The sequence below is a fragment of the Lagenorhynchus albirostris genome, chromosome 4, assembly GCF_949774975.1.
Source record: "Lagenorhynchus albirostris chromosome 4, mLagAlb1.1, whole genome shotgun sequence".
Lineage (NCBI taxonomy): Eukaryota > Metazoa > Chordata > Mammalia > Artiodactyla > Delphinidae > Lagenorhynchus > Lagenorhynchus albirostris.
Genome location: NC_083098.1, coordinates 60,142,454 through 60,286,632, shown reverse-complemented (window position 1 = coordinate 60,286,632; position 144,179 = coordinate 60,142,454).

The window sequence follows — 144,179 nt, the reverse complement described above, 5'->3', positions numbered from 1 at the left end:
GGTCTCCGAAAGAGAATCAAGCATGTGTACAGGGGCATAAACGCAGCAGTGATAGGATTGGAGAGGTTCGGTGAGCAAATGAAGACCCTTTGAAGTCATATTGCATGGTACCCATTCCACGGGTCTCAACTCTCCAGGTTGAAGGGATTCTTCCTTCAGCTAAAACATGCATGTGGAACCCAGAGTATGATCAACCGTGTGATCGGGAGACGTGTTCAAATATGTCTCAGTTTTCGACCCCTGGTACTCGGGTGCAACATTCCAGACGCTTTACTAACACTCTCCCGACCTGCAGAGTCAGTGCCTTTAACCTCCTGTTTGGACAAATTTGCAATTTCTGCGGAAGATGAACAGGAATAAGAGAACCGATGAGAGACTAGCTGGAGGTGTCTGGTCGGGCAAATTTAACTCTCATTTGCCACCAGGAAGAGGAATTAACCTAAGGCTCAGCGTGCCGTGCCGACACCAGATTAGGGACTGAAGCAATCCTGCGGTGTTGCGGCCAGCTCACAAGAAAGCGAGTTGAAGAAAGGAGCTCATGGGCACTGTAATTCACAAACCTGCAGAGTTATAAATGCCAGCTATCGTCCAAAAATATACTGAAGTAAGGCAGCCAAGAGGACTTGAAAGCGGGGCAGAATTGCAGGAAACCGATTTCAGGAGGTAGACTGGAATTGCATTTAAAGCATAGGAAAAGAGGCAGAACGTCCACAATGATGCACTTGGCCAAAAAGGGCGTATGCGTTTTTTCCTGAATATATTCAGGAAAAAACGCATACGCCCTTTTTGGCCAACCAAGCAAGCTTGCAAAGGAAATCTGCACTACAATGAAGTCTCACTTCCCCCTGGTCAAAAGGGACATCTGAAAAAAGTGTAAAATCCAGAAAGGCAGGACAGGCCATGGAGAACTGGGAGCCTTGTTATGCTGATGGGCGGGATGTAAATTGCCAACTGCCACTGGGGAGAAGTGTATGGTGTTTCCTGAAACATCTAAAAAACAAAGCACCAGAGCCTAGGGCACTTCCACTTATGGTCCTATAGCTTAGGGAAATTAAAATCAAATAGACACAGCCACCCCAAAGTTTGGGATGGCTCTGTTTACAAGAACCTCGTTTACGGTACAAGTTCAATATCGCAGAAAGCAAAAAATGGATAAAGAAGTTGTGGTACTTACGTACAAAGCAATATCACTCAGCAATGAAATCTATGTCATCAGGCCCGTAGCAGCATAATGACTGGATTCAGGTATGATGATTCTAACTGAAATAAGTCACACAGAAAAAGAAACATCATAAGCTATCACTAATACACGGAATGTACACATGGCTACACAGGAACTGAATTACAAAACAGAACAGGGTCTCAAATTTAGAAAACCAACTTATGCTTCCTTAAGGGGAAAGGTGAGTTGGGGTGCTGCATAAAACCGGAGATTGAAATGAGCACAGATAAAGTTCCTTAAGCCAAATATGTAATAGACAAGAGCTACTCCTTGCTCAACGAAATGGGCTCAACACCCCATATTAAACGCCTAAGAATGTACCTGACTAGTAAGTATCTTAAAACCTATGGATTGCTATGTCTCCAAAAGAGAATAAAGTGTGTGTACAGGGGCATAAACGCAACAGTGATAGGATTGGAGATGTTCGGTGTGCAAATGAAGACCCTTTGAAGTCATATTGCATGGTACCCATTCCACGGGTCTCAACTCTCCAGGTTGAAGGGATTCTTCCTTCAGCTAAAACATACATGTGGAACCCAGAGTATGATCAACCGTGGGATCGGGAGACGTGTTCAAATATGTCTCAGTTTTCGACCCCTGGTACTCGGGTGCAACGTTCCAGACGCTTTAGTAACACTCTCCCGACTTGGAGAGTCAGTGCCTTTAACCTCCTGTTTGGCCCAGTTTGCAATTTCTGCGGAAGATGAACAGCAATAGGAGAACCGATGAGAGACTAGCTGGAGGTGTCTGGACGGGCAAATTTAACTCTCATTTCCCACCAGGAAGAAGAATTAACCAAAGGTTCAGCGTGCCGTGCCGGCACCAGATTAGGGCCTGAAGCAATCCTGCGGTGTTGCGGCCAGCTCACAAGAAAGCGAGTTGAAGAAAGGAGCTCATGGGCACTGTCATTCACAAACCTGCAGAGTTATAAATGACAGCTATCGTCCAAAAATATACTGAAGTAAGGCTGCCAAGAGGACATGAAAGCGGGGCAGAATTGCAGGAAACCGATTTCAGGAGGTAGACTGGAATTGCATTGAAAGCATAGGAAAAGAGGCAGAACGTCCACAATGATGCACTTGGCCAAAAAGGGCGTATGCGTTTTTTCCTGAATATATTCAGGAAAAAACGCATACGCCCTTTTTGGCCAACCAAGCAAGCTTGCAAAGGAAATCTGCACTACAATGAAGTCTCACTTCCCCCCGGTCAAAAGGGCCATCTGAAAAAAGTGTAAAATCCAGAAAGGCAGGACAAGCCATGGAGAACTGGGAGCCTTGTTATGCTGATGGGCGGGATGTAAATTGCCAACAGCCACTGGGGAGAAGTGTATGGTGTTTCCTGAAACATCTAAAAAACAAAGCACCAGAGCCTAGGGCACTTCCACTTATGGTCCTATAGTTTAGGGAAATTAAAATCAAAAAGACACAGCCACCCCAAAGTTTGGGACGGCTCTGTTTACAAGAACCTCGTTTACCGTACAAGGTCAATATCGCAGAAAGCGAAAAATGGATAAAGAAGTTGTGGTACTTACGTACAAAGCAATATCACTCAGCAATGAAATCTATGTCATCAGGCCCGTAGCAGCATAATGAGTGGATTCAGGTATGATGATTCTAACTGAAATAAGTCACACAGAAAAAGAAACAGCATAAGATATCACTAATACACGGAATGTAAACATGGCTACACAGGAACTGAATTACAAAACAGAACAGGGTCTCAAATTTAGAAAGCCAACTTATGCTTGCTTAACGGGAAAGGTGAGATGGGGTGCTGCATAAAACCAGAGATTGAAATGAGCACAGATAAAGTTCCTTAAGCCAAATATGTAATAGACAAGAGCTACTCCTTGCTCAACGAAATGGACTCAACACCCCATATTAAACGCCTAAGAATATACCTGACTAGTAAGTATCTTAAAACCTATGGATTGCTATGTCTCCGAAAGAGAATCAAGCGTGTGTACAGGGGCATAAACGCAGCAGTGATAGGATTGGAGAGGTTCGGTGAGCAAATGAAGACCCTTTGAAGTCATATTGCATGGTACCCATTCCACGGGTCTCAACTCTCCAGGTTGAAGGGATTCTTCCTTCAGCTAAAACATCCATGTGGAACCCAGAGTATGATCAACCATGTGATCGGGAGACGTGTTCAAATATGTCTCAGTTTTCACCCCTGGTACTCGGGTGCAACATTCCAGATGCTTTACTAACACTCTCCCGACTTTGAGAGTCAGTGCCTTTAACCTCCTGTTTGGCCAAGTTTGCAATTTCTGCGGAAGATCAAAGGGATAGGGAGAACCCATGAGAGACTAGCTGGAGGTGTCTGGACGGTCAAATTTAACTCTCATTTGCCACCAGGAAGAGGAATTAACCAAAGGCTCAGCGTGCCGTGCCGGAAGCAGATTAGGGCCTGAAGCAATCCTGCCGTGTTGCGGCCAGCTCACAAGAAAGCGAGTTGAAGAAAGGAGCTCAGGGGCACTGTAATTCACAAACCTGCAGAGTTATAAATGACAGCTATCGTCCAAAAATATACTGAAGTAAGGCTGCCAAGAGGAGTTGAAAGCGGGGCACAATTGCAGGAAACCGATTTCAGGAGGTAAACTGGAATTGCATTTAAAGCATAGGAAAAGAGGCAGAACGTCCACAATGTTGCACTTGGCCAAAAAGGGCGTATGCGGTTTTTCCTGAATATATTCAGGAAAAAACGCATACGCCCTTTTTGGCCAACCAAGCAAGCTTGCAAAGGAAATCTGCACTACAATGAAGTCTCACTTCCCCCCGGTCAAAAGGGCCATCTGAAAAAAGTGTAAAATCCAGAAAGGCAGGACAGGCCATGGAGAACTGGGAGCCTTGTTATGCTGATGGGCGGGATGTAAATTGCCAACAGCCACTCTGGAGAAGTGTATGGTGTTTCCTGAAACATCTAAAAAACAAAGCAACAGAGCCTAGGGCACTTCCACTTATGGTCCTATAGCTTAGGGAAATTAAAATCAAAAAGACACAGCCACTGCAAAGTTTGGGACGGCTCTGTTTACAAGAACCTCGTTTACGGTGCAAGGTCAATATCGCAGAAAGTAAAAAATGGATAATGAAGTTGTGGTACTTACGTACAATGCAATATCACTCAGCAATGAAATCTATGTCATCAGGCCCGTAGCAGCATAATGAGTGGATTCAGGTATGATGATTCTAACTGAAATAAGTCACACAGAAAAAGAAACATCATAAGATATCACTAATACACGGAATGTAAACATGGCTACACAGGAACAGAATTACAACACAGAACAGGGTCTCAAATTTAGAAAACCAACTTATGCTTCCTTAAGGGGAAAGGTGAGTTGGGGTGCTGCATAAAACCGGAGATTGAAATGAGCACAGATAAAGTTCCTTAAGCCAAATATGGAATAGACAAGAGCTACTCCTTGCTCAACGAAATGGGCTCAACACCCCATATTAAACGCCTAAGAATATACCTGACTAGTAAGTATCTTAAAACCTATGGATTGCTATGTCTCCGAAAGAGAATCAAGGGTGGGTACTGGGGCATAAACGCAGCAGTGATAGGATTGGAGAGGTTCGGTTAGCAAATGAAGACCCTTTGAAGTCATATTGCATGGTACCCATTCCACGGGTCTCAACTCCCCAGGTTGAAGGGATTCTTCCTTCAGCTAGAACATGCATGTGGAACCCAGAGTATGATCAACCGTGTGATCGGGAGACGTGTTCAAATATGTCTCAGTTTTCGACCCCTGGTACTCGGGTGCAACATTCCAGACGCTTTACTAACACTCTCCCGACTTTGAGAGTCAGTGCCTTTAACCTCCTGTTTGGCCAAGTTTGCAATTTCTGCGGAAGATGAACAGGAATAGGGAGAACCCATGAGAGACTAGCTGGAGGTGTCTGGACGGGCAAATTTAACTCTCATTTGCCACCAGGAAGAGGAATTAAACAAAGGCTCAGGGTGCCGTGCCGGAAGCAGATTAGGGCCTGAAGCAATCCTGCGGTGTTGCGGCCAGCTCACAAGAAAGCGAGTTGAAGAAAGGAGCTCAGGGGCACTGTAATTCACAAACCTGCAGAGTTATAAATGACAGCTATCGTCCAAAAATATACTGAAGTAAGGCTGCCAAGAGGAGTTGAAAGCGGGGCACAATTGCAGGAAACCGATTTCAGGAGGTAAACTGGAATTGCATTTAAAGCATAGGAAAAGAGGCAGAACGTACACAATGTTGCACTTGGCCAAAAAGGGCGTATGCGGTTTTTCCTGAATATATTCAGGAAAAAACGCATACGCCCTTTTTGGCCAACCAAGCAAGCTTGCAAAGGAAATCTGCACTACAATGAAGTCTCACTTCCCCCAGGTCAAAAGGGCCATCTGAAAAAAGTGTAAAATCCAGAAAGGCAGGACAGGCCATGGAGAACTGGGAGCCTTGTTATGCTGATGGGTGGGATGTAAATTGCCAACAGCCACTCTGGAGAAGTGTATGGTGTTTCCTGAAACATCTAAAAACCAAAGCAACAGAGCCTAGGGCACTTCCACTTATGGTCCTATAGCTTAGGGAAATTAAAATCAAAAAGACACAGCCACCGCAAAGTTTGGGACGGCTCTGTTTACAAGAACCTAGTTTTCGGTACAAGTTAAATATCGCAGAAAGCGAAAAATGGATAAAGAAGTTGTGGTACTTACGTACAATGCAATATCACTCAGCAATGAAATCTATGTCATCAGGCCCGTAGCAGCATAATGAGTGGATTCAGGTATGATGATTCTAACTGAAATAAGTCACACAGAAAAAGAAACATCATAAGATATCACTAATACACGGAATGTAAACATGGCTACACAGGAACTGAATTACAAAACAGAACAGGGTCTCAAATTTAGAAAACCAACTTATGCTTGCTTAAGGGGAAAGGTGAGTTGGGGTGCTGCATGAAACCAGAGATTAAAATGAGCACAGATAAAGTTCCTTAAGCCAAATATGGAATAGACAAGAGCTACTCCTTGCTCAACGAAATGGGCTCAACACCCCATATGAAACGCCTAAGAATGTACCTGACTAGTAAGTATCTTAAAACCTATGGATTGCTATGTCTCCGAAAGAGAATCAAGCGTGTGTACAGGGGCATAAACGCAGCAGTGATAGGATTGGAGAGGTTCGGTGAGCAAATGAAGACCCTTTGAAGTCATATTGCATGGTACCCATTCCACGGGTCTCAACTCTCCAGGTTGAAGGGATTCTTCCTTCAGCTAAAACATCCATGTGGAACCCAGAGTATGATCAACCGTGTGATCGGGAGACGTGTTCAAATATGTCTCAGTTTTCGACCCCTGGTACTCGGGTGCAACATTCCAGACGCTTTACTAACACTCTCCCGACTTGTAGAGTCAGTGCCTTTAACCTCCTGTTTGGCCCAGTTTGCAGTTTCTGCGGAAGATGAACAGGAATAGGAGAACCAATGAGAGACTAGCTGGAGGTGTCTGGACGGGCAAATTTAACTCTCATTTGCCACCAGGAAGAGGAGTTAACCAAAGGCTCAGCGTGCCGTGCCGGAACCGGATTAGGGCCTGAAGCAATCCTGCGGTGTTGCGGCCAGCTCACAAGAAAGCGAGTTGAAGAAAGGAGCTCAGGGGCACTGTAATTCACAAACCTGCAGAGTTATGAATGACAGCTATCGTCCAAAAATATACTGTAGTAAGGCTGCCAAGAGGACTTGAAAGTGGGGCAGAATTGCAGGAAACTGATTTCAGGAGGTAGACTGGAATTGCATTTAAAGCATAGGAAAAGAGGCAGAACGTCCACAATGATGCACTTGGCCAAAAAGTGCGTATGCGTTTTTTCCTGAATATATTCAGGAAAAAACGCATACGCCCTTTTTGGCCAACCAAGCAAGCTTGCAAAGAAATCTGCACTACAATGAAGCCTCACTTCCCCCGGTCAAAAGGGCCATCTGAAAAATGTGTAAAATCCAGAAAGGCAGGACAGGCCATGGAGAACTGGGAGCCTTTTTATGCTGATGGGCGGGATGTAAATTGCCAACAGCCACTGGGGAGAAGTGCATGGTGTTTCCTGAAACATCTAAAAAACAAAGCAACAGAGCCTAGGGCACTTCCACTTATGGTCCTATAGCTTAGGGAAATTAAAATCAAAAAGACACAGCCACCCCAAAGTTTGGGACGGCTCTGTTTACAAGAACATCGTTTACGGTGCAAGGTCAATATCGCAGAAAGCGAACAATGGATAAAGAAGTTGTGGTACTTACGTACAAAGCAATATCACTCAGCAATGAAATCTATGTCATCAGGCCCGTAGCAGCATAATGAGTGGATTCAGGTATGATGATTCTAACTGAAATAAGTCACACAGAAAAAGAAACAGCATAAGATATCACTAATACACGGAATGTAAACATGGCTACACAGGAACTGAATTACAAAACAGAACAGGGTCTCAAATTTAGAAAGCCAACTTATGCTTGCTTAACGGGAAAGGTGAGATGGGGTGCTGCATAAAACCAGAGATTGAAATGAGCACAGATAAAGTTCCTTAAGCCAAATATGTAATAGACAAGAGCTACTCCTTGCTCAACGAAATGGACTCAACACCCCATATTAAACGCCTAAGAATATACCTGACTAGTAAGTATCTTAAAACCTATGGATTGCTATGTCTCCGAAAGAGAATCAAGCGTGTGTACAGGGGCATAAACGCAGCAGTGATAGGATTGGAGAGGTTCGGTGAGCAAATGAAGACCCTTTGAAGTCATATTGCATGGTACCCATTCCACGGGTCTCAACTCTCCAGGTTGAAGGGATTCTTCCTTCAGCTAAAACATCCATGTGGAACCCAGAGTATGATCAACCATGTGATCGGGAGACGTGTTCAAATATGTCTCAGTTTTCACCCCTGGTACTCGGGTGCAACATTCCAGATGCTTTACTAACACTCTCCCGACTTTGAGAGTCAGTGCCTTTAACCTCCTGTTTGGCCAAGTTTGCAATTTCTGCGGAAGATCAAAGGGATAGGGAGAACCCATGAGAGACTAGCTGGAGTTGTCTGGACGGTCAAATTTAACTCTCATTTGCCACCAGGAAGAGGAATTAACCAAAGGCTCAGCGTGCCGTGCCGGAAGCAGATTAGGGCCTGAAGCAATCCTGCCGTGTTGCGGCCAGCTCACAAGAAAGCGAGTTGAAGAAAGGAGCTCAGGGGCACTGTAATTCACAAACCTGCAGAGTTATAAATGACAGCTATCGTCCAAAAATATACTGAAGTAAGGCTGCCAAGAGGAGTTGAAAGCGGGGCACAATTGCAGGAAACCGATTTCAGGAGGTAAACTGGAATTGCATTTAAAGCATAGGAAAAGAGGCAGAACGTCCACAATGTTGCACTTGGCCAAAAAGGGCGTATGCGGTTTTTCCTGAATATATTCAGGAAAAAACGCATACGCCCTTTTTGGCCAACCAAGCAAGCTTGCAAAGGAAATCTGCACTACAATGAAGTCTCACTTCCCCCCGGTCAAAAGGGCCATCTGAAAAAAGTGTAAAATCCAGAAAGGCAGGACAGGCCATGGAGAACTGGGAGCCTTGTTATGCTGATGGGCGGGATGTAAATTGCCAACAGCCACTCTGGAGAAGTGTATGGTGTTTCCTGAAACATCTAAAAAACAAAGCAACAGAGCCTAGGGCACTTCCACTTATGGTCCTATAGCTTAGGGAAATTAAAATCAAAAAGACACAGCCACTGCAAAGTTTGGGACGGCTCTGTTTACAAGAACCTCGTTTACGGTGCAAGGTCAATATCGCAGAAAGTAAAAAATGGATAATGAAGTTGTGGTACTTACGTACAATGCAATATCACTCAGCAATGAAATCTATGTCATCAGGCCCGTAGCAGCATAATGAGTGGATTCAGGTATGATGATTCTAACTGAAATAAGTCACACAGAAAAAGAAACATCATAAGATATCACTAATACACGGAATGTAAACATGGCTACACAGGAACAGAATTACAACACAGAACAGGGTCTCAAATTTAGAAAACCAACTTATGCTTCCTTAAGGGGAAAGGTGAGTTGGGGTGCTGCATAAAACCGGAGATTGAAATGAGCACAGATAAAGTTCCTTAAGCCAAATATGGAATAGACAAGAGCTACTCCTTGCTCAACGAAATGGGCTCAACACCCCATATTAAACGCCTAAGAATATACCTGACTAGTAAGTATCTTAAAACCTATGGATTGCTATGTCTCCGAAAGAGAATCAAGGGTGGGTACTGGGGCATAAACGCAGCAGTGATAGGATTGGAGAGGTTCGGTTAGCAAATGAAGACCCTTTGAAGTCATATTGCATGGTACCCATTCCACGGGTCTCAACTCCCCAGGTTGAAGGGATTCTTCCTTCAGCTAGAACATGCATGTGGAACCCAGAGTATGATCAACCGTGTGATCGGGAGACGTGTTCAAATATGTCTCAGTTTTCGACCCCTGGTACTCGGGTGCAACATTCCAGACGCTTTACTAACACTCTCCCGACTTTGAGAGTCAGTGCCTTTAACCTCCTGTTTGGCCAAGTTTGCAATTTCTGCGGAAGATGAACAGGAATAGGGAGAACCCATGAGAGACTAGCTGGAGGTGTCTGGACGGGCAAATTTAACTCTCATTTGCCACCAGGAAGAGGAATTAAACAAAGGCTCAGGGTGCCGTGCCGGAAGCAGATTAGGGCCTGAAGCAATCCTGCGGTGTTGCGGCCAGCTCACAAGAAAGCGAGTTGAAGAAAGGAGCTCAGGGGCACTGTAATTCACAAACCTGCAGAGTTATAAATGACAGCTATCGTCCAAAAATATACTGAAGTAAGGCTGCCAAGAGGAGTTGAAAGCGGGGCACAATTGCAGGAAACCGATTTCAGGAGGTAAACTGGAATTGCATTTAAAGCATAGGAAAAGAGGCAGAACGTCCACAATGTTGCACTTGGCCAAAAAGGGCGTATGCGGTTTTTCCTGAATATATTCAGGAAAAAACGCATACGCCCTTTTTGGCCAACCAAGCAAGCTTGCAAAGGAAATCTGCACTACAATGAAGTCTCACTTCCCCCAGGTCAAAAGGGCCATCTGAAAAAAGTGTAAAATCCAGAAAGGCAGGACAGGCCATGGAGAACTGGGAGCCTTGTTATGCTGATGGGTGGGATGTAAATTGCCAACAGCCACTCTGGAGAAGTGTATGGTGTTTCCTGAAACATCTAAAAACCAAAGCAACAGAGCCTAGGGCACTTCCACTTATGGTCCTATAGCTTAGGGAAATTAAAATCAAAAAGACACAGCCACCGCAAAGTTTGGGACGGCTCTGTTTACAAGAACCTAGTTTTCGGTACAAGTTAAATATCGCAGAAAGCGAAAAATGGATAAAGAAGTTGTGGTACTTACGTACAATGCAATATCACTCAGCAATGAAATCTATGTCATCAGGCCCGTAGCAGCATAATGAGTGGATTCAGGTATGATGATTCTAACTGAAATAAGTCACACAGAAAAAGAAACATCATAAGATATCACTAATACACGGAATGTAAACATGGCTACACAGGAACTGAATTACAAAACAGAACAGGGTCTCAAATTTAGAAAACCAACTTATGCTTGCTTAAGGGGAAAGGTGAGTTGGGGTGCTGCATGAAACCAGAGATTAAAATGAGCACAGATAAAGTTCCTTAAGCCAAATATGGAATAGACAAGAGCTACTCCTTGCTCAACGAAATGGGCTCAACACCCCATATGAAACGCCTAAGAATGTACCTGACTAGTAAGTATCTTAAAACCTATGGATTGCTATGTCTCCGAAAGAGAATCAAGCGTGTGTACAGGGGCATAAACGCAGCAGTGATAGGATTGGAGAGGTTCGGTGAGCAAATGAAGACCCTTTGAAGTCATATTGCATGGTACCCATTCCACGGGTCTCAACTCTCCAGGTTGAAGGGATTCTTCCTTCAGCTAAAACATCCATGTGGAACCCAGAGTATGATCAACCGTGTGATCGGGAGACGTGTTCAAATATGTCTCAGTTTTCGACCCCTGGTACTCGGGTGCAACATTCCAGACGCTTTACTAACACTCTCCCGACTTGTAGAGTCAGTGCCTTTAACCTCCTGTTTGGCCCAGTTTGCAGTTTCTGCGGAAGATGAACAGGAATAGGAGAACCAATGAGAGACTAGCTGGAGGTGTCTGGACGGGCAAATTTAACTCTCATTTGCCACCAGGAAGAGGAGTTAACCAAAGGCTCAGCGTGCCGTGCCGGAACCGGATTAGGGCCTGAAGCAATCCTGCGGTGTTGCGGCCAGCTCACAAGAAAGCGAGTTGAAGAAAGGAGCTCAGGGGCACTGTAATTCACAAACCTGCAGAGTTATGAATGACAGCTATCGTCCAAAAATATACTGTAGTAAGGCTGCCAAGAGGACTTGAAAGTGGGGCAGAATTGCAGGAAACCGATTTCAGGAGGTAGACTGGAATTGCATTTAAAGCATAGGAAAAGAGGCAGAACGTCCACAATGATGCACTTGGCCAAAAAGTGCGTATGCGTTTTTTCCTGAATATATTCAGGAAAAAACGCATACGCCCTTTTTGGCCAACCAAGCAAGCTTGCAAAGAAATCTGCACTACAATGAAGCCTCACTTCCCCCGGTCAAAAGGGCCATCTGAAAAAAGTGTAAAATCCAGAAAGGCAGGACAGGCCATGGAGAACTGGGAGCCTTGTTATGCTGATGGGCGGGATGTAAATTGCCAACAGCCACTGGGGAGAAGTGCATGGTGTTTCCTGAAACATCTAAAAAACAAAGCAACAGAGCCTAGGGCACTTCCACTTATGGTCCTATAGCTTAGGGAAATTAAAATCAAAAAGACACAGCCACCCCAAAGTTTGGGACGGCTCTGTTTACAAGAACATCGTTTACGGTGCAAGGTCAATATCGCAGAAAGCGAACAATGGATAAAGAAGTTGTGGTACTTACGTACAATGCAATATCACTCAGCAATGAAATCTATGTCATCAGGCCCGTAGCAGCATAATGAGTGGATTCAGGTATGATGATTCTAACTGAAATAAGTCACACAGAAAAAGAAACATCATAAGATATCACTAATACACGGAATGTAAACTTGGCTACACAGGAACTGAATTACAAAACAGAACAGGGTCTCAAATTTAGAAAACCAACTTATGCTTGCTTAAGGGGAAAGGTGAGTTGGGGTGCTGCATAAAACCAGAGATTGAAATGAGCACAGATAAAGTTCCTTAAGCCAAATATGGAATAGACAAGAGCTACTCCTTGCTCAACGAAATGGGCTCAACACCCCATATTAAACGCCTAAGAATGTACCTGACTAGTAAGTATCTTAAAACCTATGGATTGCTATGTCTCCAAAAGAGAATCAAGCGTGTGTACAGGGGCATAAACGCAGCAGTGATAGGATTGGAGAGGTTCGGTGAGCAAATGAAGACCCTTTGAAGTCATATTGCATGGTACCCATTCCAGGGGTCTCAACTCTCCAGGTTTAAGGGATTCTTCCTTCAGCTAAAACATGCATGTGGAACCCAGAGTATGATCAACCGTGTGATCGGGAGACGTGTTCAAATATGTCTCAGTTTTCGACCCCTGGTACTCGGGTGCAACATTCCAGACGCTTTACTAACACTCTCCCGACTTGGAGAGTCAGTGTCTTTAACCTCCTGTTTGGCCCAGTTTGCAATTTCTGCGGAAGATGAACAGGAATAGGAGAACCAATGAGAGACTAGCTGGAGGTGTCTGGACGGGCAAATTTAACTCTCATTTGCCACCAGGAAGAGGAATTAACCAAAGGCTCAGCGTGCCGTGCCAGAACCAGATTAGGGCCTGAAGCAATCTTGCGGTGTTGCGGCCAGCTCACAAGAAAGCGAGTTGAAGAAAGGAGCTCAGGGGCACTGTAATTCACAAACCTGCAGAGTTATGAATGACAGCTATCGTCCAAAAATATACTGAAGTAAGGCTGCCAAGAGGACTTGAAAGCGGGGCAGAATTGCAGGAAACCGATTTCAGGAGGTAGAATGGAATTGCTTGTAAAGCATAGGAAAAGAGGCAGAACGTCCACAATGATGCACTTGGCCAAAAAGGGCGTATGCGTTTTTTCCTGAATATATTCAGGAAAAAACGCATACGCCGTTTTTGGCCAACCAAGCAAGCTTGCAAAGAAATCTGCACTACAATAAAGTCTCACTTCCCCCTGGTCAAAAGGGCCATCTGAAAAAAGTGTAAAATCCAGAAAGGCAGGACAGGCCATGGAGAACTGGGAGCCTTGTTATGCTGATGGGCGGGATGTAAATTGCCAAGAGCCACTCGGGAGAAGTGTATGGTGTTTCCTGAAACATCTAAAAAACAAAGCAACAGAGCCTAGGGCACTTCCACTTATGGTCCTATAGCTTAGGGAAATTAAAATCAAAAAGACACAGCCACCCCAAAGTTTGGGACGGCTCTGTTTACAAGAACCTGGTTTACGGTACAAGTTCAATATCGCAGAAAGCGAACAATGGATAAAGAAGTTGTGGTACTTACGTACAATGCAATATAACTCAGCAATGAAATCTATGTCATCAGGCCCGTAGCAGCATAATGAGTGGATTCAGGTATGATGATTCTAACTGAAATAAGTCACACAGAAAAAGAAACATCATAAGATATCACTAATACACGGAATGTAAACTTGGCTACACAGGAACTGAATTACAAAACAGAACAGGGTCTCAAATTTAGAAAACCAACTTATGCTTGCTTAAGGGGAAAGGTGAGTTGGGGTGCTGCATGAAACCAGAGATTGAAATGAGCACAGATAAAGTTCCTTAAGCCAAATATGGAATAGACAAGAGCTACTCCTTGCTCAACGAAATGGGCTCAACACCCCATATTAAACGCCTAAGAATGTACCTGACTAGTAAGTATCTTAAAACCTATGGATTGCTAGGTCTCCGAAAGAGAATCAAGCATGTGTACAGGGGCATAAACGCAGCAGTGATAGGATTGGAGAGGTTCGGTGAGCAAATGAAGACCCTTTGAAGTCATATTGCATGGTACCCATTCCACGGGTCTCAACTCTCCAGGTTGAAGGGATTCTTCCTTCAGCTAAAACATGCATGTGGAACCCAGAGTATGATCAACCGTGTGATCGGGAGACGTGTTCAAATATGTCTCAGTTTTCGACCCCTGGTACTCGGGTGCAACATTCCAGACGCTTTACTAACACTCTCCCGACCTGCAGAGTCAGTGCCTTTAACCTCCTGTTTGGACAAATTTGCAATTTCTGCGGAAGATGAACAGGAATAAGAGAACCGATGAGAGACTAGCTGGAGGTGTCTGGTCGGGCAAATTTAACTCTCATTTGCCACCAGGAAGAGGAATTAACCTAAGGCTCAGCGTGCCGTGCCGACACCAGATTAGGGACTGAAGCAATCCTGCGGTGTTGCGGCCAGCTCACAAGAAAGCGAGTTGAAGAAAGGAGCTCAGGGGCACTGTAATTCACAAACCTGCAGAGTTATAAATGCCAGCTATCGTCCAAAAATATACTGAAGTAAGGCAGCCAAGAGGACTTGAAAGCGGGGCAGAATTGCAGGAAACCGATTTCAGGAGGTAGACTGGAATTGCATTTAAAGCATAGGAAAAGAGGCAGAACGTCCACAATGATGCACTTGGCCAAAAAGGGCGTATGCGTTTTTTCCTGAATATATTCAGGAAAAAACGCATACGCCCTTTTTGGCCAACCAAGCAAGCTTGCAAAGGAAATCTGCACTACAATGAAGTCTCACTTCCCCCTGGTCAAAAGGGACATCTGAAAAAAGTGTAAAATCCAGAAAGGCAGGACAGGCCATGGAGAACTGGGAGCCTTGTTATGCTGATGGGCGGGATGTAAATTGCCAACTGCCACTGGGGAGAAGTGTATGGTGTTTCCTGAAACATCTAAAAAACAAAGCACCAGAGCCTAGGGCACTTCCACTTATGGTCCTATAGCTTAGGGAAATTAAAATCAAATAGACACAGCCACCCCAAAGTTTGGGATGGCTCTGTTTACAAGAACCTCGTTTACGGTACAAGTTCAATATCGCAGAAAGCAAAAAATGGATAAAGAAGTTGTGGTACTTACGTACAAAGCAATATCACTCAGCAATGAAATCTATGTCATCAGGCCCGTAGCAGCATAATGACTGGATTCAGGTATGATGATTCTAACTGAAATAAGTCACACAGAAAAAGAAACATCATAAGCTATCACTAATACACGGAATGTACACATGGCTACACAGGAACTGAATTACAAAACAGAACAGGGTCTCAAATTTAGAAAACCAACTTATGCTTCCTTAAGGGGAAAGGTGAGTTGGGGTGCTGCATAAAACCGGAGATTGAAATGAGCACAGATAAAGTTCCTTAAGCCAAATATGTAATAGACAAGAGCTACTCCTTGCTCAACGAAATGGGCTCAACACCCCATATTAAACGCCTAAGAATGTACCTGACTAGTAAGTATCTTAAAACCTATGGATTGCTATGTCTCCAAAAGAGAATAAAGTGTGTGTACAGGGGCATAAACGCAACAGTGATAGGATTGGAGATGTTCGGTGTGCAAATGAAGACCCTTTGAAGTCATATTGCATGGTACCCATTCCACGGGTCTCAACTCTCCAGGTTGAAGGGATTCTTCCTTCAGCTAAAACATACATGTGGAACCCAGAGTATGATCAACCGTGGGATCGGGAGACGTGTTCAAATATGTCTCAGTTTTCGACCCCTGGTACTCGGGTGCAACATTCCAGACGCTTTAGTAACACTCTCCCGACTTGGAGAGTCAGTGCCTTTAACCTCCTGTTTGGCCCAGTTTGCAATTTCTGCGGAAGATGAACAGCAATAGGAGAACCGATGAGAGACTAGCTGGAGGTGTCTGGACGGGCAAATTTAACTCTCATTTCCCACCAGGAAGAAGAATTAACCAAAGGTTCAGCGTGCCGTGCCGGCACCAGATTAGGGCCTGAAGCAATCCTGCGGTGTTGCGGCCAGCTCACAAGAAAGCGAGTTGAAGAAAGGAGCTCATGGGCACTGTCATTCACAAACCTGCAGAGTTATAAATGACAGCTATCGTCCAAAAATATACTGAAGTAAGGCTGCCAAGAGGACATGAAAGCGGGGCAGAATTGCAGGAAACCGATTTCAGGAGGTAGACTGGAATTGCATTGAAAGCATAGGAAAAGAGGCAGAACGTCCACAATGATGCACTTGGCCAAAAAGGGCGTATGCGTTTTTTCCTGAATATATTCAGGAAAAAACGCATACGCCCTTTTTGGCCAACCAAGCAAGCTTGCAAAGGAAATCTGCACTACAATGAAGTCTCACTTCCCCCCGGTCAAAAGGGCCATCTGAAAAAAGTGTAAAATCCAGAAAGGCAGGACAAGCCATGGAGAATTGGGAGCCTTGTTATGCTGATGGGCGGGATGTAAATTGCCAACAGCCACTGGGGAGAAGTGTATGGTGTTTCCTGAAACATCTAAAAAACAAAGCACCAGAGCCTAGGGCACTTCCACTTATGGTCCTATAGTTTAGGGAAATTAAAATCAAAAAGACACAGCCACCCCAAAGTTTGGGACGGCTCTGTTTACAAGAACCTCGTTTACCGTACAAGGTCAATATCGCAGAAAGCGAAAAATGGATAAAGAAGTTGTGGTACTTACGTACAAAGCAATATCACTCAGCAATGAAATCTATGTCATCAGGCCCGTAGCAGCATAATGAGTGGATTCAGGTATGATGATTCTAACTGAAATAAGTCACACAGAAAAAGAAACAGCATAAGATATCACTAATACACGGAATGTAAACATGGCTACACAGGAACTGAATTACAAAACAGAACAGGGTCTCAAATTTAGAAAGCCAACTTATGCTTGCTTAACGGGAAAGGTGAGATGGGGTGCTGCATAAAACCAGAGATTGAAATGAGCACAGATAAAGTTCCTTAAGCCAAATATGTAATAGACAAGAGCTACTCCTTGCTCAACGAAATGGACTCAACACCCCATATTAAACGCCTAAGAATATACCTGACTAGTAAGTATCTTAAAACCTATGGATTGCTATGTCTCCGAAAGAGAATCAAGCGTGTGTACAGGGGCATAAACGCAGCAGTGATAGGATTGGAGAGGTTCGGTGAGCAAATGAAGACCCTTTGAAGTCATATTGCATGGTACCCATTCCACGGGTCTCAACTCTCCAGGTTGGAGGGATTCTTCCTTCAGCTAAAACATCCATGTGGAACCCAGAGTATGATCAACCATGTGATCGGGAGACGTGTTCAAATATGTCTCAGTTTTCACCCCTGGTACTCGGGTGCAACATTCCAGATGCTTTACTAACACTCTCCCGACTTTGAGAGTCAGTGCCTTTAACCTCCTGTTTGGCCAAGTTTGCAATTTCTGCGGAAGATCAAAGGGATAGGGAGAACCCATGAGAGACTAGCTGGAGGTGTCTGGACGGTCAAATTTAACTCTCATTTGCCACCAGGAAGAGGAATTAACCAAAGGCTCAGCGTGCCGTGCCGGAAGCAGATTAGGGCCTGAAGCAATCCTGCCGTGTTGCGGCCAGCTCACAAGAAAGCGAGTTGAAGAAAGGAGCTCAGGGGCACTGTAATTCACAAACCTGCAGAGTTATAAATGACAGCTATCGTCCAAAAATATACTGAAGTAAGGCTGCCAAGAGGAGTTGAAAGCGGGGCACAATTGCAGGAAACCGATTTCAGGAGGTAAACTGGAATTGCATTTAAAGCATAGGAAAAGAGGCAGAACGTCCACAATGTTGCACTTGGCCAAAAAGGGCGTATGCGGTTTTTCCTGAATATATTCAGGAAAAAACGCATACGCCCTTTTTGGCCAACCAAGCAAGCTTGCAAAGGAAATCTGCACTACAATGAAGTCTCACTTCCCCCCGGTCAAAAGGGCCATCTGAAAAAAGTGTAAAATCCAGAAAGGCAGGACAGGCCATGGAGAACTGGGAGCCTTGTTATGCTGATGGGCGGGATGTAAATTGCCAACAGCCACTCTGGAGAAGTGTATGGTGTTTCCTGAAACATCTAAAAAACAAAGCAACAGAGCCTAGGGCACTTCCACTTATGGTCCTATAGCTTAGGGAAATTAAAATCAAAAAGACACAGCCACTGCAAAGTTTGGGACGGCTCTGTTTACAAGAACCTCGTTTACGGTGCAAGGTCAATATCGCAGAAAGTAAAAAATGGATAATGAAGTTGTGGTACTTACGTACAATGCAATATCACTCAGCAATGAAATCTATGTCATCAGGCCCGTAGCAGCATAATGAGTGGATTCAGGTATGATGATTCTAACTGAAATAAGTCACACAGAAAAAGAAACATCATAAGATATCACTAATACACGGAATGTAAACATGGCTACACAGGAACAGAATTACAACACAGAACAGGGTCTCAAATTTAGAAAACCAACTTATGCTTCCTTAAGGGGAAAGGTGAGTTGGGGTGCTGCATAAAACCGGAGATTGAAATGAGCACAGATAAAGTTCCTTAAGCCAAATATGGAATAGACAAGAGCTACTCCTTGCTCAACGAAATGGGCTCAACACCCCATATTAAACGCCTAAGAATATACCTGACTAGTAAGTATCTTAAAACCTATGGATTGCTATGTCTCCGAAAGAGAATCAAGGGTGGGTACTGGGGCATAAACGCAGCAGTGATAGGATTGGAGAGGTTCGGTTAGCAAATGAAGACCCTTTGAAGTCATATTGCATGGTACCCATTCCACGGGTCTCAACTCCCCAGGTTGAAGGGATTCTTCCTTCAGCTAGAACATGCATGTGGAACCCAGAGTATGATCAACCGTGTGATCGGGAGACGTGTTCAAATATGTCTCAGTTTTCGACCCCTGGTACTCGGGTGCAACATTCCAGACGCTTTACTAACACTCTCCCGACTTTGAGAGTCAGTGCCTTTAACCTCCTGTTTGGCCAAGTTTGCAATTTCTGCGGAAGATGAACAGGAATAGGGAGAACCCATGAGAGACTAGCTGGAGGTGTCTGGACGGGCAAATTTAACTCTCATTTGCCACCAGGAAGAGGAATTAAACAAAGGCTCAGGGTGCCGTGCCGGAAGCAGATTAGGGCCTGAAGCAATCCTGCGGTGTTGCGGCCAGCTCACAAGAAAGCGAGTTGAAGAAAGGAGCTCAGGGGCACTGTAATTCACAAACCTGCAGAGTTATAAATGACAGCTATCGTCCAAAAATATACTGAAGTAAGGCTGCCAAGAGGAGTTGAAAGCGGGGCACAATTGCAGGAAACCGATTTCAGGAGGTAAACTGGAATTGCATTTAAAGCATAGGAAAAGAGGCAGAACGTACACAATGTTGCACTTGGCCAAAAAGGGCGTATGCGGTTTTTCCTGAATATATTCAGGAAAAAACGCATACGCCCTTTTTGGCCAACCAAGCAAGCTTGCAAAGGAAATCTGCACTACAATGAAGTCTCACTTCCCCCAGGTCAAAAGGGCCATCTGAAAAAAGTGTAAAATCCAGAAAGGCAGGACAGGCCATGGAGAACTGGGAGCCTTGTTATGCTGATGGGTGGGATGTAAATTGCCAACAGCCACTCTGGAGAAGTGTATGGTGTTTCCTGAAACATCTAAAAACCAAAGCAACAGAGCCTAGGGCACTTCCACTTATGGTCCTATAGCTTAGGGAAATTAAAATCAAAAAGACACAGCCACCGCAAAGTTTGGGACGGCTCTGTTTACAAGAACCTAGTTTTCGGTACAAGTTAAATATCGCAGAAAGCGAAAAATGGATAAAGAAGTTGTGGTACTTACGTACAATGCAATATCACTCAGCAATGAAATCTATGTCATCAGGCCCGTAGCAGCATAATGAGTGGATTCAGGTATGATGATTCTAACTGAAATAAGTCACACAGAAAAAGAAACATCATAAGATATCACTAATACACGGAATGTAAACATGGCTACACAGGAACTGAATTACAAAACAGAACAGGGTCTCAAATTTAGAAAACCAACTTATGCTTGCTTAAGGGGAAAGGTGAGTTGGGGTGCTGCATGAAACCAGAGATTAAAATGAGCACAGATAAAGTTCCTTAAGCCAAATATGGAATAGACAAGAGCTACTCCTTGCTCAACGAAATGGGCTCAACACCCCATATGAAACGCCTAAGAATGTACCTGACTAGTAAGTATCTTAAAACCTATGGATTGCTATGTCTCCGAAAGAGAATCAAGCGTGTGTACAGGGGCATAAACGCAGCAGTGATAGGATTGGAGAGGTTCGGTGAGCAAATGAAGACCCTTTGAAGTCATATTGCATGGTACCCATTCCACGGGTCTCAACTCTCCAGGTTGAAGGGATTCTTCCTTCAGCTAAAACATCCATGTGGAACCCAGAGTATGATCAACCGTGTGATCGGGAGACGTGTTCAAATATGTCTCAGTTTTCGACCCCTGGTACTCGGGTGCAACATTCCAGACGCTTTACTAACACTCTCCCGACTTGTAGAGTCAGTGCCTTTAACCTCCTGTTTGGCCCAGTTTGCAGTTTCTGCGGAAGATGAACAGGAATAGGAGAACCAATGAGAGACTAGCTGGAGGTGTCTGGACGGGCAAATTTAACTCTCATTTGCCACCAGGAAGAGGAGTTAACCAAAGGCTCAGCGTGCCGTGCCGGAACCGGATTAGGGCCTGAAGCAATCCTGCGGTGTTGCGGCCAGCTCACAAGAAAGCGAGTTGAAGAAAGGAGCTCAGGGGCACTGTAATTCACAAACCTGCAGAGTTATGAATGACAGCTATCGTCCAAAAATATACTGAAGTAAGGCTGCCAAGAGGACTTGAAAGTGGGGCAGAATTGCAGGAAACCGATTTCAGGAGGTAGACTGGAATTGCATTTAAAGCATAGGAAAAGAGGCAGAACGTCCACAATGATGCACTTGGCCAAAAAGTGCGTATGCGTTTTTTCCTGAATATATTCAGGAAAAAACGCATACGCCCTTTTTGGCCAACCAAGCAAGCTTGCAAAGAAATCTGCACTACAATGAAGCCTCACTTCCCCCGGTCAAAAGGGCCATCTGAAAAAAGAGTAAAATCCAGAAAGGCAGGACAGGCCATGGAGAACTGGGAGCCTTGTTATGCTGATGGGCGGGATGTAAATTGCCAACAGCCACTGGGGAGAAGTGCATGGTGTTTCCTGAAACATCTAAAAAACAAAGCAACAGAGCCTAGGGCACTTCCACTTATGGTCCTATAGCTTAGGGAAATTAAAATCAAATAGACACAGCCACCCCAAAGTTTGGGATGGCTCTGTTTACAAGAACCTCGTTTACGGTACAAGTTCAATATCGCAGAAAGCAAAAAATGGATAAAGAAGTTGTGGTACTTACGTACAAAGCAATATCACTCAGCAATGAAATCTATGTCATCAGGCCCGTAGCAGCATAATGACTGGATTCAGGTATGATGATTCTAACTGAAATAAGTCACACAGAAAAAGAAACATCATAAGCTATCACTAATACACGGAATGTACACATGGCTACACAGGAACTGAATTACAAAACAGAACAGGGTCTCAAATTTAGAAAACCAACTTATGCTTCCTTAAGGGGAAAGGTGAGTTGGGGTGCTGCATAAAACCGGAGATTGAAATGAGCACAGATAAAGTTCCTTAAGCCAAATATGTAATAGACAAGAGCTACTCCTTGCTCAACGAAATGGGCTCAACACCCCATATTAAACGCCTAAGAATGTACCTGACTAGTAAGTATCTTAAAACCTATGGATTGCTATGTCTCCAAAAGAGAATAAAGTGTGTGTACAGGGGCATAAACACAACAGTGATAGGATTGGAGATGTTCGGTGAGCAAATGAAGACCCTTTGAAGTCATATTGCATGGTACCCATTCCACGGGTCTCAACTCTCCAGGTTGAAGGGATTCTTCCTTCAGCTAAAACATACATGTGGAACCCAGAGTATGATCAACCGTGGGATCGGGAGACGTGTTCAAATATGTCTCAGTTTTCGACCCCTGCTACTCGGGTGCAACATTCCAGACGCTTTAGTAACACTCTCCCGACTTGGAGAGTCAGTGCCTTTAACCTCCTGTTTGGCCCAGTTTGCAATTTCTGCGGAAGATGAACAGCAATAGGAGAACCGATGAGAGACTAGCTGGAGGTGTCTGGACGGGCAAATTTAACTCTCATTTCCCACCAGGAAGAAGAATTAACCAAAGGTTCAGCGTGCCGTGCCGGCACCAGATTAGGGCCTGAAGCAATCCTGCGGTGTTGCGGCCAGCTCACAAGAAAGCGAGTTGAAGAAAGGAGCTCATGGGCACTGTCATTCACAAACCTGCAGAGTTATAAATGACAGCTATCGTCCAAAAATATACTGAAGTAAGGCTGCCAAGAGGACATGAAAGCGGGGCAGAATTGCAGGAAACCGATTTCAGGAGGTAGACTGGAATTGCATTGAAAGCATAGGAAAAGAGGCAGAACGTCCACAATGATGCACTTGGCCAAAAAGGGCGTATGCGTTTTTTCCTGAATATATTCAGGAAAAAACGCATACGCCCTTTTTGGCCAACCAAGCAAGCTTGCAAAGGAAATCTGCACTACAATGAAGTCTCACTTCCCCCCGGTCAAAAGGGCCATCTGAAAAAAGTGTAAAATCCAGAAAGGCAGGACAAGCCATGGAGAACTGGGAGCCTTGTTATGCTGATGGGCGGGATGTAAATTGCCAACAGCCACTGGGGAGAAGTGTATGGTGTTTCCTGAAACATCTAAAAAACAAAGCACCAGAGCCTAGGGCACTTCCACTTATGGTCCTATAGTTTAGGGAAATTAAAATCAAAAAGACACAGCCACCCCAAAGTTTGGGACGGCTCTGTTTACAAGAACCTCGTTTACCGTACAAGGTCAATATCGCAGAAAGCGAAAAATGGATAAAGAAGTTGTGGTACTTACGTACAAAGCAATATCACTCAGCAATGAAATCTATGTCATCAGGCCCGTAGCAGCATAATGAGTGGATTCAGGTATGATGATTCTAACTGAAATAAGTCACACAGAAAAAGAAACAGCATAAGATATCACTAATACACGGAATGTAAACATGGCTACACAGGAACTGAATTACAAAACAGAACAGGGTCTCAAATTTAGAAAGCCAACTTATGCTTGCTTAACGGGAAAGGTGAGATGGGGTGCTGCATAAAACCAGAGATTGAAATGAGCACAGATAAAGTTCCTTAAGCCAAATATGTAATAGACAAGAGCTACTCCTTGCTCAACGAAATGGACTCAACACCCCATATTAAACGCCTAAGAATATACCTGACTAGTAAGTATCTTAAAACCTATGGATTGCTATGTCTCCGAAAGAGAATCAAGCGTGTGTACAGGGGCATAAACGCAGCAGTGATAGGATTGGAGAGGTTCGGTGAGCAAATGAAGACCCTTTGAAGTCATATTGCATGGTACCCATTCCACGGGTCTCAACTCCCCAGGTTGAAGGGATTCTTCCTTCAGCTAAAACATGCATGTGGAACCCAGAGTATGATCAACCATGTGATCGGGAGACGTGTTCAAATATGTCTCAGTTTTCACCCCTGGTACTCGGGTGCAACATTCCAGATGCTTTACTAACACTCTCCCGACTTTGAGAGTCAGTGCCTTTAACCTCCTGTTTGGCCAAGTTTGCAATTTCTGCGGAAGATCAAAGGGATAGGGAGAACCCATGAGAGACTAGCTGGAGGTGTCTGGACGGTCAAATTTAACTCTCATTTGCCACCAGGAAGAGGAATTAACCAAAGGCTCAGCGTGCCGTGCCGGAAGCAGATTAGGGCCTGAAGCAATCCTGCCGTGTTGCGGCCAGCTCACAAGAAAGCGAGTTGAAGAAAGGAGCTCAGGGGCACTGTAATTCACAAACCTGCAGAGTTATAAATGACAGCTATCGTCCAAAAATATACTGAAGTAAGGCTGCCAAGAGGAGTTGAAAGCGGGGCAGAATTGCAGGAAACCGATTTCAGGAGGTAAACTGGAATTGCATTTAAAGCATAGGAAAAGAGGCAGAACGTCCACAATGTTGCACTTGGCCAAAAAGGGCGTATGCGGTTTTTCCTGAATATATTCAGGAAAAAACGCATACGCCCTTTTTGGCCAACCAAGCAAGCTTGCAAAGGAAATCTGCACTACAATGAAGTCTCACTTCCCCCCGGTCAAAAGGGCCATCTGAAAAAAGTGTAAAATCCAGAAAGGCAGGACAGGCCATGGAGAACTGGGAGCCTTGTTATGCTGATGGGCGGGATGTAAATTGCCAACAGCCACTCTGGAGAAGTGTATGGTGTTTCCTGAAACATCTAAAAAACAAAGCAACAGAGCCTAGGGCACTTCCACTTATGGTCCTATAGCTTAGGGAAATTAAAATCAAAAAGACACAGCCACTGCAAAGTTTGGGACGGCTCTGTTTACAAGAACCTCGTTTACGGTGCAAGGTCAATATCGCAGAAAGTAAAAAATGGATAATGAAGTTGTGGTACTTACGTACAATGCAATATCACTCAGCAATGAAATCTATGTCATCAGGCCCGTAGCAGCATAATGAGTGGATTCAGGTATGATGATTCTAACTGAAATAAGTCACACAGAAAAAGAAACATCATAAGATATCACTAATACACGGAATGTAAACATGGCTACACAGGAACAGAATTACAACACAGAACAGGGTCTCAAATTTAGAAAACCAACTTATGCTTCCTTAAGGGGAAAGGTGAGTTGGGGTGCTGCATAAAACCGGAGATTGAAATGAGCACAGATAAAGTTCCTTAAGCCAAATATGGAATAGACAAGAGCTACTCCTTGCTCAACGAAATGGGCTCAACACCCCATATTAAACGCCTAAGAATATACCTGACTAGTAAGTATCTTAAAACCTATGGATTGCTATGTCTCCGAAAGAGAATCAAGGGTGGGTACTGGGGCATAAACGCAGCAGTGATAGGATTGGAGAGGTTCGGTTAGCAAATGAAGACCCTTTGAAGTCATATTGCATGGTACCCATTCCACGGGTCTCAACTCCCCAGGTTGAAGGGATTCTTCCTTCAGCTAGAACATGCATGTGGAACCCAGAGTATGATCAACCGTGTGATCGGGAGACGTGTTCAAATATGTCTCAGTTTTCGACCCCTGGTACTCGGGTGCAACATTCCAGACGCTTTACTAACACTCTCCCGACTTTGAGAGTCAGTGCCTTTAACCTCCTGTTTGGCCAAGTTTGCAATTTCTGCGGAAGATGAACAGGAATAGGGAGAACCCATGAGAGACTAGCTGGAGGTGTCTGGACGGGCAAATTTAACTCTCATTTGCCACCAGGAAGAGGAATTAAACAAAGGCTCAGGGTGCCGTGCCGGAAGCAGATTAGGGCCTGAAGCAATCCTGCGGTGTTGCGGCCAGCTCACAAGAAAGCGAGTTGAAGAAAGGAGCTCAGGGGCACTGTAATTCACAAACCTGCAGAGTTATAAATGACAGCTATCGTCCAAAAATATACTGAAGTAAGGCTGCCAAGAGGAGTTGAAAGCGGGGCACAATTGCAGGAAACCGATTTCAGGAGGTAAACTGGAATTGCATTTAAAGCATAGGTAAAGAGGCAGAACGTACACAATGTTGCACTTGGCCAAAAAGGGCGTATGCGGTTTTCCCTGAATATATTCAGGAAAAAACGCATACGCCCTTTTTGGCCAACCAAGCAAGCTTGCAAAGGAAATCTGCACTACAATGAAGTCTCACTTCCCCCAGGTCAAAAGGGCCATCTGAAAAAAGTGTAAAATCCAGAAAGGCAGGACAGGCCATGGAGAACTGGGAGCCTTGTTATGCTGATGGGTGGGATGTAAATTGCCAACAGCCACTCTGGAGAAGTGTATGGTGTTTCCTGAAACATCTAAAAACCAAAGCAACAGAGCCTAGGGCACTTCCACTTATGGTCCTATAGCTTAGGGAAATTAAAATCAAAAAGACACAGCCACCGCAAAGTTTGGGACGGCTCTGTTTACAAGAACCTAGTTTTCGGTACAAGTTAAATATCGCAGAAAGCGAAAAATGGATAAAGAAGTTGTGGTACTTACGTACAATGCAATATCACTCAGCAATGAAATCTATGTCATCAGGCCCGTAGCAGCATAATGAGTGGATTCAGGTATGATGATTCTAACTGAAATAAGTCACACAGAAAAAGAAACATCATAAGATATCACTAATACACGGAATGTAAACATGGCTACACAGGAACTGAATTACAAAACAGAACAGGGTCTCAAATTTAGAAAACCAACTTATGCTTGCTTAAGGGGAAAGGTGAGTTGGGGTGCTGCATGAAACCAGAGATTAAAATGAGCACAGATAAAGTTCCTTAAGCCAAATATGGAATAGACAAGAGCTACTCCTTGCTCAACGAAATGGGCTCAACACCCCATATGAAACGCCTAAGAATGTACCTGACTAGTAAGTATCTTAAAACCTATGGATTGCTATGTCTCCGAAAGAGAATCAAGCGTGTGTACAGGGGCATAAACGCAGCAGTGATAGGATTGGAGAGGTTCGGTGAGCAAATGAAGACCCTTTGAAGTCATATTGCATGGTACCCATTCCACGGGTCTCAACTCTCCAGGTTGAAGGGATTCTTCCTTCAGCTAAAACATCCATGTGGAACCCAGAGTATGATCAACCGTGTGATCGGGAGACGTGTTCAAATATGTCTCAGTGTTCGACCCCTGGTACTCGGGTGCAACATTCCAGACGCTTTACTAACACTCTCCCGACTTGTAGAGTCAGTGCCTTTAACCTCCTGTTTGGCCCAGTTTGCAGTTTCTGCGGAAGATGAACAGGAATAGGAGAACCAATGAGAGACTAGCTGGAGGTGTCTGGACGGGCAAATTTAACTCTCATTTGCCACCAGGAAGAGGAGTTAACCAAAGGCTCAGCGTGCCGTGCCGGAACCGGATTAGGGCCTGAAGCAATCCTGCGGTGTTGCGGCCAGCTCACAAGAAAGCGAGTTGAAGAAAGGAGCTCAGGGGCACTGTAATTCACAAACCTGCAGAGTTATGAATGACAGCTATCGTCCAAAAATATACTGTAGTAAGGCTGCCAAGAGGACTTGAAAGCGGGGCAGAATTGCAGGAAACCGATTTCAGGAGGTAGACTGGAATTGCATTTAAAGCATAGGAAAAGAGGCAGAACGTCCACAATGATGCACTTGGCCAAAAAGGGCGTATGCGTTTTTTCCTGAATATATTCAGGAAAAAACGCATACGCCCTTTTTGGCCAACCAAGCAAGCTTGCAAAGAAATCTGCACTACAATGAAGCCTCACTTCCCCCCGGTCAAAAGGGCCATCTGAAAAAAGTGTAAAATCCAGAAAGGCAGGACAGGCCATGGAGAACTGGGAGCCTTGTTATGCTGATGGGCGGGATGTAAATTGCCAACAGCCACTGGGGAGAAGTGCATGGTGTTTCCTGAAACATCTAAAAAACAAAGCAACAGAGCCTAGGGCACTGCCACTTATGGTCCTATAGCTTAGGGAAATTAAAATCAAAAAGACACAGCCACCCCAAAGTTTGGGACGGCTCTGTTTACAAGAACCTCATTTACGGTACAAGTTCAATATCAAAGAAAGCGAAAAATGGATAAAGAAGTTGTGGTAATTACGTACAATGCAATATCACTCAGCAATGAAATCTATGTCATCAGGCCCGTAGCAGCATAATGAGTGGATTCAGGTATGATGATTCTAACTGAAATAAGTCACACAGAAAAAGAAACATCATAAGATATCACTAGTACACGGAATGTAAACTTGGCTACACAGGAACTGAATTACAAAACAGAACAGGGTCTCAAATTTAGAAAACCAACTTATGCTTGCTTAAGGGGAAAGGTGAGTTGGGGTGCTGCATAAAACCAGAGATTGAAATGAGCACAGATAAAGTTCCTTAAGCCAAATATGGAATAGACAAGAGCTACTCCTTGCTCAACGAAATGGGCTCAACACCCCATATTAAACGCCTAAGAATGTACCTGACTAGTAAGTATCTTAAAACCTATGGATTGCTATGTCTCCGAAAGAGAATCAAGCGTGTGTACAGGGGCATAAACGCAGCAGTGATAGGATTGGAGAGGTTCGGTGAGCAAATGAAGACCCTTTGAAGTCATATTGCATGGTACCCATTCCACGGGTCTCAACTCTCCAGGTTGAAGGGATTCTTCCTTCAGCTAAAACATGCATGTGGAACCCAGAGTATGATCAACCGTGTGATCGGGAGACGTGTTCAAATATGTCTCAGTTTTCGACCTCTGGTACTCGGGTGCAACATTCCAGACGCTTTACTAACACTCTCCCGACTTGGAGAGTCAGTGCCTTTAACCTCCTGTTTGGCCCAGTTTGCAGTTTCTGCGGAAGATGAACAGGAATAGGAGAACCAATGAGAGACTAGCTGGAGGTGTCTGGATGGGCAAATTTAACTCTCATTTGCCACCAGGAAGAGGAGTTAACCAAAGGCTCAGCGTGCCGTGCCGGAACCGGATTAGGGCCTGAAGCAATCCTGCGGTGTTGCGGCCAGCTCACAAGAAAGCGAGTTGAAGAAAGGAGCTCAGGGGCACTGTAATTCACAAACCTGCAGAGTTATGAATGACAGCTATCGTCCAAAAATATACTGTAGTAAGGCTGCCAAGAGGACTTGAAAGCGGGGCAGAATTGCAGGAAACCGATTTCAGGAGGTAGACTGGAATTGCATTTAAAGCATAGGAAAAGAGGCAGAACGTCCACAATGATGCACTTGGCCAAAAAGTGCGTATGCGTTTTTTCCTGAATATATTCAGGAAAAAACGCATACGCCCTTTTTGGCCAACCAAGCAAGCTTGCAAAGAAATCTGCACTACAATGAAGCCTCACTTCCCCCCGGTCAAAAGGGCCATCTGAAAAAAGTGTAAAATCCAGAAAGGCAGGACAGGCCATGGAGAACTGGGAGCCTTGTTATGCTGATGGGCGGGATGTAAATTGCCAACAGCCACTGGGGAGAAGTGCATGGTGTTTCCTGAAACATCTAAAAAACAAAGCAACAGAGCCTAGGGCACTGCCACTTATGGTCCTATAGCTTAGGGAAATTAAAATAAAAAAGACACAGCCACCCCAAAGTTTGGGACGGCTCTGTTTACAAGAACCTCATTTACGGTACAAGTTCAATATCAAAGAAAGCGAAAAATGGATAAAGAAGTTGTGGTAATTATGTACAATGCAATATCACTCAGCAATGAAGTCTATGTCATCAGGCCCGTAGCAGCATAATGAGTGGATTCAGGTATGATGATTCTAACTGAAATAAGTCACACAGAAAAAGAAACATCATAAGATATCACTAGTACACGGAATGTAAACTTGGCTACACAGGAACTGAATTACAAAACAGAACAGGGTCTCAAATTTAGAAAACCAACTTATGCTTGCTTAAGGGGAAAGGTGAGTTGGGGTGCTGCATAAAACCAGAGATTGAAATGAGCACAGATAAAGTTCCTTAAGCCAAATATGGAATAGACAAGAGCTACTCCTTGCTCAACGAAATGGGCTCAACACCCCATATTAAACGCCTAAGAATGTACCTGACTAGTAAGTATCTTAAAACCTATGGATTGCTATGTCTCCGAAAGAGAATCAAGCGTGTGTACAGGGGCATAAACGCAGCAGTGATAGGATTGGAGAGGTTCGGTGAGCAAATGAAGACCCTTTGAAGTCATATTGCATGGTACCCATTCCAGGGGTCTCAACTCTCCAGGTTTAAGGGATTCTTCCTTCAGCTAAAACATGCATGTGGAACCCAGAGTATGATCAACCGTGTGATCGGGAGACGTGTTCAAATATGTCTCAGTTTTCGACCCCTGGTACTCGGGTGCAACATTCCAGACGCTTTACTAACACTCTCCCGACTTGGAGAGTCAGTGTCTTTAACCTCCTGTTTGGCCCAGTTTGCAATTTCTGCGGAAGATGAACAGGAATAGGAGAACCAATGAGAGACTAGCTGGAGGTGTCTGGACGGGCAAATTTAACTCTCATTTGCCACCAGGAAGAGGAATTAACCAAAGGCTCAGCGTGCCGTGCCAGAACCAGATTAGGGCCTGAAGCAATCTTGCGGTGTTGCGGCCAGCTCACAAGAAAGCGAGTTGAAGAAAGGAGCTCAGGGGCACTGTAATTCACAAACCTGCAGAGTTATGAATGACAGCTATCGTCCAAAAATATATTGAAGTAAGGCTGCCAAGAGGACTTGAAAGCGGGGCAGAATTGCAGGAAACCGATTTCAGGAGGTAGAATGGAATTGCTTGTAAAGCATAGGAAAAGAGGCAGAACGTCCACAATGATGCACTTGGCCAAAAAGGGCGTATGCGTTTTTTCCTGAATATATTCAGGAAAAAACGCATACGCCGTTTTTGGCCAACCAAGCAAGCTTGCAAAGAAATCTGCACTACAATAAAGTCTCACTTCCCCCTGGTCAAAAGGGCCATCTGAAAAAAGTGTAAAATCCAGAAAGGCAGGACAGGCCATGGAGAACTGGGAGCCTTGTTATGCTGATGGGCGGGATGTAAATTGCCAAGAGCCACTCGGGAGAAGTGTATGGTGTTTCCTGAAACATCTAAAAAACAAAGCAACAGAGCCTAGGGCACTTCCACTTATGGTCCTATAGCTTAGGGAAATTAAAATCAAAAAGACACAGCCACCCCAAAGTTTGGGACGGCTCTGTTTACAAGAACCTGGTTTACGGTACAAGTTCAATATCGCAGAAAGCGAACAATGGATAAAGAAGTTGTGGTACTTACGTACAATGCAATATAACTCAGCAATGAAATCTATGTCATCAGGCCCGTAGCAGCATAATGAGTGGATTCAGGTATGATGATTCTAACTGAAATAAGTCACACAGAAAAAGAAACATCATAAGATATCACTAATACACGGAATGTAAACTTGGCTACACAGGAACTGAATTACAAAACAGAACAGGGTCTCAAATTTAGAAAACCAACTTATGCTTGCTTAAGGGGAAAGGTGAGTTGGGGTGCTGCATGAAACCAGAGATTGAAATGAGCACAGATAAAGTTCCTTAAGCCAAATATGGAATAGACAAGAGCTACTCCTTGCTCAACGAAATGGGCTCAACACCCCATATTAAACGCCTAAGAATGTACCTGACTAGTAAGTATCTTAAAACCTATGGATTGCTAGGTCTCCGAAAGAGAATCAAGCATGTGTACAGGGGCATAAACGCAGCAGTGATAGGATTGGAGAGGTTCGGTGAGCAAATGAAGACCCTTTGAAGTCATATTGCATGGTACCCATTCCACGGGTCTCAACTCTCCAGGTTGAAGGGATTCTTTCTTCAGCTAAAACATGCATGTGGAACCCAGAGTATGATCAACCGTGTGATCGGGAGACGTGTTCAAATATGTCTCAGTTTTCGACCCCTGGTACTCGGGTGCAACATTCCAGACGCTTTACTAACACTCTCCCGACCTGCAGAGTCAGTGCCTTTAACCTCCTGTTTGGACAAATTTGCAATTTCTGCGGAAGATGAACAGGAATAAGAGAACCGATGAGAGACTAGCTGGAGGTGTCTGGTCGGGCAAATTTAACTCTCATTTGCCACCAGGAAGAGGAATTAACCTAAGGCTCAGCGTGCCGTGCCGACACCAGATTAGGGACTGAAGCAATCCTGCGGTGTTGCGGCCAGCTCACAAGAAAGCGAGTTGAAGAAAGGAGCTCAGGGGCACTGTAATTCACAAACCTGCAGAGTTATAAATGCCAGCTATCGTCCAAAAATATACTGAAGTAAGGCAGCCAAGAGGACTTGAAAGCGGGGCAGAATTGCAGGAAACCGATTTCAGGAGGTAGACTGGAATTGCATTTAAAGCATAGGAAAAGAGGCAGAACGTCCACAATGATGCACTTGGCCAAAAAGGGCGTATGCGTTTTTTCCTGAATATATTCAGGAAAAAACGCATACGCCCTTTTTGGCCAACCAAGCAAGCTTGCAAAGGAAATCTGCACTACAATGAAGTCTCACTTCCCCCTGGTCAAAAGGGACATCTGAAAAAAGTGTAAAATCCAGAAAGGCAGGACAGGCCATGGAGAACTGGGAGCCTTGTTATGCTGATGGGCGGGATGTAAATTGCCAACTGCCACTGGGGAGAAGTGTATGGTGTTTCCTGAAACATCTAAAAAACAAAGCACCAGAGCCTAGGGCACTTCCACTTATGGTCCTATAGCTTAGGGAAATTAAAATCAAATAGACACAGCCACCCCAAAGTTTGGGATGGCTCTGTTTACAAGAACCTCGTTTACGGTACAAGTTCAATATCGCAGAAAGCAAAAAATGGATAAAGAAGTTGTGGTACTTACGTACAAAGCAATATCACTCAGCAATGAAATCTATGTCATCAGGCCCGTAGCAGCATAATGACTGGATTCAGGTATGATGATTCTAACTGAAATAAGTCACACAGAAAAAGAAACATCATAAGCTATCACTAATACACGGAATGTACACATGGCTACACAGGAACTGAATTACAAAACAGAACAGGGTCTCAAATTTAGAAAACCAACTTATGCTTCCTTAAGGGGAAAGGTGAGTTGGGGTGCTGCATAAAACCGGAGATTGAAATGAGCACAGATAAAGTTCCTTAAGCCAAATATGTAATAGACAAGAGCTACTCCTTGCTCAACGAAATGGGCTCAACACCCCATATTAAACGCCTAAGAATGTACCTGACTAGTAAGTATCTTAAAACCTATGGATTGCTATGTCTCCAAAAGAGAATAAAGTGTGTGTACAGGGGCATAAACGCAACAGTGATAGGATTGGAGATGTTCGGTGTGCAAATGAAGACCCTTTGAAGTCATATTGCATGGTACCCATTCCACGGGTCTCAACTCTCCAGGTTGAAGGGATTCTTCCTTCAGCTAAAACATACATGTGGAACCCAGAGTATGATCAACCGTGGGATCGGGAGACGTGTTCAAATATGTCTCAGTTTTCGACCCCTGGTACTCGGGTGCAACATTCCAGACGCTTTAGTAACACTCTCCCGACTTGGAGAGTCAGTGCCTTTAACCTCCTGTTTGGCCCAGTTTGCAATTTCTGCGGAAGATGAACAGCAATAGGAGAACCGATGAGAGACTAGCTGGAGGTGTCTGGACGGGCAAATTTAACTCTCATTTCCCACCAGGAAGAAGAATTAACCAAAGGTTCAGCATGCCGTGCCGGCACCAGATTAGGGCCTGAAGCAATCCTGCGGTGTTGCGGCCAGCTCACAAGAAAGCGAGTTGAAGAAAGGAGCTCATGGGCACTGTCATTCACAAACCTGCAGAGTTATAAATGACAGCTATCGTCCAAAAATATACTGAAGTAAGGCTGCCAAGAGGACATGAAAGCGGGGCAGAATTGCAGGAAACCGATTTCAGGAGGTAGACTGGAATTGCATTGAAAGCATAGGAAAAGAGGCAGAACGTCCACAATGATGCACTTGGCCAAAAAGGGCGTATGCGTTTTTTCCTGAATATATTCAGGAAAAAACGCATACGCCCTTTTTGGCCAACCAAGCAAGCTTGCAAAGGAAATCTGCACTACAATGAAGTCTCACTTCCCCCCGGTCAAAAGGGCCATCTGAAAAAAGTGTAAAATCCAGAAAGGCAGGACAAGCCATGGAGAATTGGGAGCCTTGTTATGCTGATGGGCGGGATGTAAATTGCCAACAGCCACTGGGGAGAAGTGTATGGTGTTTCCTGAAACATCTAAAAAACAAAGCACCAGAGCCTAGGGCACTTCCACTTATGGTCCTATAGTTTAGGGAAATTAAAATCAAAAAGACACAGCCACCCCAAAGTTTGGGACGGCTCTGTTTACAAGAACCTCGTTTACCGTACAAGGTCAATATCGCAGAAAGCGAAAAATGGATAAAGAAGTTGTGGTACTTACGTACAAAGCAATATCACTCAGCAATGAAATCTATGTCATCAGGCCCGTAGCAGCATAATGAGTGGATTCAGGTATGATGATTCTAACTGAAATAAGTCACACAGAAAAAGAAACAGCATAAGATATCACTAATACACGGAATGTAAACATGGCTACACAGGAACTGAATTACAAAACAGAACAGGGTCTCAAATTTAGAAAGCCAACTTATGCTTGCTTAACGGGAAAGGTGAGATGGGGTGCTGCATAAAACCAGAGATTGAAATGAGCACAGATAAAGTTCCTTAAGCCAAATATGTAATAGACAAGAGCTACTCCTTGCTCAACGAAATGGACTCAACACCCCATATTAAACGCCTAAGAATATACCTGACTAGTAAGTATCTTAAAACCTATGGATTGCTATGTCTCCGAAAGAGAATCAAGCGTGTGTACAGGGGCATAAACGCAGCAGTGATAGGATTGGAGAGGTTCGGTGAGCAAATGAAGACCCTTTGAAGTCATATTGCATGGTACCCATTCCACGGGTCTCAACTCTCCAGGTTGGAGGGATTCTTCCTTCAGCTAAAACATCCATGTGGAACCCAGAGTATGATCAACCATGTGATCGGGAGACGTGTTCAAATATGTCTCAGTTTTCACCCCTGGTACTCGGGTGCAACATTCCAGATGCTTTACTAACACTCTCCCGACTTTGAGAGTCAGTGCCTTTAACCTCCTGTTTGGCCAAGTTTGCAATTTCTGCGGAAGATCAAAGGGATAGGGAGAACCCATGAGAGACTAGCTGGAGGTGTCTGGACGGTCAAATTTAACTCTCATTTGCCACCAGGAAGAGGAATTAACCAAAGGCTCAGCGTGCCGTGCCGGAAGCAGATTAGGGCCTGAAGCAATCCTGCCGTGTTGCGGCCAGCTCACAAGAAAGCGAGTTGAAGAAAGGAGCTCAGGGGCACTGTAATTCACAAACCTGCAGAGTTATAAATGACAGCTATCGTCCAAAAATATACTGAAGTAAGGCTGCCAAGAGGAGTTGAAAGCGGGGCACAATTGCAGGAAACCGATTTCAGGAGGTAAACTGGAATTGCATTTAAAGCATAGGAAAAGAGGCAGAACGTCCACAATGTTGCACTTGGCCAAAAAGGGCGTATGCGGTTTTTCCTGAATATATTCAGGAAAAAACGCATACGCCCTTTTTGGCCAACCAAGCAAGCTTGCAAAGGAAATCTGCACTACAATGAAGTCTCACTTCCCCCCGGTCAAAAGGGCCATCTGAAAAAAGTGTAAAATCCAGAAAGGCAGGACAGGCCATGGAGAACTGGGAGCCTTGTTATGCTGATGGGCGGGATGTAAATTGCCAACAGCCACTCTGGAGAAGTGTATGGTGTTTCCTGAAACATCTAAAAAACAAAGCAACAGAGCCTAGGGCACTTCCACTTATGGTCCTATAGCTTAGGGAAATTAAAATCAAAAAGACACAGCCACTGCAAAGTTTGGGACGGCTCTGTTTACAAGAACCTCGTTTACGGTGCAAGGTCAATATCGCAGAAAGTAAAAAATGGATAATGAAGTTGTGGTACTTACGTACAATGCAATATCACTCAGCAATGAAATCTATGTCATCAGGCCCGTAGCAGCATAATGAGTGGATTCAGGTATGATGATTCTAACTGAAATAAGTCACACAGAAAAAGAAACATCATAAGATATCACTAATACACGGAATGTAAACATGGCTACACAGGAACAGAATTACAACACAGAACAGGGTCTCAAATTTAGAAAACCAACTTATGCTTCCTTAAGGGGAAAGGTGAGTTGGGGTGCTGCATAAAACCGGAGATTGAAATGAGCACAGATAAAGTTCCTTAAGCCAAATATGGAATAGACAAGAGCTACTCCTTGCTCAACGAAATGGGCTCAACACCCCATATTAAACGCCTAAGAATATACCTGACTAGTAAGTATCTTAAAACCTATGGATTGCTATGTCTCCGAAAGAGAATCAAGGGTGGGTACTGGGGCATAAACGCAGCAGTGATAGGATTGGAGAGGTTCGGTTAGCAAATGAAGACCCTTTGAAGTCATATTGCATGGTACCCATTCCACGGGTCTCAACTCCCCAGGTTGAAGGGATTCTTCCTTCAGCTAGAACATGCATGTGGAACCCAGAGTATGATCAACCGTGTGATCGGGAGACGTGTTCAAATATGTCTCAGTTTTCGACCCCTGGTACTCGGGTGCAACATTCCAGACGCTTTACTAACACTCTCCCGACTTTGAGAGTCAGTGCCTTTAACCTCCTGTTTGGCCAAGTTTGCAATTTCTGCGGAAGATGAACAGGAATAGGGAGAACCCATGAGAGACTAGCTGGAGGTGTCTGGACGGGCAAATTTAACTCTCATTTGCCACCAGGAAGAGGAATTAAACAAAGGCTCAGGGTGCCGTGCCGGAAGCAGATTAGGGCCTGAAGCAATCCTGCGGTGTTGCGGCCAGCTCACAAGAAAGCGAGTTGAAGAAAGGAGCTCAGGGGCACTGTAATTCACAAACCTGCAGAGTTATAAATGACAGCTATCGTCCAAAAATATACTGAAGTAAGGCTGCCAAGAGGAGTTGAAAGCGGGGCACAATTGCAGGAAACCGATTTCAGGAGGTAAACTGGAATTGCATTTAAAGCATAGGAAAAGAGGCAGAACGTACACAATGTTGCACTTGGCCAAAAAGGGCGTATGCGGTTTTTCCTGAATATATTCAGGAAAAAACGCATACGCCCTTTTTGGCCAACCAAGCAAGCTTGCAAAGGAAATCTGCACTACAATGAAGTCTCACTTCCCCCAGGTCAAAAGGGCCATCTGAAAAAAGTGTAAAATCCAGAAAGGCAGGACAGGCCATGGAGAACTGGGAGCCTTGTTATGCTGATGGGTGGGATGTAAATTGCCAACAGCCACTCTGGAGAAGTGTATGGTGTTTCCTGAAACATCTAAAAACCAAAGCAACAGAGCCTAGGGCACTTCCACTTATGGTCCTATAGCTTAGGGAAATTAAAATCAAAAAGACACAGCCACCGCAAAGTTTGGGACGGCTCTGTTTACAAGAACCTAGTTTTCGGTACAAGTTAAATATCGCAGAAAGCGAAAAATGGATAAAGAAGTTGTGGTACTTACGTACAATGCAATATCACTCAGCAATGAAATCTATGTCATCAGGCCCGTAGCAGCATAATGAGTGGATTCAGGTATGATGATTCTAACTGAAATAAGTCACACAGAAAAAGAAACATCATAAGATATCACTAATACACGGAATGTAAACATGGCTACACAGGAACTGAATTACAAAACAGAACAGGGTCTCAAATTTAGAAAACCAACTTATGCTTGCTTAAGGGGAAAGGTGAGTTGGGGTGCTGCATGAAACCAGAGATTAAAATGAGCACAGATAAAGTTCCTTAAGCCAAATATGGAATAGACAAGAGCTACTCCTTGCTCAACGAAATGGGCTCAACACCCCATATGAAACGCCTAAGAATGTACCTGACTAGTAAGTATCTTAAAACCTATGGATTGCTATGTCTCCGAAAGAGAATCAAGCGTGTGTACAGGGGCATAAACGCAGCAGTGATAGGATTGGAGAGGTTCGGTGAGCAAATGAAGACCCTTTGAAGTCATATTGCATGGTACCCATTCCACGGGTCTCAACTCTCCAGGTTGAAGGGATTCTTCCTTCAGCTAAAACATCCATGTGGAACCCAGAGTATGATCAACCGTGTGATCGGGAGACGTGTTCAAATATGTCTCAGTTTTCGACCCCTGGTACTCGGGTGCAACATTCCAGACGCTTTACTAACACTCTCCCGACTTGTAGAGTCAGTGCCTTTAACCTCCTGTTTGGCCCAGTTTGCAGTTTCTGCGGAAGATGAACAGGAATAGGAGAACCAATGAGAGACTAGCTGGAGGTGTCTGGACGGGCAAATTTAACTCTCATTTGCCACCAGGAAGAGGAGTTAACCAAAGGCTCAGCGTGCCGTGCCGGAACCGGATTAGGGCCTGAAGCAATCCTGCGGTGTTGCGGCCAGCTCACAAGAAAGCGAGTTGAAGAAAGGAGCTCAGGGGCACTGTAATTCACAAACCTGCAGAGTTATGAATGACAGCTATCGTCCAAAAATATACTGAAGTAAGGCTGCCAAGAGGACTTGAAAGTGGGGCAGAATTGCAGGAAACCGATTTCAGGAGGTAGACTGGAATTGCATTTAAAGCATAGGAAAAGAGGCAGAACGTCCACAATGATGCACTTGGCCAAAAAGTGCGTATGCGTTTTTTCCTGAATATATTCAGGAAAAAACGCATACGCCCTTTTTGGCCAACCAAGCAAGCTTGCAAAGAAATCTGCACTACAATGAAGCCTCACTTCCCCCGGTCAAAAGGGCCATCTGAAAAAAGAGTAAAATCCAGAAAGGCAGGACAGGCCATGGAGAACTGGGAGCCTTGTTATGCTGATGGGCGGGATGTAAATTGCCAACAGCCACTGGGGAGAAGTGCATGGTGTTTCCTGAAACATCTAAAAAACAAAGCAACAGAGCCTAGGGCACTTCCACTTATGGTCCTATAGCTTAGGGAAATTAAAATCAAATAGACACAGCCACCCCAAAGTTTGGGATGGCTCTGTTTACAAGAACCTCGTTTACGGTACAAGTTCAATATCGCAGAAAGCAAAAAATGGATAAAGAAGTTGTGGTACTTACGTACAAAGCAATATCACTCAGCAATGAAATCTATGTCATCAGGCCCGTAGCAGCATAATGACTGGATTCAGGTATGATGATTCTAACTGAAATAAGTCACACAGAAAAAGAAACATCATAAGCTATCACTAATACACGGAATGTACACATGGCTACACAGGAACTGAATTACAAAACAGAACAGGGTCTCAAATTTAGAAAACCAACTTATGCTTCCTTAAGGGGAAAGGTGAGTTGGGGTGCTGCATAAAACCGGAGATTGAAATGAGCACAGATAAAGTTCCTTAAGCCAAATATGTAATAGACAAGAGCTACTCCTTGCTCAACGAAATGGGCTCAACACCCCATATTAAACGCCTAAGAATGTACCTGACTAGTAAGTATCTTAAAACCTATGGATTGCTATGTCTCCAAAAGAGAATAAAGTGTGTGTACAGGGGCATAAACACAACAGTGATAGGATTGGAGATGTTCGGTGAGCAAATGAAGACCCTTTGAAGTCATATTGCATGGTACCCATTCCACGGGTCTCAACTCTCCAGGTTGAAGGGATTCTTCCTTCAGCTAAAACATACATGTGGAACCCAGAGTATGATCAACCGTGGGATCGGGAGACGTGTTCAAATATGTCTCAGTTTTCGACCCCTGCTACTCGGGTGCAACATTCCAGACGCTTTAGTAACACTCTCCCGACTTGGAGAGTCAGTGCCTTTAACCTCCTGTTTGGCCCAGTTTGCAATTTCTGCGGAAGATGAACAGCAATAGGAGAACCGATGAGAGACTAGCTGGAGGTGTCTGGACGGGCAAATTTAACTCTCATTTCCCACCAGGAAGAAGAATTAACCAAAGGTTCAGCGTGCCGTGCCGGCACCAGATTAGGGCCTGAAGCAATCCTGCGGTGTTGCGGCCAGCTCACAAGAAAGCGAGTTGAAGAAAGGAGCTCATGGGCACTGTCATTCACAAACCTGCAGAGTTATAAATGACAGCTATCGTCCAAAAATATACTGAAGTAAGGCTGCCAAGAGGACATGAAAGCGGGGCAGAATTGCAGGAAACCGATTTCAGGAGGTAGACTGGAATTGCATTGAAAGCATAGGAAAAGAGGCAGAACGTCCACAATGATGCACTTGGCCAAAAAGGGCGTATGCGTTTTTTCCTGAATATATTCAGGAAAAAACGCATACGCCCTTTTTGGCCAACCAAGCAAGCTTGCAAAGGAAATCTGCACTACAATGAAGTCTCACTTCCCCCCGGTCAAAAGGGCCATCTGAAAAAAGTGTAAAATCCAGAAAGGCAGGACAAGCCATGGAGAACTGGGAGCCTTGTTATGCTGATGGGCGGGATGTAAATTGCCAACAGCCACTGGGGAGAAGTGTATGGTGTTTCCTGAAACATCTAAAAAACAAAGCACCAGAGCCTAGGGCACTTCCACTTATGGTCCTATAGTTTAGGGAAATTAAAATCAAAAAGACACAGCCACCCCAAAGTTTGGGACGGCTCTGTTTACAAGAACCTCGTTTACCGTACAAGGTCAATATCGCAGAAAGCGAAAAATGGATAAAGAAGTTGTGGTACTTACGTACAAAGCAATATCACTCAGCAATGAAATCTATGTCATCAGGCCCGTAGCAGCATAATGAGTGGATTCAGGTATGATGATTCTAACTGAAATAAGTCACACAGAAAAAGAAACAGCATAAGATATCACTAATACACGGAATGTAAACATGGCTACACAGGAACTGAATTACAAAACAGAACAGGGTCTCAAATTTAGAAAGCCAACTTATGCTTGCTTAACGGGAAAGGTGAGATGGGGTGCTGCATAAAACCAGAGATTGAAATGAGCACAGATAAAGTTCCTTAAGCCAAATATGTAATAGACAAGAGCTACTCCTTGCTCAACGAAATGGACTCAACACCCCATATTAAACGCCTAAGAATATACCTGACTAGTAAGTATCTTAAAACCTATGGATTGCTATGTCTCCGAAAGAGAATCAAGCGTGTGTACAGGGGCATAAACGCAGCAGTGATAGGATTGGAGAGGTTCGGTGAGCAAATGAAGACCCTTTGAAGTCATATTGCATGGTACCCATTCCACGGGTCTCAACTCCCCAGGTTGAAGGGATTCTTCCTTCAGCTAAAACATGCATGTGGAACCCAGAGTATGATCAACCATGTGATCGGGAGACGTGTTCAAATATGTCTCAGTTTTCACCCCTGGTACTCGGGTGCAACATTCCAGATGCTTTACTAACACTCTCCCGACTTTGAGAGTCAGTGCCTTTAACCTCCTGTTTGGCCAAGTTTGCAATTTCTGCGGAAGATCAAAGGGATAGGGAGAACCCATGAGAGACTAGCTGGAGGTGTCTGGACGGTCAAATTTAACTCTCATTTGCCACCAGGAAGAGGAATTAACCAAAGGCTCAGCGTGCCGTGCCGGAAGCAGATTAGGGCCTGAAGCAATCCTGCCGTGTTGCGGCCAGCTCACAAGAAAGCGAGTTGAAGAAAGGAGCTCAGGGGCACTGTAATTCACAAACCTGCAGAGTTATAAATGACAGCTATCGTCCAAAAATATACTGAAGTAAGGCTGCCAAGAGGAGTTGAAAGCGGGGCAGAATTGCAGGAAACCGATTTCAGGAGGTAAACTGGAATTGCATTTAAAGCATAGGAAAAGAGGCAGAACGTCCACAATGTTGCACTTGGCCAAAAAGGGCGTATGCGGTTTTTCCTGAATATATTCAGGAAAAAACGCATACGCCCTTTTTGGCCAACCAAGCAAGCTTGCAAAGGAAATCTGCACTACAATGAAGTCTCACTTCCCCCCGGTCAAAAGGGCCATCTGAAAAAAGTGTAAAATCCAGAAAGGCAGGACAGGCCATGGAGAACTGGGAGCCTTGTTATGCTGATGGGCGGGATGTAAATTGCCAACAGCCACTCTGGAGAAGTGTATGGTGTTTCCTGAAACATCTAAAAAACAAAGCAACAGAGCCTAGGGCACTTCCACTTATGGTCCTATAGCTTAGGGAAATTAAAATCAAAAAGACACAGCCACTGCAAAGTTTGGGACGGCTCTGTTTACAAGAACCTCGTTTACGGTGCAAGGTCAATATCGCAGAAAGTAAAAAATGGATAATGAAGTTGTGGTACTTACGTACAATGCAATATCACTCAGCAATGAAATCTATGTCATCAGGCCCGTAGCAGCATAATGAGTGGATTCAGGTATGATGATTCTAACTGAAATAAGTCACACAGAAAAAGAAACATCATAAGATATCACTAATACACGGAATGTAAACATGGCTACACAGGAACAGAATTACAACACAGAACAGGGTCTCAAATTTAGAAAACCAACTTATGCTTCCTTAAGGGGAAAGGTGAGTTGGGGTGCTGCATAAAACCGGAGATTGAAATGAGCACAGATAAAGTTCCTTAAGCCAAATATGGAATAGACAAGAGCTACTCCTTGCTCAACGAAATGGGCTCAACACCCCATATTAAACGCCTAAGAATATACCTGACTAGTAAGTATCTTAAAACCTATGGATTGCTATGTCTCCGAAAGAGAATCAAGGGTGGGTACTGGGGCATAAACGCAGCAGTGATAGGATTGGAGAGGTTCGGTTAGCAAATGAAGACCCTTTGAAGTCATATTGCATGGTACCCATTCCACGGGTCTCAACTCCCCAGGTTGAAGGGATTCTTCCTTCAGCTAGAACATGCATGTGGAACCCAGAGTATGATCAACCGTGTGATCGGGAGACGTGTTCAAATATGTCTCAGTTTTCGACCCCTGGTACTCGGGTGCAACATTCCAGACGCTTTACTAACACTCTCCCGACTTTGAGAGTCAGTGCCTTTAACCTCCTGTTTGGCCAAGTTTGCAATTTCTGCGGAAGATGAACAGGAATAGGGAGAACCCATGAGAGACTAGCTGGAGGTGTCTGGACGGGCAAATTTAACTCTCATTTGCCACCAGGAAGAGGAATTAAACAAAGGCTCAGGGTGCCGTGCCGGAAGCAGATTAGGGCCTGAAGCAATCCTGCGGTGTTGCGGCCAGCTCACAAGAAAGCGAGTTGAAGAAAGGAGCTCAGGGGCACTGTAATTCACAAACCTGCAGAGTTATAAATGACAGCTATCGTCCAAAAATATACTGAAGTAAGGCTGCCAAGAGGAGTTGAAAGCGGGGCACAATTGCAGGAAACCGATTTCAGGAGGTAAACTGGAATTGCATTTAAAGCATAGGTAAAGAGGCAGAACGTACACAATGTTGCACTTGGCCAAAAAGGGCGTATGCGGTTTTCCCTGAATATATTCAGGAAAAAACGCATACGCCCTTTTTGGCCAACCAAGCAAGCTTGCAAAGGAAATCTGCACTACAATGAAGTCTCACTTCCCCCAGGTCAAAAGGGCCATCTGAAAAAAGTGTAAAATCCAGAAAGGCAGGACAGGCCATGGAGAACTGGGAGCCTTGTTATGCTGATGGGTGGGATGTAAATTGCCAACAGCCACTCTGGAGAAGTGTATGGTGTTTCCTGAAACATCTAAAAACCAAAGCAACAGAGCCTAGGGCACTTCCACTTATGGTCCTATAGCTTAGGGAAATTAAAATCAAAAAGACACAGCCACCGCAAAGTTTGGGACGGCTCTGTTTACAAGAACCTAGTTTTCGGTACAAGTTAAATATCGCAGAAAGCGAAAAATGGATAAAGAAGTTGTGGTACTTACGTACAATGCAATATCACTCAGCAATGAAATCTATGTCATCAGGCCCGTAGCAGCATAATGAGTGGATTCAGGTATGATGATTCTAACTGAAATAAGTCACACAGAAAAAGAAACATCATAAGATATCACTAATACACGGAATGTAAACATGGCTACACAGGAACTGAATTACAAAACAGAACAGGGTCTCAAATTTAGAAAACCAACTTATGCTTGCTTAAGGGGAAAGGTGAGTTGGGGTGCTGCATGAAACCAGAGATTAAAATGAGCACAGATAAAGTTCCTTAAGCCAAATATGGAATAGACAAGAGCTACTCCTTGCTCAACGAAATGGGCTCAACACCCCATATGAAACGCCTAAGAATGTACCTGACTAGTAAGTATCTTAAAACCTATGGATTGCTATGTCTCCGAAAGAGAATCAAGCGTGTGTACAGGGGCATAAACGCAGCAGTGATAGGATTGGAGAGGTTCGGTGAGCAAATGAAGACCCTTTGAAGTCATATTGCATGGTACCCATTCCACGGGTCTCAACTCTCCAGGTTGAAGGGATTCTTCCTTCAGCTAAAACATCCATGTGGAACCCAGAGTATGATCAACCGTGTGATCGGGAGACGTGTTCAAATATGTCTCAGTGTTCGACCCCTGGTACTCGGGTGCAACATTCCAGACGCTTTACTAACACTCTCCCGACTTGTAGAGTCAGTGCCTTTAACCTCCTGTTTGGCCCAGTTTGCAGTTTCTGCGGAAGATGAACAGGAATAGGAGAACCAATGAGAGACTAGCTGGAGGTGTCTGGACGGGCAAATTTAACTCTCATTTGCCACCAGGAAGAGGAGTTAACCAAAGGCTCAGCGTGCCGTGCCGGAACCGGATTAGGGCCTGAAGCAATCCTGCGGTGTTGCGGCCAGCTCACAAGAAAGCGAGTTGAAGAAAGGAGCTCAGGGGCACTGTAATTCACAAACCTGCAGAGTTATGAATGACAGCTATCGTCCAAAAATATACTGTAGTAAGGCTGCCAAGAGGACTTGAAAGCGGGGCAGAATTGCAGGAAACCGATTTCAGGAGGTAGACTGGAATTGCATTTAAAGCATAGGAAAAGAGGCAGAACGTCCACAATGATGCACTTGGCCAAAAAGGGCGTATGCGTTTTTTCCTGAATATATTCAGGAAAAAACGCATACGCCCTTTTTGGCCAACCAAGCAAGCTTGCAAAGAAATCTGCACTACAATGAAGCCTCACTTCCCCCCGGTCAAAAGGGCCATCTGAAAAAAGTGTAAAATCCAGAAAGGCAGGACAGGCCATGGAGAACTGGGAGCCTTGTTATGCTGATGGGCGGGATGTAAATTGCCAACAGCCACTGGGGAGAAGTGCATGGTGTTTCCTGAAACATCTAAAAAACAAAGCAACAGAGCCTAGGGCACTGCCACTTATGGTCCTATAGCTTAGGGAAATTAAAATCAAAAAGACACAGCCACCCCAAAGTTTGGGACGGCTCTGTTTACAAGAACCTCATTTACGGTACAAGTTCAATATCAAAGAAAGCGAAAAATGGATAAAGAAGTTGTGGTAATTACGTACAATGCAATATCACTCAGCAATGAAATCTATGTCATCAGGCCCGTAGCAGCATAATGAGTGGATTCAGGTATGATGATTCTAACTGAAATAAGTCACACAGAAAAAGAAACATCATAAGATATCACTAGTACACGGAATGTAAACTTGGCTACACAGGAACTGAATTACAAAACAGAACAGGGTCTCAAATTTAGAAAACCAACTTATGCTTGCTTAAGGGGAAAGGTGAGTTGGGGTGCTGCATAAAACCAGAGATTGAAATGAGCACAGATAAAGTTCCTTAAGCCAAATATGGAATAGACAAGAGCTACTCCTTGCTCAACGAAATGGGCTCAACACCCCATATTAAACGCCTAAGAATGTACCTGACTAGTAAGTATCTTAAAACCTATGGATTGCTATGTCTCCGAAAGAGAATCAAGCGTGTGTACAGGGGCATAAACGCAGCAGTGATAGGATTGGAGAGGTTCGGTGAGCAAATGAAGACCCTTTGAAGTCATATTGCATGGTACCCATTCCACGGGTCTCAACTCTCCAGGTTGAAGGGATTCTTCCTTCAGCTAAAACATGCATGTGGAACCCAGAGTATGATCAACCGTGTGATCGGGAGACGTGTTCAAATATGTCTCAGTTTTCGACCTCTGGTACTCGGGTGCAACATTCCAGACGCTTTACTAACACTCTCCCGACTTGGAGAGTCAGTGCCTTTAACCTCCTGTTTGGCCCAGTTTGCAGTTTCTGCGGAAGATGAACAGGAATAGGAGAACCAATGAGAGACTAGCTGGAGGTGTCTGGATGGGCAAATTTAACTCTCATTTGCCACCAGGAAGAGGAGTTAACCAAAGGCTCAGCGTGCCGTGCCGGAACCGGATTAGGGCCTGAAGCAATCCTGCGGTGTTGCGGCCAGCTCACAAGAAAGCGAGTTGAAGAAAGGAGCTCAGGGGCACTGTAATTCACAAACCTGCAGAGTTATGAATGACAGCTATCGTCCAAAAATATACTGTAGTAAGGCTGCCAAGAGGACTTGAAAGCGGGGCAGAATTGCAGGAAACCGATTTCAGGAGGTAGACTGGAATTGCATTTAAAGCATAGGAAAAGAGGCAGAACGTCCACAATGATGCACTTGGCCAAAAAGTGCGTATGCGTTTTTTCCTGAATATATTCAGGAAAAAACGCATACGCCCTTTTTGGCCAACCAAGCAAGCTTGCAAAGAAATCTGCACTACAATGAAGCCTCACTTCCCCCCGGTCAAAAGGGCCATCTGAAAAAAGTGTAAAATCCAGAAAGGCAGGACAGGCCATGGAGAACTGGGAGCCTTGTTATGCTGATGGGCGGGATGTAAATTGCCAACAGCCACTGGGGAGAAGTGCATGGTGTTTCCTGAAACATCTAAAAAACAAAGCAACAGAGCCTAGGGCACTGCCACTTATGGTCCTATAGCTTAGGGAAATTAAAATAAAAAAGACACAGCCACCCCAAAGTTTGGGACGGCTCTGTTTACAAGAACCTCATTTACGGTACAAGTTCAATATCAAAGAAAGCGAAAAATGGATAAAGAAGTTGTGGTAATTATGTACAATGCAATATCACTCAGCAATGAAGTCTATGTCATCAGGCCCGTAGCAGCATAATGAGTGGATTCAGGTATGATGATTCTAACTGAAATAAGTCACACAGAAAAAGAAACATCATAAGATATCACTAGTACACGGAATGTAAACTTGGCTACACAGGAACTGAATTACAAAACAGAACAGGGTCTCAAATTTAGAAAACCAACTTATGCTTGCTTAAGGGGAAAGGTGAGTTGGGGTGCTGCATAAAACCAGAGATTGAAATGAGCACAGATAAAGTTCCTTAAGCCAAATATGGAATAGACAAGAGCTACTCCTTGCTCAACGAAATGGGCTCAACACCCCATATTAAACGCCTAAGAATGTACCTGACTAGTAAGTATCTTAAAACCTATGGATTGCTATGTCTCCGAAAGAGAATCAAGCGTGTGTACAGGGGCATAAACGCAGCAGTGATAGGATTGGAGAGGTTCGGTGAGCAAATGAAGACCCTTTGAAGTCATATTGCATGGTACCCATTCCACGGGTCTCAACTCTCCAGGTTGAAGGGATTCTTCCTTCAGCTAAAACATCCATGTGGAACCCAGAGTATGATCAACCATGTGATCGGGAGACGTGTTCAAATATGTCTCAGTGTTCGACCCCTGGTACTCGGGTGCAACATTCCAGACGCTTTACTAACACTCTCCCGACTTGGAGAGTCAGTGCCTTTAACCTCCTGTTTGGCCCAGTTTGCAATTTCTGCGGAAGATGAACAGGAATAGGAGAACCAATGAGAGACTAGCTGGAGGTGTCTGGACGGGCAAATTTAACTCTCATTTCCCACCAGGAAGAGGAATTAACCAAAGGCTCAGCGTGCCGTGCCGGAACCGGATTAGGGCCTGAAGCAATCCTGCGGTGTTGCGGCCAGCTCACAAGAAAGCGAGTTGAAGAAAGGAGCTCAGGGGCACTGTAATTCACAATCCTGCAGAGTTATAAATGACAGCTATCGTCCAAAAATATACTGAAGTAAGGCTGCCAAGAGGACTTGAAAGCGGGGCAGAATTGCAGGAAACCGATTTCAGGAGGTAGACTGGAATTGCATTTAAAGCATAGGAAAAGAGGCAGAACGTCCACAATGATGCACTTGGCCAAAAAGGGCGTATGCGTTTTTTCCTGAAGATATTCAGGTAAAAACACATACGCCCTTTTTGGCAGCAAGCTTGCAAAGGAAATCTGCACTACAATGAAGTCTCACTGCTCCCAGGTCAAAAGGGCCATCTGAAAAAAGTGTAAAATCCAGAAAGTAATGACAGGCCATGGAAAACTGGGAGCCTTGTTATGCTGATGGCGGGATGTAAATTGCCAACAGCCACTCTGGAGAAGTGTATGGTGTTTCCTGAAACATCTAAAACACAAAGCAACAGAGCCTAGGGCACTTCCACTTATGGTCCTATAGGTTAGGGAAATTAAAATCAAAAAGACACAGCCACCCCAAAGTTTGGGACGGCTCTGTTTACAAGAACCTGTTTTACGGTACAAGTTCAATATCACAGAAAGTGAAAAATGGATAAAGAAGCGGTCGTACTTACATACAATGCAATATCACTCAGCAATGAAATCTATGTCATCAGGCCCATAGCAGCATAATGAGTGGCTTCAGGTACGATGATTCTAAGTGAAATAAGTCACACAGAAAAAGAAACATCATAAGGTATCACTAATACACGGAATGTAAACTTGGTTACACAGGAACTGAATTACAAAACAGAACAGGGTCTCAAATGTAGAAAATCAACTTATGCTTGCTTAAGGGGAAAGGTGAGTTTGGGTGCTGCATAAAACCAGAGATTGAAATTAGCACAGATACCGTTCCATAAGCCAAATATGTAATAGACAAGGGCTACTCTTTGCTCAACGAAGTGGACTCAACACCCCATATTAAACGCCTAAGAATATACCTGACTAGTAAGAATCTTAAAATCTATGGATATATTTCTCCGAAAGAGAATCAAGCATGTGTACAGCGGCATAAACGCAGCAGTGATAGGATTGGTGAGGTTCGGTGAGCAAATGCAGACCCTTTGAAGTCATATTGCATGGTACCCATTCCATGGGTCTCAACTCTCCAGGTTTAAGGGATTCTTCCTTCAGCTAAAACATGCATGTGGAACCCAGAGTATGATCCACCGTGTGATCGGGAAACGTGTTCAAATGTGTCTCAGTTTTCGTCCCCTGGTACTCGGGTGCAACATTCCAGACGCTTTACTAACACTCTCCCCACTTGGAGAGTCAGTGCCTTTATCCTCCTGTTTGGCTCAGTTTGCAATTTCTGCGGAAGATGAACAGGAATAGGGAGAACCAATGACAGACTAGCTGGAGGTGTCTGGACGGGCAAATTTAACTCTCATTTCCCACCAGGAAGAGGAATTGACCAAAGGCTCAGTGTGCCATGCCGGAACCACACTAGGGCCTGAAGCAATCCTACAGTGTTGCGGCCAGCTCACAGGAAAGCAAGTTGAAGAAAGGAGCTCAGGGGCACTGTCATTCACAAACCTGCAGAGTTCTAAATGACAGCTATCGTCCAAAAATATATTGAAGTAAGGCTGCCAAGAGGACTTGAAAACGGGGCAGAATTGCAGGAAACCGATTTCAGGAGGTAGACTGGAATTGCATGTAAAGCATAGGAAAAGAGGCAGAACGTCCACAATGATGCACTTGGCAAAAAGGGCGTATGCGTTTTTTCCTGAATATATTCAGGAAAAAACGCATACGCCCTTTTTGGCCAACCAAGCAAGCTTCCAAAGGAAATCTGCACTACAATGAAGTCTCACTGCCCCCCGGTCAAAAGGGCCATCTGAAAAAAGTGTAAAATTCAGAAAGGCAGGACAGGCCAAGGAGAACTGGGAGCCTTGTTATGCTGATTGGTGGGATGTAAATTGCCAACAGCCACTCTGGAGAAGTGTATGGTGTTTCCTGAAACATGTAATAAACAAAGCAACAGAGCCTAGGGCACTTCCACTTATGCTCCTAAAGCTTAGGGAAATTAAAGTCAAAAAGACACAGCCACCCCAATGGTTGGGAGGGCTCTGTTTACAAGAACCTCGTTTATGGTACAACTTCAGTATCACAGAAAGTGAAAAATGGATATAGAAATTGTGGTACTCATGTACAATGCAATATCACTCAGCAATGAAATCTATGTCATCAGGCCCGTAGCAGCATAATGAGTGGATTCAGGTACGATGATCCTAAGTGAAATAAGTCACACAGAAAAAGAAACATCATAAGATATCACTAATACACGGAATGTAAACTTGGCTACACAGGAACTGAATTAAAAAACAGAACAGGGTCTCAAATGTAGAAAACCAACTTATGCTTGCTTAAGGGGAAAGGTGAGTTCGGGTACTGCATAAAACCAGAGATTGAAATTAGCACAGATACCGTTCCATAAGCCAAATACGTAATAGACAAGAGCTACTCCTTGTTCAACGAAGTGGACACAACACCCCATATTAAACGCCTAAGAATATATCTGACTAGTAAGAATCTTAAAACCTATGGATTTATATGTCTCCGAAAGAGAATCAAGCATGTGTACAGCGGCATAAACGCAGCAGTGATAGGATTGGTGAGGTTCGGTGAGCAAATGCAGACCCTTTGAAGTCACATTGCATGGTACCCATTCCATGGGTCTCAACTCTCCAGGTTTAAGGCATTCTTCCTTCAGCTAAAACATGCATGTGGAACCCAGAGTATGATCCACCGTGTGATCGGGAGACGTGTTCAAATGTGTCTCAGTTTTCGTCCCCTGGTACTCGGGTGCAACATTCCAGACGCTTTACTAACACTCTCCCCACTTGGAGAGTCAGTGCCTTTAACCTCCTGTTTGGCCCAGTTTGCAATTTCTGCGGAAAATGAACAGGAATAGGGAGAACCTACGAGAGACTAGCTGGATGTGTCTGGACAGGCACATTTAACTCTCATTTCCCACCAGGAAGAGGAATTTACCAAAGGCTCAGCGTGCTGTGCCGGAACCACGCTAGGGCCTGAAGCAATCCTGCGGTGTTGCGGCCAGCTCACAAGAAAGCGAGTTGAAGAAAGGAGCTCAGGGGCACTGTCATTCACAAACCTGCAGAGTTATAAATGACAGCTATCGTCCAAAAATATATTGAAGTAAGTCTGCCAAGAGGACGTGAAAGCGGGGCAGAATTGCAGGAAACCGATTTCAGGAGGTAGACTGGAATTGCATGTAAAGCATAGGAAAAGAGGCAGAACGTGCACAATGATGCACTTGGCCAAAAAGGGCGTATGCGTTTTTTCCTGAATATATTCAGGAAAAAACGCATACGCCCTTTTTGGCCAACCAAGCAAGCTTGCAAAGGAAATCTGCACTACAATGAAGTCTCACTGCCCCCCGCTCAAAAGGGCCATCTGAAAAAAGTGTAAAATCCAGAAAGGCAGGACAGGCCTTGGAGAACTGGGAGCCTTGTTATGCTGATGGGCGGGATGTAAATTGCCAACAGCCACACTGGAGAAGTGTATGGTGTTTCCTGCATCATCTACAAAACAAAGCAACAGAGAGTAGGGCACTTCCACTTATGGTCCTAAAGCTTAGGTAAATTAAAATCAAAAAGACACAGCCACCCCAAAGTTTGGGACGGCTCTGTTTACAAGAACCTCGTTTACGGTACAAGTTCAATATCACAGAAAGCGAAAAATGGATAAAGAAGTTGTGGTACTAACGTACAATGCAATATCACTCAGCAATGAAATCTATGTCATCAGGCCCGTAGCAGCATAATGAGTGGATTCAGGTACGATGATTCTAAGTGAAATAACTCACACAGAAAAAGAAACATCATAAGATATCACTACTACACGGAATGTAAACTTGGCTACACAGGAACTGAATTACAAACAGAAAAGGGTCTCAAATGTAGAAAACCAACTTATACTTGCTTAAGGGGAAAGGTGAGATGGGGTGCTGCATAAAACCAGAGATTGAAATTAGCACAGATACCGTTCCATAAGCCAAATATGTAATAGACAAGAGCTACTCCTTGCTCAACGAAGTGGACACAACACCCCATATTAAACGCCTAAGAATATACCTGACTAGTAAGAATCTTAAAACCTATGGGTTTATGTCACCGAAAGAGAATCAAGCGTGTGTACAGCGGCATAAACGCAGCAGTGATAGGATTGGTGAGGTTCGGTGAGCAAATGCAGACCCTTTGAAGTCATATTGCATGGTACCCATTCCATGGGTCTCAACTCTCCAGGTTTAAGGGATTCTTCCTTCAGCTAAAACATGCATGTGGAACCCAGAGTATGATCCACCGTGTGTTCGGGAAACGTGTTCAAATGTGTCTCAGTTTTCGTCCCCTGGTACTCGGGTGCAACATTCCAGACACTTTACTAACACTCTCCCCACTTGGAGAGTCAGTGCCTTTAACCTCCTGTTTGACCCAGTTTGCAATTTCTGCGGAAAATGAACAGGAATAGGGAGAACCATTGAGAGACTAGCTGGAGGTGTCTGGACGGGCAAATTTAACTCTCATTTCCCACAAGGAAGAGGAATTAACCAAAGGCTCAGCTTGCCATGCCGGAACCACACCAGGGTCTGAAGCAATCCTGCAGTGTTGCGGCCAGCTCACAAGAAAGCGAGTTGAAGAATGGAGCTCAGCGGCACTGTCATTCACAAACCTGCAGAGTTATAAATGACAGCTATCGTCCAAAAATATATTGAAGTAAGGCTGCCAAGAGGACTTGACAGCGGGGCAGAATTGCAGGAAACCGATTTCAGGAGGTAGACTGGAATTGCATTTAAAGCATAGGAAAAGAGGCAGAACGTCCACAATGATGCACTTGGCCAAAAAGTGCGTATGCGTTTTTTCCTGAATATATTCAGGAAAAAACGCATACGCCCTTTTTGGCCAACCAAGCAAGCTTGCAAAGAAATCTGCACTACAATGAAGCCTCACTTCCCCCCGGTCAAAAGGGCCATCTGAAAAAAGTGTAAAATCCAGAAAGGCAGGACAGGCCATGGAGAACTGGGAGCCTTGTTATGCTGATGGGCGGGATGTAAATTGCCAACAGCCACTGGGGAGAAGTGCATGGTGTTTCCTGAAACATCTAAAAAACAAAGCAACAGAGCCTAGGGCACTGCCACTTATGGTCCTATAGCTTAGGGAAATTAAAATAAAAAAGACACAGCCACCCCAAAGTTTGGGACGGCTCTGTTTACAAGAACCTCGTTTACGGTACAAGTTCAATATCAAAGAAAGCGAAAAATGGATAAAGAAGTTGTGGTACTTACGTACAATGCAATATCACTCAGCAATGAAATCTATGTCATCAGGCCCGTAGCAGCATAATGAGTGGATTCAGGTATGATGATTCTAACTGAAATAAGTCACACAGAAAAAGAAACATCATAAGATATCACTAGTACACGGAATGTAAACTTGGTTACACAGGAACTGAATTACAAAACAGAACAGGGTCTCAAATGTAGAAAACCAACTTATGCTTGCTTAAGGGGAAAGGTGAGTTGGGGTGCTGCATAAAACCAGAGATTGAAATGAGCACAGATAAAGTTCCTTAAGCCAAATATGTAATAGACAAGAGCTACTCCTTGCTCAACGAAATGGGCTCAACACCCCATATTAAACGCCTAAGAATGTACCTGACTATTAAGTATCTTAAAACCTATGGATTGCTATGTCTCCGAAAGAGAATCAAGCGTGTGTACAGGGGCATAAACGCAGCAGTGATAGGATTGGAGAGGTTCGGTGAGCAAATGAAGACCCTTTGAAGTCATATTGCATGGTACCCATTCCACGGGTCTCAACTCTCCAGGTTGAAGGGATTCTTCCTTCAGCTAAAACATCCATGTGGAACCCAGAGTATGATCAACCGTGTGATCGGGAGACGTGTTCAAATATGTCTCAGTTTTCGACCCCTGGTACTCGGGTGCAACATTCCAGACGCTTTACTAACACTCTCCCGACTTGTAGAGTCAGTGCCTTTAACCTCCTGTTTGGCCCAGTTTGCAGTTTCTGCGGAAGATGAACAGGAATAGGAGAACCAATGAGAGACTAGCTGGAGGTGTCTGGACGGGCAAATTTAACTCTCATTTGCCACCAGGAAGAGGAGTTAACCAAAGGCTCAGCGTGCCGTGCCGGAACCGGATTAGGGCCTGAAGCAATCCTGCGGTGTTGCGGCCAGCTCACAAGAAAGCGAGTTGAAGAAAGGAGCTCAGGGGCACTGTAATTCACAAACCTGCAGAGTTATGAATGACAGCTATCGTCCAAAAATATACTGTAGTAAGGCTGCCAAGAGGACTTGAAAGCGGGGCAGAATTGCAGGAAACCGATTTCAGGAGGTAGACTGGAATTGCATTTAAAGCATAGGAAAAGAGGCAGAACGTCCACAATGATGCACTTGGCCAAAAAGGGCGTATGCGTTTTTTCCTGAATATATTCAGGAAAAAACGCATACGCCCTTTTTGGCCAACCAAGCAAGCTTGCAAAGAAATCTGCACTACAATGAAGCCTCACTTCCCCCCGGTCAAAAGGGCCATCTGAAAAAAGTGTAAAATCCAGAAAGGCAGGACAGGCCATGGAGAACTGGGAGCCTTGTTATGCTGATGGGCGGGATGTAAATTGCCAACAGCCACTGGGGAGAAGTGCATGGTGTTTCCTGAAACATCTAAAAAACAAAGCAACAGAGCCTAGGGCACTGCCACTTATGGTCCTATAGCTTAGGGAAATTAAAATCAAAAAGACACAGCCACCCCAAAGTTTGGGACGGCTCTGTTTACAAGAACCTCATTTACGGTACAAGTTCAATATCAAAGAAAGCGAAAAATGGATAAAGAAGTTGTGGTAATTACGTACAATGCAATATCACTAAGCAATGAAATCTATGTCATCAGGCCCGTAGCAGCATAATGAGTGGATTCAGGTATGATGATTCTAACTGAAATAAGTCACACAGAAAAAGAAACATCATAAGATATCACTAGTACACGGAATGTAAACTTGGCTACACAGGAACTGAATTACAAAACAGAACAGGGTCTCAAATTTAGAAAACCAACTTATGCTTGCTTAAGGGGAAAGGTGAGTTGGGGTGCTGCATAAAACCAGAGATTGAAATGAGCACAGATAAAGTTCCTTAAGCCAAATATGGAATAGACAAGAGCTACTCCTTGCTCAACGAAATGGGCTCAACACCCCATATTAAACGCCTAAGAATGTACCTGACTAGTAAGTATCTTAAAACCTATGGATTGCTATGTCTCCGAAAGAGAATCAAGCGTGTGTACAGGGGCATAAACGCAGCAGTGATAGGATTGGAGAGGTTCGGTGAGCAAATGAAGACCCTTTGAAGTCATATTGCATGGTACCCATTCCACGGGTCTCAACTCTCCAGGTTGAAGGGATTCTTCCTTCAGCTAAAACATCCATGTGGAACCCAGAGTATGATCAACCGTGTGATCGGGAGACGTGTTCAAATATGTCTCAGTTTTCGACCCCTGGTACTCGGGTGCAACATTCCAGACGCTTTACTAACACTCTCCCGACTTGTAGAGTCAGTGCCTTTAACCTCCTGTTTGGCCCAGTTTGCAGTTTCTGCGGAAGATGAACAGGAATAGGAGAACCAATGAGAGACTAGCTGGAGGTGTCTGGACGGGCAAATTTAACTCTCATTTGCCACCAGGAAGAGGAGTTAACCAAAGGCTCAGCGTGCCGTGCCGGAACCGGATTAGGGCCTGAAGCAATCCTGCGGTGTTGCGGCCAGCTCACAAGAAAGCGAGTTGAAGAAAGGAGCTCAGGGGCACTGTAATTCACAAACCTGCAGAGTTATGAATGACAGCTATCGTCCAAAAATATACTGTAGTAAGGCTGCCAAGAGGACTTGAAAGCGGGGCAGAATTGCAGGAAACCGATTTCAGGAGGTAGACTGGAATTGCATTTAAAGCATAGGAAAAGAGGCAGAACGTCCACAATGATGCACTTGGCCAAAAAGGGCGTATGCGTTTTTTCCTGAATATATTCAGGAAAAAACGCATACGCCCTTTTTGGCCAACCAAGCAAGCTTGCAAAGAAATCTGCACTACAATGAAGCCTCACTTCCCCCCGGTCAAAAGGGCCATCTGAAAAAAGTGTAAAATCCAGAAAGGCAGGACAGGCCATGGAGAACTGGGAGCCTTGTTATGCTGATGGGCGGGATGTAAATTGCCAACAGCCACTGGGGAGAAGTGCATGGTGTTTCCTGAAACATCTAAAAAACAAAGCAACAGAGCCTAGGGCACTGCCACTTATGGTCCTATAGCTTAGGGAAATTAAAATCAAAAAGACACAGCCACCCCAAAGTTTGGGACGGCTCTGTTTACAAGAACCTCATTTACGGTACAAGTTCAATATCAAAGAAAGCGAAAAATGGATAAAGAAGTTGTGGTAATTACGTACAATGCAATATCACTAAGCAATGAAATCTATGTCATCAGGCCCGTAGCAGCATAATGAGTGGATTCAGGTATGATGATTCTAACTGAAATAAGTCACACAGAAAAAGAAACATCATAAGATATCACTAGTACACGGAATGTAAACTTGGCTACACAGGAACTGAATTACAAAACAGAACAGGGTCTCAAATTTAGAAAACCAACTTATGCTTGCTTAAGGGGAAAGGTGAGTTGGGGTGCTGCATAAAACCAGAGATTGAAATGAGCACAGATAAAGTTCCTTAAGCCAAATATGGAATAGACAAGAGCTACTCCTTGCTCAACGAAATGGGCTCAACACCCCATATTAAACGCCTAAGAATGTACCTGACTAGTAAGTATCTTAAAACCTATGGATTGCTATGTCTCCGAAAGAGAATCAAGCGTGTGTACAGGGGCATAAACGCAGCAGTGATAGGATTGGAGAGGTTCGGTGAGCAAATGAAGACCCTTTGAAGTCATATTGCATGGTACCCATTCCACGGGTCTCAACTCTCCAGGTTGAAGGGATTCTTCCTTCAGCTAAAACATCCATGTGGAACCCAGAGTATGATCAACCGTGTGATCGGGAGACGTGTTCAAATATGTCTCAGTTTTCGACCTCTGGTACTCGGGTGCAACATTCCAGACGCTTTACTAACACTCTCCCGACTTGGAGAGTCAGTGCCTTTAACCTCCTGTTTGGCCCAGTTTGCAGTTTCTGCGGAAGATGAACAGGAATAGGAGAACCAATGAGAGACTAGCTGGAGGTGTCTGGACGGGCAAATTTAACTCTCATTTGCCACCAGGAAGAGGAGTTAACCAAAGGCTCAGCGTGCCGTGCCGGAACCGGATTAGGGCCTGAAGCAATCCTGCGGTGTTGCGGCCAGCTCACAAGAAAGCGAGTTGAAGAAAGGAGCTCAGGGGCACTGTAATTCACAAACCTGCAGAGTTATGAATGACAGCTATCGTCCAAAAATATACTGTAGTAAGGCTGCCAAGAGGACTTGAAAGCGGGGCAGAATTGCAGGAAACCGATTTCAGGAGGTAGACTGGAATTGCATTTAAAGCATAGGAAAAGAGGCAGAACGTCCACAATGATGCACTTGGCCAAAAAGTGCGTATGCGTTTTTTCCTGAATATATTCAGGAAAAAACGCATACGCCCTTTTTGGCCAACCAAGCAAGCTTGCAAAGAAATCTGCACTACAATGAAGCCTCACTTCCCCCCGGTCAAAAGGGCCATCTGAAAAAAGTGTAAAATCCAGAAAGGCAGGACAGGCCATGGAGAACTGGGAGCCTTGTTATGCTGATGGGCGGGATGTAAATTGCCAACAGCCACTGGGGAGAAGTGCATGGTGTTTCCTGAAACATCTAAAAAACAAAGCAACAGAGCCTAGGGCACTGCCACTTATGGTCCTATAGCTTAGGGAAATTTAAATAAAAAAGACACAGCCACCCCAAAGTTTGGGACGGCTCTGTTTACAAGAACCTCGTTTACGGTACAAGTTCAATATCAAAGAAAGCGAAAAATGGATAAAGAAGTTGTGGTAATTATGTACAATGCAATATCACTCAGCAATGAAGTCTATGTCATCAGGCCCGTAGCAGCATAATGAGTGGATTCAGGTATGATGATTCTAACTGAAATAAGTCACACAGAAAAAGAAACATCATAAGATATCACTAGTACACGGAATGTAAACTTGGCTACACAGGAACTGAATTACAAAACAGAACAGGGTCTCAAATTTAGAAAACCAACTTATGCTTGCTTAAGGGGAAAGGTGAGTTGGGGTGCTGCATAAAACCAGAGATTGAAATGAGCACAGATAAAGTTCCTTAAGCCAAATATGGAATAGACAAGAGCTACTCCTTGCTCAACGAAATGGGCTCAACACCCCATATTAAACGCCTAAGAATGTACCTGACTAGTAAGTATCTTAAAACCTATGGATTGCTATGTCTCCGAAAGAGAATCAAGCGTGTGTACAGGGGCATAAACGCAGCAGTGATAGGATTGGAGAGGTTCGGTGAGCAAATGAAGACCCTTTGAAGTCATATTGCATGGTACCCATTCCACGGGTCTCAACTCTCCAGGTTGAAGGGATTCTTCCTTCAGCTAAAACATCCATGTGGAACCCAGAGTATGATCAACCGTGTGATCGGGAGACGTGTTCAAATATGTCTCAGTTTTCGACCTCTGGTACTCGGGTGCAACATTCCAGACGCTTTACTAACACTCTCCCGACTTGGAGAGTCAGTGCCTTTAACCTCCTGTTTGGCCCAGTTTGCAGTTTCTGCGGAAGATGAACAGGAATAGGAGAACCAATGAGAGACTAGCTGGAGGTGTCTGGACGGGCAAATTTAACTCTCATTTGCCACCAGGAAGAGGAGTTAACCAAAGGCTCAGCGTGCCGTGCCGGAACCGGATTAGGGCCTGAAGCAATCCTGCGGTGTTGCGGCCAGCTCACAAGAAAGCGAGTTGAAGAAAGGAGCTCAGGGGCACTGTAATTCACAAACCTGCAGAGTTATGAATGACAGCTATCGTCCAAAAATATACTGTAGTAAGGCTGCCAAGAGGACTTGAAAGCGGGGCAGAATTGCAGGAAACCGATTTCAGGAGGTAGACTGGAATTGCATTTAAAGCATAGGAAAAGAGGCAGAACGTCCACAATGATGCACTTGGCCAAAAAGTGCGTATGCGTTTTTTCCTGAATATATTCAGGAAAAAACGCATACGCCCTTTTTGGCCAACCAAGCAAGCTTGCAAAGAAATCTGCACTACAATGAAGCCTCACTTCCCCCCGGTCAAAACGGCCATCTGAAAAAAGTGTAAAATCCAGAAAGGCAGGACAGGCCATGGAGAACTGGGAGCCTTGTTATGCTGATGGGCGGGATGTAAATTGCCAACAGCCACTGGGGAGAAGTGCATGGTGTTTCCTGAAACATCTAAAAAACAAAGCAACAGAGCCTAGGGCACTGCCACTTATGGTCCTATAGCTTAGGGAAATTTAAATAAAAAAGACACAGCCACCCCAAAGTTTGGGACGGCTCTGTTTACAAGAACCTCGTTTACGGTACAAGTTCAATATCAAAGAAAGCGAAAAATGGATAAAGAAGTTGTGGTAATTATGTACAATGCAATATCACTCAGCAATGAAGTCTATGTCATCAGGCCCGTAGCAGCATAATGAGTGGATTCAGGTATGATGATTCTAACTGAAATAAGTCACACAGAAAAAGAAACATCATAAGATATCACTAGTACACGGAATGTAAACTTGGCTACACAGGAACTGAATTACAAAACAGAACAGGGTCTCAAATTTAGAAAACCAACTTATGCTTGCTTAAGGGGAAAGGTGAGTTGGGGTGCTGCATAAAACCAGAGATTGAAATGAGCACAGATAAAGTTCCTTAAGCCAAATATGGAATAGACAAGAGCTACTCCTTGCTCAACGAAATGGGCTCAACACCCCATATTAAACGCCTAAGAATGTACCTGACTAGTAAGTATCTTAAAACCTATGGATTGCTATGTCTCCGAAAGAGAATCAAGCGTGTGTACAGGGGCATAAACGCAGCAGTGATAGGATTGGAGAGGTTCGGTGAGCAAATGAAGACCCTTTGAAGTCATATTGCATGGTACCCATTCCACGGGTCTCAACTCTCCAGGTTGAAGGGATTCTTCCTTCAGCTAAAACATGCATGTGGAACCCAGAGTATGATCAACCGTGTGATCGGGAGACGTGTTCAAATATGTCTCAGTGTTCGACCCCTGGTACTCGGGTGCAACATTCCAGACGCTTTACTAACACTCTCCCGACTTGGAGAGTCAGTGCCTTTAATCTCCTGTTTGGCCCAGTTTGCAATTTCTGCGGAAGATGAACAGGAATAGGAGAACCAATGAGAGACTAGCTGGAGGTGTCTGGACGGGCAAATTTAACTCTCATTTGCCACCAGGAAGAGGAATTAACCAAAGGCTCAGCGTGCCGTGCCGGAACCGGATTAGGGCCTGAAGCAATCCTGCGGTGTTGCGGCCAGCTCACAAGAAAGCGAGTTGAAGAAAGGAGCTCAGGGGCACTGTAATTCACAATCCTGCAGAGTTATAAATGACAGCTATCGTCCAAAAATATACTGAAGTAAGGCTGCCAAGAGGACTTGAAAGCGGGACAGAATTGCAGGAAACCGATTTCAGGAGGTAGACTGGAATTGCATTTAAAGCATAGGAAAAGAGGCAGAACGTCCACAATGATGCACTTGGCCAAAAAGGGCGTATGCGTTTTTTCCTGAAGATATTCAGGTAAAAACACATACGCCCTTTTTGGCAGCAAGCTTGCAAAGGAAATCTGCACTACAATGAAGTCTCACTGCTCCCAGGTCAAAAGGGCCATCTGAAAAAAGTGTAAAATCCAGAAAGTAATGACAGGCCATGGAAAACTGGGAGCCTTGTTATGCTGATGGCGGGATGTAAATTGCCAACAGCCACTCTGGAGAAGTGTATGGTGTTTCCTGAAACATCTAAAACACAAAGCAACAGAGCCTAGGGCACTTCCACTTATGGTCCTATAGGTTAGGGAAATTAAAATCAAAAAGACACAGCCACCCCAAAGTTTGGGACGGCTCTGTTTACAAGAACCTGTTTTACGGTACAAGTTCAATATCACAGAAAGTGAAAAATGGATAAAGAAGCGGTCGTACTTACATACAATGCAATATCACTCAGCAATGAAATCTATGTCATCAGGCCCATAGCAGCATAATGAGTGGCTTCAGGTACGATGATTCTAAGTGAAATAAGTCACACAGAAAAAGAAACATCATAAGGTATCACTAATACACGGAATGTAAACTTGGTTACACAGGAACTGAATTACAAAACAGAACAGGGTCTCAAATGTAGAAAATCAACTTATGCTTGCTTAAGGGGAAAGGTGAGTTTGGGTGCTGCATAAAACCAGAGATTGAAATTAGCACAGATACCGTTCCATAAGCCAAATATGTAATAGACAAGGGCTACTCTTTGCTCAACGAAGTGGACTCAACACCCCATATTAAACGCCTAAGAATATACCTGACTAGTAAGAATCTTAAAATCTATGGATATATTTCTCCGAAAGAGAATCAAGCATGTGTACAGCGGCATAAACGCAGCAGTGATAGGATTGGTGAGGTTCGGTGAGCAAATGCAGACCCTTTGAAGTCATATTGCATGGTACCCATTCCATGGGTCTCAACTCTCCAGGTTTAAGGGATTCTTCCTTCAGCTAAAACATGCATGTGGAACCCAGAGTATGATCCACCGTGTGATCGGGAAACGTGTTCAAATGTGTCTCAGTTTTCGTCCCCTGGTACTCGGGTGCAACATTCCAGACGCTTTACTAACACTCTCCCCACTTGGAGAGTCAGTGCCTTTATCCTCCTGTTTGGCTCAGTTTGCAATTTCTGCGGAAGATGAACAGGAATAGGGAGAACCAATGACAGACTAGCTGGAGGTGTCTGGACGGGCAAATTTAACTCTCATTTCCCACCAGGAAGAGGAATTGACCAAAGGCTCAGTGTGCCATGCCGGAACCACACTAGGGCCTGAAGCAATCCTACAGTGTTGCGGCCAGCTCACAGGAAAGCAAGTTGAAGAAAGGAGCTCAGGGGCACTGTCATTCACAAACCTGCAGAGTTCTAAATGACAGCTATCGTCCAAAAATATATTGAAGTAAGGCTGCCAAGAGGACTTGAAAACGGGGCAGAATTGCAGGAAACCGATTTCAGGAGGTAGACTGGAATTGCATGTAAAGCATAGGAAAAGAGGCAGAACGTCCACAATGATGCACTTGGCAAAAAGGGCGTATGCGTTTTTTCCTGAATATATTCAGGAAAAAACGCATACGCCCTTTTTGGCCAACCAAGCAAGCTTCCAAAGGAAATCTGCACTACAATGAAGTCTCACTGCCCCCCGGTCAAAAGGGCCATCTGAAAAAAGTGTAAAATTCAGAAAGGCAGGACAGGCCAAGGAGAACTGGGAGCCTTGTTATGCTGATTGGTGGGATGTAAATTGCCAACAGCCACTCTGGAGAAGTGTATGGTGTTTCCTGAAACATGTAATAAACAAAGCAACAGAGCCTAGGGCACTTCCACTTATGCTCCTAAAGCTTAGGGAAATTAAAGTCAAAAAGACACAGCCACCCCAATGGTTGGGAGGGCTCTGTTTACAAGAACCTCGTTTATGGTACAACTTCAGTATCACAGAAAGTGAAAAATGGATATAGAAATTGTGGTACTCATGTACAATGCAATATCACTCAGCAATGAAATCTATGTCATCAGGCCCGTAGCAGCATAATGAGTGGATTCAGGTACGATGATCCTAAGTGAAATAAGTCACACAGAAAAAGAAACATCATAAGATATCACTAATACACGGAATGTAAACTTGGCTACACAGGAACTGAATTAAAAAACAGAACAGGGTCTCAAATGTAGAAAACCAACTTATGCTTGCTTAAGGGGAAAGGTGAGTTCGGGTACTGCATAAAACCAGAGATTGAAATTAGCACAGATACCGTTCCATAAGCCAAATACGTAATAGACAAGAGCTACTCCTTGTTCAACGAAGTGGACACAACACCCCATATTAAACGCCTAAGAATATATCTGACTAGTAAGAATCTTAAAACCTATGGATTTATATGTCTCCGAAAGAGAATCAAGCATGTGTACAGCGGCATAAACGCAGCAGTGATAGGATTGGTGAGGTTCGGTGAGCAAATGCAGACCCTTTGAAGTCACATTGCATGGTACCCATTCCATGGGTCTCAACTCTCCAGGTTTAAGGGATTCTTCCTTCAGCTAAAACATGCATGTGGAACCCAGAGTATGATCCACCGTGTGATCGGGAAACGTGTTCAAATGTGTCTCAGTTTTCGTCCCCTGGTACTCGGGTGGAACATTCCAGACGCTTTACTAACACTCTCCCCACTTGGAGAGTCAGTGCCTTTAACCTCCTGTTTGGCCCAGTTTGCAATTTCTGCGGAAAATGAACAGGAATAGGGAGAACCTACGAGAGACTAGCTGGATGTGTCTGGACAGGCACATTTAACTCTCATTTCCCACCAGGAAGAGGAATTTACCAAAGGCTCAGCGTGCTGTGCCGGAACCACGCTAGGGCCTGAAGCAATCCTGCGGTGTTGCGGCCAGCTCACAAGAAAGCGAGTTGAAGAAAGGAGCTCAGGGGCACTGTCATTCACAAACCTGCAGAGTTATAAATGACAGCTATCGTCCAAAAATATATTGAAGTAAGTCTGCCAAGAGGACTTGAAAGCGGGGCAGAATTGCAGGAAACCGATTTCAGGAGGTAGACTGGAATTGCATGTAAAGCATAGAAAAAGAGGCAGAACGTGCACAATGATGCACTTGGCCAAAAAGGGCGTATGCGTTTTTTCCTGAATATATTCAGGAAAAAACGCATACGCCCTTTTTGGCCAACCAAGCAAGCTTGCAAAGGAAATCTGCACTACAATGAAGTCTCACTGCCCCCCGCTCAAAAGGGCCATCTGAAAAAAGTGTAAAATCCAGAAAGGCAGGACAGGCCTTGGAGAACTGGGAGCCTTGTTATGCTGATGGGCGGGATGTAAATTGCCAACAGCCACACTGGAGAAGTGTATGGTGTTTCCTGCATCATCTACAAAACAAAGCAACAGAGAGTAGGGCACTTCCACTTATGGTCCTAAAGCTTAGGTAAATTAAAATCAAAAAGACACAGCCACCCCAAAGTTTGGGACGGCTCTGTTTACAAGAACCTCGTTTACGGTACAAGTTCAATATCACAGAAAGCGAAAAATGGATAAAGAAGTTGTGGTACTAACGTACAATGCAATATCACTCAGCAATGAAATCTATGTCATCAGGCCCGTAGCAGCATAATGAGTGGATTCAGGTACGATGATTCTAAGTGAAATAACTCACACAGAAAAAGAAACATCACAAGATATCACTACTACACGGAATGTAAACTTGGCTACACAGGAACTGAATTACAAACAGAACAGGGTCTCAAATGTAGAAAACCAACTTATACTTGCTTAAGGGGAAAGGTGAGATGGGGTGCTGCATAAAACCAGAGATTGAAATTAGCACAGATACCGTTCCATAAGCCAAATATGTAATAGACAAGAGCTACTCCTTGCTCAACGAAGTGGACACAACACCCCATATTAAACGCCTAAGAATATACCTGACTAGTAAGAATCTTAAAACCTATGGGTTTATGTCGCCGAAAGAGAATCAAGCGTGTGTACAGCGGCATAAACGCAGCAGTGATAGGATTGGTGAGGTTCGGTGAGCAAATGCAGACCCTTTGAAGTCATATTGCATGGTACCCATTCCATGGGTCTCAACTCTCCAGGTTTAAGGGATTCTTCCTTCAGCTAAAACATGCATGTGGAACCCAGAGTATGATCCACCGTGTGTTCGGGAAACGTGTTCAAATGTGTCTCAGTTTTCGTCCCCTGGTACTCGGGTGCAACATTCCAGACACTTTACTAACACTCTCCCCACTTGGAGAGTCAGTGCCTTTAACCTCCTGTTTGACCCAGTTTGCAATTTCTGCGGAAAATGAACAGGAATAGGGAGAACCATTGAGAGACTAGCTGGAGGTGTCTGGACGGGCAAATTTAACTCTCATTTCCCACCAGGAAGAGGAATTAACCAAAGGCTCAGCTTGCCATGCCGGAACCACACCAGGGTCTGAAGCAATCCTGCGGTGTTGCGGCCAGCTCACAAGAAAGCGAGTTGAAGAATGGAGCTCAGCGGCACTGTCATTCACAAACCTGCAGAGTTATAAATGACAGCTATCGTCCAAAAATATATTGAAGTAAGGCTGCCAAGAGGACTTGACAGCGGGGCAGAATTGCAGGAAACCGATTTCAGGAGGTAGACTGGAATTGCATTTAAAGCATAGGAAAAGAGGCAGAACGTCCACAATGATGCACTTGGCCAAAAAGTGCGTATGCGTTTTTTCCTGAATATATTCAGGAAAAAACGCATACGCCCTTTTTGGCCAACCAAGCAAGCTTGCAAAGAAATCTGCACTACAATGAAGCCTCACTTCCCCCCGGTCAAAAGGGCCATCTGAAAAAAGTGTAAAATCCAGAAAGGCAGGACAGGCCATGGAGAACTGGGAGCCTTGTTATGCTGATGGGCGGTATGTAAATTGCCAACAGCCACTGGGGAGAAGTGCATGGTGTTTCCTGAAACATCTAAAAAACAAAGCAACAGAGCCTAGGGCACTGCCACTTATGGTCCTATAGCTTAGGGAAATTTAAATAAAAAAGACACAGCCACCCCAAAGTTTGGGACGGCTCTGTTTACAAGAACCTCATTTACGGTACAAGTTCAATATCAAAGAAAGCGAAAAATGGATAAAGAAGTTGTGGTAATTATGTACAATGCAATATCACTCAGCAATGAAGTCTATGTCATCAGGCCCGTAGCAGCATAATGAGTGGATTCAGGTATGATGATTCTAACTGAAATAAGTCACACAGAAAAAGAAACATCATAAGATATCACTAATACACGGAATGTAAACTTGGCTACACAGGAACTGAATTACAAAACAGAACAGGGTCTCAAATTTAGAAAACCATCTTATGCTTGCTTAAGGGGAAAGGTGAGTTGGGGTGCTGCATAAAACCAGAGATTGAAATGAGCACAGATAAAGTTCCTGAAGCCAAATATGGAATAGACAAGAGCTACTCCTTGCTCAACGAAATGGGCTCAACACCCCATATTAAACGCCTAAGAATGTACCTGACTAGTAAGTATCTTAAAACCTATGGATTGCTATGTCTCCGAAAGAGAATCAAGCGTGTGTACAGGGGCATAAACGCAGCAGTGATAGGATTGGAGAGGTTCGGTGAGCAAATGAAGACCCTTTGAAGTCATATTGCATGGTACCCATTCCACGGGTCTCAACTCTCCAGGTTGAAGGGATTCTTCCTTCAGCTAAAACATGCATGTGGAACCCAGAGTATGATCAACCGTGTGATCGGGAGACGTGTTCAAATATGTCTCAGTGTTCGACCCCTGGTACTCGGGTGCAACATTCCAGACGCTTTACTAACACTCTCCCGACTTGGAGAGTCAGTGCCTTTAATCTCCTGTTTGGCCCAGTTTGCAATTTCTGCGGAAGATGAACAGGAATAGGAGAACCAATGAGAGACTAGCTGGAGGTGTCTGGACGGGCAAATTTAACTCTCATTTGCCACCAGGAAGAGGAATTAACCAAAGGCTCAGCGTGCCGTGCCGGAACCGGATTAGGGCCTGAAGCAATCCTGCGGTGTTGCGGCCAGCTCACAAGAAAGCGAGTTGAAGAAAGGAGCTCAGGGGCACTGTAATTCACAATCCTGCAGAGTTATAAATGACAGCTATCGTCCAAAAATATACTGAAGTAAGGCTGCCAAGAGGACTTGAAAGCGGGACAGAATTGCAGGAAACCGATTTCAGGAGGTAGACTGGAATTGCATTTAAAGCATAGGAAAAGAGGCAGAACGTCCACAATGATGCACTTGGCCAAAAAGGGCGTATGCGTTTTTTCCTGAAGATATTCAGGTAAAAACACATACGCCCTTTTTGGCAGCAAGCTTGCAAAGGAAATCTGCACTACAATGAAGTCTCACTGCTCCCAGGTCAAAAGGGCCATCTGAAAAAAGTGTAAAATCCAGAAAGTAATGACAGGCCATGGAAAACTGGGAGCCTTGTTATGCTGATGGCGGGATGTAAATTGCCAACAGCCACTCTGGAGAAGTGTATGGTGTTTCCTGAAACATCTAAAACACAAAGCAACAGAGCCTAGGGCACTTCCACTTATGGTCCTATAGGTTAGGGAAATTAAAATCAAAAAGACACAGCCACCCCAAAGTTTGGGACGGCTCTGTTTACAAGAACCTGTTTTACGGTACAAGTTCAATATCACAGAAAGTGAAAAGTGGATAAAGAAGCGGTCGTACTTACATACAATGCAATATCACTCAGCAATGAAATCTATGTCATCAGGCCCATAGCAGCATAATGAGTGGATTCAGGTACGATGATTCTAAGTGAAATAAGTCACACAGAAAAAGAAACATCATAAGGTATCACTAATACACGGAATGTAAACTTGGTTACACAGGAACTGAATTACAAAACAGAACAGGGTCTCAAATGTAGAAAATCAACTTATGCTTGCTTAAGGGGAAAGGTGAGTTTGGGTGCTGCATAAAACCAGAGATTGAAATTAGCACAGATACCGTTCCATAAGCCAAATATGTAATAGACAAGGGCTACTCTTTGCTCAACGAAGTGGACTCAACACCCCATATTAAACGCCTAAGAATATACCTGACTAGTAAGAATCTTAAAATCTATGGATATATTTCTCCGAAAGAGAATCAAGCATGTGTACAGCGGCATAAACGCAGCAGTGATAGGATTGGTGAGGTTCGGTGAGCAAATGCAGACCCTTTGAAGTCATATTGCATGGTACCCATTCCATGGGTCTCAACTCTCCAGGTTTAAGGGATTCTTCCTTCAGCTAAAACATGCATGTGGAACCCAGAGTATGATCCACCGTGTGATCGGGAAACGTGTTCAAATGTGTCTCAGTTTTCGTCCCCTGGTACTCGGGTGCAACATTCCAGACGCTTTACTAACACTCTCCCCACTTGGAGAGTCAGTGCCTTTATCCTCCTGTTTGGCTCAGTTTGCAATTTCTGCGGAAAATGAACAGGAATAGGGAGAACCATTGAGAGACTAGCTGGAGGTTTCTGGACGGGCAAATTTAACTCTCATTTCCCACCAGGAAGAGGAATTGACCAAAGGCTCAGTGTGCCATGCCGGAACCACACTAGGGCCTGAAGCAATCCTACAGTGTTGCGGCCAGCTCACAGGAAAGCAAGTTGAAGAAAGGAGCTCAGGGGCACTGTCATTCACAAACCTGCAGAGTTCTAAATGACAGCTATCGTCCAAAAATATATTGAAGTAAGGCTGCCAAGAGGACTTGAAAATGGGGCAGAATTGCAGGAAACCGATTTCAGGAGGTAGACTGGAATTGCATGTAAAGCATAGGAAAAGAGGCAGAACGTCCACAATGATGCACTTGGCAAAAAGGGCGTATGCGTTTTTTCCTGAATATATTCAGGAAAAAACGCATACGCCCTTTTTGGCCAACCAAGCAAGCTTCCAAAGGAAATCTGCACTACAATGAAGTCTCACTGCCCCCCGGTCAAAAGGGCCATCTGAAAAAAGTGGAAAATTCAGAAAGGCAGGACAGGCCAAGGAGAACTGGGAGCCTTGTTATGCTGATTGGTGGGATGTAAATTGCCAACAGCCACTCTGGAGAAGTGTATGGTGTTTCCTGAAACATGTAATAAACAAAGCAACAGAGCCTAGGGCACTTCCACTTATGCTCCTAAAGCTTAGGGAAATTAAAGTCAAAAAGACACAGCCACCCCAATGGTTGGGAGGGCTCTGTTTACAAGAACCTCGTTTATGGTACAACTTCAGTATCACAGAAAGTGAAAAATGGATATAGAAATTGTGGTACTCATGTACAATGCAATATCACTCAGCAATGAAATCTATGTCATCAGGCCCGTAGCAGCATAATGAGTGGATTCAGGTACGATGATCCTAAGTGAAATAAGTCACACAGAAAAAGAAACATCATAAGATATCACTAATACACGGAATGTAAACTTGGCTACACAGGAACTGAATTAAAAAACAGAACAGGGTCTCAAATGTAGAAAACCAACTTATGCTTGATTAAGGGGAAAGGTGAGTTCGGGTACTGCATAAAACCAGAGATTGAAATTAGCACAGATACCGTTCCATAAGCCAAATACGTAATAGACAAGAGCTACTCCTTGTTCAACGAAGTGGACACAACACCCCATATTAAACGCCTAAGAATATACCTGACTAGTAAGAATCTTAAAACCTATGGATTTATATGTCTCCGAAAGAGAATCAAGCATGTGTACAGCGGCATAAACGCAGCAGTGATAGGATTGGTGAGGTTCGGTGAGCAAATGCAGACCCTTTGAAGTCACATTGCATGGTACCCATTCCATGGGTCTCAACTCTCCAGGTTTAAGGGATTCTTCCTTCAGCTAAAACATGCATGTGGAACCCAGAGTATGATCCACCGTGTGATCGGGAAACGTGTTCAAATGTGTCTCAGTTTTCGTCCCCTGGTACTCGGGTGCAACATTCCAGACGCTTTACTAACACTCTCCCCACTTGGAGAGTCAGTGCCTTTAACCTCCTGTTTGGCCCAGTTTGCAATTTCTGCGGAAAATGAACAGGAATAGGGAGAACCTACGAGAGACTAGCTGGATGTGTCTGGACAGGCACATTTAACTCTCATTTCCCACCAGGAAGAGGAATTTACCAAAGGCTCAGCGTGCTGTGCCGGAACCACGCTAGGGCCTGAAGCAATCCTGCGGTGTTGCGGCCAGCTCACAAGAAAGCGAGTTGAAGAAAGGAGCTCAGGGGCACTGTCATTCACAAACCTGCAGAGTTATAAATGACAGCTATCGTCCAAAAATATATTGAAGTAAGTCTGCCAAGAGGACTTGAAAGCGGGGCAGAATTGCAGGAAACTGATTTCAGGAGGTAGACTGGAATTGCATGTAAAGCATAGGAAAAGAGGCAGAACGTGCACAATGATGCACTTGGCCAAAAAGGGCGTATGCGTTTTTTCCTGAATATATTCAGGAAAAAACGCATACGCCCTTTTTGGCCAACCAAGCAAGCTTGCAAAGGAAATCTGCACTACAATGAAGTCTCACTGCCCCCCGCTCAAAAGGGCCATCTGAAAAAAGTGTAAAATCCAGAAAGGCAGGACAGGCCTTGGGGAACTGGGAGCCTTGTTATGCTGATGGGCGGGATGTAAATTGCCAACAGCCACACTGGAGAAGTGTATGGTGTTTCCTGCATCATCTACAAAACAAAGCAACAGAGAGTAGGGCACTTCCACTTATGGTCCTAAAGCTTAGGTAAATTAAAATCAAAAAGACACAGCCACCCCAAAGTTTGGGACGGCTCTGTTTACAAGAACCTCGTTTACGGTACAAGTTCAATATCACAGAAAGCGAAAAATGGATAAAGAAGTTGTGGTACTAACGTACAATGCAATATCACTCAGCAATGAAATCTATGTCATCAGGCCCGTAGCAGCATAATGAGTGGATTCAGGTACGATGATTCTAAGTGAAATAACTCACACAGAAAAAGAAACATCATAAGATATCACTACTACACGGAATGTAAACTTGGCTACACAGGAACTGAATTACAAACAGAACAGGGTCTCAAATGTAGAAAACCAACTTATACTTGCTTAAGGGGAAAGGTGAGATGGGGTGCTGCATAAAACCAGAGATTGAAATTAGCACAGATACCGTTCCATAAGCCAAATATGTAATAGACAAGAGCTACTCCTTGCTCAACGAAGTGGACACAACACCCCATATTAAACGCCTAAGAATATACCTGACTAGTAAGAATCTTAAAACCTATGGATTTATGTCGCCGAAAGAGAATCAAGCGTGTGTACAGCGGCATAAACGCAGCAGTGATAGGATTGGTGAGGTTCGGTGAGCAAATGCAGACCCTTTGAAGTCATATTGCATGGTACCCATTCCATGGGTCTCAACTCTCCAGGTTTAAGGGATTCTTCCTTCAGCTAAAACATGCATGTGGAACCCAGAGTATGATCCACCGTGTGTTCGGGAAACGTGTTCAAATGTGTCTCAGTTTTCGTCCCCTGGTACTCGGGTGCAACATTCCAGACACTTTACTAACACTCTCCCCACTTGGAGAGTCAGTGCCTTTAACCTCCTGTTTGACCCAGTTTGCAATTTCTGCGGAAAATGAACAGGAATAGGGAGAACCATTGAGAGACTAGCTGGAGGTGTCTGGACGGGCAAATTTAACTCTCATTTCCCACCAGGAAGAGGAATTAACCAAAGGCTCAGCTTGCCATGCCGGAACCACACCAGGGTCTGAAGCAATCCTGCGGTGTTGCGGCCAGCTCACAAGAAAGCGAGTTGAAGAATGGAGCTCAGGGGCACTGTCATTCACAAACCTGCAGAGTTATAAATGACAGCTATCGTCCAAAAATATATTGAAGTAAGGCTGCCAAGAGGACTTGACAGCGGGGCAGAATTGCAGGAAACCGATTTCAGGAGGTAGACTGGAATTGCATGTAAAGCATAGGAAAAGAGGCAGAACGTCCACAATGATGCACTTGGCCAAGAAGTGCATATGCGTTTTTTCCTGAATATATTCAGGAAAAAACGCATACGCCCTTTTTGGCCAACCAAGCAAGCTTGCAAAGGAAATCTGCACTACAATGAAGTCTCACTGCCCCCCAGTCAAAAGGGCCATCTGAAAAAAGTGTAAAACCCAGAAAGGCAGGACAGGCCATAAACAACTGGGAGCCTTGATATGCTGATGGGCGGGATGTAAATTGCCAACAGCCACTCTGCAGAAGTGTATGGTGTTTCCTGAAACATCTAAAAAACAAAGCAACAGAGCATAGGGCACTTCCACATATGGTCCTAAAGCTTAGGGAAATTAAAATCAAAAAGACACAGCCACCCCAAAGTTTGGGACGGCTCTGTTTACAAGAACCTCGTTTAAGGTACAAGTTCAATATCACAGAAAGCGAAAAATGGATAAAGAAGTTGTGGTACTTAAGTACAATGCAATATCACTCAGCAATGAAATCTATGTCATCAGGCCCGTAGCAGCATAATGAGTGGCTTCAGGTACGATGATTCTAACTGAAATAAGTCACAGAGAAAAAGAAACATTATAAGATATCACTACTACACGGAATGTAAACTTGGCTACACAGGAACTGAATTACAAAACAGAACAGGGTCTCAAATGTAGAAAACCAACTTATGCTTGCTTAAGGGGAAAGGTGAGTTGGGGTGCTGCATAAAACCAGAGATTGAAATTAGCACAGATACCGTTCCATAAGCCAAATATGTAATAGGCAAGAGCTACTCCTTGCTCAACGAAGTGGACTCAACACCCCATATTAAACGCCTAAGAATATATCTGACAAGTAAGAATCTTAAAACCTATGGATTTATATGTCTCTGAAAGAGAATCAAGCATGTGTACAGCAGCATAAACGCAGCAGTGATAGGATTGGTGAGGTTCAGTGAGCAAATGCAGACCCATTGAAGTCATATTGCATGGTACCCATTCCATGCGTCTCAACTCTCCAGGTTTAAGGGATTCTTCCTTCAGCTAAAACATGCATGTGGAACCCAGAGTATGATCCACCGTGTGATCGGGAAACGTGTTCAAATGTGTCTCAGTTTTCGTCCCCTGGTACTCGGGTGCAACATTCCAGAAGCTTTACTAACTCTCTCCCCACTTGGAGAGTCAGTGCATTTAAACTCCTGTTTGTCCCAGTTTGCAATTTCTGTGGAAAATGAACAGGAATAGGGAGAACCAATGAGAGACTAGCTGGAGGTGTCTGCACGGGCATATTTAACTCTCATTTCCCACAAGGCAGAGGAATTAACCAAAGGCTCAATGTGCCATGCCAGAACCACACTAGGGCCTGAAGCAATCCTGCGGTGTTGGGACCAGCTCACAAGAAAGCGAGTTGAAGAAAGGAGCTCAGGGGCACTGTCATTCACAAACCTGCAGAGTTATAAATGACAGCTATCGTCCAAAAATATATTGAAGTAAGGCTGCCAAGAGGACTTGAAAGCGGGGCAGAATTGCAGGAAACCGATTTCAGGAGGTAGACTGGAATTGCATGTAAAGCATAGGAAAAGAGGCAGAACGTCCACAATGATGCACTTGGCCAAAAAGGGCGTATGCGTTTTTTCCTGAATATATTCAGGAAAAAATGCATACGCCCTTTTTGGCCAACCAAGCAAGCTTGCAAAGGAAATCTGCACTACAATGAAGTCTCACTGCCCCCCGCTCAAAAGGGCCAGCTGAAAAATGTGTAAAATCCAGAAAGGCAGGACAGGCCATGGAGAACTGGGAGCCTTGTTATGCTGATGGACGGGATGTAAATTGCCAACAGCCACTCTGGAGAAGTGTATGGTGTTTCCTGAATCATCTACAAAACAAAGCAACAGAGCCTAGGGCACTTCCACTTATGGTCCTATAGCTTAGGGAAATTAAAATCAAAAAGACACAGCCACCCCAAAGTTTGGGACGGCTCTGTTTACAAGAACCTCGTTTACGGTACAAGTTCAATATCGCAGAGAGCGAAAAATGGATAAAGAAGTTGTGGTACTTACGTACAATGCAATATCACTCAGCAATGAAATCTATGTCATCAGGCCCGTAGCAGCATAATGAGTGGATTCAGGTACGATGATTCTAAGTGAAATAAGTCACACAGAAAAAGAAACATTATAAGATATCACTACTACACGGAATGTAAACTTGGCTACACAGGAACTGAATTACAAACAGAACAGGGTCTCAAATGTAGAAAACCAACTTATGCTTGCTTAAGGGGAAAGGTGAGTTTGGGTGCTGCATAAAACCGGAGATTGAAATTAGCACAGATACCGTTCCATAAGCCAAATTTGTAATAGACAAGAGCTACTCCTTGCTCAAAGAAGTGGACTCAACACCCCATATTAAACGCCTAAGAATATATCTGACTAGTAAGAATCTTAAAACCTATGGATTTATATGTCTCCGAAAGAGAATCAAGCATGTGTACAGCGGCATAAACGCAGCAGTGATAGGATTGGTGAGGTTCGGTGAGCAAATGCAGACCCTTTGAAGTCATATTGCATGGTACCCATTCCATGGGTCTCAACTCTCCAGGTTTAAGGGATTCATCCTTCAGCTAAAACATGCATGTGGAACCCAGAATATGATCCACCGTGTGATCGGGAAACGTGTTCAAATGTGTCTCAGTTTTGTCCCCTGGTACTCGGGTGCAACATTCCAGAAGCTTTACTAACACTCTCCCCACTTGGAGAGTCAATGCCTTTAACCTCCTGTTTGGCCCAGTTTGCAATTTCTGTGGAAAATGAACAGGAATAGGGAGAACTAATGACAGACTAGCTGGAGGTGTCTGGACGGGCAAATTTAACTCTCATTTAACCCCAGGAAGAGGAATTAACCAAAGGCTCAGCGTGTCGTGCCAGAACCACACTAGAGCCTGAAGCAATCCTGCGGTGTTGCAGGCAGCTCACAAGAAAGCGAGTTGAAGAAAGGAGCTCAGGGGCACTGTCATTCACAAACATGTAGAGTTATAAATGACAGCTATCATCCAAAAATATATTGAAGTAAGGCTGCCAAGAGGACCTGAAAGCGGGGCAGAATTGCAGGAAACCGATTTCAGGAGGTAGACTGGAATTGCATGTAAAGCATAGGAAAAGAGGCAGAACGTCCACAATGATGCACTTGGCCAAAAAGGGCGTATGCGTTTTTTCCTGAATATATTCAGGAAAAAACGCATACGCCGTTTTTGGACAACCAAGCAAGCTTGCAAAGGAAATCTGCACTACAATGAAGTCTCACTGCCCCCAGTCAAAAGGGCCATCTGAAAAAAGTGTAAAATCCAGAAAGCAGGACAGGCCATGGAGAACTGGGAGCCTTGTTATGCTGATGGGCGGGATGTAAATTGCCAACAGCCACTCTGGAGAAGTGTATGGTGTTTCCTGAAACATCTAAGAAACAAAGCAAAAGAGCCTAGGGCACTTCCACTTATGGTACAATAGCTTAGGGAAATTAAACTCAAAAAGACACAGCCACCCCAAATTTTGGGACGGCTCTGTTTAAAAGGACCTCATTTATGGTACAAGTTCAATATCGCAGAAAGCGAAAAATGGATAAAGAAGTTGTGGTACTTATGTACAATGCAATATCACTCAGCAATGAAATCTATGTCATCAGGCCCGTAGCAGCATAATGAGTGGATTCAGGTACGATGATTCTAAGTGAAATAAGTCACACAGAAAAAGAAACATCATAGGATATCACTACTACACGGAATGTAAACTTGGCTACACAGGAACTGAATTACAAAACAGAACAGGGTCTCAAATGTAGAAAACCAACTTATGCTTGCTTAAGGGGAAAGGTGAGTTGGGGTGCTGCAGAAAACCAGAGATTGAACTTGGCACAGATACCGTTCCATAAGCCAAATATATAATAGACAATAGCTACTCCTTGTTCAACGAAGTGGACTCAACACCCCATATTAAACGCCTAAGAATACACCTGACAAGTAAGAATCTTAAAACCTATGGATTTATATGTCTCCGAAAGAGAATCAAGCGTGTGTACAGCGGCATAAATGCAGTAGTGATAGGATTGTTGTGGTTCGGTGAGCAAATGCAGACCCTTTGAAGTCATCTTTCATGGTACCCATTCCATGGGTCTCAACTCTCCAGGTTTAAGGGATTCTTCCTTCAGCTAAAACATGCATGTGGAACCCAGAGTATGATCCACCGTGTGTTCGGGAAACGTATTCAAATGTGTCTCAGTTTTCGTCCCCTGGTACTCGGGTGCAACATTCCAGACGCTTTACTAACACTCTCCCCACTTGGAGAGTCAGTGCCTTTAACCTCCTGTTTGGCCCAGTTTTGCAATTGCTGCGGAAAATGAACAGAAATAGGGAGAACCAATGAGAGACTAGCTGGAGGTGTCTGGACGGGCAAATTTAACTCTCATTTGCCACCAGGAAGAGGAATTAACCAAAGGCTCAGCGTGCAGTGCCGGAACCACACTAGGCCCTGAAGCAATCCTGCGGTGTTGCGGCCAGCTCACAAGAAAGCGAGTTGAAGAAAGGAGCTCAGGGTCACTGTAACTCACAAACCTGCAGAGTTATAAATGACAGCTATGTCCAAAAATATATTGAAGTAAGGCTGCCAAGAGGAGTTGAAAGCGGGGCAGAATTGCAGGAAACCGATTTCAGGAGGAAGACTGGAATTGCATGTAAAGCATAGGAAAAGAGGCAGAAAGTCCACAATGATGCACTTGGCCAAAAAGAGCGTATGCGATTTTTCCTGAATATATTCAGGAAAAAACGCATATGCCCTTTTTAGCCAACCAAGCAAGCTTGCAAAGGAAATCTGCACTACAATGAAGTCTCACTGCCCCCCTGTCAAAAGGGTCATCTGAAAAAAGTGTAAAATCCAGAAATGCAGGGCAGGCCATGGAGAATTGGGAGCCTTGTTATGCTGATGGGCGGGATGTAAATTGCCAACAGCCACTCTGGAGAAGTGTATGGTGTTTCCTGAAACATCTAAAAAACAAAGAAACAGAGCCTAGGGCACTTCCACTTATGGTCCTATAGCTTAGGGAAATTAAAATCAAAAAGACACAGCCAACCCAAATGTTGGGACGGCTCTGTTTACAAGAACCTGGTTTACGGTACAAGTTCAATATCGCAGAAAGTGAAAAATGGATAAAGAAGTTGTGGTACTTACGTACAATGCAGTATCACTCAGCAATGAAATCTATGTCATCAGGCCCGTAGCAGCATAATCAGTGGATTCAGGTATGATGATTCTAACTGAAATAAGTCACACAGAAAAAGAAACATCATAAGATATCACTAATACACGGAATGTAAACTTGGCTACACAGGAACTGAATTACAAAACAGAACAGGTTCTCAAATTTAGAAAACAAACTTATGCTTGCGTAAGGGGAAAGGTGAGTTGGGGTGCTGCATAAAACCAGAGATTGAAATGAGCACAGATAAAGTTCCTTAAGCCAAATATGGAATAGACAAGAGCTACTCCTTGCTCAACGAAATGGACTCAACACCCCATATTAAATGCCTAAGAGTGTACCTGACTAGGAAGTACCTTAAAACCTATGGATTGCTATGTCTCTGAAAGAGAATCAAGTGTGTGTACAGGGGCATAAACGCAGCAGTGATAGGATTGGAGAGGTTCGGTGAGCAAATGAAGACCCTTTGAAGTCATATTGCATGGTACCCATTCCACGGGTCTCAACTCTCCAGGTTTAAGGTATTCTTCCTTCAGCTAAAACATGCATGTGGAACCCAGAGTATGATCAACCATGTGATCGGGAGACGTGTTCCAATATGTGTCAGTTTTCGTCCCTTGTTACTCGGGTGCAACATTCCAGACGCTTTACTAACACTCTCCCGACTTGGAGAGTCAGTGCCTTTAACCTCCTGTTTGGCCCAGTTTCCAATTTCTGCGGAAGATGAACAGGAATAGGGAGAACCAATGAGAGACTAGCTGGAGGTGTCTGGACGGGCAAATTTAACTCTCATTTCCCACCAGGAAGAGGAATTAACCAAAGGCTCAGCGTGCCGTGCCGGAACCAGATTAGGGCCTGAAGCCATCCTGCGGTGTTGCGGCCAGCTCACGAGAAAGCGACTTGAAGAAAGGAGCTCAGGGGCACTGTAATTCACAAACCTGCAGAGTTATAAATGACAGCTATCGTCCAAAAATATACTGAAGTAAGGCTGCCAAGAGGACTTGAAAGCGGGGCAGAATTGCAGGAAACCGATTTCAGGAGGTAGACTGGAATTGCATTTAAAGCATAGGAAAAGAGGCAGAACGTCCACAATGATGCACTTGGCCAAAAAGGGCGTATGCGTTTTTTCCTGAATATATTCAGGAAAAAACGCATACGCCCTTTTTGGCCAACCAAGCAAGCTTGCAAAGGAAATCTGCACTACAATGAAGTCTCACTTCCCCCCGGTCAAAAGGGCCATCTGAAAAAAGTGTAAAATCCAGAAAGGCAGGACAGGCCATGGAGAACTGGGAGCCTTGTTATGCTGATGGGCGGGATGTAAATTGCCAACAGCCACTCGGGAGAAGTGTATGGTGTTTCCTGAAACATCTAAAAAACAAAGCAACAGAGCCTAGGGCACTACCACTTATGGTCCTATAGCTTAGGGAAATTAAAATCAAAAGACACAGCCACCCCAAAGGTTGGGACGGCTCTGTTTACAAGAACCTGGTTTACGGTACAAGTTCAATATCGCAGAAAGTGAAAAATGGATAAAGAAGTTGTGGTACTTACGTACAATGCAGTATCACTCAGCAATGAAATCTATGTCATCAGGCCCGTAGCAGCATAATCAGTGGATTCAGGTACGATGATCTAACTGAAATAAGTCACACAGGAAAAGAAACATCATAAGATATCACTAATACACGGAATGTAACCTTGGCTACACAGGAACTGAATTACAAAACAGAACAGGGTCTCAGATTTAGAAAACCAACTTATGCTTGCTTAAGGGGAAAGGTGAGTTGGGGTGCTATATAAAACCAGAGATTGAAATGAGCACAGATAAAGTTCCTTAAGCCAAATATGGAATAGACAAGAGCTACTCCTTGCTCAACGAAATGGACTCAACACCCCATATTAAATGCCTAAGAGTGTACCTGACTAGGAAGTATCTTAAAACCTATGGATTGCTATGTCTCTGAAAGAGAATCAAGTGTGTGTACAGGGGCATAAACGCAGCAGTGATAGGATTGGAGAGGTTCGGTGAGCAAATGAAGACCCTTTGAAGTCATATTGCATGGTACCCATTCCACGGGTCTCAACTCTCCAGGTTTAAGGTATTCTTCCTTCAGCTAAAACATGCATGTGGAACCCAGAGTATGATCAACCGTGTGATCGGGAGACGTGTTCCAATATGTCTCAGTTTTCGTCCCCTGGTACTCGGGTGCAACATTCCAGACGCTTTACTAACACTCTCCCGACTTGGAGAGTCAGTGCCTTTAACCTCCTGTTTGGCCCAGTTTGCAATTTCTGCGGAAGATGAACAGGAATAGGGAGAACTAATGAGAGACTAGCTGGAGGTGTCTGGACGGGCAAATTTAACTCTCATTTCCCACCAGGAAGAGGAATTAACCAAAGGCTCACCGTGCCGTGCCGGAACCACACTAGGGCCTGAAGCAATCCTGCGGTGTTGCTGCCAGCTCACAAGAAAGCGAGTTGAAGAAAGGAGCTCAGGACCACTGTAACTCACAAACCTGCAGAGTTATAAATGACAGCTATCGTCCAAAAATATATTGAAGTAAGGCTGCCAAGAGGACTTGAAAGCGGGGCAGAATGGCAGGAAACTGACTTCAGGAGGTAGACTGGAATTGCATGTAAAGCATAGGAAAAGAGGCAGAACGTGCACAATGATGCACTTGGCCAAAAAGGGCGTATGCGTTTTTTCCTGAATATATTCAGGAAAAAACGCATACGCCCTTTTTGGCCAACCAAGCAAGCTTGCAAAGGAAATCTGCACTACAATGAAGTCTCACTGCCAACAGGTCAAAAGGGCCATCTGAAAAAAGTGTAAAATCCAGAAAGGCAGGACAGGCCATAAAGAACTGGGAGCCTTGATATGCTGATGGGTGGGATGTAAATTGCCAACAGCCACTCTGGAGAAGTGTATGGTGTTTCCTGAATCATCTACAAAACAAAGCAACAGAGCCTAGGGCACTTCCACTTATGGTCCTAAAGTTTAGGGAAATTAAAATGAAAAAGACACAGCCACCCCAATGTTTGGGACGGCTCTGTTTACAGGAACCTCATTTATGGTACAAGTTCAATATCACAGAAAGCGAAAATGGATAAAGAAGTTGTGCTACTGATGTACAATGCAATATCACTCAGCAATGAAATCTATGTCATCAGGCCCGTAGCAGCATAATGAGTGGATTCCGGTACGATGATTCTAAGTGAAATAAGTCACACAGAAAAAGAAACATCATAAGATATCACTACTACACGGAATGTAAACTTGGCTACACAGGAACTGAATTACAAAACAGAACAGGGTCTCAAATGTAGAAAACCAACTTATGCTTGCTTAAGGGAAAAGGTGAGTTGGGGTGCTGCATAAAACCAGAGATTGAAATTAGCACAGATACCGTTCCATAAGCCAAATTTGTAATAGACAAGAGCTACTCCTTGTTCAACGAAGTGGACTCAACACCCCATATTAAACGCCTAAGAATATATCTGACTAGTAAGAATCTTAAAACCTATGGATTTATATGTCTCCGAAAGAGAATCAAGCGTGTGTACAGCAGCATAAACGCAGCAGTGATAGGATTGGTGAGGTTCGGTGAGCAAATGCAGACCATTTGAAGTCATATTGCATGGTACCCATTCCATGGATCTCAACTCTCCAGGTTTAAGGGATTCATCCTTCAGCTAAAACATGCATGTGGAACCCAGAGTATGATCCACCGTGTGATCGGGAAACGTGTTAAAATGTGTCTCAGGTTTCGTCCCCTGGTACTCGGGTGCAACATTCCAGAAGCTTTACTAACACTCTCTCCACTTGGAGAGTCAGTGCCTTTAACCTCCTGTTTGGCCCAGTTTGCAATTTCTGCGGAAAATGAACAGGAATAGGGAGGACCTACGAGAGACTAGCTGGAGGTGTCTGGACGGGCCAATTTAACTCTCATTTCCAACCAGGAATTGGAATGAACCAAAGGCTCAGCGTGCCCTGCCGGAACCATACTAGGGTCTGAAGCAATCCTGCGGTGTTGCGGCCAGCTCACAAGAAAGCGAGTTGGAGAAAGGAGCTCAGGGGCACTGTCATTCACAAACCTGCAGAGTTATAAATGACAGATATCGTCCAAAAATATATTGAAGTAAGGCTCCCAAGAGGACTTGAAAGCGGGGCAGAATTGCAGGAAACCGATTTCAGGAGGTAGACTGGAATTGCATTGAAAGCATAGGAAAAGAGGCAGAACGTCCACAATGATGCACTTGGCCAAAAAGGGCGTATGCATTTTTTCCTGAATATATTCAGGAAAAAACGCATACGCCCTTTTTGCCCAACCAAGCAAGCTTGCAAAGGATATGTGCACTAAAATGAAGTCTCACTGCACCCCAATCAAAAGGGCCATCTGGAAAAAGTGTAAAATCCAGAAAGGCAGGACAGGCCATTGAGGACTGGGAGCATTGTTATGCTCATGGGCGGGATGTAAATTGCCAACAGCAACTCTGGAGAAGTGTATGGTGTTTCCTGAATCATCTACAAAACAAAGCAACAGAGCCTAGGGCACTTCCACTTATGGTCCTAAAGTTTAGGGAAATTAAAATGAAAAAGGCACAGCCACCCCAATGTTTGGGACGGCTCTGTTTACAGGAACCTCATTTATGGTACAAGTTCAATATCACAGAAAGCGAAAATGGATAAAGAAGTTGTGCTACTGATGTACAATGCAATATCACTCAGCAATGAAATCTATGTCATCAGGCCCATAGCAGCATAATGAGTGGATTCAGGTACTCTGATTCTAAGTGAAATAAGTCACACAGAAAAAGAAACATCATAAGATATCACTACTACACGGAATGTAAACTTGGCTACACAGGAACTGAATTACAAACAGAACAGGGTCTCAAATGTAGAAAACCAACTTATACTTGCTTAAGGGGAAAGGTGAGTTGGGGGGCTGCATAAAACCAGAGATTGAAATTAGCACACATACCGTTCCATAAGCCAAATATGTAATAGACAAGAGCTACTCCTTGCTCAACGAAGTGGACTCAACACCCCATATTAAACGCCTAAGAATATACTGACTAGTAAGAATCTTAAAACCTATGGATTTATGTCGCCGAAAGAGAATCAAGCGTGTGTACAGCGGCATAAACGCAGCAGTGATAGGATTGGTGAGGTTCGGTGAGCAAATGCAGACCCTTTGAAGTCATATTGCATGGTACCAATTCCATGGGTATCAACTCTCCAGGTTTAAGGGATTCTTCCTTCAGCTAAAACATGCATGTGGAACCCAGAGTATGATCCGCCGTGTGTTCGGGAAACGTGTTCAAATGTGCCTCAGTTTTCGTCCCCTGGTACTCGGGTGCAACGTTCCAGACGCTTTACTAACACTCTCCCCACTTGGAGAGTCAGTGCCTTTAACCTCCTGTTTGGCCCAGTTTCCAATTTCTGCGGAAAATGAACAGGATTTGGGAGAACCCATGAGAGACTAGCTGGAGGTGTCTGGACGGGCAAACTTAAATCTCACTCCCCACCAGGAAGAGGAATTAACCAAAGGCACAGTGTGCCATGCCAGAACCACACTAGGGCCTGAAGCAATCCTGCGGTGTTGCGGGCAGCTCACAAGAAAGTGAGTTGAAGAAAGGAGCTCAGGGGCACTGTAATTCACAAACATGCAGAGTTATAAATGACAGCTATCGTCCAAAAATATATTGAAGTAAGGCTGCCAAGAGGACTTGAAAGCGGGGCAGAATTGCAGGAAACCGATTTCAGGAGGTAGACTGGAATTGCATGTAAAGCACAGGAAAAGAGGCAGAATGTCCACAATGATGCACTTGGCCAAAAAGGGCATATGCGTTTTTTCCTGAATATATTCAGGGAAAAACGCAAACGCCCTTTTTGGCCAAACAAGCAAGCTTGCAAAGGAAATCTGCACTACAATGAAGTCTCACTGCCCTCGGGACAAAAGGGCCATCTGTAAAAAGTGTAAAATCCAGAAAGGCAGGACAGGCCATGGAGAACTGGGAGCCTTGTTATGCTGATGGGCGGGATGTAAATTGCCAACAGCCACTCTGGAGTAGTGTATGGTGTTTCCTGAAACATCTAAAAAACAAGCAACAGAGCCTAGGACACTTCCACTTATGGTCCTATAGCTTAGGGAAATTAAACTCAAAAAGACACAGCCACCCCAATGGTTGGGACGGCTCTGTTTACAAGAACCTCATTTACGGTACAAGTTCAATATCACAGAAAGCGAAAAGTGGATATAGAAGTTGTGGTACTCACGTACAATACAATATCACTCAGCAATGAAATCTATGTCATCAGGCCCGTAGCAGCATAATGAGTGGATTCAGGTACGATGATTGTAAGTGAAATAAGTCACACAGAAAAAGAAACTTCATAAGGTATCACTAATACACGGAATGTAAACTTGGCTACAGAGGAACTGAGTTACAAAACAGAACAGGGTCTCAAATGTAGAAAATCAACTTATGCTTGCTTAAGGGGAAAGGTGAGTTGGGGTGCTGCATAAAACCAGAGATTGAAATTAGCCCAGATACCATTCCATAAGCCAAATATGTAATAGACAAGAGCTACTCCTTGTTCAATGAAGTGGACTCAACACCCCATATTAAACGCCTAAGAATATACCTGACTAGTAAGAATCTTTAAACCTATGGATTTATATGTCTCCGAAAGAGAATCAAGCGTGTGTACAGCGGCATAAACGCAGCAGTGATAGGATTGGTGAGGATCGGTGAGCAAATGCAGACCCTTTGAAGTCGTATTGCATGGTACCCATTCCATGGGTCTCAACTCTCCAGGTTTAAGGGATTGTTCCTTCAGCTAAAACATGCATGTGGAACCCAGAGTATGTTCCACCGTGTGTTCGGGAAACGTGTTCAATTGTGTCTCACTTTTCGTCCCCTGGTACTCGGGTGCAACATTCCAGAAGCTTTACTAACACTCTCTCCACTTGGAGAGTCAGTGCCTTTAACCTCCTGTTTGGCCCAGTTTGCAATTTCTGCGGAAAATGAACAGGAATAGGGAGAACCAATGAGAGACTAGCTGGAGGTGTCTGGACAGGCAAATTTTACTCTCATTTCCCACAAGGAATTGGAGTTAACCAAAGGCTCAGCGTGCCGTGCCGGAACCGTACTAGGGTCTGAAGCAATCCTACGGTGTTGCGGCCAGCTCACAAGAAAGCGAGTTGAAGAAAGGAGCTCAGGGGCACTGTCATTCACAAACGTGCAGAGTTCTAAATGACAGCTATCATCCAAAAATATATTGAAGTAAGGCTGCCAAGAGGACTTGAATGCGGGGCAGAATTGCAGATAACCGATTTCAGGAGGTAGACTGGAATTGCATGTAAAGCATAGGAAAAGAGGCAGAACGTCCACAATGATGCACTTGGCCAAAAAGGGCGTATGCATTTTTTCCTGAATATATTCAGGAAAAAACGCATACGCACTTTTTGGCCAACCAAGCAAGTTTGCAAATGAAATCTGCACTACAATGAAGTCTCACTGCCCCTGGGACAAAAGGGCCAGCTGAAAAAAGTGTAAAATCCAGAAAGGCAGGACAGGCCATGGAGAACTGGGAGCCTTGTTATGCTGATGGGCGGGATGTAAATTGCCAACAGCCACTCTGGAGTAGTGTATGGTGTTTCCTGGAACATCTAAAAAACAAAGCAACAGAGCCTAGGGCACTTCCACTTATGGTCCTATAGCTTAGGGAAATTAAAATCAAAAAGACACAGCCACCCCAAAATTTGGGATGGCTCTGTTTACAAGAACCTCGTTTAAGGTACAAGTTCAATATCACAGAAGCGAAAAATGGATAAAGAATTTGTGGTACTTATGTACAATGCAATATCACTCAGCAATGTAATCTATGTCATCAGGCCCGTAGCAGCATAATGAGTGGATTCAGGTATGATGATTCTAAGTGAAATAAGGCACACAGAAAAAGAAACATCATAAGATATCACTAATACACGGAATGTAAACTTGGCTACACAGGAACTGAATTACAAAACAGAACAGGGTCTCAAATGTAGAAAACCAACTTATGCTTGCTTAAGGGGAAAGGTGAGTTGGGGTGCTGCATAAAACCAGAGATTGAAATTATCACAGATACCGTTCCATAAGCCAAATATGTAATAGACTAGAGCTACTCCTTGTTCAACGAAGTGGACTCAACACCCCATATTAAACGCCTAAGAATATACCTGACTAGTAAGAATCTTAAAACCTATGGATTTATATGTCTCCGAAAGAGAATCAAGCATGTGTACAGCGGCATAAACGCAGCAGTGATAGGATTGGTGAGGATCGGTGAGCAAATGCAGACCCTTTGAAGTCGTATTGCATGGTACCCATTCCATGGGTCTCAACTCTCCAGGTTTAAGGGATTCTTCCTTCAGCTAAAACATGCATGTGGAACCCAGAGTATGATCCACCGTGTGATCGGGAAACGTGTTCAAATGTGTCTCAGTTTTCGTCCCCTGGTACTCGGGTGCAACATTCCAGACGCTTTACTAACACTTTCCCCACTTGGAGAGTCAGTGCCTTTAACCTCCTGTTTGGCCCAGTTTGCAATTTCTGCGGAAAATGAACAGGAATAGGGAGAACCAATGAGAGACTAGCTGGAGGTGTCTGGACGGGCAAATTTTACTCTCATTTCCCACCAGGAAGAGGAATTACCAAAGGCTCAGCGTGCCATTCAGGAACCACACTAGTGCCTGAAGCAATCCTGCCGTGTTGCGGCCAGCTCACAAGAAAGCGAGTTGAAGAAAGGAGCTCAGGGGCACTGTCATTCACAAACCTGCAGAGTTATAAATGACAGCTATCGTCCAGAAATATATTGAAGTAAGGCTGCCAAGAGGACTTGAAAGCGGGGCAGAACTGCAGGAAACCGATTTCAGGATGTAGACTGGAATTGCATGTAAAGCATAGGAAAAGAGGCAGAACGTCCAGAATGATGCACTTGGCCAAAGAGAACGGACGCGTTTTTTCCTGAATACATTCAGGAAAAAACGCATACGCACTTTTTGGCCAACCAAGCAAGCTTGCAAAGGAAATCTGTACTACAATGAAGTCTCACTGCCCCAGGGTCAAAAGGGCCATCTGAAAAAAGTGTAAAATGCAGAAAGGCAGGACAGACCATGGAGAACTGGGAGCATTGTTATGCTGATGGGCGGGATGTAAATTGCCAACAGCCACTCTGGAGAAGTGTATGGTGTTTCCTGACACATCTAAAAAACAAGCAACAAAGCCTAGGGCACTACCACTTATGGTCCTATAGCTTAGGGAAATTAAACTCAAAAAGACACAGCCACCCCAATGGTTGGGACGGCTTTGTTTACAAGATCCTCATTTACGGTACAAGTTCAATATCACAGAAAGCGAAAAATGGATATAGAAGTTGTGGTACTCACGTACAATGCAATATCACTCAGCAATGAAATCTATGTCATCAGGCCCATAGCAGCATAATGAGTGGATTCAGGTACGATGATTCTAAGTGAAATAAGTCACACAGAAAAAGAAACATCATAAGATATCACTAATACACGGAATGTAAACTTGGCTACACAGGAACTGAATTACAAAACAGAACAGGGTCTCAAATGTAGAAAACCAACTTATGCTTCCTTAAGGGGAAAGGTGAGTTGGGGTGCTGCATAAAACCGGAGATTGAAATGAGCACAGATACCGTTCCATAAGCCAAATATGTAATGACAAGAGCTACTCCTTGCTCAACGAAGTGGACTCAACACCCCATATTAAACGCCTAAGAATATACCTGACTAGTAAGAATCTTAAAACCTATGGATTTATGTGTCTCCGAAAGAGAATCAAGCATGTGTACAGTGGCATAAACGCAGCAGTGATAGGATTGGTGAGGTTCGGTGAGCAAATGCAGACCATTTGAAGTCATATTGCATGGTACCCATTCCACGGGTCTCAACTCTCCAGGTTTAAGGGATTCATCCTTCAGCTAAAACATGCATGTGGAACCCAGAGTATGATCCACCGTGTGATCGGGAAACGTGTCCAAATGTGTCTCAGTTTTCGTCCCTGGTACTCGGGTGCAACATTCCAGATGCTTTACTAACACTCTCCCCACTTGGAGAGTCAGTGCCTTTAACCTCCTGTTTGGCCCAGTTTGCAATTTCTGTGGAAAATGAACAGGAATAGGGAGAGCACATGAGAGACTAGCTGGAGGTGTCTGGACGGGCAAATTTAACTCTCATTTCCCACCAGGCAGAGGAATTAACCAAAGGCTCAGCGTGCCATGCCGGAACCACACTAGGGCCTGAAGCAATCCTGCGGTGTTGCGGCCAGCTCACAAGAAAGTGAGTTGAAGAAAGGAGCTCAGGGGCACTGTCATTCACAAACGTGCAGAGTTCTAAATGACAGCTATCATCCAAAAATATATTGAAGGAAGGCTGCGAAGAGGACTAGAAAGCAGGGCAGAATTGCAGGAAACCTATTTCAGGAGGTATCGGGAGTCACTCTTAAAGCATAGGAAAAGAGACAGAACTTGGAAAATAATGCACTTGGCAAAAACGGGCATATGTGTTTTATCCAGAGCTCTCATTACTGAGGGGAGGAGATTCCCAGCAGCCTCCAACTGCCACCTGAGGGCTCACATTGCCAAGGCAACATGAGCAGGCCAGGCAGGAGTTACCTCACAGCAGAGGTCCCACCTCACAGAAGGGTGAGAAACCCAGCCAACATCAGACTCTCACCAGAGGCCCTACATCACCAAGGGGATGGGAACCAGGCAGGAGTGTCTTCACACCAGTGGGGCCACATCATCGAAAGGTGAGGTACTCAGCACATGTGTCCTCAAACCAGAGGACCCACATCTCCAAGGGCCTCGGAGTGAGGCAGGCAGGAGTAGCCTCACAACACTGGGCCCATAGAATAAAAAAGTGAGGAATCCAGCAGTTGGAACCTCCCAGTAGGCGGCCCAGAGCACCGAGGCTATGGGATCCAGGCCACTCTGAACTCACAGAAGAGGGCCCATGTCATGAAACTGAGCAACCCAGCCATTGGGACCTCAGAGCAGGAGGCCCACATCCCCATGGGGATGGAAATCTGGTAGGAGTGTCCTCGCACCACTGAGAACATATCAGAAAATTTTGGGCGACCAGCAGTTAGGGCCTGACGCCAGAGGACCCTCATCACCAAGGGAAGGAGGCCCCCAGCAGGCTCCAACTGCCACCAGAGGGCTGACGTCACCAAGGCGATGTGTGCCAACCAGGCACGAATGACCTCACAGCAGAGGGCCCACCTCAGAGAAGTGTGACGAACCCAGTCAGGATCAGACTCGCACCAGAGGGCCCACATCACCAAATGGATTGGAACCAGGCAGGAGTGTCCTCACATGAGTAGGGCCACATCATCTAAAGGTGAGGAACCCAGAACATGTGGCTTCAAACCATAGGACACCCATCACCAAGGGGCTGGGAGTGAGGCAGGCAGGAGGAGCCTCATAACAGAGCGCCCAAAAATAAGAAAGGTGAGGAATCCAGCATTTGGAACCTCCCAGCAGGTGGCCCAGAGCACAGAGGCTAGGGGATCCAGGCCGGAGTGAACTAACACCAGACAGCCCACATCATGAAACTGTGAGCAACCCAGACATTGGGACCTCAGAGCAGAAGGCCCACATCCCCATGGTGATGGGAACATGACAGGAGTGTCCTGGTATCACTGGGCTCACATCAGACAACGTGGGGTGCTCAGAAGTTAGGGCCTGACGCTAGAGGGCACTCATCACCGAGAGGAGGAGGCTCCCAGCAGGCTCCAGCTGCCACCAGAGGGCCAACGTCGCCAAGGCGATGTGTGCCAGCCCGGCAGGAGTGACCTCACAGCAGAGGGCCCACCTCACAGAAGGGTGAGGAACACAGCCAGGATCAGACTCTCACCAGAGGGCCCACATCACCAAGGGGATGGGAACCAGGCAGGAGTGTCCCCACCCCAGTGGGACATCATCATCGAAAGGTGAGGATCCCAGCACATGTGTCCTCAAACCAGAGGAACCACATCACCAAGGGGTTCAGAATGAGGCTGGCAGGACCGGCCTCACAACACAGGGTCCATAGAATATAAAAGTTGAGGAATCCAGCAGTTGGAACCTCCCAGCAAGCGGCCCAGAGCACCGAGGCTATGGGATCCAGGCCGCAGTGAACTCACAGCAGAGGGCCCACATCATGAACCTGTGAGCAGCCCAGCCGTTGGGACCTCAGAACAGAAGGCCCACATCCCCATGGGAATGGGAACCTGGCTGGAGTGTCCTCGCACCACTGGGCGCACATCAGAAAATGTGGGGAGCCCACCATTTAGGGCCTGATGCCAGAGGGCCGTCATCACCGAGAGGAGGAGGCACCCTGCATGCTCCAACTGCCACCAGAGGGCTCACGTCTCCAAGGTGACGTGTGCCAGGCAGGAGTGACCTCACACCAGAGGGCCTACCTCACAGAACGTTGAGGAACCCAGCCAGGATTAGACTCTCGCCAGAGGGCCCACCTCACCAAGGGGATGGGAACCCGGCAGGAGTGTCCTCACACGAGTGGGGCCACATCATCAAAAGGTGAGGAACGCAGCACATGTGGCCTCAAGCCATAGAGCAGTCATCACCAAGGGGCTGGCAGTGAGGCAGGCAGGAGGAGCCTCACAACAGAGGGCACATAGAATAAAAAAGTTGAGGAATCCAGCAGTTGGAACCTCCCAGCAGGCGGCTCAGAGCACCGATGATAAGGGATCCTTGCCGGAGTGAACTCACAGCAGAGGGCCCACATCATGAAACTGTGAGCAACCCAGGCGTTGGGACCTCAGAGCAGAAGGCCCACATCCCAATGGGGAAGGGAACATGGCAAGAGTGTCCTCACTCACTTGGCGCACATCAGAAAATGTGGGGAGCCCATCAGTTATGGCCTAAGGCAAGAGGGCCCTCATCACCGAGGGGAGGAGGATCCCAGCACACTCCAACTGCCACCAGAGGGTCCATGTCACCAAGGTGACGTGTGCAAGACAGGCATGATTGACCTCACAGCAGAGGGCCCACCTCACAGAAGGGTGAGGAACCCAGCCAGGATCAGATTCTCACCTGAGGGCCCACATCAGCAAGGGGATGGGAACCAGTCAGGACAGTCTTCCCTCCAGTGGGGCCACATCATCAAAAGGTGCGGAACCCAGCACATGTGGCCTCAAATCAGAGGACACATATCACAAAGGGAATGGGAGTGAGGCAGGCAGGAGTAGCCTAAAAACAGAGGGCCCAAAGAATAAGAAAGGTGAGGAATCCAGCAGTTGGAACCTCCCAGCAGGCGGCCGAGAGCACAGAAGCTATGGGATGCAGGCAGGAGTGAACTAACAGCAGAGAGCCCACATCATGAAACTGTGAGCAACCCAGGCGTTGGGACCTCAGAGCAGAAGGCCCACATCCCAATGGGGATGTGAACCTGGCTGGAGTGTCCTCGCACCACTGGGCGCACATCACAAAATGTGGGGAGCCCAGCAGTTAGGGCCTGACGCCAGAGGGCCCTCATCACCAAGGGGAGGAGGCCCCCAGCAGGCTCCAAGTGCCACCAGAGGGCTCATGTCCACAAGGCGAGGTGAGCAAGCCAGGCAGGAGTGACCTCACAGCAGACGGCCCACCTCACAGATGGGTGAGGAACCCAGCCAGGATCAGACTCTCAACAGAGGGCCCACATCACCAAGGGGATGTGAACCAGGCAGGAGTCTCCTAAGACCATTGGTCCCACATCATCGAAAGGTGAGGAACCCAGCACATGTGGCCTCAAACCAGACGACACACATCACGAAGGGGCTGGGAGTGAGGCAGGCAGGAGGATCCTCACAACAGAGGGCCCAAAAAATTAAAAAAGTGAGGAATCCAGCAGTTGGAACCTCCCAGCAGGCGGCCAAGAGCACAGAGGCTATGAGATCCAGGCCTCTGTGAACTAACACCAGAGAGCCCACATCATGAAAATGTGAACAACCCAGCCGTTGGGACCTCAGAGCAGAAGGCCCACATCCCCATGGAGATGGGATCCTAAGAGGAGTGCCAAAGCATCACTGGGCTCACTAAGAAAAGTTGGTGAGCCCAGCAGTTAGGGCCTGACGCAAGAGGGCCCTCAACACCGGGGGGAGGAGATTCCCAGCACGCTCCAACTGCCACCACATGGCTGACTTCACCAAGGCAATGTGTGCCAGCCATGCAGGAGTGACCTATCAGCAGAGGGTCTCCCTCACAGAAGGGTGAGGAACACAGCCAGGAACAGACTCTCACCAGGGGGTCCACATAACCACGTGGATGAGAACCAGGCAGGAGTGTCCTCACACTAGTGGGGCCACATCATCGAAAGGTGAGGAACCCAGCAAAGGTGGCCACAAACCAGAGGACCCACATCACCAAGGGGTTGAGAGTGAGGTAGGTGTCTGGACGGGCATATTTAACACTCATTTCCCACCAGGAAGAGGAATTAACCAAAGGCTCAGCGTGCCCTGCCAGAAGCAGATTAGGGCCTGAAGCAGTCTTGCAGGTTTGCGGCCAGCTCACAAGAAAGCGAGTTGAAGAAAGGAGCTCAGGGGCACTGTAATTCACAAACCTGCAGAGTTATAAATGACAGATAACGTCCAAAAATATATTGAAGTAAGGCTGCGAAGAGGCCTTGAAAGCAGGGCAGAATTTCAGGAAACCGATTTGAGGAGGTAGACTGGATTTGCATTTAAAGCACAGGAAAAGAGGCAGAACATCGACAATGATGCACTTGGCAAAAAAGGGCGTATGAGTTTGTTCCTGAATATATTCAGGAAAAAACACATACACCCTTTTTGGCAAACCAAGCAAGCTTGCAATGGAAATCCGAACTACTATGAAGTGTCACTTCCCCCCGGTCTAAAGGGCCATCTGAAAAAAGTGTAAAATCCAGAAAGGCAAGACAGGCCATGGGGAAAAAGGAGCCTTGTTATGCTGATGGGTGGGATGTAAATTGCCAACAGCCACTCTGGAGAAGTGTATGGTGTTTCCTGATACATCTGGAAAACAAAGCAACAGAGTCTAGGGCATTTCCACTTATGGGCCTATAGCTTAGGGAAATTAAAATCAAAAAGACACAGCCACCCCAAAATTCGGGACGGCTGTGTTTACAGGAACCTCTTCTACAGTTCAAGTTAAATATCCCAGAGAACAAATAATTGATAAAGAAGTTGCGGTACTTACGTTCAACAGAATACCACTCAGCAATGAAATCTGTGTCACCAGGCCTGTACCAGCATAATGAGTGGATTGAGGCACGATGATTCTAAGTGAAATAAGTCACACAGAAAAAGAAACATCATAAGGTATCACTAATGCACGGAATGTAAACTTGGCTACACAGGAACTGAATTACAAAACAGAACAGGGTCTCAAGTTTAGAAAACCAACTTATGCTTGCTTAAGGGGAAAGGTGAGTTGGGGTGCTGCATAAAACCAGAGTTTGAAATTAGCACAGATACCGTTCCATAAGCCAAATATGTAATAGACAAGACCTACCCCTTGCTCAACGAAATGGACTCAACAATGAGGTATCACCTCACACCTGTTAGAATGGGCATCATCTGAAAATCTACAAACAACAAATGCTGGAAAGGGTGTGGAGAAAAGGAAGCCTCTTTCACTATTGTTGGGAATATAAATTGATACAGTCACTATGGAGAACAATATGGAGTTTCTTAAGAAACTAATAATAGAATTACCCTATGATACAACAATCCCAGTACTGGACATATACCCAGACAAAACCATAAATCAAAAAGAGACATTCACCGCAATGTTCATTGCATCTCTATTTACAATATCGAGGTAATGGAAGCAACCTAAATGCCCACAGACAGACGAATGCATAAAGATGTGGTACATATATAAAGTGGAATATTACTAAGCCATGAAAGGAATGAAATTGGGTCATTTGTAGAGACGTCGATGGATCTAGAGACTGTCATACAGAGTGAAGTAAGTCAGAAAGAGAAAAACAAATCTTGTATATTCATGCATATATGTGGAACCTAGAAAAACTGTACAGATGAACCATTTTGCAAGGAATAAATAGAGCAACAGATGTAGACAACAATCGTATAGACACAAGGGGGGAAAGCTCTTGAGGGTGTGGTGGTGGGAGGAGTTGAGAGATTGGGATTGGCATGTAAACATTTATATGTATAAAATAGATAACCAATAAGAACCTGCTGTATAAAAATATAAAATAAAATTCAAAATTAAAAAGAAATAAAATTTAAAAAATAAAACAGAAAAAACAATTATTCCCTTCACATACATGTATTTATATGAATAAATTATTTCCATGCTTATATCTGTAAATACAAAAAAGAGGAATAAAATCTACCTTGAACCAAAAATGAAAAAGAGAAAAAAAAAACAGAACCCACCAGTTACACAGAGGAAAACTGTATCAGGGCACTTGCTCCAGTTGTAAACAATTCTGAAGTTGGTCGGTGGTGGGGAATCGTCTCCCATTCAGCCAGCAGCCCCCACACAACAAGCGTCCTCATTGCAAAGCTGGGGCACCGTGCCGAGGCATCTGTGAGTAAACGTGAGCTGAGCCCCAGGCCAGTTGCTGCTGAACTGTTCCCACCCTTCCCAGGTAAAACACCTGAATATATACAAGGACTTGAAAGCCTAGAGGAAGGGCCATGGAGCCACACGAGTGACAGCATGCCAGCTGACTTGGTGCCTGCAGGCCAGCCAGGATGGTCCTGGCCCTGGGTGCTCTTCTGGAAGATTTCCATTTCCCCATTTCCCTGCCTGAGATACCCGTCCTGTCCCTGCCCCCACTGCTTTTTTCCTTCCTCACCTCTGCCCAGGGAGAAATTCCAGCAGCAGGTATGGGTGACACATCCTCTTCTTTAGCAGGTGGCAGCCTGGCAACTGCTGCAGAAAGTCCAGCAGAGCCCCACTCACACTGGGCCACCCACAAAGCCGTGGCCTCTCACTCCCTCCCACCAGCCCAGCCCCGAGACTGCTGACAGGGCAGAGAAAATGGCGTCAGGCACAGCTGCAGGGGCTCTTGCTGCCTGGAGTGGTATTTATGTTGATCTCAACCCAGGCACACCTGGGGAGGGCAGGCCGGCACGGTAAGGCTGCCCAGGTCAGCCAATCATCACCCCTCAGGGGCTCACAGTCGAAGAAAATGGAACTTGCTGAACCGGCCAGGTCCAAGGAACAGGTGTGGGCTCCTGAGAGTCAGGATAGACAAGGGGCTGCAGCTTTGGCTTGTTTTCTAATCATTTTATCTGGCCCATGAGTAGGAGACAACTTCAAGAAAACCCTCTCCTAATGAGAGGAACCCAGGAGTCAGGGAGAGGAGGGGTGGGTGGTGGTTGGAGACAGAGGCCTGGTGCCCTGGGTGCAGTGGAAGTGTCTGGAAGACCAGGTGGAGGGAGGCCACACAGAGTGATGCCCAGGGTCACAGACCTGTCGGAGCTGCTGTTTGTTAGTTCAAGTCCTGCTCTGAGGTGCTCTGTGTCAGCTCTGAGCGACAGGTGAGCTGGGGGTGCTCTTCAATGAGGGCTATGTGCACGGTTCCTGTGTGCCCAGCCCTGCCACGGTACCTGCAAGGGTAGCTCTGTATCCTGGGAGGGGCCTGACCATGAGAGCCCCGTGGGCTGGGTTGGGGGTGGGGTACCTGCCCAGGAGAGCTCCATATCCTGGGATTGGCCTGACCACGAGAGCCCCATGGGCTGCTGGGGACCTTGTAAAGGATGTCAGGACAGTCAGTGAAGCCACCGAGGATATACCGCCAGTTGCTCCTGATTCCTACACCCTGCTGGTCATTCTACCAACCACCAGGACATGGTATTCTGTATTAGTCTTCAATGATGCCTTCTTTTGTATTCCATTAGTCCCAGAGTCACAAGAAATTTTGGCTTGTGAGTGGCAGGACTCAACATACAACTAAAACAATACTTCCGGGCCGTCTTGCCCCAAGGGTTCAAAAATTCCCACACCATCTTTGGGGAAAGCTTAGCTAAAGACCGAAAAGTTCTACCTCTGGAAAAGGAAACCCTCCTTCAATATGCAGATGACATTCTGATCGCCAGCCCTACTAAGGAGGCCTCTGAACTACCAAGCCAATAAAGGATAGAAGTTGTCCAAGAAAAAGCTCAAATATCACAGACTGCGGTGACCTGCCTGGGCTTCATTCTCACACAAGGTCGGAGAAGCCCATCCCAGGAAAGGGAAGAAACCATTTGCAGCCTTACCCCTTTCTAAAACTAGAAGACAGCTTAGGGGTTCCTGGGGAGGCCAGGGTTTGCTGCTTCTGGATCCCTAACTACAGTCTACTAGCTGGGCCTCTATATGAAACACTGAAAGGAAAAGATGATGATCCTTTTGAACAGAATCCAGAAGTGGCCTTTCAAGAATGGAAAGAGCAGTCAATTCAGACCCTTGCCCTGGAACTCCCTAATTGAGCTAAACCCTTTGACCTTTCCATTCCCGGTGAAAGGTGAATCACCATTGGAGAATTAGTGCAAAAACTGGGACCACTTGAAATGGAACAACGCAAGAATGCCATCCAGGTAGGATAAACTACAGTCACCAAGGGGCTTGGCCCACTGCCACATCTGGCCAAGATACTGGCGGTATCTAAAAACCTGGAAATCAGCAGCCCAAAAGGCCACCTCCCTCCTAAGGGAAAAGGACCCCACGTGGTGATCCTAATCACCAACCATGCCCTGAAGTTGCAGGGTTCGCTCCGTGGGCACACCGACCTCGGGTGAGGAGGCCCTCCAACTCCAACATCCAGAGAGATAACCGGGGGCAACAGGGCACCATGACGACTCGTGTGAACATCACTTGACCTGGAGTTTCTCTCATAAAACAACAATAGTGTGTCCCGAAGGAGTAGACTACTGCTTGCAGGACTTACTGCACCCGGAGGGGAGCTAATAATCTTGGCGGGGGAACCGTATATCACACTGTCACCATAGAAAAGCCTACAGACACCGTGATGATGGTGGTCAATAAGACCGGCTGGACTCCTGTTTACTTCAAAAGGCTGTTGACTCAGTGGCCATCATGGTCCTTGATCACCACTGACCCTGGACTGTCTGGGAGTTGAGCGGGCAAGGCTCTGACACCTGGTGCTGTTTTTACGTTAATTCAGGGGCCTAATTGAAGAAAGAGCAGACTACTGGTCAGAGCATCTAGGCTGGCAGAAACGGTCAGCCTAAGGTGGCCGAACAAATGTGGGGCGGGGTGAAATCGGCCCCCACAGCGTCTCTGCACATCTCTTTCCTGGACCCTCAAAGGTCATTAGAATCTATAACACTTCCAATGCTGGTGCTCAGGCGGACGAGCAGGGAGGCAGGGGTCCTGGGGCCAATCAACGTCACCTGGAGGCTGCTGGGGAGAAGTTCTGACCCTCGTCCCCTGGTATGAGGGCTCCCAACTCAGCACTCAGCAGTTACAGAAGAAGGGTCTGCACCCTCAGCACTCCAAGAATGAGGAACGGGACAAAAGGCAGAGGAGGGGTTTGTCCCCAGCAAAGCCCATTAAAAATCCCTGGGAGATAAAAATAGAATCTGGGCAATAAAGTCAAGTCTGACCTTTTTTATCCTTTGTGCTTTGTCTAATTTCACGTGCTCCTAGGGTCCCGCATGCAGAGGTTCCACACCCGGCACTTCAGACCAGATTTCCTAGTGCAGAATGGCTGGGTCGACACCTCAGCTCCTGGGGCCCAGTGCAGACTCCGAGATATAGAGCCTGAGCTGCAGCCAACCCGGCCCTCGAGAGCTCCGCCCCCTCCCTCCCACTGACTCTGACAGGATCTCTACACAGCAGCCCAGCCCACAGCCCACGGGGTAGTGCATGCTCTCACCTCTCCATTCTCTGATCAAAATATAAAGTTTCCTTTGCTTGGGAACCAAACTCAGTCTCGATCTGTTGGCCCCAATGACACTGGGCAGGGGGACACTTGTTGGGGTCCACTCTGGAGGATCAGTAACAGAAATTGAGACTATTGTAACTTCAATGAACAGATGTGTGAGCCAAACTGTAGTTAACATAGAACAGTTTAGAAGGCTCGGGTAAAATAAGATGTTTCTAACACTTCCATTTGATATTTCCATCACTTTATCATAAGCAAGTTCAGTGAAAAGGTTTGTCTTATTTGTCAGGTCAATATTAGAGAAATGAAGTGATTTCTTTCCAAGGATGTACATCTAATAATCTTGGTTAAAGCTTCAATCTTGTTTTAAATGCTTTTCCATTGAAAATGATACCTCTCTTTCAGCTCCCCCATTTCTGAGAAGTATAAAATCTTATAATTTATTATTATCAAAGGGGAAAGGTGGGAGGAGGGATAAATTAACAGTTTGGAATTAACACATACACACTGCTGTGTATAAAGTAGATCATCAACAAGGAACTACTGGATAGCACAGGGAACTACACTCAATATTTTGCAATAACCTATAAGGGGAAATAATCGGAAAAAGAATAGATATTTTTATTGACATCATCTATCAATGACAGTTAAAGTGTAACCTAAGGGAAGCCGGTGGTGAGTGCTTCTGACCCTGAAGACTTCAATCATCTAAAGTTTGGACTCTGCCTACTTCCCAAGGCCCTTAATGAACATATGTGTAGCCGTAGCTTAAAAAACTCCCCAGTTTGGGTTTCGGGGAGACACTGATTTTGAAAAAGCCCTGGCGTTCTCCTTACATGAATGGGACTCTTCCTACTGCTAAAACATGTCTGTCACATCCAGAGGATGGTATACCGTCTGATCGGGAAGAGTTTGGAAAAGGCATCTCATCTCCTCATCTCCTGGTGCTCGGGTTTACCCCTCCAGCGTCTTTACTAACAGTCTCCCCACTTGGAGATGTCAGCACTGTCAACATCCTGTTGCGTACAGTTTGGAATTTGTCCAGAGGATGAAGCGGAAGGATGAGGAACAATGAGAGACAAGTCCTAGGTGTTCAGACAGGCACATGTCACTCTAATTTCCAATCAGGAAGACGAATTGACCAAAGGCTAGTGTTGCCCATAGAAACAGTATAGGGCTTGAGGAAATCCCACTGCTTTGTGGCCAGTTCCCATAAACACAAGTTGAACAATGGAACTCAGGGGCAGTAAAATTCACGAAACTGCAGAGTTGAAAATATCTATCACTGAAAAATGTCTTGAGGAAAGTCAGAGAAAAGGATTGGTAAGCAAGGGAGAATGGCAGGAAAGGGATTTGAGGAGGTAGAAAGGACTCGCCATTAAGCACAAGAAAAGGGGCTGAACATTGCCAACATTGCAGTTGGCCAAAAAGGCTGTATGCGTTTTTTTCTGTATATATTCAAGAAAAGGGCATACACTTTTTTAGCCAACCAAACAGGTGGGCACTGGAAATCAATACTACAAAAGATATCACTTCGCATCAGTCAGAAGAGCCATCCTCATAAAGTGTAAACACCAGAAATGCAGGACAGGGCAAGGAGAAGAGGGAGCCCTGTGAGGCTTATAGTGGAAATGTATATTGCCAACGGCCATTCTGGAGAAGTGTATTGTGTTTACTAAAGCATCTAAAAAATGAGCTACAGAGCATAGGGCACTTGCACTCATGGGCGTATATCTTGGGAAAAACAAAAATCGAGAGGACACAGGCACCCCAATGTTTACTGCCTCTCTGTTTAAAAGATCCTCGACTAGGATAGAACTTAAATGTCTCTGGAGGGAAAAAATGGATAGAGATGTGGTACTTATGTAGAGTGGAATATTACTCAGCCTGGAAATCAATGAGATATGGCCAGTTGTAACAACTCCGGAGGAGTTACGTATGATCATTCTAAGTGACAGAATTCAAAAAGAAAAAGACACATATCATAAGATATCACTTAAAGGTGGAATCCAAAATGGCTACACATGAAATAAATTACAAAACAAAAACATAGTCAAATATGTAGAAAGCACGCGTAAGGCTACTGAACGGGAAAGGTGGGGAGGGGTGAGGCATCATCCAGGAGGTTGAAATTAGCAAAGATACCATTCCAAATACCAAACTGATAATCAACAAGGCCTACACGGTAGCTAAAAGAACTGCACTCAGCACACTCAAGTCACCGGAAAAGAATATCTATGACTGGTAAGAATCTGAAAAAGAATTTATTGATGTCTCTCTGTACGTGAATCAAGTGGATGTACAGCAGCAAGAAACAGAGCTTTGAAAATCAGCTGTAACCAATATAGTGATAAGTTGCAAAAAATAAACGACAGAGGGACAGAGAAAACCTCTTACAACTTTTCCTCAGGGACGGTGATGCAACATGGATTGAACACATCTAGACCCACAGCAGGATGAGACATAAGGCTGGAAACTGTTCGCGCTAAGAGAAATGTGAGGTTGGGTGAGGAAATGCACACCCTTTAAAGTAATACTACCTGGTACCCATTCAATGGGTCCCAAATCTGCAGGTTCAAGGAATCTTCCTACAGCTAAAACATGCATGGAAAACCCAGAGGACTGTACACCATGTGATCGGGAGATGTGTCTAAAATGCACCTCATTTATCCTCTCCTGGTGCTCCTGTTCATCATTCCAGCCATGTTACTTAGAATCTCCCCACTTAGAGAATCAGCACATTTAAACTTCTGTTTCACACATTTTGCAAATTGTGAGGAGGATGAACGGGAAGAGGGGGAACCAATGAGAGAATAGTTGTAGGGGTTTGGACGGGCACATGTCACTCTAATTTCCCATTAAGAATAAGAATTAAAAAAAGGCTCAGCCCGCCTCGCCGGAGCCAAAATAGGGCCTGAAGCAATCCTGCGGCTTTGAGGCCAGCTCACAAAATAGCAACTTAAAAAATGGAGCTCAGGGTCACTGCAATTCACAAACCTGCAGAGTTATAAATGAAAACTAACGTCCAAAAATATGTTGAGGTAAGGCAAAGAAGAGGATCTGAATGCAAGACAGAATTGCAAGAAACAGATTTCAAGAGATAGATTGGACTCGTCTTTAAAGCACATGAAAAGCGGCAGAATTTCGACAATGATGCAGTTGGCCCAAAAGGGAGTATGCGTTTTTTCCTGAATATATCCAGGAAAAAACGCATACGCCCTTTATGGGCAACCAAGCAAGCAAGCAATGCAAATGTGCACAACAAAGAAGTCTCATTTCCCACCGGTCAAAAGGGCCATCTGAAAAAATTGTAAAAACCAGAAATGCAGGACAGGCCATGGAGAACAGGGAGCCTTTATACGCTGCTGGACAGTGTGTGAACTGCCGAGAGCCACTCTGGAGAAGTGTATGGTGGTTCCTAAATCATCTAAAAAACAGAGCTACAGAGCATAGGGCACTTCCAATCACGGGAGTATATCTAGGGAAGTCTAAAAATCAACAAGACACAAGCACACCACATTTTAGGGCTACTCTGTTTACAAGAACCTCAACTTCAGTACACCTTAAATATCCCAGGAAAGAGAAAAATGGATAAAGAAAATGTGGTACTTATGTACAATGGAATATCTCTTCACCATGAAATCAATGTAATAAGGCTAGTAGAAGGATAAAGAGTGGATTTAGGTCCGATAATACTACTTGAAATAAGTCAAACAGAAAAAGAAACATATCATAAGATATCACTTATAGAGGGAGGATAAATATGGCTGCACAAAAAATGAATTACAAAACAGAACAGTGTCTCACATTTAGAAAACACACTTATGTCAGCTTAAGGGGAAAGGAGAGGTGGGGTGATGCATAAAACCAGAGTTTGAAATAAGCACAGATACCGTTCAATAAACCAAATAGGTATTAGACAAGATCTACACCTTGCTCAATGAACTGGCCTCAACACACCCTATACACCGCAGAGAAATATATCTGAGTAATAAGAATCTTAAAACCCATGTATTGATATATCTCCATAAGGGAATCAAGTGTGTGCAGAGCGGCACAAACACAGCAGTGAAAATGAGCTAAACCCCATTATAGAAATAAATTTTAAAACCAAAACGCAGAAACAATGAAAGAGAGAAAACTTCTTACAAAATTCGCTCAGGGGCTGTGATGCAACCTGGAATGACCACATATAAACCCACAGCTGGATAAGACATAAGGCTGGACACTTGGGGCTGAGAGGATTGGTGAGCTTTGCTGAGCAACTGCCGAAAGTTTAATGCAATACTTCATGCTACTCATTCCAAGGGTCCCAACACTGCAGGTTGAAGGGAATCTTCCTACAGCTAAAACATGCATGGGAAATCCAGCAGATGGTATACCATATGATCAGGAAAGGTTTCTAAAACGCACCTCATTTTCCTCTCCTGGGGCTCCGGATCAACATTCCAGCCACTTTACTAACAACATCCCCACATGGAGAGTCAATGACTTTAAGTTCCGGTATCGCACAGTCTGCAGTTAGTGCGGAGGATGAATGGGAATAGGGGGAACCAGTGAGAAAATAGCTGTAGCGGTTTCAATGCCCACATGTCACTCTAATTTCACATAGGAAGAAGAATTAACCAAAGGCACAACAAGGCACCCCAGAAGAAAAATAGGGCCTGAAGAAATCCTGTGGATATGAGGCAAGATCACAAAAATAAGAGCTGAAAAATGGAACTAAGGGCAACTGCAATTCAAAATCCTGCAGAGTTATAAAGGCCAACTATTTTCCAAAACGATATTGAGGTAAGGCTATGAAGAGGCACTGACAGCAAGGCAGAATAGCAGGAAACCGATTTCAGGAGGTAGACTGGAATTGCATGTAAAGCATAGGAAAAGAGGCAGAACGTCCACAATGATGCACTTGGCGAAAAAGGGCGTATGCGTTTTTTCCTGAAGATATTCAGGAAAAAACACATACTCCCTTTTTGGCAGCAAGCTTGCAAAGGAAATCTGCACTACAGTGAAGTCTCACTGCTCCTAGGTCAAAAGGGCCATCTGAAAAAAGTGTAAAATCCAGAAAGTAATGACAGGCCATGGAAAACTGGGAGCCTTGTTATGCTGATGGGCGGGATGTAAATTGCCAACAGCCACTCTGGAGAAGTGTATGGTGTTTCCTGAAACATCTAAAACACAAAGCAACAGAGCCTAGGGCACTTCCACTTATGGTCCTATAGGTTAGGGAAATTAAAATCAAAAAGACACAGCCACCCCAAAGTTTGGGACGGCTCTGTTTACAAGAACCTGTTTTACGGTACAAGTTCAATATCACAGAAAGTGAAAAATGGATAAAGAAGCGGTCGTACTTACATACAATGCAATATCACTCAGCAATGAAATCTATGTCATCAGGCCCATAGCAGCATAATGAGTGGCTTCAGGTACGATGATTCTAAGTGAAATAAGTCACACAGAAAAAGAAACATCATAAGGTATCACTAATACACGGAATGTAAACTTGTCTACACAGGAACTGAATTACAAAACAGAACAGGGTCTCAAATGTAGAAAATCAACTTATGCTTGCTTAAGGGGAAAGGTGAGTTTGGGTGCTGCATAAAACCAGAGATTGAAATTAGCACAGATACCGTTCCATAAGCCAAATATGTAATAGACAAGGGCTACTCTTTGCTCAACGAAGTGGACTCAACACCCCATATTAAACGCCTAAGAATATACCTGACTAGTAAGAATCTTAAAACCTATGGATATATGTCTCCGAAAGAGAATCAAGCACGTGTACAGCGGCATAAACGCAGCAGTGATAGGATTGGTGAGGTTCGGTGAGCAAATGCAGACCCTTTGAAGTCATATTGCATGGTACCCATTCCATGGGTCTCAACTCTCCAGGTTTAAGGCATTCTTCCTTCAGCTAAAACATGCATGTGGAACCCAGAGTATGATCCACCGTGTGATCGGGAAACGTGTTCAAATGTGTCTCAGTTTTCGTCCCCTGGTACTCGGGTGCAACATTCCAGACGCTTTACTAACACTCTCCCCAATTGGAGAGTCAGTACCTTTATCCTCCTGTTTGGCTCAGTTTGCAATTTCTGCGGAAAATGAACAGGAATAGGGAGAACCAATGAGAGACTAGCTGGAGGTGTCTGGACGGGCAAATTTAACACTCATTTACCACCAGGAAGAGGAATTAACCAAAGGCTCAGTGTGCCATGCCGGAACCACACTAGGGCCTGAAGCAATCCTACAGTGTTGCGGCCAGCTCACAGGAAAGCAAGTTGAAGAAAGGAGCTCAGGGGCACTGTCATTCACAAACCTGCAGAGTTATAAATGACAGCTATCGTCCAAAAATATATTGAAGTAAGGCTGCCAAGAGGACTTGAAAACGGGACAGAATTGCAGGAAACCGATTTCAGGAGGTAGACTGGAATTGTATTTAAAGCATAGGAAAAGAGGCAGAACGTCCACAATGATGCACTTGGCCATAAAGGGCGTATGCGTTTTTTCCTGAATATATTCAGGAAAAAACGCATACGCCCTTTTTGGCCAACCAAGCAAGCTTGCAAAGGAAATCTGCACTACAATGAAGTCTCACTGCCCCCCGGTCAAAAGGGCCATCTGAAAAAAGTGTAAAATCCAGAAAGGCAGGACAGGCCATGGAGAAATGGGAGCCTTGTTATGCTGATTGGTGGGATGTAAATTGCCAACAGCCACTCTGGAGAAGTGTATGGTGTTTCCTGAAACATCTAATAAACAAAGCAACAGAGCCTAGGGCACTTCCACTTATGCTCCTAAAGCTTAGGGAAATTAAAGTCAAAAAGACACAGCCACCCCAATGGTTGGGAGGGCTCTGTTTACAAGAACCTCGTTTATGGTACAACTTCAATATCACAGAAAGTGAAAAATGGATATAGAAATTGTGGTACTCATGTACAATGCAATATCACTCAGCAATGAAATCTATGTCATCAGGCCCATAGCAGCATAATGACTGGATTCAGGTACGATGATCCTAAGTGAAATAAGTCACACAGAAAAAGAAACATCATAAGATATCACTAATACATGGAATGTAAACTTGGCTACACAGGAACTGAATTAAAAAACAGAACAGGGTCTCAAATGTAGAAAACCAACTTATGCTTGCTTAAGGGGAAAGGTGAGTTGGGGTACTGCATAAAACCAGAGATTGAAATTAGCACAGATACCGTTCCATAAGCCAAATACGTAATAGACAAGAGCTACTCCTTGTTCAACGAAGTGGACTCAACACCCCATATTAAACGCCTAAGAATATACCTGACTAGTAAGAATCTTAAAACCTATGGATTTATATGTCTCCGAAAGAGAATCAAGCATGTGTACAGCGGCATAAACGCAGCAGTGATAGGATTGGTGAGGTTCGGTGAGCAAATGCAGACCCTTTGAAGTCACATTGCATGGTACCCATTCCATGGGTCTCAACTCTCCAGGTTTAAGGGATTCATCCTTCAGCTAAAACATGCATGTGGAACCCAGAGTATGATCCACCGTGTGATCGGGAAACGTGTTCAAATGTGTCTCAGTTTTCGTCCCCTGGTACTCGGGTGCAACATTCCAGACGCTTTACTAACACTCTCCCCACTTGGAGAGTCAGTGCCTTTAACCTCCTGTTTGGCCCAGTTTGCAATTTCTGAGGAAAATGAACAGGAATAGGGAGAACCTACGAGAGACTAGCTGGATGTGTCTGGACAGGCACATTTAACTCTCATTTCCCACCAGGAAGAGGAATTTACCAAAGGCTCAGCGTGCTGTTCCGGAACCACGCTAGGGCCTGAAGCAATTCTGCGGTGTTGCGGCCAGCTCACAAGAAAGCGAGTTGAAGAAAGGAGCTCAGGGGCACTGTCATTCACAAACCTGCAGAGTTATAAATGACAGCTATCGTCCAAAAATATATTGAAGTAAGTCTGCCAAGAGGACTTGAAAGCGGGGCAGAATTGCAGGAAACCGATTTCAGGAGGTAGACTGGAATTGCATGTAAAGCATAGGAAAAGAGGCAGAACGTGCACAATGATGCACTTGGCCAAAAAGGGCGTATGCGTTTTTTCCTGAATATATTCAGGAAAAAACACATACGCCCTTTTTGGCCAAAGAAGCAAGCTTGCAAAGGAAATCTGCACTACAATGAAGTCTCACTGCCCCCCGGTCAAAAGGGCCATCTGAAAAAAGTGTAAAATCCAGAAAGGCAGGACAGGCCTTGGAGAACTGGGAGCCTTGTTATGCTGATGGGCGGGATGTAAATTGCCAACAGCCACACTGGAGAAGTGTATGGTGTTTCCTGCATCATCTACAAAACAAAGCAACAGAGAGTAGGGCACTTCCACTTATGGTCCTAAAGCTTAGGGAAATTAAAATCAAAAAGACACAGCCACCCCAAAGTTTGGGATGGCTCTGTTTACAAGAACCTCGTTTACGGTACAAGTTCAATATCACAGAAAGCGAAAAATGGATAAAGAAGTTGTGGTACTAACGTACAATGAAATATCACTCAGCAATGAAATCTATGTCATCAGGCCCGTAGCAGCATAATGAGTGGATTCAGGTACGATGATTCTAAGTGAAATAACTCACACAGAAAAAGAAACATCATAAGATATCACTACTACACGGAATGTAAACTTGGCTACACAGGAACTGAATTACAAACAGAACAGGGTCTCAAATGTAGAAAACCAACTTATACTTGCTTAAGGGGAAAGGTGAGATGGGGTGCTGCATAAAACCAGAGATTGAAATTAGCACAGATACCGTTCCATAAGCCAAATATGTAATAGACAAGAGCTACTCCTTGCTCAACGAAGTGGACACAACACCCCATATTAAACGCCTAAGAATATACCTGACTAGTAAGAATCTTAAAACCTATGGATTTATGTCGCCGAAAGAGAATCAAGCGTGTGTACAGCGGCATAAACGCAGCAGTGATAGGATTGGTGAGGTTCGGTGAGCAAATGCAGACCCTTTGCAGTCATATTGCATGGTACCCATTCCATGGGTATCAACTCTCCAGGTTTAAGGGATTCTTCCTTCAGCTAAATCATGCATGTGGAATCCAGAGTATGATCCACCGTGTGATCGGGAAACGTGTTCAAATGAGTCTTGGAGAGTCAGTGCCTTTAACCTCCTGTTTGGCCCAGTTTGCAATTTCTGCGGAAAATGTACTGGAATAGGGAGAGCCAATGAGAGACTAGCTGGAGGTGTCTGGACGGCCAAATTTAACTCTCATTTCCCACCATAAAGAGGAATTATCCAAAGGCTCAGCATGCCGTGCTGGAAACACACAAGGGCCTGAAGCAATCCTGCGGTGTTGTGGCCAGCTCACAAGAAAGCGAGTTGAAGAAAGGAGCTCAGGAACACTCTAATTCACAAACCTGCAGAGTTATAAATGACAGCTATCGTCCAAAAATATATTGAAGTAAGGATGCCAAGAGGACCTGAAAGCGCGGCAGAATTGCAGGAAACCAATTTCAGGAGGTAGACTGGAATTAAATGTAAAGAATAGGAAAAGAGGCAGAACGTCTACAATGATGCACTTGGCCAAAAAGGGGCTATGCGTTTTTTCCTGAATATATTCAGGAAAAAATGCATAAGCTCTTTTTGGCCAACCAAGCAAGCTTGCAAAGCAAATCTGCACTACAATGAAGTCTCACTGCCCCCTGGTCAAAAGGGCCAGCTGAAAAAAGTGTAAAATCCAGAAAGCCAGGACAGGCCATGGAGAACTGGGAGCCTTGTTATGCTGATGGGCGGGATGTAAATTGCCAACAGCCACTCTGGAGAAGTGTATGGTGTTTCCTGAAACATCTAAGAAACAAAGCAACAGAGCCTAGGGCACTTCCACTTATGGTCATATAGCTTAGGGAAATTAAAATCAAAAAGACACAGACACCCCAAACTTTGTGACGGCTCTGTTTACAAGAACCTCGTTTACGGTACAAGTTCAATATCACAGAAAGCGAAAAATGGATAAACAATTTGTGGTAATTACGTACAATGCAATATCACTCAGCAATGAAATCTATGTCATCAGGCCCATAGCAGCATAATGAGTGGATTCAGGTATGATGATTCTAAGTGAAATAAGTCATAAAGAAAAACAAACATCATAAGATATCAGTACTACACGGAATGTAAACTTGGCTACACAGGAACTGAATTACAAAACAGAACAGGGTCTCAAATGTAGAAAACCAACTTATGCTTGCTTAAGGGGAAAGGTGAGTTGGGGTGCTGCATAAAAGCAGAGATAGAAATGAGCACAGATACCATTCCATAAGCCAAATATGGAATAGACAAGAGCTACTCCTTGCTCAACGAAGTGGACTCAACACCCCATATTAAAAGCCTAAGTATATACCTGACTAGTAAGCATCTTAAAACCTATGGATTTATATGTCTCCGAAAGAGAATCAAGCACGTGTACAGCGGCATAAACACAGCAGTGATAGGATTGGTGAGGTTCGGTGAGCAAATGCAGACCCTTTGAAGTCATATTGCATGGTACCCATTCCATGGGTCTCAAATCTCCAGGTTTAAGGGATTCTTCCTTCAGCTAAAACATGCATGTGGAACCCAGAGTATGATCCACCGTGTGTTCGGGAAACGTGTTAAAATGTGTCTCAGTTTTCGTCCCCTGGTACTCGGGTGCAACATTCCAGACACTTTACTAACACTCTCCCCACTTGGAGAGTCAGTGCCTTTAACCTCCTGTTTGGCCCAGTTTGCAATTTCTGCGGAAAATGAACAGGAATAGGGAGAACCATTGAGAGACTAGCTGGAGGTGTCTGGACGGGCAAATTTAACTCTCATTTCCCACCAGGAAGAGGAATTAACCAAAGGCTCAGCTTGCCATGCCGGAATCACACCAGGGTCTGAAGCAATCCTGCGGTGTTGCGGCCAGCTCACAAGAAAGCGAGTTGAAGAATGGAGCTCAGGGGCACTGTCATTCACAAACCTGCAGAGTTATAAATGACAGCTATCGTCCAAAAATATATTGAAGTAAGGCTGCCAAGAGGACTTGAAAGCGGGGCAGAATTGCAGGAAACCGATTTCAGGAGGTAGACTGGAATTGCATGTAAAGCATAGGAAAAGAGGCAGAACGTCCACAATGATGCACTTGGCCAAGAAGTGCATATGCGTTTTTTCCTGAATATATTCAGGAAAAAACGCATACGCCCTTTTTGACCAACCAAGCAAGCTTGCAAAGGAAATCTCACTACAATGAAGTCTCACTGCCCCCCGGTCAAAAGGGCCATCTGAAAAAAGTGTAAAACCCAGAAAGGCAGGACAGGCCATAAACAACTGGGAGCCTTGATATGCTGATGGGCGGGATGTAAATTGCCAACAGCCGCTCTGAAGAAGTGTATGGTGTTTCCTGAAACATCTAAAAAACAAAGCAACAGAGCATAGGGCACTTCCACTTATGGTCCTAAAGCTTAGGGAAATTAAAATCAAAAAGACACAGCCACCCCAAAGTTTGGGACGGCTCTGTTTACAAGAACCTCGTTTAAGGTACAAGTTCAATATCACAGAAAGCGAAAAATGGATAAAGAATTTGTGGTACTTCCGTACAATGCAATATCACTCAGCAATGAAATCTATGTCATCAGGCCCGTAGCAGCATAATGAGTGGCTTCAGGTACGATGATTCTAACTGAAATAAGTCACAGAGAAAAAGAAACATTATAAGATATCACTAATACACGGAATGTAAACTTGGCTACACAGGAACTGAATTACAAAACAGAACAGGGTCTCAAATGTAGAAAACCACTTATGCTTGCTTAAGGAGAAAGGTGAGTTGGGGTGCTGCATAAAACCAGAGATTGAAATTAGCACAGATACCGTTCCATAAGCCAAATATGTAATAGGCAAGAGCTACTCCTTGCTCAACGAAGTGGACTCAACACCCCATATTAAACGCCTAAGAATATATCTGACAAGTAAGAATCTTAAAACCTATGGATTTATATGTCTCTGAAAGAGAATCAAGCATGTGTACAGCAGCATAAACGCAGCAGTGATAGGATTGGTGAGGTTCAGTGAGCAAATGCAGACCCTTTGAAGTCATATTGCATGGTACCCATTCCATGCGTCTCAACTCTCCAGGTTTAAGGGATTCTTCCTTCAGCTAAAACATGCATGTGGAACCCAGAGTATGATCCACCGTGTGATCGGGAAACGTGTTCAAATGTGTCTCACTTTTCGTCCCCTGGTACTCGGGTGCAACATTCCAGAAGCTTTACTAACTCTCTCCCCACTTGGAGAGTCAGTGCATTTAAACTCCTGTTTGTCCCAGTTTGCAATTTCTGTGGAAAATGAACAGGAATAGGGAGAACCAATGAGAGACTAGCTGGAGGTGTCTGCACGGGCATATTTAACTCTCATTTCCCACAAGGCAGAGGAATTAACCAAAGGCTCAATGTGCCATGCCAGAACCACACTAGGGCCTGAAGCAATCCTGCGGTGTTGGGACCAGCTCACAAGAAAGCGAGTTGAAGAAAGGAGCTCAGGGGCACTGTCATTCACAAACCTGCAGAGTTATAAATGACAGCTATCGTCCAAAAATATATTGAAGTAAGGCTGCCAAGAGGACTTGAAAGCGGGGCAGAATTGCAGGAAACCGATTTCAGGAGGTAGACTGGAATTGCATGTAAAGCATAGGAAAAGAGGCAGAACGTCTACAATGATGCACTTGGCCAAAAAGGGCGTATGCGTTTTTTCCTGAATATATTCAGGAAAAAATGCATACGCCCTTTTTGGCCAACCAAGCAAGCTTGCAAAGGAAATCTGCACTACAATGAAGTCTCACTGCCCCCTGGACAAAAGGGCCAGCTGAAAAATGTGTAAAATCCAGAAAGGCAGGACAGGCCATGGAGAAATGGGAGCCTTGTTATGCTGATGGGCGGGATGTAAATTGCCAACAGCCACTCTGCAGAAGTGTATGGTGTTTCCTGAAACATCTAAAAAACAAAGCAACAGAGCCTAGGGCACTTCCACTTATGGTCCTATAGCTTAGGGAAATTAAAATCAAAAAGACACAGCCACCCCAAAGTTTCGGACGGCTCTGTTTACAAGAACCTCGTTTACGGTACAAGTTCAATATCACAGAAAGCGAAAAATGGATAAAGAAGTTGTGGTACTTACGTACAATGCAATATCACTCAGCAATGAAATCTATGTCATCAGGCCCGTAGCAGCATAATGAGTGGATTCAGGTACGATGATTCTAAGTGAAATAAGTCACACAGAAAAAGAAACATTATAAGATATCACTACTACACGGAATGTAAACTTGGCTACACAGGAACTGAATTACAAAACAGAACAGGGTCTCAAATGTAGAAAACCAACTTATGCTTGCTTAAGGGGAAAGGTGAGTTGGGGTGCTGCATAAAACCAGAGATTGAAATTAGCACAGATACCGTTCCATAAGCCAAATTTGTAATAGACAAGAGCTACTCCTTGCTCAACGAAGTGGACTCAACACCCCATATTAAACGCCTAAGAATATATCTGACTAGTAAGAATCTTAAAACCTATGGATTTATATGTCTCCGAAAGAGAATCAAGCATGTGTACAGCGGCATAAATGCAGCAGTGATAGGATTGGTGAGGTTCGGTGAGCAAATGCAGACCCTTTGAAGTCATATTGCATGGTACCCATTCCATGGGTCTCAACTCTCCAGGTTTAAGGGATTCATCCTTCAGCTAAAACATGCATGTGGAACCCAGAATATGATCCACCGTGTGATCGGGAAACGTGTTCAAATGTGTCTCAGTTTTGTCCCCTGGTACTCGGGTGCAACATTCCAGAAGCTTTACTAACTCTCTCCCCACTTGGAGAGTCAGTGCCTTTAAATTCCTGTTTGGCCCAGTTTGCAATTTCTGTGGAAAATGTACAGGAATAGGGAGAACCCATGAGAGACTAGCTGGAGGTGTCTGGACGGGCAAATTTAACTCTCATTTAACCCCAGGAAGAGGAATTAACCAAAGGCTCAGCGTGTCGTGCCAGAACCACACTAGAGCCTGAAGCAATCCTGCGGTGTTGCAGGCAGCTCACAAGAAAGCGAGTTGAAGAAAGGAGCTCAGGGGCACTGTCATTCACAAACCTGCAGAGTTATAAATGACAGCTATCGTCCAAAAATATACTGAAGTAAGGCTGCCAAGAGGACTTGAAAGCGGGGCAGAATTGCAGGAAACCAATTTCAGGAGGTAGACTGGAATTGTATTTAAAGCATAGGAAAAGAGGCAGAACGTCCACAATGATGCACTTGGCCAAAAAGGGCGTATGCGTTTTTTCCTGAATATATTCAGGAAAAAACGCATACGCCCTTTTTGGCCAACCAAGCAAGCTTGCAAAGGAAATCTGCACTACAATGAAGTCTCACTTCTCCCCGGTCAAAAGGGCCATCTGAAAAAAGTGTAAAATCCAGAACGGCAGGACAGGCCATGGAGAACTGGGAGCCTTGTTATGCTGATGGGCGGGATGTAAATTGCCAACAGCCACTCGGGAGAAGTGTATGGTGTTTCCTGAAACATCTAAAAAACAAAGCAACAGAGCCTAGGGCACTTCCACTTATGGTCCTATAGCTTAGGGAAATTAAAATCAAAAAGACACAGCCACCCCAAAGGTTGGGACGGCTCTGTTTACAAGAACCTGGTTTACGGTACAAGTTCAATATCGCAGAAAGTGAAAAATGGATAAAGAAGTTGTGGTACTTACGTACAATGCAGTATCACTCAGCAATGAAATCTATGTCATCACGCCCGTAGCAGCATAATGAGTGGATTCAGGTACGATGATTCTAACTGAAATAAGTCACACAGAAAAAGAAACATCATAAGATATCACTAATACACGGAATGTAACCTTGGCTACACAGGAACTGAATTACAAAACAGAACAGGGTCTCAAATTTAGAAAACCAACTTATGCTTGCTTAAGGGGAAAGGTGAGTTGGGGTGCTGCATAAAACCAGAGATTGAAATGAGCACAGATAAAGTTCCTTAAGCCAAATATGGAATAGACAAGAGCTACTCCTTGCTCAACGAAATGGACTCAACACCCCATATTAAATGCCTAAGAGTGTACCTGACTAGGAAGTATCTTAAAACCTATGGATTGCTATGTCTCTGAAAGAGAATCAAGTGTGTGTACAGGGGTATAAACGCAGCAGTGATAGGATTGGAGAGGTTCGGTGAGCAAATGAAGACCCTTTGAAGTCATATTGCATGGTACCCATTCCACGGGTCTCAACTCTCCAGGTTTAAGGTATTCTTCCTTCAGCTAAAACATGCATGTGGAACCCAGAGTATGATCAACCGTGTGATCGGGAGACGTGTTCCAATATGTGTCAGTTTTGGTCCACTGGTACTCGGGTGCAACATTCCAGACGCTTTACTAACACTCTCCCGACTTGGAGAGTCAGTGCCTTTAACCTCCTGTTTGGCCCAGTTTGCAATTTCTGCGGAAGATGAACAGGAATAGGGAGAACCAATGAGAGACTAGCTGGAGGTGTCTGGACGGGCAAATTTAACTCTCATTTCCCACCAGGAAGAGGAATTAACCAAAGGCTCAGCGTGCCGTGCCGGAACCAGATTAGGGCCTGAAGCCATCCTGCGGTGTTGCGGCCAGCTCACGAGAAAGCGACTTGAAGAAAGGAGCTCAGGGGCACTGTAATTCACAAACCTGCAGAGTTATAAATGACAGCTATCGTCCAAAAATATACTGAAGTAAGGCTGCCAAGAGGACTTGAAAGCGGGGCAGAATTGCAGGAAACCGATTTCAGGAGGTAGACTGGAATTGTATTTAAAGCATAGGAAAAGAGGCAGAACGTCCACAATGATGCACTTGGCCATAAAGGGCGTATGCGTTTTTTCCTGAATATATTCAGGAAAAAACGCATACGCCCTTTTTGGCCAACCAAGCAAGCTTGCAAAGGAAATCTGCACTACAATGAAGTCTCACTTCCCCCCGGTCAAAAGGGCCATCTGAAAAAAGTGTAAAATCCAGAACGGCAGGACAGGCCATGGAGAACTGGGAGCCTTGTTATGCTGATGGGCGGGATGTAAATTGCCAACAGCCACTCGGGAGAAGTGTATGGTGTTTCCTGAAACATCTAAAAACAAAGCAACAGAGCCTAGGGCACTTCCACTTATGGTCCTATAGCTTAGTGAAATTAAAATCAAAAAGACACAGCCACCCCAAAGGTTGGGACGGCTCTGTTTACAAGAACCTGGTTTACGGTACAAGTTCAATATCGCAGAAAGTGAAAAATGGATAAAGAAGTTGTGGTACTTACGTACAATGCAGTATCACTCAGCAATGAAATCTATGTCATCACGTCCGTAGCAGCATAATGAGTGGATTCAGGTACGATGATTCTAACTGAAATAAGTCACACAGAAAAAGAAACATCATAAGATATCACTAATACACGGAATGTAACCTTGGCTACACAGGAACTGAATTACAAAACAGAACAGGGTCTCAAATTTAGAAAACCAACTTATGCTTGCTTAAGGGGAAAGGTGAGTTGGGGTGCTGCATAAAACCAGAGATTGAAATGAGCACAGATAAAGTTCCTTAAGCCAAATATGGAATAGACAAGAGCTACTCCTTGCTCAACGAAATGGACTCAACACCCCATATTAAATGCCTAAGAGTGTACCTGACTAGGAAGTATCTTAAAACTTATGGATTGCTATGTCTCTGAAAGAGAATCAAGCGTGTGTACAGGGGCATAAACGCAGCAGTTATAGGATTGGAGAGGTTCGGTGAGCAAATGAAGACCCTTTGAAGTCATATTGCATGGTACCCATTCCACGGGTCTCAACTCTCCAGGTTTAAGGTATTCTTCCTTCAGCTAAAACATGCATGTGGAACCCAGAGTATGATCAACCGTGTGATCGGGAGACGTGTTCCAATATGTGTCAGTTTTGGTCCCCTGGTACTCGGGTGCAACATTCCAGACGCTTTACTAACACTCTCCCGACTTGGAGAGTCAGTGCCTTTAACCTCCTGTTTGGCCCAGTTTGCAATTTCTGCGGAAGATGAACAGGAATAGGGAGAACCAATGAGAGACTAGCTGGAGGTGTCTGGACGGGCAAATTTAACTCTCATTTCCCACCAGGAAGAGGAATTAACCAAAGGCTCAGCGTGCCGTGCCGGAACCAGATTAGGGCCTGAAGCCATCCTGCGGTGTTGCGGCCAGCTCACGAGAAAGCGACTTGAAGAAAGGAGCTCAGGGGCACTGTAATTCACAAACCTGCAGAGTTATAAATGACAGCTATCGTCCAAAAATATACTGAAGTAAGGCTGCCAAGAGGACTTGAAAGCAGGGCAGAATTGCAGGAAACCGATTTCAGGAGGTAGACTGGAATTGTATTTAAAGCATAGGAAAAGAGGCAGAACGTCCACAATGATGCACTTGGCCAAAAAGGGCGTATGCGTTTTTTCCTGAATATATTCAGGAAAAAACGCATACGCCCTTTTTGGCCAACCAAGCAAGCTTGCAAAGGAAATCTGCACTACAATGAAGTCTCACTTCTCCCTGGTCAAAAGGGCCATCTGAAAAAAGTGTAAAATCCAGAACGGCAGGACAGGCCATGGAGAACTGGGAGCCTTGTTATGCTGATGGGCGGGATGTAAATTGCCAACAGCCACTCGGGAGAAGTGTATGGTGTTTCCTGAAACATCTAAAAAACAAAGCAACAGAGCCTAGGGCACTTCCACTTATGGTCCTATAGCTTAGGGAAATTAAAATCAAAAAGACACAGCCACCCCAAAGGTTGGGACGGCTCTGTTTACAAGAACCTGGTTTACGGTACAAGTTCAATATCGCAGAAAGTGAAAAATGGATAAAGAAGTTGTGGTACTTACGTACAATGCAGTATCACTCAGCAATGAAATCTATGTCATCAGGCCCGTAGCAGCATAATGAGTGGATTCAGGTACGATGATTCTAACTGAAATAAGTCACACAGAAAAAGAAACATCATAAGATATCACTAATACACGGAATGTAACCTTGGCTACACAGGAACTGAATTACAAAACAGAACAGGGTCTCAAATTTAGAAAACCAACTTATGCTTGCTTAAGGGGAAAGGTGAGTTGGGGTGCTGCATAAAACCAGAGATTGAAATGAGCACAGATAAAGTTCCTTAAGCCAAATATGGAATAGACAAGAGCTACTCCTTGCTCAACGAAATGGACTCAACACCCCATATTAAATGCCTAAGAGTGTACCTGACTAGGAAGTATCTTAAAACCTATGGATTGCTATGTCTCTGAAAGAGAATCAAGTGTGTGTACAGGGGCATAAACGCAGCAGTGATAGGATTGGAGAGGTTCGGTGAGCAAATGAAGACCCTTTGAAGTCATATTGCATGGTACCCATTCCACGGGTCTCAACTCTCCAGGTTTAAGGTATTCTTCCTTCAGCTAAAACATGCATGTGGAACCCAGAGTATGATCAACCGTGCGATCGGGAGACGTGTTCCAGTATGTCTCAGTTTTCGTCCCCTGGTACTCGGGTGCAACATTCCAGACGCTTTACTAACACTCTCCCGACTTGGAGAGTCAGTGCCTTTAACCTCCTGTTTGGCCCAGTTTGCAATTTCTGCGGAAGATGAACAGGAATAGGGAGAACCAATGACAGACTAGCTGGAGGTGTCTGGACGGGCAAATTTAACTCTCATTTCCCACCAGGAAGAGGAATTAACCAAAGGCTCAGCGTGCCGTGCCGGAACAAGATTAGGGCCTGAAGCCATCCTGCGGTGTTGCGGCCAGCTCACGAGAAAGCGAGTTGAAGAAAGGAGCTCAGGGGCACTGTAATTCACAAACCTGCAGAGTTATAAATGACAGCTATCGTCCAAAAATATACTGAAGTAAGGCTGCCAAGAGGACTTGAAAGCGGGGCAGAATTGCAGGAAACCGATTTCAGGAGGTAGACTGGAATTGCATGTAAAGCATAGGAAAAGAGGCAGAACGTCCACAATGATGCACTTGGCCAAAAAGGGCGTATGCGTTTTTTCCTGAATATATTCAGGAAAAAACGCATACACCCTTTTTGGCCAACCAAGCAAGCTTGCAAAGGAAATCTGCACTACAATGAAGTCTCACTTCCCCCCGGTCAAAAGGGCCATCTGAAAAAAGTGTAAAATCCAGAAAGGCAGGACAGGCCATGGAGAACTGGGAGCCTTGTTATGCTGATGGGCGGGATGTAAATTGCCAACAGCCAATCGGAGAAGTGTATGGTGTTTCCTGAAACATCTAAAAAACAAAGCAACAGAGCCTAGGGCACTTCCACTTATGGTCCTATAGCTTAGGGAAATTAAAATCAAAAAGACACAGCCACCCCAAAGGTTGGGACGGCTCTGTTTACAAGAACCTGGTTTACGGTACAAGTTCAATATCGCAGAAAGTGAAAAATGGATAAAGAAGTTGTGGTACTTACGTACAATGCAATATCACTCAGCAATGAAATCTATGTCATCAGGGCCGTAGCAGCATAATGAGTGGATTCAGGTACGATGATTCTAACTGAAATAAGTCACACAGAAAAAGAAACATCATAAGATATCACTAATACACGGAATGTAACCTTGGCTACACAGGAACTGAATTACAAAACAGAACAGGGTCTCAAATTTAGAAAACCAACTTATGCTTGCTTAAGGGGAAAGGTGAGTTGGGGTGCTGCATAAAACCAGAGATTGAAATGAGCACAGATAAAGTTCCTTAAGCCAAATATGGAATAGACAAGAGCTACTCCTTGCTCAACGAAATGGACTCAACACCCCATATTAAATGTCTAAGTGTGTACCTGACTAGGAAGTATCTTAAAACCTATGGATTGCTATGTCTCTGAAAGAGAATCAAGTGTGTGTACAGGGGCATAAACGCAGCAGTGATAGGATTGGAGAGGTTCGGTGAGCAAATGAAGACCCTTTGAAGTCATATTGCATGGTACCCATTCCACGGGTCTCAACTCTCCAGGTTTAAGGTATTCTTCCTTCAGCTAAAACATGCATGTGGAACCCAGAGTATGATCAACCGTGTGATCGGGAGATGTGTTCCAATATGTCTCAGTTTTCGTCCCCTGGTACTCGGGTGCAACATTCCAGACGCTTTACTAACACTCTCCCGACTTGGAGAGTCAGTGCCTTTAACCTCCTGTTTGGCCCAGTTTGCAATTTCTGCGGAAGATGAACAGGAATAGGGAGAACCAATGAGAGACTAGCTGGAGGTGACTGGACGGGCAAATTTAACTCTCATTTCCCACCAGGAAGAGGAATTAACCAAAGGCTCAGCGTGCCGTGCCGGAACCAGATTAGGGCCTGAAGCCATCCTGCGGTGTTGCGGCCAGCTCACGAGAAAGCGACTTGAAGAAAGGAGCTCAGGGGCACTGTAATTCACAAACCTGCAGAGTTATAAATGACAGCTATCGTCCAAAAATATACTGAAGTAAGGCTACCAAGAGGACTTGAAAGCGGGGCAGAATTGCAGGAAACCGATTTCAGGAGGTAGACTGGAATTGTATTTAAAGCATAGGAAAAGAGGCAGAACGTCCACAATGATGCACTTGGCCAAAAACGGCGTATGCGTTTTTTCCTGAATATATTCAGGAAAAAACGCATACGCCCTTTTTGGCCAACCAAGCAAGCTTGCAAAGGAAATCTGCACTACAATGAAGTCTCACTTCCCCCCGGTCAAAAGGGCCATCTGAAAAAAGTGTAAAATCCAGAAAGGCAGGACAGGCCATGGAGAACTGGGAGCCTTGTTATGCTGATGGGCGGGATGTGAATTGCCAACAGCCACTCGGGAGAAGTGTATGGTGTTTCCTGAAACATCTAAAAACAAAGCAACAGAGCCTAGGGCACTTCCACTTATGGTCCTATAGCTTAGGGAAATTAAAATCAAAAAGACACAGCCACCCCAAAGGTTGGGACGGCTCTGTTTACAAGAACCTGGTTTACGGTACAAGTTCAATATCGCAGAAAGTGAAAAATGGATAAAGAAGTTGTGGTACTTACGTACAATGCAGTATCACTCAGCAATGAAATCTATGTCATCACGCCCGTAGCAGCATAATGAGTGGATTCAGGTACGATGATTCTAACTGAAATAAGTCACACAGAAAAAGAAACATCATAAGATATCACTAATACACGGAATGTAACCTTGGCTACACAGGAACTGAATTACAAAACAGAACAGGGTCTCAAATTTAGAAAACCAACTTATGCTTGCTTAAGGGGAAAGGTGAGTTGGGGTGCTGCATAAAACCAGAGATTGAAATGAGCACAGATAAAGTTCCTTAAGCCAAATATGGAATAGACAAGAGCTACTCCTTGCTCAACGAAATGGACTCAACACCCCATATTAAATGCCTAAGAGTGTACCTGACTAGGAAGTATCTTAAAACCTATGGATTGCTATGTCTCTGAAAGAGAATCAAGCATGTGTACAGGGGCATAAACGCAGCAGTAATAGGATTGGAGAGGTTCGGTGAGCAAATGAAGACCCTTTGAAGTCATATTGCATGGTACCCATTCCACGGGTCTCAACTCTCCAGGTTTAAGGTATTCTTCCTTCAGCTAAAACATACATGTGGAACCCAGAGTATGATCAACCGTGTGATCGGGAGACGTGTTCCAATATGTCTCAGTTTTCGTCCCCTGGTACTCGGGTGCAACATTCCAGACGCTTTACTAACACTCTCCCGACTTGGAGAGTCAGTGCCTTTAACCTCCTGTTTGGCCCAGTTTGCAATTTCTGCGGAAGATGAACAGGAATAGGGAGAACCAATGAGAGACTAGCTGGAGGTGTCTGGACGGGCAAATTTAACTCTCATTTCCCACCAGGAAGAGGAATTAACCAAAGGCTCAGCGTGCCGTGCCGGAACCAGATTAGGGCCTGAAGCCATCCTGCGGTGTTGCGGCCAGCTCACAAGAAAGCGACTTGAAGAAAGGAGCTCAGGGGCACTGTAATTCACAAACCTGCAGAGTTATAAATGACAGCTATCGTCCAAAAATATACTGAAGTAAGGCTGCCAAGAGGACTTGAAAGCGGGGCAGAATTGCAGGAAACCGATTTCAGGAGGTAGACTGGAATTGCATTTAAAGCATAGGAAAAGAGGCAGAACGTCCACAATGATGCACTTGGCCAAAAAGGGCGTATGCGTTTTTTCCTGAATATATTCAGGAAAAAACGCATACGCCCTTTTTGGCCAACCAAGCAAGCTTGCAAAGGAAATCTGCACTACAATGAAGTCTCACTTCTCCCCGGTCAAAAGGGCCATCTGAAAAAAGTGTAAAATCCAGAACGGCAGGACAGGCCATGGAGAACTGGGAGCCTTGTTATGCTGATGGGCGGGATGTAAATTGCCAACAGCCACTCGGGAGAAGTGTATGGTGTTTCCTGAAACATCTAAAAAACAAAGCAACAGAGCCTAGGGCACTTCCACTTATGGTCCTATAGCTTAGGGAAATTAAAATCAAAAAGACACAGCCACCCCAAAGGTTGGGACGGCTCTGTTTACAAGAACCTGGTTTACGGTACAAGTTCAATATCGCAGAAAGTGAAAAATGGATAAAGAAGTTGTGGTACTTACGTACAATGCAGTATCACTCAGCAATGAAATCTATGTCATCAGGCCCGTAGCAGCATAATGAGTGGATTCAGGTACGATGATTCTAACTGAAATAAGTCACACAGAAAAAGAAACATCATAAGATATCACTAATACACGGAATGTAACCTTGGCTACACAGGAACTGAATTACAAAACAGAACAGGGTCTCAAATTTAGAAAACCAACTTATGCTTGCTTAAGGGGAAAGGTGAGTTGGGGTGCTGCATAAAACCAGAGATTGAAATGAGCACAGATAAAGTTCCTTAAGCCAAATATGGAATAGACAAGAGCTACTCCTTGCTCAACGAAATGGACTCAACACCCCATATTAAATGCCTAAGAGTGTACCTGACTAGGAAGTATCTTAAAACCTATGGATTGCTATGTCTCTGAAAGAGAATCAAGTGTGTGTACAGGGGCATAAACGCAGCAGTGATAGGATTGGAGAGGTTCGGTGAGCAAATGAAGACCCTTTGAAGTCATATTGCATGGTACCCATTCCACGGGTCTCAACTCTCCAGGTTTAAGGGATTCTTCCTTCAGCTAAAACATGCATGTGGAACCCAGAGTATGATCAACCGTGTGATCGGGAGACGTGTTCCAATATGTCTCAGTTTTCGTCCCCTGGTACTCGGGTGAAACATTCCAGACGCTTTACTAACACTCTCCCGACTTGGAGAGTCAGTGCCTTTAACCTCCTGTTTGGCCCAGTTTGCAATTTCTGCGGAAGATGAACAGGAATAGGGAGAACCAATGACAGACTAGCTGGAGGTGTCTGGACGGGCAAATTTAACTCTCATTTCCCACCAGGAAGAGGAATTAACCAAAGGCTCAGCGTGCCGTGCCGGAACCAGATTAGGGCCTGAAGCCATCCTGCGGTGTTGCGGCCAGCTCACGAGAAAGCGACTTGAAGAAGGGAGCTCAGGGGCACTGTAATTCACAAACCTGCAGAGTTATAAATGACAGCTATCGTCCAAAAATATACTGAAGTAAGGCTGCCAAGAGGACTTGAAAGCGGGGCAGATTTGCAGGAAACTGATTTCAGGAGGTAGACTGGAATTGCATTGAAAGCATAGGAAAAGAGGCAGAACGTCCACAATGATGCACTTGGCCAAAAAGGGCGTATGCGTTTTTTCCTGAATATATTCAGGAAAAAACCATACGCCCTTTTTGGCCAACCAAGCAAGCTTGCAAAGGAAATCTGCACTACAATGAAGTCTCACTTCCCCCCGGTGAAAAGGGCCATCTGAAAAAAGTGTAAAATCCAGAAAGGCAGGACAGGCCATGGAGAACTGGGAGCCTTGTTATGCTGATGGGCGGGATGTAAATTGCCAACAGCCACTCGGGAGAAGTGTATGGTGTTTCCTGAAACATCTAAAAAACAAAGCAACAGAGCCTAGGGCACTTCCACTTATGGTCCTATAGCTTAGGGAAATTAAAATCAAAAGACACAGCCACCCCAAAGGTTGGGACGGCTCTGTTTACAAGAACCTGGTTTACGGTACAAGTTCAATATCGTAGAAAGTGAAAAATGGATAAAGAAGTTGTGGTACTTACGTACAATGCAATATCACTCAGCAATGAAATCTATGTCATCAGGGCCGTAGCAGCATAATGAGTGGATTCAGGTACGATGATTCTAACTGAAATAAGTCACACAGAAAAAGAAACATCATAAGATATCACTAATACACGGAATGTAACCTTGGCTACACAGGAACTGAATTACAAAACAGAACAGGATCTCAAATTTAGAAAACCAACTTATGCTTGCTTAAGGGGAAAGGTGAGTTGGGGTGCTGCATAAAACCAGAGATTGAAATGAGCACAGATAAAGTTCCTTAAGCCAAATATGGAATAGACAAGAGCTACTCCTTGCTCAACGAAATGGACTCAACACCCCATATTAAATGCCTAAGAGTGTACCTGACTAGGAAGTATCTTAAAACCTATGGATTGCTATGTCTCTGAAAGAGAATCAAGTGTGTGTACAGGGGCATAAACGCAGCAGTGATAGGATTGGAGAGGTTCGGTGAGCAAATGAAGACCCTTTGAAGTCATATTGCATGGTACCCATTCCACGGGTCTCAACTCTCCAGGTTTAAGGTATTCTTCCTTCAGCTAAAACATGCATGTGGAACCCAGAGTATGATCAACCGTGTGATCGGGAGACGTGTTCCAATATGTCTCAGTTTTGGTCCCCTGGTACTCGGGTGCAACATTCCAGACGCTTTACTAACACTCTCCCGACTTGGAGAGTCAGTGCCTTTAACCTCCTGTTTGGCCCAGTTTGCAATTTCTGCGGAAGATGAACAGGAATAGGGAGAACCAATGAGAGACTAGCTGGAGGTGTCTGGACGGGCAAATTTAACTCTCATTTCCCACCAGGAAGAGGAATTAACCAAAGGCTCAGCGAGCCGTGCCGGAACCAGATTAGGGCCTGAAGCCATCCTGCGGTGTTGCGGCCAGCTCACGAGAAAGCGACTTGAAGAAAGGAGCTCAGGGGCACTGTAACTCACAAACTTGCAGAGTTATAAATGACAGCTATCGTCCAAAAATATACTGAAGTAAGGCTGCCAAGAGGACTTGAAAGCGGGGCAGAATTGCAGGAAACCGATTTCAGGAGGTAGACTGGAATTGCATTGAAAGCATAGGAAAAGAGGCAGAACGTCCACAATGATGCACTTGGCCAAAAAGGGCGTATGCGTTTTTTCCTGAATATATTCAGGAAAAAACGCATACGCCCTTTTTGGCCAACCAAGCAAGCTTGCAAAGGAAATCTGCACTACAATGAAGTCTCACTTCCCCCCGGTCAAAAGGGCCATCTGAAAAAAGTGTAAAATCCAGAAAGGCAGGACAGGCCATGGAGAACTGGGAGCCTTGTTATGCTGATGGGCGGGATGTAAATTGCCAACAGCCACTCGGGAGAAGTGTATGGTGTTTCCTGAAACATCTAAAAAACAAAGCAACAGAGCCTAGGGCACTTCCACTTATGGTCCTATAGCTTAGGGAAATTAAAATCAAAAAGACACAGCCACCCCAAAGGTTGGGACGGCTCTGTTTACAAGAACCTGGTTTACGGTACAAGTTCAATATCGCAGAAAGTGAAAAATGGATAAAGAAGTTGTGGTACTTACGTACAATGCAGTATCACTCAGCAATGAAATCTATGTCATCAGGCCCGTAGCAGCATAATGAGTGGATTCAGGTACGATGATTCTAACTGAAATAAGTCACACAGGAAAAGAAACATCATAAGATATCACTAATACACGGAATGTAACCTTGGCTACACAGGAACTGAATTACAAAACAGAACAGGGTCTCAAATTTAGAAAACCAACTTATGCTTGCTTAAGGGGAAAGGTGAGTTGGGGTGCTGCATAAAACCAGAGATTGAAATGAGCACAGATAAAGTTCCTTAAGCCAAATATGGAATAGACAAGAGCTACTCCTTGCTCAACGAAATGGACTCAACACCCCATATTAAATGCCTAAGAGTGTACCTGACTAGGAAGTATCTTAAAACCTATGGATTGCTATGTCTCTGAAAGAGAATCAAGTGTGTGTACAGGGGCATAAACGCAGCAGTGATAGGATTGGAGAGGTTCGGTGAGCAAATGAAGACCCTTTGAAGTCATATTGCATGGTACCCATTCCACGGGTCTCAACTCTCCAGGTTTAAGGTATTCTTCCTTCAGCTAAAACATGCATGTGGAACCCAGAGTATGATCAACCGTGTGATCGGGAGACGTGTTCCAATATGTCTCAGTTTTCGTCCCCTGGTACTCGGGTGCAACATTCCAGACGCTTTACTAACACTCTCCCGACTTGGAGAGTCAGTGCCTTTAACCTCCTGTTTGGCCCAGTTTGCAATTTCTGCGGAAGATGAACAGGAATAGGGAGAACCAATGACAGACTAGCTGGAGGTGTCTGGACGGGCAAATTTAACTCTCATTTCCCACCAGGAAGAGGAATTAACCAAAGGCTCAGCGTGCCGTGCCGGAACCAGATTAGGGCCTGAAGCCATCCTGCGGTGTTGCGGCCAGCTCACGAGAAAGCGACTTGAAGAAAGGAGCTCAGGGGCACTGTAATTCACAAACTTGCAGAGTTATAAATGACAGCTATCGTCCAAAAATATACTGAAGTAAGGCTGCCAAGAGGACTTGAAAGCGGGGCAGAATTGCAGGAAACCGATTTCAGGAGGTAGACTGGAATTGCATTGAAAGCATAGGAAAAGAGGCAGAACGTCCACAATGATGCACTTGGCCAAAAAGGGCGTATGCGTTTTTTCCTGAATATATTCAGGAAAAAACGCATACGCCCTTTTTGGCCAACCAAGCAAGCTTGCAAAGGAAATCTGCACTACAATGAAGTCTCACTTCCCCCCGGTCAAAAGGGCCATCTGAAAAAAGTGTAAAATCCAGAAAGGCAGGACAGGCCATGGAGAACTGGGAGCCTTGTTATGCTGATGGGCGGGATGTAAATTGCCAACAGCCACTCGGGAGAAGTGTATGGTGTTTCCTGAAACATCTAAAAAACAAAGCAACAGAGCCTAGGGCACTTCCACTTATGGTCCTATAGCTTAGGGAAATTAAAATCAAAAAGACACAGCCACCCCAAAGGTTGGGACGGCTCTGTTTACAAGAACCTGGTTTACGGTACAAGTTCAATATCGCAGAAAGTGAAAAATGGATAAAGAAGTTGTGGTACTTACGTACAATGCAGTATCACTCAGCAATGAAATCTATGTCATCAGGCCCGTAGCAGCATAATGAGTGGATTCAGGTACGATGATTCTAACTGAAATAAGTCACACAGGAAAAGAAACATCATAAGATATCACTAATACACGGAATGTAACCTTGGCTACACAGGAACTGAATTACAAAACAGAACAGGGTCTCAAATTTAGAAAACCAACTTATGCTTGCTTAAGGGGAAAGGTGAGTTGGGGTGCTGCATAAAACCAGAGATTGAAATGAGCACAGATAAAGTTCCTTAAGCCAAATATGGAATAGACAAGAGCTACTCCTTGCTCAATTAAATGGACTCAACACCCCATATTAAATGCCTAAGAGTGTACCTGACTAGGAAGTATCTTAAAACCTATGGATTGCTATGTCTCTGAAAGAGAATCAAGTGTGTGTACAGGGGCATAAACGCAGCAGTGATAGGATTGGAGAGGTTCGGTGAGCAAATGAAGACCCTTTGAAGTCATATTGCATGGTACCCATTCCACGGGTCTCAACTCTCCAGGTTTAAGGTATTCTTCCTTCAGCTAAAACATGCATGTGGAACCCAGAGTATGATCAACCGTGTGATCGGGAGACGTGTTCCAATATGTGTCAGTTTTGGTCCCCTGGTACTCGGGTGCAACATTCCAGACGCTTTACTAACACTCTCCCGACTTGGAGAGTCAGTGCCTTTAACCTCCTGTTTGGCCCAGTTTGCAATTTCTGCGGAAGATGAACAGGAATAGGGAGAACCAATGACAGACTAGCTGGAGGTGTCTGGACGGGCAAATTTAACTCTCATTTCCCACCAGGAAGAGGAATTAACCAAAGGCTCAGCGTGCCGTGCCGGAACCAGATTAGGGCCTGAAGCCATCCTGCGGTGTTGCGGCCAGCTCACGAGAAAGCGACTTGAAGAAGGGAGCTCAGGGGCACTGTAATTCACAAACCTGCAGAGTTATAAATGACAGCTATCGTCCAAAAATATACTGAAGTAAGGCTGCCAAGAGGACTTGAAAGCGGGGCAGAATTGCAGGAAACCGATTTCAGGAGGTAGACTGGAATTGCATTGAAAGCATAGGAAAAGAGGCAGAACGTCCACAATGATGCACTTGGCCAAAAAGGGCGTATGCGTTTTTTCCTGAATATATTCAGGAAAAAACGCATACGCCCTTTTTGGCCAACCAAGCAAGCTTGCAAAGGAAATCTGCACTACAATGAAGTCTCACTTCCCCCCAGTCAAAAGGGCCATCTGAAAAAAGTGTAAAATCCAGAAAGGCAGGACAGGCCATGGAGAACTGGGAGCCTTGTTATGCTGATGGGCGGGATGTAAATTGCCAACAGCCACTCGGAGAAGTGTATGGTGTTTCCTGAAACATCTAAAAAACAAAGCAACAGAGCCTAGGGCACTTCCACTTATGGTCCTATAGCTTAGGGAAATTAAAATCAAAAGACACAGCCACCCCAAAGGTTGGGACGGCTCTGTTTACAAGAACCTGGTTTACGGTACAAGTTCAATATCGCAGAAAGTGAAAAATGGATAAAGAAGTTGTGGTACTTACGTACAATGCAGTATCACTCAGCAATGAAATCTATGTCATCACGCCCGTAGCAGCATAATGAGTGGATTCAGGTACGATGATTCTAACTGAAATAAGTCACACAGGAAAAGAAACATCATAAGATATCACTAATACACGGAATGTAACCTTGGCTACACAGGAACTGAATTACAAAACAGAACAGGGTCTCAAATTTAGAAAACCAACTTATGCTTGCTTAAGGGGAAAGGTGAGTTGGGGTGCTGCATAAAACCAGAGATTGAAATGAGCACAGATAAAGTTCCTTAAGCCAAATATGGAATAGACAAGAGCTACTCCTTGCTCAACGAAATGGACTCAACACCCCATATTAAATGCCTAAGAGTGTACCTGACTAGGAAGTATCTTAAAACCTATGGATTGCTATGTCTCTGAAAGAGAATCAAGCGTGTGTACAGGGGCATAAACGCAGCAGTGATAGGATTGGAGAGGTTCGGTGAGCAAATGAAGACCCTTTGAAGTCATATTGCATGGTACCCATTCCACGGGTCTCAACTCTCCAGGTTTAAGGTATTCTTCCTTCAGCTAAAACATGCATGTGGAACCCAGAGTATGATCAACCGTGTGATCGGGAGACGTGTTCCAATATGTGTCAGTTTTGGTCCCCTGGTACTCGGGTGCAACATTCCAGACGCTTTACTAACACTCTCCCGACCTGGAGAGTCAGTGCCTTTAACCTCCTGTTTGGCCCAGTTTGCAATTTCTGCGGAAGATGAACAGGAATAGGGAGAACCAATGAGAGACTAGCTGGAGGTGTCTGGACGGGCAAATTTAACTCTCATTTCCCACCAGGAAGAGGAATTAACCAAAGGCTCAGCGTGCCGTGCCGGAACCAGATTAGGGCCTGAAGCCATCCTGCGGTGTTGCGGCCAGCTCAAGAGAAAGCGAGTTGAAGAAAGGAGCTCAGGGGCACTGTAATTCACAAACCTGCAGAGTTATAAATGACAGCTATCGTCCAAAAATATACTGAAGTAAGGCTGCCAAGAGGACTTGAAAGCGGGGCAGAATTGCAGGAAACCGATTTCAGGAGGTAGACTGGAATTGCATTGAAAGCATAGGAAAAGAGGCAGAACGTCCACAATGATGCACTTGGCCAAAAAGGGCGTATGCGTTTTTTCCTGAATATATTCAGGAAAAAACGCATACGCCCTTTTTGGCCAACCAAGCAAGCTTGCAAAGGAAATCTGCACTACAGTGAAGTCTCACTTCCCCCCGGTCAAAAGGGCCATCTGAAAAAAGTGTAAAATCCAGAAAGGCAGGAGAGGCCATGGAGAACTGGGAGCCTTGTTATGCTGATGGGCGGGATGTAAATTGCCAACAGCCACTCTGAAGAAGTGTATGGTGTTTCCTGAAACATCTAAAAAAAAAAGCAACAGAGCCTAGGGCACTTCCACTTATGGTCCTATAGCTTAGGGAAATTAAAATCAAAAGACACAGCCACCCCAAAGGTTGGGACGGCTCTGTTTACAAGAACCTGGTTTACGGTACAAGTTCAATATCGCAGAAAGTGAAAAATGGATAAAGAAGTTGTGGTACTTACGTACAATGCAGTATCACTCAGCAATGAAATCTATGTCATCAGGCCCGTAGCAGCATAATGAGTGGATTCAGGTATGATGATTCTAACTGAAATCAGTCACACAGAAAAAGAAACATCATAAGATATCACTAATACACGGAATGTAACCTTGGCTACACAGGAACTGAATTACAAAACAGAACAGGGTCTCAAATTTAGAAAACCAACTTATGCTTGCTTAAGGGGAAAGGTGAGTTGGGGTGCTGCATAAAACCAGAGATTGAAATGAGCACAGATAAAGTTCCTTAAGCCAAATATGGAATAGACAAGAGCTACTCCTTGCTCAACGAAATGGACTCAACACCCCATATTAAATGCCTAAGAGTGTACCTGACTAGGAAGTATCTTAAAACCTATGGATTGCTATGTCTCTGAAAGAGAATCAAGCGTGTGTACAGGGGCATAAACGCAGCAGTGATAGGATTGGAGAGGTTCGGTGAGCAAATGAAGACCCTTTGAAGTCATATTGCATGGTACCCATTCCACGGGTCTCAACTCTCCAGGTTTAAGGTATTCTTCCTTCAGCTAAAACATGCATGTGGAACCCAGAGTATGATCAACCGTGTGATCGGGAGACGTGTTCCAATATGTCTCAGTTTTCGTCCCCTGGTACTCGGGTGCAACATTCCAGACGCTTTACTAACACTCTCCCGATCTAGAGAGTCAGTGCCTTTAACCTCCTGTTTGGCCCAGTTTGCAATTTCTGCGGAAGATGAACAGGAATAGGGAGAACCAATGAGAGACTAGCTGGAGGTGTCTGGACGGGCAAATTTAACTCTCATTTCCCACCAGGAAGAGGAATTAACCAAAGGCTCAGCGTGCCGTGCCGGAACCAGATTAGGGCCTGAAGCCATCCTGCGGTGTTGCGGCCAGCTCACGAGAAAGCGAGTTGAAGAAAGGAGCTCAGGGGCACTGTAATTCACAAACCTGCAGAGTTATAAATGACAGCTATCGTCCAAAAATATACTGAAGTAAGGCTGCCAAGAGGACTTGAAAGCGGGGCAGAATTGCAGGAAACCGATTTCAGGAGGTAGACTGGAATTGCATTGAAAGCATAGGAAAAGAGGCAGAACGTCCACAATGATGCACTTGGCCAAAAAGGGCGTATGCGTTTTTTCCTGAATATATTCAGGAAAAAACGCATACGCCCTTTTTGGCCAACCAAGCAAGCTTGCAAAGGAAATCTGCACTACAGTGAAGTCTCAATTCCCCCCGGTCAAAAGGGCCATCTGAAAAAAGTGTAAAATCCAGAAAGGCAGGACAGGCCATGGAGAACTGGGAGCCTTGTTATGCTGATGGGCGGGATGTAAATTGCCAACAGCCACTCGGAGAAGTGTATGGTGTTTCCTGAAACATCTAAAAAACAAAGCAACAGAGCCTAGGGCACTTCCACTTATGGTCCTATAGCTTAGGGAAATTAAAATCAAAAAGACACAGCCACCCCAAAGGTTGGGACGGCTCTGTTTACAAGAACCTGGTTTACGGTACAAGTTCAATATCGCAGAAAGTGAAAAATGGATAAAGACGTTGTGGTACTTACGTACAATGCAGTATCACTCAGCAATGAAATCTATGTCATCACGCCCGTAGCAGCATAATGAGTGGATTCAGGTACGATGATTCTAACTGAAATAAGTCACACAGAAAAAGAAACATCATAAGATATCACTAATACACGGAATGTAACCTTGGCTACACAGGAACTGAATTACAAAACAGAACAGGGTCTCAAATTTAGAAAACCAACTTATGCTTGCTTAAGGGGAAAGGTGAGTTGGGGTGCTGCATAAAACCAGAGATTGAAATGAGCACAGATAAAGTTCCTTAAGCCAAATATGGAATAGACAAGAGCTACTCCTTGCTCAACGAAATGGACTCAACACCCCATATTAAATGCCTAAGAGTGTACCTGACTAGGAAGTATCTTAAAACCTATGGATTGCTATGTCTCTGAAAGAGAATCAAGCGTGTGTACAGGGGCATAAACGCAGCAGTGATAGGATTGGAGAGGTTCGGTGAGCAAATGAAGACCCTTTGAAGTCATATTGCATGGTACCCATTCCACGGGTCTCAACTCTCCAGGTTTAAGGTATTCTTCCTTCAGCTAAAACATGCATGAGGAACCCAGAGTATGATCAACCGTGTGATCGGGAGACGTGTTCCAATATGTCTCAGTTTTCGTCCCCTGGTACTCGGGTGCAACATTCCAGACGCTTTACTAACACTCTCCCGACTTGGAGAGTCAGTGCCTTTCACCTCCTGTTTGGCCCAGTTTGCAATTTCTGCGGAAGATGAACAGGAATAGGGAGAACCAATGAGAGACTAGCTGGAGGTGTCTGGACGGGCAAATTTAACTCTCATTTCCCACCAGGAAGAGGAATTAACCAAAGGCTCAGCGTGCCGTGCCGGAACCAGATTAGGGCCTGAAGCCATCCTGCGGTGTTGCGGCCAGCTCACGAGAAAGCGAGTTGAAGAAAGGAGCTCAGGGGAACTGTCATTCACAAACCTGCACAGTTATAAATGAGAGCTATCGTCCAAAAATATATTGAAGTAAGGCAGCCAAGAGGACTTGAAAGCGGGGCAGAATTGCAGGAAAGCGAGTTCAGGAGGTAGACTGGAATTGCATGTAAAGCATAGGAAAAGAGGCAGAACCTACACAATGATGCACTTGGCCAAAAAGGGCGTATGCGTTTTTTCCTGAATATATTCAGGAAAAAACGCATACGCCCTTTTTGGCCAACCAAGCAAGCTTGCAAAGGAAATCTGCACTACAATGAAGTCTCACTGCCCCCCGGTCAAAAGGGACATCTGAAAAAAGTGTAAAATCCAGAAAGGCAGGACAGGCCATGGAGAACTGGGAGCCTTGTTATGCTGATGAGTGGGATGTAAATTGCCAACAGCCACTCTGGAGAAGTGTATGGTGTTTCCTGAAACATTTAAAAAACAAAGCAACAGAGCCTAGGGTACATCCACTTATGGTCCTATAGCTTAGGGAAATTAAAATCAAAAAGACACAGCCACCCCAAAGTTTCGGTCAGCTCTGTTTACAAGAACCTCGTTTACGGTACAAGTTCAATATCACAGAAAGCGAAAAATGGATTAAGTTGTTGTGGTACTTACGTACAATGCAATATCAGTCAGCAATGAAATCTATGTCATCAGGCCGTAGCAGCATAATGAGTGGATTCAGGTACGATGATTCTAAGTGAAATAAGTCACACAGAAAAAGAAACATCATAAGATATCACTACTGCACGGAACGTAAACTTGGCTACACATGAACTGAATTACAAAACAGAACAGGGTCTCAAATGTAGAAAACCAACTTATGCTTGCTTAAGGGGAAAGGTGAGTTGGGGTGCTGCATAAAACCAGAGATGGAAATTATCACAGATACCCTTCCATAAGCCAAATATGTAATAGACAAGAGCTACTCCTTGCTCAATGAAGTGGACTCAACACCCCATATTAAACGCCTAAGAATATACCTGACTAGTAAGAATCTTAAAACCTATGGATTTATATGTCTCCGAAAGAGAATCAAGCATGTGTACAGCGGCATAAACGCAGCAGTGATAGGATTGGTGAGGTTCGGTGAGCAAATGCAGACCCTTTGAAGTCATATTGCATGGTACCCATTCCATGGGTCTCAACTCTCCAGGTTTAAGGGATTCTTCCTTCAGCTAAAACATGCATGTGGAACCCAGAGTATGATCCACTGTGTGATCGGGAAACGTGTTCAAATGTGTCTCAGTTTTCGTCCCCTGCTACTCGGGTGCAACATTCCAGACGCTTTACTAACACTCTCCCCACTTGGAGAGTCAATGCCTTTAACCTCCTGTTTGGCCCAGTTTGCAATTTCTGCGGAAAATGAACAGGAATAGGGAGAACCTACGAGAGACTAGCTGGAGGTGTCTGGACGGGCAAATTTAACTCTCATTTCCCAACAGGCAGAGGGATTAACCAAAGGGTCAGTGTGCCATGCCAGAACCACACTAGGGCCTGAAGCAATCCTGCGGTGTTGCGGCCAGCTCACAAGAAAGCGAGTTGAAGAAAGGAGCTCAGGGGCATTGTCATTCACAAACCTGCAGAGTTATAAATGACAGCTATCGTCCAAAAATATATTGAAGTAAGGCTGCCAAGAGGACTTGAAAGCGGGACAGAATTGCAGGAAACCGATTTCAGGAGGTAGACTGGAATTGCATGTAAATCATAGGAAAAGAGGCAGAACGTCCACAATGATGCAGTTGGCCAAAAAGGGCGTATGCGTTTTTTCCTGAATATATTCAGGAAAAAACGCATACGCCCTTTTTGGCCAACCAAGCAAGCTTGCAAAGGAAATCTGCACTACAATGAAGTCTCACTGCCAACCGCTCAAAAGGGCCATCAGAAAAAAGTGTAAAATCCAGAAAGGCAGGACAGGCCATGGAGAACTGGGAGCCTTGTTAGGCTGATGAGCGGGATGTAAATTGCCAACAGCCACTCTGGAGAAGTGTATGGTGTTCCCTGAAACATCTAAAAAACAAAGCAACAGAGCCTACGTACATCCATATTCCGGCAGAATTGTAGGAAACCGAGTTCAGGAGGTAGACTGGAATTGCATGTAAAGCATAGGAAAAGAGGCAGAACCTACACAATGATGCACTTGGCCAAAAGGGACGTATGCGTTTTTTCCTGAATATATTCAGGAAAAACGCATACGCACTTTTTGGCCAACCAAGCAAGCTTGCAAAGGAAATCTGCACTACAATGAAGTCTCACTGCCCCCCGGTCAATGGGACATCTGAAAAAAGTGTAAAATCCAGAAAGGCAGGACAGGCCATGGAGAACTGGGAGTCTTGTTATGCTGATGAGTGGGCTGTAAATTGCCAACAGCCACTCTGGAGAAGTGTATGGTGTTTCCTGAAACATTTAAAAAACAAAGCAACAGAGCCTAGGGTACATCCACTTATGGTCCTATAGCTTAGGGAAATTAAAATCAAAAAGACACAGCCACCCCAAATTTTCTGTCGGCTCTGTTTACAAGAACCTCGTTTACGGTACAAGTTCAATATCACAGAAAGCGAAAAATGGATTAAGTTGTTGTGGTACTTACGTACAATGCAATATCACTCAGCAATGAAATCTATGTCATCAGGCCCGTAGCAGCATAATGAGTGGATTCAGGTACGATGATTCTAAGTGAAATAAGTCACACAGAAAAAGAAACATCATAAGATATCACTACTACACGGAATGTAAACTTGGCTACCCAGGAACTGAATTACAAAACAGAACAGGGTCTCAAATGTAGGAAACCAACTTATGCTTGCTTAAGGGGAAAGGTGAGTTGGGGTGCTGCATAAAACCAGAGATGGAAATTATCACAGATACCCTTCCAAAAGCCAAATATGTAATAGACAAGAGCTACTCCTTGCTCAACGAAGTGGACTCAACACCCCATATTAAACGCCTAAGAATATACCTGACTAGTAAGAATCTTAAAACCTATGGATTTATATGTCTCTGAAAGAGAATCAAGCATGTGTACAGCGGCATAAACGCAGCAGTGATAGGATTGGTGAGGTTCGGTGAGCAAATGCAGACCCTTTGAAGTCATATTGCATGGTACCCATTCCATGGGTCTCAACTCTCCAGGTTTAAGGGATTCTTCCTTCAGCTAAAACATGCATGAGGAACCCAGAGTATGATCCACCGTGTGATCGGGAAACGTGTTCAAATGTGTCTCAGGTTTCGTCCCCTGGTACTCGGGTGCAACATTCCAGATGCTTTACTAACACTCTCCCCACTTGGAAGGTCAGTGCCATTAACCTCCTGTTTAGCCCAGTTTGCAATTTCTGTGGAAAATGTACAGGAATAGGGAGAACCAATGAGAGACTAGCTGGAGGTGTCTGGACGGGCAAATTTAACTCTCATTTCCAACCAGGAATTGGAATGATCCAAAGGCTCAGCGTGCCATGCTGGAACCAAGCTAGGGACTGAAGCAATCCTGCGGTGTTGCGGCCAGCTCCCAAGAAAGCGAGTTGAAGAAAGGAGCTCAGGGACACTGTCATTCACAAACCTGCACAGTTATAAATGACAGCTATCGTCCAAAAATATATTGAAGTAAGGCTGCCAAGAGGACTTGAAAGCGGGGCAGAATTGCAAGAAACCGATTTCAGGAGGTAGACTGGAATTGCATGTAAAGCATAGGAAAAGAGGCAGAACGTCCACAATGATGCACTTGGCCAAAAAGGGCGTATGCGTTTTTTCCTGAATATATTCAGGAAAAAACGCATAGGCCCTTTTTGGCCAACCAAGCAAGCTTGCAAAGGAAATCTGCACTACAATGAAGTCTCACTGCCCCCCGGTCAAAAGGGCCATCTGAAAAAAGTGTAAAATCCAGAAAGGCAGGACAGGCCATAAAGAACTGGGAGCCTTGTTATGCTGATGAGTGGGATGTAAATTGCCAACAGCCACTCTGGAGAAGTGTATGGTGTTTCCTGAAACATCTAAAAAACAAAGCAACAGAGCCTAGGCACTTCCACTTATGGTCCTATAGCTTAGGGAAATTAAAATCAAAAAGACACAGCCACCCCAAAGTATGGGATGGCTCTGCTTACAAGAAACTCGTTTACGGTACAAGTTCAATATCACAGAAAGCGAAAAATGGATAAAGAAGTTGTGGTACTCACGTACAATGCAATATCACTCAGCAATGAAATCTATGTCATCAGGCCCGTAGCAGCATAATGAGTGGATTCAGGTACGATGATTGTAAGTGAAATAAGTCACACAGAAAAAGAAACATCATAAGATAAAAGTACTACACGGAATGTTAACTTGGCTACACAGGAACAGAATTACAAAACAGAACAGGGTCTCAAATGTAGAAAACCAACTTATGCTTGCTTAAGGGGAAAGGTGAGTTGGGGTGCTGCATAAAACCAGAGATGGAAATTAGCACAGATACCGTTCCATAAGCCAAACATGTAATAGACAAGAGCTACTCCTTGCTCAATGAAGTGGACTCAACACCCCATATTAAACGCCTAAGAATATACCTGACTAGTAAGAATCTTAAAACCTATGGATTTATATGTCTCCGAAAGAGAATCAAGCATGTGTACAGCTGCATAAACGCAGCAGTGATAGGATTGGTGAGGTTCGGTGAGCAAATGCAGACCCTTTGAAGTCATATTGCATGGTACCCATTCCATGGGTCTCAAATCTCCAGGTTTAAGGGATTCTTCCTTCAGCTAAAACATGCATGTGGAACCCAGAGTATGATCCACCGTGTCATCGGGAAACGTGTTCAAATGTGTCACAGTTTTTGTCCCCTGGTACTCGGGTGCAACATTCCAGATGCTTTACTAACACTCTCCCCACTTGGAGAGTCAGTGCCTTTAACCTCCTGTTTGGCCCAGTTTGCAATTTCTGCGGAAAATGAACAGGAATAGGGAAAACCAATGAGAGACTAGCTGGAGGTGTCTGGACGGGCAAATTTAACTCTCATTTCCAACCAGGAATTGGAATGATCCAAAGGCTCAGCGTGCCATGCCGGAACCAAGCTAGGGACTGAAGCAATCCTGCGGTGTTGCGGCCAGCTCCCAAGAAAGCGAGTTGAAGAAAGGAGCTCAGGGACACTGTCATTCACAAACCTGCACAGTTATAAATGACAGCTATCGTCCAAAAATATATTGAAGTAAGGCTGCCAAGAGGACTTGAAAGCGGGGCAGAATTGCAAGAAACCGATTTCAGGAGGTAGACTGGAATTGCATGTAAAGCATAGGAAAAGAGGCAGAACGTCCACAATGATGCACTTGGCCAAAAAGGGCGTATGCGTTTTTTCCTGAATATATTCAGGAAAAAACGCATAGGCCCTTTTTGGCCAACCAAGCAAGCTTGCAAAGGAAATCTGCACTACAATGAAGTCTCACTGCCCCCCGGTCAAAAGGGCCATCTGAAAAAAGTGTAAAATCCAGAAAGGCAGGACAGGCCATAAAGAACTGGGAGCCTTGTTATGCTGATGAGTGGGATGTAAATTGCCAACAGCCACTCTGGAGAAGTGTATGGTGTTTCCTGAAACATCTAAAAAACAAAGCAACAGAGCCTAGGCACTTCCACTTATGGTCCTATAGCTTAGGGAAATTAAAATCAAAAAGACACAGCCACCCCAAAGTTTGGGACGGCTCTGCTTACAAGAACCTCGTTTACGGTACAAGTTCAATATCACAGAAAGCGAAAAATGGATAAAGAAGTTGTGGTACTCACGTACAATGCAATATCACTCAGCAATGAAATCTATGTCATCAGGCCCGTAGCAGCATAATGAGTGGATTCAGGTACGATGATTGTAAGTGAAATAACTCACACAGAAAAAGAAACATCATAAGATATCACTACTACACGGAATGTAAACTTGGCTACACAGGAACTGAATTACAAAACAGAACAGGGCCTCAAATGTAGAAAACCAACTTATGCTTGCTTAAGGGAAAGGTGAGTTGGGGTGCTGCATACAACCAGAGATTGAAATTAGCACAGATACCGTTCCATAAGCCAAATTTGTAATAGACAAGAGCTACTCCTTGTTCAACGAAGTGGACTCAACACCCCATATTAAACGCCTAAGAATATATCTGACTAGTAAGAATCTTAAAACCTATGGATTTATATGTCTCCGAAAGAGGATCAAGCATGTGTACAGCAGCATAAACGCAACAGTGATAGGATTGTTTAGGTTCGGTGAGCAAATGCAGACCCTTTGAAGTCATATTGCATGGTACCCATTCCATGGGTCTCAAATCTCCAGGTTTAAGGGATTCATCCTTCAGCTAAAACATGCATGTGGAACCCAGAGTATGATCCACCGTGTGATTGGGAAATATGTTAAAATGTGTCTCAGTTTTCGTCCCCTGGTACTCGGGTGCAACATTCCAGAAGCTTTACTAACACTCTCCCCACTTGGAGAGTCAGTGCCTTTAACCTCCTGTTTGGCCCAGTTAACAATTTCTGCGGAAAATGAACAGGAATAGGGAGGAACTACGAGAGACTAGCTGGAGGTGTCTGGACGGGCAAATTTAACTCTCATTTCCAACCAGGAATTGGAATTAACCAAAGGCTCAGCGTGCCCTGCCGGAACCATACTAGGGTCTGAAGCAATCCTGCGGTGTTGCGTCCAGCTCACAAGAAAGCGAGTTGAAGAAAGGAGCTCAGGGGCACTGTCATTCACAAACCTGCAGAGTTATAAATGACAGCTATCGTCCAAAAATCTATTGAAGTAAGGCTGCCAAGAGGACTTGAAAGCGGGGCAGAATTGCAGGAAACCGATTTCAGGAGGTAGACTGGAATTGCATGTAAAGCATACAAAAAGAGGCAGAACGTCCACAATGATGCACTTGGCCAAAAAGGGCGTATGCGTTTTTTCCTGAATATATTCAGGAAAAAACGCATACGCCCTTTTTGGCCAACCAAGCAAGCTTGCAAAGGAAATCTGCACTACAATGAAGTCTCACTGGCCCCGGTCAAAAGGGTCATCTGAGAAAAGTGTAAAATCCAGAAAGGCAGGACAGGCCATGGAGAACTGGAAGCCTTGTTATGCTGATGGGCGGGATGTAAATTGCCAACAGCCACTCTGGAGAAGTGTATGGTGTTTCCTGAAACATCTAAGAAACAAAGCAACAGAGCCTAGGGCACTTCCACTTATGGTCCTATAGCTTCGGGAAATTAAACTCAAAAAGACACAGCCACCCCAAAGTTTGGGACGGCTCTGTTTACAAAACCTCGTTTACGGTAGAAGTTCAATATCGCAGAAAGCGAAAAATGGATAAAGAAATTGTGGTACTTACGTACAATGCAATATCACTCAGCAATGAAATCTATGTCATCAGGCCCGTAGCAGAATAATGAGTGGATTCAGGTACGATGATTCTAAGTGAAATAAGTCACACAGAAAAAGAAATTTCATAAGATATCACTACTACACGGAATGTAAACTTGGCTACACAGGAACTGAATTACAAAACAGAACAGGGTCTCAAATGTAGAAAACCAACTTATGCTTTCTTAAGGGGAAAGGTGAGTTGGGGTGCTGCATAAAACCAGAGATTGAACTTGGCACAGATACCGTTCCATAAGCCAAATATATAATAGACAAGAGCTACTCCTTGTTCAACGAAGTGGACTCAACACCCCATATTAAACGCCTAAGAATATACCTGACTAATAAGAATCTTAAAACCTATGGATTTATATGTCTCCGAAAGAGAATCAAGCGTGTTTACAGCGGCATAAATGCAGTAGTGATAGGATTGGTGAGGTTCGGTGAGCAAATGCAGACCCTTTGAAGTCATATTGCATGGTACCCATTCCATGCGTCTCAACTCTCCAGGTTTAAGGGATTCATCCTTCAGCTAAAACATGCATGTGGAACCCAGAGTATGATCCACCGTGTGTTCGGGAAACGTGTTCAAATGTGTCTCAGTTTTCGTCCTCTGGTACTCGGGTGCAACATTCCAGACGCTTTACTAACACTCTCCCCACTTGGAGAGTCAGTGCCTTTAACCTCCTGTTTGGCCCAGTTTGCAAATTCTGCGGAAAATGAACAGGAATAGGGAGAACCAATGAGAGACTAGCTGGAGGTGTCTGGACGGGCAGATTTAACTCTCATTCCCCACCAGGAAGAGGAATTAACCAAAGGCTCAGTGTGCCTTCCCGGAACCACACTAGGGCCTGAAGCAATCCTGCGGTGCTGCGGCCAGCTCACAAGAAAGCGAGTTGAAGAAAGGAGCTCAGGGACACTGTAACTCACAAACCTGCAGAGTCATAAATGACAGCTATCGTCCAAAAATATATTGAAGTAAGGCTGCCAAGAGGACTTGAAAGCGGGGCAGAATTGCAGGAAACCGATTTCAGGAGGTAGACTGGAATTGCATGTAAAGCATAGGAAAAGAGGCAGAACGTCCACAATGATGCACTTGGCCAAAAAGGGCGTATGCGTTTTTTCCTGAATATATTCAGGAAAAAACGCATACGCCCTTTTTGGCCAACAAAGCAAGCTTGCAAGGAAATCTGCACTACAATGAAGTCTCACTGGCCCCGGTCAAAAGGGTCATCTGAAAAAAGTGTAAAATCCAGAAAGGCAGGACAGGCCATGGAGAACTGGGAGCCTTGTTATGCTGATGGGCGGGATGTAAATTGCAAACAGCCACTCTGGAGAAGTGTATGGTGTTTCCTGAAACATCTAAGAAACAAAGCAACAGAGCCTAGGGCACTTCCACTTATGGTCCTATAGCTTAGGGAAATTAAACTCAAAAAGACACATCCACCCCAAATTTTGGGACGGCTCTGTTTACAAGAACCTCATTTATGGTACAAGTTCAATATCGCAGAAAGCGAAAAATGGATAAAGAAGTTGTGGTACTTACGTACAATGCAATATCACTCAGCAATGAAATCTATGTCATCAGGCCCGTTGCAGCATAATGAGTGGATTCAGGTACGATGATTCTAAGTGAAATAAGTCACACAGAGAGAGAAACTTCATAAGATATCACTACTACACGGAATGTAAACTTGGCTACACAGGAACTGAATTACAAAACAGAACAGGGCCTCAAATGTAGAAAACCAACTTATGCTTGCTTAAGGGGAAAGGTGAGTTGGGGTGCTGCATAAAACCAGAGATTGAACTTGGCACAGATACCGATCCATAAGCCAAATATATAATAGACAATAGCTACTCCTTGTTCAACGAAGTGGACTCAACACCCCATATTAAACGCCTAAGAATATACCTGACTAGTAAGAATCTTAAAACCTATGGATTTATATGTCTCCGAAAGAGAATCAAGTGTGTGTATAGCGGCATAAACGCAGAAGTCAAACGATTGATGAGGATCGGTGAGCAAATGCAGACCCTTTGAAGTCATATTGCATGGTACCCATTCCACGGGTCTCAACTCTCCAGGTTTAAGGGATTCTTCCTTCAGCTAAAACATGCATGTGGAACCCAGAGTATGATCCACCGTGTGTTCGGGAAACGTGTTCAAATGTGTCTCAGTTTTCGTCCCCTGGTACTCGGGTGCAACATTCCAGACGCTTTACTAACACTCTCCCCACTTGGAGAGTCAGTGCCTTTAACCTCCTGTTTGGCCCAGCTTGCAATTTCTGCGGAAAATGAACAGGAATAGGGAGAACCAATGAGAGACTAGCTGGAGGTGTCTGGACGGGCAAATTTAACTCTCATTCCCCACCAGGAATAGGAATTAACCAAAGGCTCAGCGTGTCGTGCCGGAAACACACTAGGGCCTGAAGCAATCCTGCGGTGTTGCGGCCAGCTCACAAGAAAGCGAGTTGAAGAAAGGAGCTCAGGGACACTGTAACTCACAAACCTGCAGAGTTATAAATGATAGCTATCGTCCAAAAATATATTGAAGTAAGGCTGCCAAGAGGAGTTGAAAGCGGGGCAGAATTGCAGGAAACCGATTTCAGGAGGTAGACTGGAATTGCATGTAAAGCATAGGAAAAGAGGCAGAACGTCCACAATGATACACTTGGCCAAAAAGGGCGTATGCGTTTTTTCCTGAATATATTCAGGAAAAAACGCATACGCCCTTTTTGGCCAACCAAGCAAGCTTGCAAAGGAAATCTGCACTACAATGAAGTCTCACTGCCCCCCCCCCCCCCGGTCAAAAGGGCCATCCTAAAAATGTGTAAAATCCAGAAATGCAGGACAGGCCATGGAGAACTGGGAGCCTTGTTATGCTGATGGGCGGGATGTAAATTGCCAACAGCCACTCTGGAGAAGTGTATGGTGTTTCCTGAAACATCTAAAAAACAAAGCAACAGAGCCTAGGGCACTTCCACTTATGGTCCTATAGCTTAGGGAAATTAAAATCAAAAAGACACAGCCACCCCAAAATTTGGGATGGCTCTGTTTACAAGAACCTCCTTTATGGTACAAGTTCAATATCACAGCAGCGAAAAATGGATAAAGAATTTGTGGTACTTATGTACAATGCAATATCACTCAGCAATGAAATCTATGTCATCAGGCCCGTAGCAGCATAATGAGTGGATTCAGGTATGATGATTCTAAGTGAAATAAGGCACACAGAAAAAGAAACTTCATAAGATATCACTAATACACGGAATGTAAACTTGGCTACACAGGAACTGAATTACAAAACAGAACAGGGTCTCAAATGTAGAAAACCAACTTATGCTTGCTTAAGGGGAAAGGTGAGTTGGGGTGCTGCATAAAACCAGAGATTGAACTTGGCACAGATACCGTTCCATAAGCCAAATATGTAATAGACAAGAGCTACTCCTTGTTCAACGAAGTGGACTCAACACCCCATATTAAACGCCTAAGAATATACCTGACTAGTAAGAATCTTAAACATATGGATTTATATGTCTCCGAAAGAGAATCAAGCGTGTGTACAGCGGCATAAACGCAGCAGTGATAGCACTCGTGAGGATCGGTGAGCAAATGCATACCCTTTGAAGTCGTATTGCATGGTACCCATTCCATGGGTCTCAACTCTCCAGGTTTAAGGGATTCATCCTTCAGCTAAAACATGCATGTGGAACCCAGAGTATGATCCACCGTGTGATCGGGAAACGTGTCCAAATGTGTCTCAGTTTTCGTCCCTGGTACTCGGGTGCAACATTCCAGATGCTTTACTAACACTCTCCCCACTTGGAGAGTCAGTGCCTTTAACCTCCTGTTTGGCCCAGTTAACAATTTCTGCGGAAAATGAACAGGAATAGGGAGGAACTACGAGAGACTAGCTGGAGGTGTCTGGACGGGCAAATTTAACTCTCATTTCCAACCAGGAATTGGAATTAACCAAAGGCTCAGCGTGCCCTGCCGGAACCATACTAGGGTCTGAAGCAATCCTGCGGTGTTGCGTCCAGCTCACAAGAAAGCGAGTTGAAGAAAGGAGCTCAGGGGCACTGTCATTCACAAACCTGCAGAGTTATAAATGACAGCTATCGTCCAAAAATATATTGAAGTAAGGCTGCCAAGAGGACTTGAAAGCGGGGCAGAATTGCAGGAAACCGATTTCAGGAGGTAGACTGGAATTGCATGTAAAGCATACAAAAAGAGGCAGAACGTCCACAATGATGCACTTGGCCAAAAAGGGCGTATGCGTTTTTTCCTGAATATATTCAGGAAAAAACGCATACGCCCTTTTTGGCCAACCAAGCAAGCTTGCAAAGGAAATCTGCACTACAATGAAGTCTCACTGGCCCCGGTCAAAAGGGTCATCTGAGAAAAGTGTAAAATCCAGAAAGGCAGGACAGGCCATGGAGAACTGGAAGCCTTGTTATGCTGATGGGCGGGATGTAAATTGCCAACAGCCACTCTGGAGAAGTGTATGGTGTTTCCTGAAACATCTAAGAAACAAAGCAACAGAGCCTAGGGCACTTCCACTTATGGTCCTATAGCTTCGGGAAATTAAACTCAAAAAGACACAGCCACCCCAAAGTTTGGGACGGCTCTGTTTACAAAACCTCGTTTACGGTAGAAGTTCAATATCGCAGAAAGCGAAAAATGGATAAAGAAGTTGTGGTACTTACGTACAATGCAATATCACTCAGCAATGAAATCTATGTCATCAGGCCCGTAGCAGAATAATGAGTGGATTCAGGTACGATGATTCTAAGTGAAATAAGTCACACAGAAAAAGAAACTTCATAAGATATCACTACTACACGGAATGTAAACTTGGCTACACAGGAACTGAATTACAAAACAGAACAGGGTCTCAAATGTAGAAAACCAACTTATGCTTTCTTAAGGGGAAAGGTGAGTTGGGGTGCTGCATAAAACCAGAGATTGAACTTGGCACAGATACCGTTCCATAAGCCAAATATATAATAGACAAGAGCTACTCCTTGTTCAACGAAGTGGACTCAACACCCCATATTAAACGCCTAAGAATATACCTGACTAATAAGAATCTTAAAACCTATGGATTTATATGTCTCCGAAAGAGAATCAAGCGTGTTTACAGCGGCATAAATGCAGTAGTGATAGGATTGGTGAGGTTCGGTGAGCAAATGCAGACCCTTTGAAGTCATATTGCATGGTACCCATTCCATGCGTCTCAACTCTCCAGGTTTAAGGGATTCTTCCTTCAGCTAAAACATGCATGTGGAACCCAGAGTATGATCCACCGTGTGTTCGGGAAACGTGTTCAAATGTGTCTCAGTTTTCGTCCTCTGGTACTCGGGTGCAACATTCCAGACGCTTTACTAACACTCTCCCCACTTGGAGAGTCAGTGCCTTTAACCTCCTGTTTGGCCCAGTTTGCAAATTCTGCGGAAAATGAACAGGAATAGGGAGAACCAATGAGAGACTAGCTGGAGGTGTCTGGACGGGCAGATTTAACTCTCATTCCCCACCAGGAAGAGGAATTAACCAAAGGCTCAGTGTGCCTTCCCGGAACCACACTAGGGCCTGAAGCAATCCTGCGGTGCTGCGGCCAGCTCACAAGAAAGCGAGTTGAAGAAAGGAGCTCAGGGACACTGTAACTCACAAACCTGCAGAGTCATAAATGACAGCTATCGTCCAAAAATATATTGAAGTAAGGCTGCCAAGAGGACTTGAAAGCGGGGCAGAATTGCAGGAAACCGATTTCAGGAGGTAGACTGGAATTGCATGTAAAGCATAGGAAAAGAGGCAGAACGTCCACAATGATGCACTTGGCCAAAAAGGGCGTATGCGTTTTTTCCTGAATATATTCAGGAAAAAACGCATACGCCCTTTTTGGCCAACAAAGCAAGCTTGCAAGGAAATCTGCACTACAATGAAGTCTCACTGGCCCCGGTCAAAAGGGTCATCTGAAAAAAGTGTAAAATCCAGAAAGGCAGGACAGGCCATGGAGAACTGGGAGCCTTGTTATGCTGATGGGCGGGATGTAAATTGCAAACAGCCACTCTGGAGAAGTGTATGGTGTTTCCTGAAACATCTAAGAAACAAAGCAACAGAGCCTAGGGCACTTCCACTTATGGTCCTATAGCTTAGGGAAATTAAACTCAAAAAGACACATCCACCCCAAATTATGGGAAGGCTCTGTTTACAAGAACCTCATTTATGGTACAAGTTCAATATCGCAGAAAGCGAAAAATGGATAAAGAAGTTGTGGTACTTACGTACAATGCAATATCACTCAGCAATGAAATCTATGTCATCAGGCCCGTTGCAGCATAATGAGTGGATTCAGGTACGATGATTCTAAGTGAAATAAGTCACACAGAGAGAGAAACTTCATAAGATATCACTACTACACGGAATGTAAACTTGGCTACACAGGAACTGAATTACAAAACAGAACAGGGCCTCAAATGTAGAAAACCAACTTATGCTTGCTTAAGGGGAAAGGTGAGTTGGGGTGCTGCATAAAACCAGAGATTGAACTTGGCACAGATACCGATCCATAAGCCAAATATATAATAGACAATAGCTACTCCTTGTTCAACGAAGTGGACTCAACACCCCATATTAAACGCCTAAGAATATACCTGACTAGTAAGAATCTTAAAACCTATGGATTTATATGTCTCCGAAAGAGAATCAAGTGTGTGTATAGCGGCATAAACGCAGAAGTCAAACGATTGATGAGGATCGGTGAGCAAATGCAGACCCTTTGAAGTCATATTGCATGGTACCCATTCCACGGGTCTCAACTCTCCAGGTTTAAGGGATTCTTCCTTCAGCTAAAACATGCATGTGGAACC